We start from the raw sequence: 113,644 nt of genomic DNA on the forward strand, positions 1-113,644 counted from the left end.
TTGTGTGAGAGAATGAAAATGTGTGATGGACAGTGTGAGAGAATATGGGTGTGCATGAGTGAAGACACTATGCAAGAACCATGAATGGTGCACCTGAACCATGGCGTGCACGTTTTTTTTTTTTTTTCGACCTTGGATATGCCCATGGTAGGATAACCTATGCAAGAACTGCTCCACTACGGAGATGGCAGGCATAGTTCACCAACATGCGAGTTTAATCTCAGATCACTGTCATGTGCTAATGCCACTTGTATTTCCATGTCTGCTGCCCTTTTCAGGACAATGTCATGTGTTAATGCCACTAATATTTCCGTATTTCATTTTCCTTCCCTTCTCAGGCCACTGTCATGTGCATATCTCAATACTCCTCTTGTGACCTCTGGCTTTATCATTGTATGTTGCGGATTGTGTACTGGTGATACGAAACTTGTGGGTCCTGAAAGAGTTCGTAGCGCTTTACGAAGAAAACTGGCGCCCTAAGAGGTTTGTAAGTGAATAGCTCTCACTAGTGCTACGAAGTTCATAACTCTAATGAATCCCGGCCATGGCTTCTTACAGTTTCCCTTATTTACTTCAAACCTCCCCGTTCCCCCTTCCCCTTCTCCCTCGCTGGTGAAGGGGAAACTCAAGAAGAAAATGGGGCCCTAAGAGGTGGAAGACTTAAGAAGATCGGGAAGCCGGAGGCCCAAGAAGGTTCCAAGATCTAAACAAGAGGAGTAAAGAAGGCCAAGACGCAACGTAACAATTAAGTTATAACAAACGCCATCTGAGCCAAGGTGATCATTGTAGCTCTAATGGTATTGTTCTATTAGGGATTCAATCCCTTACCGTTCTCTTTCGTTTACATCAGTTTTTCAGTGTCTCAAAAGAAAAAGAAAAAAAAAAAAACAAGGTGTTACATTTTCACACTACAACTCCACTGAGAGAGAGAGAGAGAGAGAGAGAGAGAGAGAGAGAGAGAGAGTCTTATTTTACCTCCCACTGAGAACCCAAATATATCCAGACTATATTTTCCCCATTGCATTATTGGGCTCGTTTGAATGGAAGATTAGCAATGCATACGAGATCACGATGAAGGCAAAACTGTCAGGTAACCTAAAAGCAAACAGAAACAAACTTCATACGCCCCTGCTGAGCCCCTCCGCGCCGCACCCCACCGGGGGTCAGGGTCCCTCGGCCGACACTTGAACGAACACGATTAAAATGACCCCACCACCAAAAACCTGCGTCCTCATTCCCCTATTCTGCCACGTTCAGCCGTTCTTTCACCCATATTTGTGGATAAGTAGTGTTTTCTAGAAGGCAGGAAAGGCACGAACTACGATAAGTGTTCATGTTGGGATGTTATTCCGTAAATGTGGATAATGAATGGGTCAATGGCATGTTGAACGATTCGTCGCCGCTCCGACGGCGTACGTGACGCAGTATTGCCAAGTCATAGTGGAGCTTCCCGCGCCACCTTCCCGAAAAGCAGCCCAATTGATAGCCCAAAAAATGTTTGCGCTCATTCTGGACTTTCCATCATACAGTATTCCATGTACACACTGGATATGTTCTATTATTAGCATTTTTTTTTTTTCGAGTTATTCAGTTGAGAGCGTTTGACCTGTCTCCTTGTGTCTGTCAGTTACATATCCAGACTATATTCAACCTACATAAAAACCCTATACCCACACTTAACATCCACATAAACTATATTCATCTCTTATAAACGCACTTTATATTCATTCCTTATAACCACCATATATATCCATTTTACATCCACAAACTATATACACTTTTTTTTTCCCCTATATTATGTTTACACACCCTGCATTCACACTTTTTATCCGCCCTGCATTCTTAAACTATTTCTATGCTATATATTGTACTGCTAAAACTCGATACCATATCCAAGCGCTGATACCTACACCCCACTTCACTTTACGAAGTACCTCATCTCATCTGTGTAGTATTCTTTATTTATTTATTTGTAGTATTCTTCGATTTATGTCAACTCCATCACCTTAAATAAATTTTGCGATGTCTTTGTCAACACCGTATGTCAAGGTCAGCACTTTGTTATGTTAACGCCAGTACGTACTTGCACCACTAGAAGCCAACTTTAGCACTTCCCGTGAACTTTAATGCTTATGTCAATGCTTCATGTCAACTCCATCACCTCATGTTAGTACTTCATATTTGTCTGATTTTACTCTTCAGTTCTATCTATCAGCATGCAGCTACTTTTAGCTCCTAGTGAAGTTTACTTACGTTTAATCTATATTTCAGAAAGGTGAATGAAGAATTCCTCCGAGCTACCGACTGATAGCTTTGATTTACTGTCTTTGCAAAGGTTTTGAGTCTTCTTATTAAGCATATATCCGCTCATAATCTTTCTAATCGACATAGGTCCAGCGGCAATCTTCCAGCTTTCGTTATTGAATTTTAGCCATGCTCTCTATGTGAAACTTTTGCTGTTACTTTGACTATATCAAAAACCTTTGTAGAGTCTGGCACAAGTTTTTTTATTTATTTATTTATTTTATTTTATTATTTTTTTTTTTTTAAGCTTCCTTCATACGGTTTTTATCTTTCTCTCCGTACGCCTGACTTCTTCCGTTCTTTCATCACTCCTCTCAACATGAGATTTATTTCCAAAATAAAAAAAAAAATTCACAGGTAGTTTTTGCGATCACAATTGAGACTAAATAAGGTCGTGAGAGATTCGATAGCCGAGTTTCAGATTTCCAGTCAAAGGCGTGAAAAGATTAAAGGCGAGCAACCTTTTTCTTATATATATATATATATATATATATATATAGAGAGAGAGAGAGAGAGAGAGAGAGAGAGAGAGAGAGAGAGAGAGAGAGAGAGAGAGAGAGAGAGAGAGAGAGAGAGAGAGAGAGAGAGAGAGAGAGAGGGGGGGGGGGGGTTTCGGAAATTTTAAACGATTAGACAATGAACAGCGTTCCCTCGCAAGAAAAAAAAAAGATTGGAACATGCTTCAGCATTCATGAAGCAAATATGAATATCTAGATATGTAAAACAGAAATGTGTAAGAGAATGTCGGACAATTTCATGGATGAAGATAGTACTGATAGACAATGAAAGTTCTCTTTAAGAAGTCAAAACGATCCTCTGTATAACCCGAATGCTATTGTGCATTTATTTTGTACTACACTGGAATCAGAAAACGTGGAGTCTCGCATACCTTGCTTCCACAAATCTTATCAGCGGGAGTCCCAGTGGAAGGGAAGCACGTGTAACCGACACTTAAAGCAGAGTGTTTGGCATTCTGCAACCAGGCGCTGTGAGCCCCACGCGGGAGGTCAAAGGGTGCATGACGGATGCATGACGTTGGCGAAAAATCTGCCCGCCGAGAATGTTGCTGCGGGCAGACCCATCTTGATATGCATTGTATTCACTTTGTTTTTCCCCATAGTCAGTTCCTCTTTGATAAGTTGCCTATTATTTGCGGCTAATGGTAAATACTACAAGTATCGTTCTTCGCTTTGCCTTAAAAAAAAAAAATGTACATATATATTTATTTTCTATACTGCTGTGGTGATAATACTAATATTAATTTATTCTAAATCCACAATATTCTTATTGTTACATAAGAAGCTAATTTTGCAGTCACTTGTATTTTTTTTTTTTTTTGTGTGTGTGTGGTGCAAAACTTACTCTATTTAAGATTTCCCTCCTAAGCTAGTGGATTATCAATGCTCTTATACACTGCACTCTAGCAACTTTGATAAGACATTACCCGCTTTCTATTTATAACCAAGTACTACGTTTATTTATCTATTTACTTACAGTTTCATGGTCGAGCTCCTAGTGACCATTATCACTTGATCACGAAGCATTCTGTGCACCACTTCACTGCCTCAGGGGCACGTTTATTCTGACGGTATGCAATGAAAATAAATTTCTATAAACTGTTCCCATTTCTATATTCTACTAATCAAAATTTGACTTGCTTCACATTCAGGGTCAATGTAAAAAAAAAAGTAGCCCAATTGGGCGTCAATATGGTGAACTTGACACACTGTCCAGGAGGGAGCCAACTGTTGCCCGTGACGGATTCTCAATATTTTCTTATCATATATTCCCTTCAGCTTTTTGGCTTATTTTGAATGACTAATGACATAACAAACCAATGGCATCCTTTAGAAATTTCTAAGATTACTCTGTCCTGAAGAAGAAAATGAGTGAAAGTAAATGTGATGGGACTGTGGTAGTCTGCCTACATCCATCAATGGTGTACAAGTAGTAGTCCATTGAGCCCACGCCGCCGCCAAGCATATGTACACTTGCCCCCACATGCCCAACCAAAGCCTAGTCCTGCCAGGTACCCCGTCCGTAATTAAGGAAGAAGAAAGAAGGGGTTAAAATGGGATTGCTATCGTCATTAGTGCAGTAAGCCTACACGACCTTTTTCCCGTGTTCCAATACGCTTTATCAGTCTTCCCAGGACGACCACCAAAAAACATAAACCCACCATTATATCGCCTCCCACTTCTCAGCACTAATAGGACGCACTTAAACTAATCCAAACAAATTATAGAACATCGAAAACAGTAAGGCAAGGGGACGAGCAGGCCATAACAAAACAGTGAAGCAGGTTTTTAGATGACTTACACCTAGTGGATTATGTCTCCTGAAAACACGCCATATTGGATTTCGCTAACAAATTGTCGCTGAAATACTGCAGCTAGACGAGGTATTACTTGAAGTTACATCCCGTGACTCGGTAGACGGGTGCCTCAGCTCCCTGTGACTCGAGGGGCGAGGTATTCAGGTGTTGGTAACGCGTGACTGGCGAGCGAAAGGAGACCAGCGGTGAGCAGCAATGTTTTGGTGTAATATTTGTTACCGCGGGGCTGTCAGAGGCTGGCCAGGGGACGGTGTGGCTGCTGTCGTGCTCAGGTGGGCAGGCCGTAGCTCGTAAGCAGGACAGGTTGGTAATGGTGGTATGTTCCGCCGGCTGTCATCGTGTGGTGGAGGGCGAGGGGCGTCAGGGAAGTGAGGGAGGCTGGGAACACACACACCACCGGATTTAGTGCTTGGTTCTCTGTTGTGTTGTTTCCTGGCATCTACACCGTGATATCCTAATGTGGTGTCCTTTTTGCCCATGTTTCAAGCCATGTACCTCTTGTAAGTGGATCTGCAACAGTCCCAGTGCCACAGTCATTTGGTGCTTCATATCCATACCATTTAGTCTTACATTGGGTAGTGCATTGGTAAATACACATCCATAACCATTGCTGTGTTCCTTGTGTCCAGGTGTCTGGTGATTTGCCTCATATAACTGGGCCAGTACCAGATTCAGTGTCACAGTATATTGGTCCTTGAAACTCATGTTTTTGAGCCTCATTTCATGTGGATTCTTGTAAATTACACCTAGGTATCCTCACATTATGTATTTTTTGTCCATGCTTCAATATATTCAGCTTGACCATCATCAGATCGTTATGGAAAGTTGTTTGTCTAAGCTGCATCTTATTGATATTTCAGTTCTTCATGGAGTTTTCATGCTATGATAAAAACTAACCAAAATTTTTGTGATTATAATTATGTCAACATTTATTATTTGCTTCTGCTAGGTTTCTTTTCTTCTACTTTTATCTGTTTAGTGTGGCTGAAGTTAAGTTTTGGGTTAGTAGTTGATGATAACTTTTGGTTATGTTGTGCTGTCCATTTAGTAACAGTTGTGATAGTATTACTAGGGTAAATATTAAATTCATTGCTCATTTCAAGTTTGGGAACAAAAAATATTTTCTGGAAGATTTTGGTCTTTTGAATTAATCTGTAAACTGTTTCTTCTAGAAATCACACTCTCTCTCTCTCTCTCTCTCTCTCTCTCTCTCTCTCTCTCTCTCTCTCTCTCTCTCTCTCTCTCTCTCTCTCTCTCTCTCTCTCTCTCCCATCCCCAGGAACTGCTGATTTGTAATAAAAATGACTGACAAATTACGTATCACAAAATGTGCTGAAATTGACCCCCACCCCACCCCCCCAAAAAAAAAGAAAAAATCATCGCAGATAATACATGCATTACAACATCACTTAACCCCACATTCCCCCTCTAAGTAAGAATTTCTGAAAAGTAATAAATTAATGTAAAACAATTCAAATTCTGCCTTATTTGTCATCACCACTGGTTCATAACCTTGTTGGAGGTACTGAACTCCACAAGTTTCATATGTGCATTCACTGAACCCTTTGTAGTTGGAAAAATAAAATAGTGAACAAAATTAACCATGCACACACACCTCTGCCGAGCTCCTGAGACTGACTCACCTTGGAAAAATAAAATAGTGCACAAAATTAACCATGCACACACACTTCTGCTGAACCCTTGAGACTGACTCACCTGACCCCTGGAAGTTTGATTGAACCCAGGTTAAGAACCACTGGTCATCACAGATAACATGTGTACCGTTGCTCAGAACCACTTGCTTTCATTCCTCATTTTGGACAGTTTCACTGATCTGTTAGATTTTTAAATTAAATTAAATTAAACCTAACCAAACCAAACCAGACCAGATTGATTCATAAAACAAATTACCTGGCCAGTCTGGCAGCACTCATTTATGGTCAGCCTCCTTGTCACTGGAGGCACCAAGGAGGGGTGACACTCCCCATGCTGGGGGGATGGAGTGAGGCCGCCTGAAGGAAGAAGGCGTGCAGGAGTGTTTCTTCCTCATGGGTCTTAATTTAATGAAGAGGTATCTGGCCAGATATTGGTACAGATAACAGCTCTGAAGACCAGGCCACTTCACCAACTCCTTAACGTCCCTCCACAGGCGTTCAATATTCTGTGTGCGCAAACTAATGTTGGCAAGGTCAACAAAGTGTTCAGAGTGGTTCACCATAAAATGGGTATAGTCTAAACCACTCAGTTTATTGTAAGCACTCCACTGGTCACTTGTAACCACTGACCCTGGCTGAATATACTGTTGTATGAGTGGGATCATCATGCCCTGGTCTCGTTGCTCAGCTTCCTCTAAGGGGCCCACCAGCAGCATGATAAACCTCTGTTTTGTTTCCTGCTCTATCCCCCCAAAGAGCCAGATGTAAGTCATTGCCTGGCCTCTCCCATACTTCTGTCACACAATCAATGTCTTGTCCACTTCCACAATGACCCTGGGACCACCACTGCTGCTTTGGTTATTCTACCAATAATTCATCATTTCTCTGCAAAAGGAATGCCAGTTGACAGAAGTAGGGAGGCACTTCACCTCAGTTTTGTGGTCCCAGTGCTCACTGAATTAGTGGTTGGCAAATGAAATAACTTTACATGTTGGAAGTTAGATGTTGTGTTCTGCAGGAAGGTGCCCTTTGTGTCAGCAACAGTGAAATCATAATAACAGTCTTCTTAGTTCTGGAGAGCACATGACTTGCCCTGCACTTTCAGCTTCTTCTTTAGTGGAAAGTGCAGTCACTGTTGCACTCCTGGCATTTTACTCTGTGAGTGAACAGTTTCCCTGAAAAGCCATTCAGGCTTCTTTATTGTTGCAAAAATGGGCAATAATGGCAAAGTAATTAGCAGAACAACCACCAGACTGTTTCAAATTCAAGCTGTTTCTCCCTTCTCTGATGAAACAAAGCTCCTTGATAGATGATTTTTTGCCTATAGCATTGTTTTCATTCAAAGAAACCAATCAGCATTAATTATTCCATACTGGCGCATTGAGGTCACTCGCCTCAGCGCCACATGCACACATGAACTCAGCATCGCTCAGTGGACAGTTGACAATTTAATGTCAAGTTAGGGGGGGTGTCGCTCCAGGCAGTTGCCCCAGACAGACTGCAGTGTCACTCCAGGACTGTACGGATAAGATTTTAAAATATAATAAATTTTCGATGCATATATATATGTGGAATTGAGAATACTCAGAATGAATGAATGATTTTTATTTTTATTTTTATTTTATTTTTTTTACCTTGGCCAGTGTCCCTCCTACATGAAAAAAAAAATAAAAAAATAAATAAATAGATAAATTGTCTTGTTTGTGAATTAATTCATGCATATTTTTCTCTTGTATTAAAATGTATATATATGTGTGAACTCATTAACATAAGGTCATTCACCTTGAGAACTTTATCTCTCTATATCACCTTCATTAGGCCCTGTGACCTGTTGGAAGGATCTAATGTGTCACTGCATTTTTTTTATTTCATTTTATTTATTTATTTATTTTTTTTTTAGAGAGAGAGAGAGAGAGAGAGAGAGAGAGAGAGAGAATGGTAATGTTTTAACATGACAAGTTTCTCAGTCTTAGAACCACTTTCCATTCTCTAAGTATTGAGTTCAGGCACAAAATTTTCTATAGCAATGAAATTTTGTACTGAATAGGTCTAGATTGGACAGATTGGTGCATTGCTGTGAGAGGCCTCAACAAGCAGCATATGTGAGATTTTGTGTTAACTTAGAGATGGCAGGTAGACACTAGTACTCTGATAATTTGCAAAGAGAAATGGAGAGTGACTGGATGAAACATTTTACTTTTACTTAGGATTGTATAGAAGGAACAAATACTTGGAAATTTGTTAGTGTGTAATGAGGTTCTCTGCTCTGCATTGATAGACTGTATGAGAGAGGATAAGATAGAGCAAAGGTCATTACCACTCATCTTCTGGTAGTATATGTGCAGGAAACAGAATGGAATATTGTATATCTTTTAGATATGTGATATATGCATCATGAGTTATATGATTTTTCCTACAAGTCTTTTGTGCCATGGAGAAAACATTGCTGCCTCCCACACCCTAGTGAACCACATTTTTCTCAAGGAGTTCTCAGGAAATTCAGTTGAATAGGAGGAATAGACTTGGCCTGATTTCCAGGATCTTCCTTTCCTGTCACCCTTGTCACTGTCACCTGCAGCATCTTGTGGAGCCATTTTGTTTGAAGTGATGGCACTTCAACCTTATAAATATGTGTGAACAGGTATTTTTTTCCCACAGATTTCATAAGATTCCATGAGTAATTTTCTCCTTGCTTATTTTACTGATTGTGTCATTAGCTTAGCTACACACACACACACACACACACACACACACACCAATAATCTTCTTCTGAAACTAATATATACGGACAGCTTCCTACTTGATAAGACTTCCTTTTTTTTTTTTCATGTATTTATTTATTTTATTTATTTATTTATTTTTCCAAAGCTAATTTGTCATGTCAACTCGAGGGATTTTAATAGGTAAATATCCTTGGCCAGAAGTTGTGATGTATATGAAAAACATTGGGGGATGGGGAGAGGAAGAAGGCAGGCCCAAAATTCATGTTAAAGGCAGCTCTAGCCAGTGCCAGCTGCTATGAAAAAAAGATGGCAGGTATTGCTTTTGTTAGAAATATAAGTAAGTATATATGTAAGTAAGAAATATAAGTAATACAAACATAAGTAGGAAAGGTGCTTCATCACGTAGGGAGCCGTCTGTACCTTTAAAGCATCATTGTCACAATTTTCCAGGCGTGTTGTGGCAGCTACAAGACGTGTGACAGTGCTCAAAATTATTCTTTCATGAAGAATATTGTGGAAGGTCTGGAACGTGAAGTATTTTGTTAAAGTGAAGGAAAACATCTTGATGAGAGCCCTAAAGAGTTACCATCAGTGCAGAATATGGACATGACACGGGTCTGTCCATAAGGACAGATGTAGCACTAGGGAGAGCTGAGTTGTCACATATGCGAGGCCTCTCTGGACCCTGGCTGAGAGGGATCACACAAGGACAAACAAGGGGCAGGTGAAGCTGAGGAGACGTGAGGTGACGTGGGGCGGCTATGTGATGGCTAGTAGAAGACTCCTGCATCCCCCACCAACCATGATGATCCTACTAACCCTGGCCGCTCTCCCTGTCATCTCTGCCCTCATTCCTGGTAAGGATGTTTGCAATTGCTGTTGTCTTGCACATTTGTGCCAATTCTCTCTCTCTCTCTCTCTCTCTCTCTCTCTCTCTCTCTCTCTCTCTCTCCCCTCTTAAAAAAGGTCTAGACTTTAGAATAGGTAATGGTTTAAAACATTCCTGCATTATCATAGAGTTTTAGATAAACTGGCAGTGAATTAAGGAAATAAAAAATTCCTGAATAGTGAGATTAGAGGAATTTTGTGCTCATTTGTATCATCATGCTGATCATACCATAGAAGGTTTAGTGACTCGGAATTTTTTGCATGTTACATTTATGGTATATTGTTTGCAGGACTGTTTGTGTAACATTTTTTAGTGCCAAAGCTTTTATAAATAAGCAATAAGATGTGTCTATCATCTCCATTAAATATTGGTAATATAAATTCATATTCAAGGAAACCCCTGTCCTTGGAGGAGTTGCCTGATTTCAAGAAATTGAAATAATCCAACCAGGAGCAGTTGGGATCATTTTCTGAGAGCAAGGGAAAACTGCCCTTGGTATCTCATTGCCAGCAGTCAATGTCCACTGTAATTCTCACATGGTGATCATATTTTGCAATTTGGTGATTTCCACCCAGAAATACAGTGCCTGGAATTTTGACTATGGTAGACTGGTAGTGCTTTTAAAAACATGATAAACATGATTTGATTGTTGACCTGAAGATTTTCAACCACCCAAGTTATTTGAGAATAAGCATGATTCAGTGGTGTTAAGGTTGCTGCCATAGCATTGCAACATGACACAGTTGTGGAGCGTTGAGTGTATTGTGTGATTAGCTAGGTACCCACCCATCTTCAGCAGTTCTGTATGAAAGGCCATGGAGGAAAATAACAGGATGCAGTGTTCATACAACAGTGTTCATAGGAAATGTGCAGTTTAAGAACAAGATGAAGAAGTATCCTGCTCTAACTCTTAAAGTATTGCTTTTTGCTGATAACTTTTGATAGATTAAGATTTTCAATTAAACTTTTTAACAGGGATTGTCTTCCATTTTGCTCAAAAAAGTGATAACACTATCCCCAAATTTAGCTTCATTGCTGTGGAGTGAAACAGACAGACCAACCGCTTATACTAGTATAGTTTTATGGTATTAAAGAATATATATTGTGATTTTTGATGGAAATATGGATGGCATAGAGTGTGCTCATTATTGTCTTTGTACAGAGGGAATGGCACAGCCTGCTGAGAATGTCCAGCCTCAGGTTACACAATGTGAGCACTATAATAGGACTCAATGTCCTATTGACAACCCTCTCTCATCCTTGTGTAAGAAGAAAACCATTAGTTGTGATGAGTGGGATGATCCAGGGAAGATCAACCAGTGTTACGTGGTGTGGACCAACTTGTCTGGCACGGTGAGTTAGCTTGGCCTGCACTATTTATGACTGAATCCCACTTTACAATACCTCTTCCATCCACCTGTCTAGGAACTGATTGTGTCAGCAGTGAGGTCAGAGTGTATCCATCTTATGTAAAAACGAACACACGTGCACTTGCAAGACAGGAGTGCTGTTGCTACTATTTATGGGCCTGAAGATAAACTAGATAAAGAAGTTTCAAATTATCAAAACTATACTGCTTCTAAGAACTGACAAATTTATTATCTTCATCTTGTAAGAAGTGAATTTTTTTAATTACATATAGTAGTGGCAATATCTGGTAGAAGGTAAAGAAATCTTCACCCATGTGCTTTCCACAGCCTCCAGTCTTCTTCCCATGTTGTATGTATCTTCATATTGCTTACATTTTCTGAAGGAATTGCCTTCTAGTAGAAGCTGTGTGTGAGGTCTGGGGTTATAAGCAATCATGCTCAGAGTGTTTACTTCCCAGCAGACATTGTGCTACTTGTCCTGTTAAATTCAAAATTGTTTTAGCAATACTATAATGTGGTTTATAAATTTTACAGGATGAAAAGATTTTATAAATTTAAATCAGTTCTTAGAAACAATATAGTTTCAACAATCAAAATTTTCTACCTACACTGTTTCATAAAGAGTGGCAACAGCATGCCTGTCTTTTGAAGGACATTTGGCACTTTAGATTAATTCTCCCATTGATGCAATTTCATCACTGATGACACACACCGTCTCAAGATGATGTACAAAAGGGACAGTGTGAACCAGGCCTGACAGTGTGCAGTGTCATTAAATGCAATATTTTATAATATCAATTTACATATTGGTGTGACATTTTCCAACAGGCGGAAGTGATCTTCAAGGGATGTCTGTGGGATTACAAAGATTGTAAGAATGAGTGCATCAGCAGTCAGCCAGTCAACAGTCTAACAAAGAAGAAACATCACCTGTTTTGTTGCTGTGTCCACAACAACTGTAACCAGAATTTCTCCTGGCAACCCAAAGCAGAGGTCCCTAGCACGACCCCAGGTCAGTGTTTCTACTGAGTTTGATTTTGAAGGCTAATTTATGTATATATATATATATATATATATATATATATATATATATATATATATATATATATATATATATATATATATATATATATATATATATATATACATACATACATACATACATACACACATACACACACACACGTATATATATGGTGTCGCTGGAGGAAAGTCACATATTCCCAGACATGGAAGAGCAAGTCATCCTAAGTAAAAAATATTCTATGTTCCAGTGCTTTGAATGTCATGGTTTAGAACTTACATGACATTTTAATTTGAATGTGCAAAGAATTGGCAAGGGGGAGGGGGGAGGAGAGGACAGCAGTGGTGGGCTTTGGCATCATGGTGATGTTACTTGTTTACACATCAAGGTTTTCATAAATAAAGATTTAATTGAATTCAAGAACACAGTGTATCATTGTAGCAAATAATAGCTAAAACATAATAGACGCCACATAGCAACAGTGACTAGCTGGACATTGTGGGATGCCCCAGGTGCAACCATTTGCCACTGATGCCCATTCATATTTAAATGTACTATAACTTCTAAACCATGGTGTTAAAAAGCATTTGACCTTTGAATATTTCTGATCTAGAATGACCTTAGCTTTCATTTCTGAGAATGCATGACTTTCCTCCTTGGACACCATATATATATATGTGTGTGTGTGTGTGTGTGTGTGTGTGTGTAAAATCCCAGTAGGAACTTTTGCTTGGTAATAAAACAGTTCTTCATATTGTGTTAGAACTCTTGATAAACTTTGTTTCTTGTATCCCGGTAGTCCCACCCCAGGAGCAGGACATGGTGCAGCCAGTGGCTTGGACCCTTGGCACTCTCATACTAGTGGTGGTCACAGTAACAGTACTCTTCTACCTCTACCGCAGACGGAAAATGGTGAGTGATGCATATCATAACCGTAACCTCCCTTGTACCATATTTTATCTTGTAGTTACACAATAAAAGAAATCACTTATTGATACCGGAGAGTGTTAGGAAATCAGTATTCTGCTACTAATTCATTACTACAACTAATACATCCTCTATACTTTCATTGTCTTAATGCAATAAGTTGTGGCTTCTTATCTACCTTACCTTCCTGGAAAATCTCAGCCTGTTATATAAAGTAAGTTGGTTTATTTATTTTATTTTTCAATTACAGGCCAACTTCATGGCAATACCACGAGTGGAGTCTGCAGCCCTAGTTCCTCCCTCTCCGCCAATGGGCTTGCGACCCATACAGCTACGAGAAATCAAAGCCAGAGGACGCTTTGGTGCTGTGTGGAAGGCCAACCTTCATAATGACATTATTGCTGTCAAAATCTTTCCAGTCCAGGTATGGGTGATTTTTGTGTCTGTATCTGTCTTTGATATTGGGGACTTGAGCTAAGTTTGAGCTGCCACCTTCATGCATTTTTTATCAAACATGAGTTTGAACTTCAGGATGTCTGTTGCATTTGCCACTTGTGTTTCCTGCCCATTTTTAAACATTGCTTTGGAATCAGAATTTATCTTTTCATGCCTTTATTTTTTAAAATGTTATATTATTTCTCTTTTGTATTTTCTATTTATTTATGAAAGTGAGAAACAGAGTGGGATCATTGTATATGATGAGAGAAACTTGCTTTTCTCCAGTTAGTTATCCAGTCAGTATTTATCTTATATTGGACAGTATGCTTTATCAGTTATTCAAGTCTCAAGAAAAAAATAAATAAATTAAAGCAAGTTCCATTGATCTGCCTTTTTCACCTGATGGCATCATAGTGTGAATCTTTGTTTTCTGGTTTCCTTCAGTTTTTGATGACCATAATAACTACAGTCAGAGGAGTAACATTTCAACACTTATTCCCTTACAGGACAGGCAGTCATGGATTGTGGAAGTTGATGTGTACTCCCTCCCCCAGCTTTCCCATGAAAATATTCTACAGTTTATTGGAGCAGAGAAGCGTGGTGAAAACCTTCAGGCAGAGTTTTGGCTTATCACTGCTTACCATGAAAGGGGTTCTCTATGTGACTATCTGAAGGTGGGTCTTGTTCCCTTGCTGTTAAGATGAAAAGTGAACAGATGTATTTCAGTATAAGACTGTCAAGTGTAGCAGTGATCCCTGAACTTATTTGTGAATTTATCACTAATTAATTTATTGGGTACCCATAGGATTTGAGATTTTAAAGTTTTTGGTGTTGCTTTCTTGTTTTTAGTATAGGATATGGCATGTGGAACTTTTATGATTTGCTTTTTCGATCTCCAGGCCAATCTTGTGACCTGGGCTGAGCTGTGCAAGATTGGGGAATCCATGGCCCGTGGGTTGATGCACATACATGAGGAGCAGCCAGCCAGCAAGTGTGAGGCCCTCAAACCTGCTATTGCACACCGAGACTTCAAAAGCAAGAATGTCCTGCTGAAGAATGACCTGACTGCCTGCATTGCTGACTTTGGCCTTGCCCTGGTCTTCCACCCTGGACAGCCCACTGGAGACACTCATGGGCAGGTAAAAATGCATGCATAGATTCACCAGCATTCTCTCACAGAAATGATAGTTTATCTGAAGGGTACTATATTGCTGGTTTGTATCATGTGCTGAGTCTTCTTGAAGGTTTCCTCGAATGTTGCAGTTGTAAATATGTAACAAACATTATATAGCATCTCCATGGTGCAGTTGCTAGCATGGCTGGATATGAATCTTACCCATTCTCTTAGGGACGCTGAGGCATCAGATAGATAGATAGAATAGATTGACATTGAGTGTTGGTTTTTCTTCTCTCCAAGGTGGGCACAAGGAGGTACATGGCCCCTGAGGTCTTGGAAGGTGCCATCAACTTCCAGCGTGATGCCTTCTTGCGCATTGATATGTATGCCTGTGGCCTTGTGCTGTGGGAACTGTTGTCCAGATGTTCAAGTAAGGATAAATCCTCATTCCTTTGGTGGTAATCTATTGCAGTTTGTACTCAATGAATGAAGAAATTGCATTAACAAAAAAACATTGATAAATAGCTATTATTAATGTATATTGTGATCCTTTCCCTTTGGTGAAGGCATGGATGGACCCATACCTGAGTACCATTTGCCATTTGAAGAAGAGGTTGGTCAGCACCCAACACTGGATGACATGCAAGAGTGTGTGGTCACCCAGAAGGCAAGACCTGTCATTCAGGACTCCTGGCGGAAGAATGCTGTGAGTGTTTTTCTGCTCCAGTCCTGTTGATGTATAATGCAGTTACATGAAAGTGTTTAGCATATCCATTAAAAATCAATAGAGAGATTGTACAGTATTTGGTGAAACTGACATGGGATGAATTATGTAGTGTATGGTAAAAGCAATGGGGTAGATTATTCATCATGAGATAAAGATGACTCTGGTAAAGAGACTTGCATTATATTTACCATCTCAGTTACCAAAGCTTGAAAACTGGTTGAATCTCCTTTATTTTTATGCTATCTTATGCTGAATGTTGTAATTGTGGCAGGCCGTGATGGGACTGATAGACACCATGGAGGAGTGCTGGGACCATGATGCAGAGGCCCGTCTCTCAGCCTCATGTGTGGTGGAGAGGCTCACCAGCTTCTCCAGGAATCCCCAGTTTTCCCCTACCTCAAATCCACAGAAGGAGTCGAGTATATAAGGCAAGTGTGAGCACCATGTTTACCATTGCTGTCAGGAATTAACCCCTAAATTCTGGGCATGGTATTCACACACACTTGCTCTGAGTTTACATTTTTCCTAAAAGTCAGTGTTATTCACTTATTTCTCAATGAATTTACCATTTTGAACATACACCTAAGAATATGTATTGCTTATTCTTCTCACTGTCACAAGTATTCCCTGGTGTATGGGTTATATGAGGCCCAGTATGGAGATTAATTCACAAGCACTAATCCCTCAGAAGTTGAAATAATGCTATCCCATAGTTTCTCGTACAACAAACTTTCACATACTTTTAGTGGATAGGAAGAAATTCCATCAACAACAATGAGGGAAAGTTACATAAACACAACTTTTCTCCTTAGATAGCTCTTCTTGCATTTCCACAAAGAACATTAATACACAAGTGTCACTATGCAGCACACAAAACAGTGTGTGACCGATAACATGTGTCAAGTGTTTCATCCTTCTCTTGGCATCGTCCCCAATCACTCTGTGTGTGTGTGAAGTGTAGTGAGGCAGATCAGTTTCCATTCTCATCTCCAGTCTGCTTGTTTCCTGTATAAGACACATGTTTGCTTACATTTGCATTATTGCTCTGATTTGAGAGCACTGTAGTGGTTTTCATCAACTAAACCATGTCTGGTGATGACAGTAAATGTGTTGTTGATGGTGAGCCCTTGCCTTCTACTTGTGAAGGTATTGTTTGCAGGCTTTTTTGTTCAAAGACAAATACCTTACATTAGGCTTCAAACAGTCAAGAGAAAATCATTGTTTTAAAACAATAATCCCATAGCTGTTCCAGGACATGTTTCATGGCTTTGCTAAGGTTGAACAGTTACATGTAAAGTTTTTTTTTTTTTTTTTTTTTTTTTTTTTTTTTCTAATAATAAATGGAAGCTACAGAAGTACAAGTTAATTAGCTAAGGTTTGAGGACACCAACTACTTTCAAAATATAGCAATCAGCATTTTAGCTCTACAGTTAGGCATGATTGCTGGGAGTCTATAGAAAAACAGCATGTGTACCATTCTATGTGAGGAATTAACATTGATATACTTGCAACCCTGAACCCAAATGTCTGGCGCTTCATAAAAACAGTACTTGTGTATCAATCTTTGTATTTGAGATTCTATACATTGTTGTGTGTGTATCATTTTGTGCAAGATTCCATAAAGGCAGATCTTGCATATTGTTTTCTGTGTGGAATTAGCATAATTTTACCTATAACTGTAAATGATTTTTGTCACTTTATGAAAGTGGCATTTTTATATGGATGAGGAGGCATGGTAACTTTTGGGTGATGGTAAAGTTGTAATCAGATAGCAATATTCAGCAATAGTCAGGAATGTGACGTAGCCTCTCACCCACACCTTAGGACTAATACTTTTGCTGTCATTGCTTTAGGTAATAAAAAACTGTAGTAGTTATATTTATTACAGTGCACTATTATTGAATAATTAATTGGCTTGCCATAGCAGGTGATGAATCAGACTCGAAGGAACTCACTATTTTCTGGATATCATGCTTACCCTTATCTATCAGGATCTCATAAGTCATTAGATATGTAAAAATCTATTCATGTTATTCAGATTAAGGGGAAAAATGGATGCCTGAGCTGCCAGAACGTGTGACATTAGAAGGTGTGTGTATATATGCTATTCAGAGTTTAAGGGTTAAAGCTATTCTAACTCTTCATACCAGGAATATATTAAGGTATCATCTTTCATCAACTGTCTTAGAATGCTTTTTTAAGCATTACCATAATAAAAAAAAAAAAAAATGGCTGTTCATAGTTTGCAGTGGTTGCCATACTACATGATATAAATCACATTCAACACCTGCAATGTTATATCAGAAATTTTTCAGCATAAGTGTTTTGGGAGAAATAAGATTTTTGTCCTTTAATTCTTCACTAGTATTAATTTTCTGAATATGAGTGTCAGAGGTAAGTGATGTAAAACAGTCATTGAAAGTCACAGAAATTAGTCTACTCAGAAGGTGCTGTATTTCACATTTTGTAAGATGCCCATTTTTCAGATGAAAAATGCCTAAAAAATCTCCATGCATCTTTTAAGTTAGATGATGAAGTTTATATAGGTGTGATATAGACATGTGAAGTCTCAAAAACTATATGAGATCACATTAGAATTTTTCGGGTAAAGAGATTATGTTATAAAGTGGTGTATACTGGGAATTAGGTACGATAGCTAGAGACAGGCAAGATGTGTGTATCTTATCGCAGCATAAACATAGAGGAAACTTAAAGGATCATTTAACATGTTGAATAAGTTTATTAAGCATTTCTGGATTTTTTTTTTTGATAGACTAGTAATTTTAAGAGGTATCCAGAACATTGGATGCCAAATGGAAGATGAATAGGATAGCTTTAAGAGAGGATGTTGCTGTGTTTGAAGAGATTTGTATCTGGTAATTGTGGATTGGGAGAAAGCACATGGTAAAATTACTGGGGTGGTAATGTGACAACATGTCATGTTCAAGGGTTAGTTGTGAAACTATTAAGGACTGTAAAAGGCTGCTTTAAGGAAAGTAAGGGTTGTGTGAGCTGTAAAGGTGAGTAGAGAAAGAGAGGCAAGAGAGGTTCAACTTAGACTTTTTTGGACAGAATAGTGAGAGGTGAAAAAATGGTTAGAAGTCAGAGGAAGTGAGAAGTGAACTAGTTATGTATTGTTTATAGACGATCAGAGGTGTGATCAAAAGTTCAGGGACTGTTTCCTTTTTAGACGAATAAAGTGGATCATGCATCATGCATGCATAGCAGCAGCAAACAGGAAATTTTGTGAATGCGTGCTTAGTGGTGTCATGATGTCACCATCAGGACTTGTCACACTCATTTTTATGATCACATTCGTTTATTCACTCAGTTTTAAAATGTACCTGATAGAAAGGAACATCTGATTCTGTATCAGACTTAGGAATTCGACAACAGAAAACTTTGATAAGAAGCAACAGGCCTATAATAGTGAGCCAGGTGATGCTTTGAGTGGCATTTACACTTCAGGAAGGATCCAACATCACTGAAGGATGATTAAAGGTTAGAATGACCCTCCACAACAAAAAATCCTGAAAAAAAAATCAAAATTAAAATAAAATAAATAAATAATAATAATAATAATAATAATAATAATAATAATAATAATAATAATAATAATAATAATTAGGGCCATGGAATCACCTAGTCATTAACATTGGGAGTGAATAGTTTTAAATAATTTTTGCCAAGACTTCAGACACTATCCAGGCAACATGCCCTTTCACAGTGCATCATGCATGGGGTTTTCATCAGCACCAATATGATTGTCACTCCTTAAGCTTCCAACTTGCTGGATTTGGCTCCTTGCAATTTCCTCCTTTTCTCTAAGATGAAGTTCAAGCCTAAAGGTTGCCATTTTATCACAGCTGAAGAAATCCAGCATGAATTATACACATTGCTTGTCAAGTTTAAAGAACAAGACTTCCAGGAAGTGCTTCAGGCATGGCAGAAGTATTATTAACAATTGATTGATGCATAAAGTGACCACTTTTAAAGACATGCAGTCAGATTGAAAGCAGGTGCGTTATCTGCTTTTTGTAGGCATAGTCCAGGAACTCTTGATTGCACCTCTTATGATACTCGTTTCAGCTAAAAGGGGGAGACCAATTCTTCGTAAATTTTGTTGGAATAAGGAAGCATACTAGACAAGATATGCACCTTTTTGTTAATTTATTTGTATAAACTCAGTACATACCGCTGTGATTTGCTATTACTTGATGTTCACTTGTGGAAAGTTCATTGCACTGCATGCTTGTGCCTGTCACATTCTTAGTCATGCACCCAATGTATGGTAATTTTTAAAGTTGTTGTGAGTTCTTTATTGCCTTGTGATGGCTAAATTGTGGAGAAAAGCAATAGTCAGATAAGGTATATGGTTTTTGAGGTAGAAGCATTGGCAAGATACTGGATGATTAGCAGGCTGGTATAAGTAGTATATCTTGTCATGGACTGTAATCGTAGTACCTGTTTGGTACACAGTTCTGATTTTGGCACAATATGGTGAACTGCAACACAATTTGCAATGTGGTTAATTGGAAGCATCTAAATAAAGGGCAAGTACCTTAGATGCTTTGGACAAAATTTAAGGAAGTTTAAGTTTTTTTTTTTTTTTTTTTAAGGAATGAGTGTTTGAGCTTTTGTATTATCACATGATAAAGTAAGACCATGATTTGTTATTGTTATTTAAAGATGCAATGACCACCATAGTGGAAGGTCAAGCCCTTCTGCTTTGCAAATCTTGCTTGTGCTCATCAGTTTTCCCATGCATCAGCAATTCTTAGTATTTCCTGAATTTTGAGGTGCCAGTGACCTGTGGAAACCTTGTTTTGCATTATTTGATGATAACAGAAATTCTGTTGAGTAATTATATTAACTTATTTTCCTCTGACAGGCCAAGGTGTGGTGGCCACGTACCTGGACAAGTACCTGTGCTGTAACCGCCTATGAGGGTCCTGGTGCGGGAGAGAGCCCAGCCACCACGTCCCACAGGCACCAGCTGTGTTGGGGGCCTCGTGTGTCGGCCTCAGTACCCCCCCTCCCTTCTCCAATCAGCTGCACACCACAGCCAGACACTTTGTCATATTCACAGTTTCCCTGGTGACAGCAGTTTTAGCTGGTCAAAGAGGGTTGGATTCAGGGGACTTCTTCATTTAGAAAAAAGTTGTACTTTTATTCTCAACATCTAAATTTGGTACTGATGGGTGAGAGTCTATGTAAGTTAGATAGATACGTCTTCCTGTAATTAATTAGTGCAATAGTTTGATATCCCTGGCGGTGCTTCAAATGCATTTTTTTGTGGACTTGGATGCAAAAAGTTATATAGTGTAAAATAAATTTTGGGATCTAAGAGTCCAACCAATACTTATCTGGCTTGTGTGGTTGGGAGAGGGGGGAGGCTTAAGTGTGGTGCCAAAGGGGTCAACAGGGAAGTTCTGGGACTGCTAGGAAGAGCCACCCTACTGAAGGTAGTTTGTGAGAACTCACTCCATGGCCTCATGACTCCCCTTAAGTTGAGATGCACTATTATGTGACCCTCTCCAGCATTACTGTTGGGATGACATTTCCTTGTTTGGGCTTGAAAGGGTAATCAATATTTAGCTGTATAATTGTTGTCTAAAGAGGAAATTGATGTGTTCTTTGAGGTATTTACTTTGATATGATATTGATATTGGCTCTTTATCAAGTTCTTATGTTAAAACAGATCTAAGAAGAAAACCATGAACAATTTAGTGCAAGATAAAGCATATGCAGCAGCTATTTCTGAGGAAGTAAAGATCTCCAGGTTTGCGCATCACAGTGCTGCAGTAATGAAAGAAGCACCCTGAAGTAAAATTATTTTCGTACAATGACCACAAGTAAATCAAGTTTCAAGAGGAATGTTTTCATGTGCCACCCACACTGGGACCATCTTGGGCATTCCTACCTCAGAATTCTCACTCAGTCAGTCTCCTGAGATGAGTTGTGGAACTTCAGTGCTGCTTTCATCTTGTGGGACTTTTCAGGAGTGCGTATTCCGAGTTTTCTTTCACCATCTGAATGTTTGTAGTTGTGTGTGGTGAAACTGGAGATGATGCATGGAGAGTGATGTTCACGGCTGTCAATGCGTGTCATGTTACAGAGAAACGTGGTGTCTACAACAACCATCAACAGACTATTGCATCCAGCCATTCAACTTTTGCAGCTCAGTGCAGCTTCAAGCTCAGTAACTCAGGCAAAAGGAAAACTATGGTTGTGCCTCCCTGGCAAGTGTCTATGGCGTATGGGGAAGAGTGGCCATGGGTTCGTCAGTCCAAGATTAAATGTCTCCCATTCCTGTCTTGGAAACTGGATGGGTTAAAGTGATCTAATTTTAGTGTCTTGATTAGTGACTTTTTATTTCTTTTTCAATTATTGTGTTGGAAGACTGTAAAGTGTGAAAGATTACTTAAAAAAAAAAGAAAAAGACGAGAAAGGAAATACGTATTTCAGTTTGTTTACTAATAATGTGTCAGCCAGCTAATACCAGCAGACCTCCAGCAGTGACTGCTGACCTAGTAGGACACAAGACGAGCCCAGCCATTGTGAGGCCAGTGGAGGGCCACAATCGGGCTGCCCCTTTACTGTCAGCTCAGGACAAACTTCAGTGACCACCCTGTTACCACTTTGCCCCCACACACGTACATACATACCCTCATCCTGTATATATTTGCGCCTTGTTTGTAGCATTACACAAGTTGTCGCCAACAAAATGGAACTAGTGATTATTTTAAATGTGGTTTATTTGTGAAACCAATGGTGCTTTTTTTCTTCTATTTCCAAGATGAATGTTAATTGTTACACATTGAATCAAGCTGGCATGAGTGTGGAAACCAAGAGGCACATTGCCCACTCAGCATTGTAAATACCTCATTATTGTACACAGCATTATGACTTGTGACATCCAGACCTCACCATGACAGATCATGAGTGCATTTAAGCAGAATACTATTACTTCGTGATTGTGGACAGTTACCGTTCTCTTGTGTCGGGGAACTTGTTGTTGGAAAGCCATAAAAAGTCTTTTAGAGGCCCAGAAAAAACAGAAAAGAGAAAAGCTGAAGTAAACTGTGGTCTCCATAATCCAATTCCTGTCATTATCATTAAGCCATCAAGAGGCTATGGAAGAGAGACTAAGCAAGAGAAAAAGTAAAACTTGGATAGACTCACACCCAAAGGAAGCATCAAGGTCATCTGCTGTAAGGCCTTCTGAGGCAAGGATGAGGCAGTGTGACTGTCAAACGAGGACTGGAGTTGTCATGTGATAGATTGGATACGTACAGGGACTCTCAGGCACAGGTAAAGCCTCTGCCCTGGGGAACCACTCCGTCACTGTTACAAGACTGTGTATGGGGGGAAATTTGCTATTTTCTTCTACTTCCTTGAATTTATTTGATTTTTATTTATTTTTATGTTCATTACTTGTTAGGACACCCCCTTTATCCTTGTTGTTCCTTGCAGGCATGAATGTAATGTCTCATATATCTGTATCCCATGTAGTAGTATAAAGTATTTGATATGAAGCTTACTCCCCATGAACAATCTTATGAGGTGAAATGTAATGTTGGACGTGGTCAGTGAAATGTGTAGCATAATGCAAATTCTCTGAAGACCTAGAAGGCTGCACATGGGGCCTCTGATTTGCATTATTTTCAGTAATGTGAGTAAAACATTGTCAGGAATGTTAGGAAATCATTGATCAACTTAACCATATAAAACTGCATTCACATCTGACACATGCACATAAAAGATAGATAAAATTACACCATAAAGTATTAAATGGCAAAAGGAGTCAATGAGAGCAATCTCAATGATTAAAGGTTAATTAGGGACTTGCACTATTACTTCAAAGTAATTATTGTTATATTTTTATATATTTATTTGAAGGAAGAATTTTAATGTAGAGTCCTTTGGAGCATGCTCATTAAATTTTGTAATACAGTGTGTATCCAAAGTCTAAATCATCACTTAATTAGTTGGATATAATGACCAATAGGGAAGGAAGTGGTTGATGATGGGAAGCCTGACCCCCAGTGTGAGTTAGCTCTTTCTTGTCTGTGGGCGGCACAGCGTCACAGTCTGCTCATCCACACGGGCCTCAACCCACTGCCCTCCTGTCCACCTGTGAGGCTCAGAGTAATCCTGAGGCCTCCACTAATGCACTTGTTAAACAAAACATATATTCATCCAGTGGATTATAGTGACAAGTGACAGTATTTTGTACATTTGTTATTATATGTGGAGAATCCACAACCATGAAGGAACAAGCCTTAGTGTTTAAAGGACCTTATTTATAATTTTATAAATTAATATAAAAATGATGAATTGGCTGTTGAATATAAGAATACTAAAAACTAAATTTGAATAATATTAGTGTTTTACACTGTCGGCTCTGAGAAGCAGCTGCTGTGATTCAGCCTTTTTGTCATAGACAGGGCTAGCAGAGTCTGCTTCAAGAGCCATCATTGCTCTAAGCATTTAGTTTTGATACACAGAGTTTTGTGTGCCAAAATATTACCACTCCCTCATACTTCCAGCCCCAGATACCTTCATGCAAGACAATGACAATTCAGGGACATGGAGTCTAAGTTTGGCTCCACAATGGGAGTTTTGAGGTGGAGTTTGTCACCAGAGGTAGGGAATGTCACTATCTTACAACAAAGCACAATTTAATGTGTTGTGGTGTTGTGGTGGTCCAGGCTGGGCTTGCAAGTCAGTCACTCAAGCACCCATCACAACAACACTGTCCAACTCCAAACCTCTCGCAGCAGATATGGCCACATTCCATCCCACCATCACCATCACCATCACTTCATTACCTCATAAGTTACTGGTCAGGTCAGGTGGCATCAGGTACAATATTTTAATTTTTGCCAGGCATCTCATCCCTCAGCATTTGTTATCATCCCCCACAGACCTGCAGGTTCAGCAGTCACTGGTGTGAGTGTGGCTCAGTCACACTCACTTTATCTCAGGCATCTAAGTTTGTACAACATTCATCTCCCTGGTCTCCACATCATGTTTATATATTGCAGGTTTATTCATCCCGTGTACAATATTCATCCCAAATCATCCTTCTTAATTATATATTTACTGATGTACTCATCCCAAGTCAGGGGCTCCTTTTTTTTTTTTTTTTTTTTTTTCCACTTTTTTTTTATCTTACTTTTATTTTTATTTTATTTATTTATTTTTTATATTTTTTTTATTTCTTTCACTGAGTTTAAAAAGCAGGTTAAATGTTCCCTAAAGTACTTCTGTCTTCCCATCTGCCAAGTGTTGCTTCCAGTCCCCCTGGGGGCAGCTCACAGTGGCAATGGTGTAGGTTGTCACACTTGGGGTCGGCTTCCGGTGCCACCTGCCAGAACCCTCCATGCTCACAAGATGTTCAGCTCCTTTAATTAGATCCATCAGTGGAGTCATACATGCATGTGCACTAATGCTCAGGCCTACACACACATGTACATGCCATACGTTTAAAGACAGTAGCATACATAAATAAATGCACGTATCCTTGTAATATTTTTATTGACACTTAAGTATTTATGCACACATACATTAAACAGTTCAAATACATGAATGTTTGCAATATTTACTTGGCTTAACATGTGAACTTTTATTCCTTAAGTTTTGGTAGAGCATGTGTGAGGTGGTGGTGGCCAGCTGGTGCCCCCCAGCTGGACCACCTCAGCTGGGAAGTCAGGGAAGCTACCATTTGTGACAAGATAATGATTTAGTTGTAGTTCACTTGTAGTGTACAATTAGATCTGAGTTTTTTCTTTTTTCAGTTTACACAATTTTTATGCATTTTTTATCTTATATTTGCTTGTTACACTAGATTAGAAGAAATTTAATTTGTCTTTTTAGGCAGACTGACTTGTGTAACATTGTTTTGCATTAAGGCAGGTATTTTTTGATGTTTAGGATGCAGCATGAAAGAGGTCAGTGAATACTGCTTGCACATTGCATCATCTCATGTTCATACTGTCATGAAAGTTAATTCTAATTTTTCTGTAAAAGTTTTTGGATTTATAAATAATATTGAATAATTCATAGTAGAAACTGACTTCTTTTGTGTTGTTTCCAATTGCATATAGAATAAATGTTTTCATGCTTTGAGAGGGCTGATGATGAGACATTTGTTCTGTTGCATAGCCAGCCCAAACTCTGTTGTATAGTCTTGTCTTTGTATACAAGAGTACTGTAGCACAGGGCTTGAAAGGGTTGGTATGATATGTAATGGTTGAAGCTACAGTTAAGAGAGACAGACCAACCGGGAACAGAATGGGCCGGCTCACTTGGCTAGGGAGCACAGGGCAGCCGGGAGGGTAACTTTATGTACGGGTCATTGGAAGGAAGGATGCGAGGGAGACCTGTTGGGCCGGATGGTGAAGGTTGGACAGGCAGCTGAGATTGGCAGCATGTAGCCACATAAAAGTTCCTATTATGGTCACTGCGGGAAGGTTCTCACCTCCCAAGTAAATACTCAGAGTATTCTCAAGGACTTTCTGGCAACCAAGTAGTATTATAGTTTTTTTTTTTTTTTTTTTTTTTTGTCATCGTTATTAATTATTATTATTATTATTATTATTATTATTATTATTATTATTATTATTATTATTATTATTATTATTATTATTACTCTTTTTATTTTCCCCCTCTCCCTCCAGCACTCCTCCAGTGACCACTTCAGGGGATGTGTAATGTAATGTTAAAGTATTCCACTACCTCATACTCTTTCCTTTGCTGTCCTGGACTTACTTCACCAGTGCTACATAAAGGCATCAGACCTCACAGATTTCTATTTCTATTTTTAGTATTTTGTTTGTTCTTTTTTAAGTGCTGCAGCCTGCTGTTGTTGGGTTGTTGTAAATATAGTAGAACACAAGAGGGTGCGTGCTGGCAGTGATATGCTGTGAGGTGTAGAGTGCGTGGGTGCCAGAATTGTCTTCTCAGGTGTAGGTAGTGGGACGCTCCTAAAGAGAACAGGAATGAGCCAAAATCTAGTGTGTAAACGTGACCATCCTGTTGTTTGTTGTTGTTGTCCTGTTGACTCGCCTGCCTGTACAGTGCCATGCTGTCTCATTCCACATTTGTTGGGTCCCTAACCCCCAGTGGCCATACCATGCAATGCTGCCCTCACCTTGATCCCAGACCCCATAGTTTGCCTCTTGTGGCCCCTCAGCAACACCAAGCACCATTGAGCAAGAGAGGAACATTTTTTGCTTTAAAATAAGCAAGTGTATGCTTAAACCGAGACATTATTGATGGATTAAACCTATAGAGACGAGAGGTTAACAGGCATGCCACACCAGACCCCTTTTGCTCACGAATTATTTTGGTACGACTTAATCTTGTTCATTTGGTGACCGCCCTCAACAACGATAGGCTATGCTAAATGTTTGCAAAAGTAGAAGCTGTAGTTGTAGGTAGATCTTTGTTATTATAAGGAACAACAAATACTAGTACAAGAAAATATGTATTGCATTTTAACTATTGAACTGAATTTGTGATCCTAGGGGGGGATTGTTAAAAGGTAAGCTTTCTCCTGTATGTCGGAAGTGAGCCAAATCTACCACAACTGTATCAGCAGCATGTTCTGTATTTTTATTTTTTATTATAATTATGAACTAATACAACTTACATCAATATTACCCCCACCTGTTTTTTTTAATTGCTTTATATACTTCAATTTTATTTCATTTCATTTATTTATTTATCTATTTATTTATTTATTTACTTATTTATTGCTAAAGAGAATCCCCATGCACAGTACAAAGTTTATAAATGTACAGTAACTGATTGGATAATATAGTAATGTGTCTGTAGCTGTTGATCTGCTTCCACACATTTGAGAATGACTTTTAATACTTTTCCAATGCAGAGTTAGCTGCTTTGTAGTGTACTTTGGATCATGAGAAGGATAAGAGTTCTTTCTGCAGCTAAGATTAAAAAACTTGGGTATTTAATGAAGAGGTGTTAGTGTACAGTGTATGTGTCCTCACCTTAACAGATTTATGGTGCTACTTTGCACAATGCCGTACTTATTGGTTGTCCAAGAGCGAGCCTGCCTCCCATACCCTTGGCAGAGTGTAAATCAAGTGCCTACTCTCCGCTGCTTCCTACCTGCTGTTTGGTTGGTATATATCCAAGATTGCTCAAGCAGGGTACCTGTTTTCTTTGGTCTGCATAATGCCATGCTGCATAGGGAGCACTCACTGCTTTGTTATCCACCCCACCTCTATTTGTTGTATCCTCAGAAATTGCAATCTTGTAACATTTAATCACGTATGCAGTTGCAGCACATTGATTCAGTCGGAAATTTACATCGACTCCAGATTAGCAGTGTTGCTGAGGTATATTGCTAGCTTGATGAAATTACATATTTATTGTGAATGTTATTTATTTCAGTTTTGGTCTGCTGAACAAGAAGACATTACAATCTTAAGGTCTTGTATCTTATGTTCATTGTGAAATAATGGAAAATTTTGCTTCATGATGTCTTTCATCATCAGCCAAAACAATGAAAAAGAAAAAAAGTTGTATCCATCCACTTCCCACATATTAAATGTTGCCTGTTTTTAATGTTTTGTCAGTTTTGCTCTTATTTGTAGTACTGAAGATAGCAGTGAGTGCCTTTCCCACATACTCCTGTCTTATTTTAGTTGACAGTGGACGAAAGAGACCATAAGTGAAGTGTTTGCTATAGGTCACATGTTACCTACCTCATTATTCAGTAGCATATCCTTCTTTCTTAGCAAGTTTTACCCAGAAAAATGTGTTTTCCATTTCTGATCCTCAAAAAAAAAAAGGATATATATATTGATGATCACCAGTCCTACAGTGACTGATTAACACAGTGGAATAGAAACAAAAAATTATCTACTTAATGTTTTACACCAAAAAGCTACAATAAACAATCCATGTTGATAAAAGAATGGGGTTAAGTATTTGCAATGAGTGCTGCTTTAGTGTCTTAAATAGCATTACTTGAATTTTGGATGTTACATTCAAACAGTTTCCATGGCAAGGCTACTGGTGGAGAAGAGGACACTCACCACACAGTCCTTTTAGGATCTGTACATGCACTGGAGTGTGGTGTCCCTCCACAGTAACTAGCTGTGAGCAGCTACTTGGGTGGGTCTGGTTTAAATCTGATCCATATAATGCAGGTCAATGCGCGTAAAATCTTAGATATGCCTGTTTAACTGTATACACTACCCTGACTTGAGCAGGTGAGAATAGACTTGATTGTATGGAAAGAGGTAGCTAAATGATCCCAGGAATTCTAGGTGCTGATGTTGCTATAGGGCTGGGCTGCGGTGACTTGGGAATCTCTGCCAGGGATGTGATCCACCTTCGTCTCCAGTGTACAAACGGTATCCCTAGGTGGCTAGGGAACTTTGCATGCACAGACCCACCAGAAGAGTAGTCTTGAGTCTTTTGTATTTTGGGAGCATAGTTTCCCCTTAATGCTGTAAAGTTTACTTCAAATTCAGTAACCCTTGATCTTACATTAATAATTGGGTTTATTGGTCTGTTACATGCACAGTTTCTTGGCCATACTATGGCATATTTCCTGGGTAGTTATGTCCAGTGGAGTCTTTTTTTGAGATCTGTACAGACTTGTACAAGCATTCTTCTTACTCCCTTAATCTTATCTATAATGCAAGTATTTTAGAACGTGTTCAGCATATTATTGTGGAAATAAATTAGTATTTGCTATTATAAAGACTCTTTGTTTTTTCCTAAATCCCATGTAGGAAAATGTGGCTTGGTTGCACATTGACTGATTAGAAGAACACTGCCCCTGTATTCCCCATGTCTTGAAAAGACAATTAAACGACAGTGAGGAAACTGGGGACACTCTTGTATTTTTACTTCTATAAATGGTCAAGGTTTCCAAGATGTTATCCTGGTACACAGCTTTTCCATGCTTCATTAAAAGTATAGTTGCACTTAATAGACCTGCATTGTGGTAAACCTTTCATAATATATAATATATATATATATATATATATATATATATATATATATATATATATATATATATATATATATATATATATATTATTATTATTATTCATTTTTATTTTTCTCCAGATTACCCATAAAGTCTCATTCAAGCAAATCACACAATAAGGAAAAGAACTATGGTAGAAAGAAAATTACATCTGAAAACTAATATCAGTTTATTATTTTTTACAGCACAAAACACGAGAAAACTTGACAGGCAACAAAAGGTTTCCATGAACGTTATATATGGCATGTAAACAATATTATAAATTTCTTCTGTGAAAATTTACATCCATAGTTGTATATGCTTTCCCATATACACCAGACCCATACACAGCTACAATGATACTGGTTAAAAATATAGAACTGCATGACTATGGCTCTCAGCAGTAAATTTGTGACCAGAGTGAGTGAGGGGTAGTCTAACCTGGTCACTGGAAGGGGGGGTTGCAAGGGTCACTCAAGCTTCACCTCACCAGAGCTAAGCAAAGTGCTCTAATCAACCATTTATGAAGGATAAGATTGATCTCTTTTGGTTAATATGAAAGACATATAGATAAAAGTCACATGGTATAGGTCTACAGTTCAAATTTTGTAGAAACTGATGTTGAGTCATGAAACCTGTATTCAGCTACTTTCAAAGTCTACACAATACAAGAATTGAGTCTGAATATTCAAGTCATGATCAGCTTTGCAGTATTATGAGGATGCACTAAATTTTTTTTTTTTTCCCTTTCTTATCATACTCTTTCAGGAACATGTCACAAGTCTAAGAAAGGCATGAAAAACTCCCAAGTCTAAGAAAGGCATGAAAAACTGTTTCACTTAAAAAATACTTGAGATGAAACAAAACCTGAATCTACAGTACTTTTGGTTATTTTAAATAACAGAGTGCTGACAAAACTAGGTAGAAAAGAATATTGATAAAAATTATTTAAACCATTACAAAAGCTTATGTTTTCTTTCCATGAAGCAAAAAATTACTATTGTTACTTCTCCAGCTCAAAGTCACTCACAAAAGTTAGAAACTAATTGTTTTCTTCTACCTCAACTCAGTAATGAATTTTTAACATGTATGTATGTATTCAAAATACTTATCACACGAAGAAAAAAAAAAAAAATGGTAACATGGTAAGTAAATGTATTTAGTCAAAATGTAAATCCTCACTGCTAGGCCAACTCTCAACTACCATCAAGCTTTAAGAAACCCTCAGTGGACCACAAAAGACCTTAGTATCACACAACACAGACACGGCCATAAATCTGCTTCTGTGACCAAGAAGCCTTTTTTTCTCTTTTTGTATGTTAGTAGGCCAAAATGTCCATTCCAACAGGCTAGGTAAGGAAGAGAACATTTGGCTATACTTACCCAAATGACCACCATGACTCCCAACACTTATGAAGCAATACATGGTAGTCCAGTTCAACTAGGTCAAGATCACAGGAGGCTCAGTAACCCTCCCTTTCCACTCTAGACACACAACAGGGTTATCATCATGAAGTAGTAGTTGAGTCATCACAATCTGCCCGAGACCCAGAAAATGGTTGGGTAAAAGACAGGTCAGTGAATGAGAGTGGTTTAGGATGCAGAGGTCAGCTTGCTGTGGATGATAGAGGTCTTCCTGACAGGCACTGACTCTGGGGTGGGGATGGCCTCACCGGTGGGTTGGGCAAGCAGCGGTGGCATCCTGGACTTGCTAGCAGGTTTCTGCTTGGCCATCTGGTAGTCTCCAGAGTCAAAATATTTTTGCTGGTGTGGGAATGATTAGAATCAAATCAATCATGTAGGGTAAGCAATGAATCATATATTATTGTATATAATTTATATTAAAAAATTTCTTAAAACTTAGTTATGTATTGTACTCAAAACCTTTCTTCAACAGGGCTTCTCTAGTCAACGATGGACTGAACTAACAGAATTATACATGTACTAATAATAGCATGCTCCATCGTGTCTTTCTTATGAGAAGAAAAAGATAATGATGCATATCCAATATTACATTAATTTCATGGTGATTTTACAGGTAACAAAAAAATAGTTAAACATTCTAGCAGAATGCATTCTAGGAGCACCAACAAGACTTCATTCAGTATATTATACTCTAGCTCTAAATTCATACTACTCTCTTTACAATATATCCCACTGTGCATACTAACCCCTTTGGTGAGCCTCTTCTGTAGGAAGGCAGAGTGTCCTGCCATGGGGGGGTACTTAGGGTACTTAGATCTCAGCTTGGCCTCCTCAGCTGCCTCTACCATGGCTGCAGTTGGGGCTGCTGGGGTGGCCTACAGCAGAGAGAAATATCTCATATCTATGCACCGAGTTCTAAAACACCAATTATAATAAAAGCGAGCAACATTTTATTTCATATTTGTTATACAAGGTGTAACACAAGTTTCTGTGGATATTACCAGAGGTGAAAGTACAGGTTATTCCAAGTTGAAAATGTTCTATGCATGCATGCATTTTGAGGTGTTGTTTGGCTGTGGCATGAAATTCAAGTGTGGTCTGGTGACATACAACAGCTGGACCAGGCAGGTAACCATGGTGGAGAAACACCCTTTCCACACACTCCACATTATGCAATACAATCTGAACGTATTCACTGCCACTGTCTTGGAGGGAAACTGAGCAATCTGACTAACAATCAGCTGATTTGCTGCTAGCCTCATTCCTTCCCACTTCCTGCCCAGGCAGGCAATGCATGGTGCCATGCAGACTATTACTTTATTTGTCATTTATTACATCCATACTATCATTGTGTAATGTTCATCAGTAATTGGTAGTGGTCCACTGTTGTCACTTGTCTCACCATGTGATACTGTAAAGCTCCAAAACTTGTAGAAATCATGACTGAATTATTCAGAATTTCAGATCCTTGCCTTGGATACCCACCTGACTCGGCCATTGTATCTGTCGCCAGGCCACATGAATTTCATGCTATGGGTAAACAACACCTTAAAATGCATGCCTGCATACAACATTTTCCACTTAGAATAACCTGTATTTTCACCTCTGGCAATATCCACAGAAACTCGTGTTATACCTTGTATATCATTATCACGTGAAACACAAATTAATTAGCAATTAAAAAAGAAAAACTCAAATTTTTTCTGTACTAGAAGTATACATTAGCCTTGAAACTTTGTCATTTACTAATTAGTATTTCTACAGTTGATTAATTTGAAAATTACAATTTTTGTAAACATCAGGCAAAATATCAGCTTCATAATAAATGTATTCTTACAAAATGTCAAAATACAGTCATCTCTCTTCTATCATGACGGATAATCAGTACCCAAATTGTTCACTGCCTCCAATGCTGCTTCAATCATGCCCACCCTCTCCCTCTCCACCCTGGAGACCAGCAAACCGTCGACCTTACAAATTGTTGAAGCAAAGGCCCCAGGAGTTTGACAGCTCTATTTCCTGGGAGGCCTACTGAGCATAGTTTGAGTTGCTGGCTGGTGCTCTAGGCTGGAGTCTGAAGAAGATCACCTTGCAGCTGGTGGGGGCACTGAAGGGATCAATGCTGGAAATAATGAACCAACTGCCAGCCTCCACTCATACCTAATACAGTGAGGTAGCAGGGGCCCTGAAGAAGAGGTACAGGCACCAGCATCAATCTGAAGTGTACCACATGAAGTTCAAGGCCAGGATTAAGGGCCCTAGATTGTCCTTAACCCACCTCGTGCAGGATTTATAAGTGTTGGTGCACAGGGCACACCCAGATGCTGAGGACGACATGTTGTAGATCCTGCTGAGGGACCAGTTTGTAGAAATGATGGACAGTGTGCAGGTCCACATCTACATCCAGTAGGCTCACAACAAAACACTGCTGGAGGCTCTAGCTTGAGGCCTTGAGCTGGAGCCTATACTGCAGAACAGTACTTAGGGCACTTGCTCCTCTGACTTGCTGGAGCTGGTCAAGGCCAGAAAGGGACATGTACAGTCTCCTCCTACTGCAGGGCCTCGCTCCCCACTAATGGGGGTGTTCTGCGGATGGGAAGTCCTGCAGTCTGATGGTGGACAGGGGTGTGGGGCATACATTCCTGCAGTAGGGCATTTGTGGCAACAGTGGCAGACCTTGGATCCTCAGAACAGCACCTGCGTGGTATGACAGACCACTGCACCCAGCTGAAGGGGCTGGTGCAGACCACGACTGATGTCAGTGGGGCACACGAAAAACTTCTGGTCTTTGTGGCAGTGGCAAACATTGAGAACTTGCTGGGCATGGATTAACTCTGGGAGAGCAAGGCAGTACTGGACTTTGGAAACATTACAATGAAGGTTGGACATCGCATAGCATCAATATGACTGACTGTAAAACTGTTGTATAAGATGTGCAGAATTCCATGAAGTGTGTAGGCAAAGACACCTGCAGTCTGAAGATTTTGTAAATAAAGCAAGGAGGCACAAGAGAAGAATCAGGCTTTTGCTTTCCCTTCCCTTCTATTGAGACTGTGCTGGGATAATAGCACAAGAGCACCTTGGTAGCAATATTAATTCAAAACACATTAAAATATATCATAATAAAGCAGTACAATATATCATAATAAAGCAGTTGCATGTTAAGTCAAGGGATTGGGGTAATATTGAAATAACATCAGCATTTTCATTTAAGGGCTAGGTTACGTTAAGTTTTGATTAATTAAGTATTGTAATTTCACTGTTGTTCCCTTACTTGTGTAAATCACAAATTGAAAAACGTCTGAAAATTAGTTGACTCAGATTACTTCTAAAATCGAAGATTTGCCCAAAATTCACCCCTATCACTCTCCACTTTGGTGTGTCCACTGTAAGAGCAGTGCGTCTGACAGGACTGCTGCCTCAAGCGTCAACAGGTAAGGCATGTGACTGCTCCTCTCACTGGTATGCTGCGTGGCACAGGGCTCCCTCAAAAGGAGTGAAACCTCCGCCCAAGCAAGGTGTAGGCAAAGGTATGCTGGTGAGCGACAACAAACTACATGATGACTTCGCTGGCAGCCCTGGCCCCACTAGTCCCTTCCTTTTGTCCCCTCGCCTTCCCCCAGGCGGCCACTGCTGCTACCTATGGCCACCACCACCACACAAAAAAATGCAACGCCTTAAGTAGATATAAAAGAAACTATTGGGAAATTTTCCTTCTAAACCGTGCAGTGAAATTTAATAAAGTTTGTTTACATCCATATTGGGTCAGCAGCTCACCTCCTTTTGGCTCTCCTCGGCCTCCTCGGGCTTCTTCTCCACGGGCGAGCTGGTCTCCTCCTTGTTCTCGGAGTCGGACATGATCACAGGACGGTGGCTGAAGGGGGGGAAAAAAAAGCCCCACAAGACAGCAAACAAGGGAAGGCAAGTGTCTGCGTCCCACCGTCCGCCAGCACCACCACTCACTGAGGCACTAGTGTATCTGCAGGGGGGACTGTGGGGGTCTGCTCGCCACCGCCACCTCATTAGTATTCACCCTTATAAACTACAACAACACATTGGATATTCATGATTACAAGTAGAAACACAGTGTGAATTACATCTGATGTGCTGCCAATGTTTTTTCGTCAGTTTAATGTCTTATATGGTGATGGTAAGCAAAGTTTAGTCCTTATAAAGAGAAAGGATTTCTTTCAGGGACAAATCGTTTTGTTATAACGAGATATGATACAAAGTGAATACCTTTTATCTCTTTTCTTTATGTTATATATTATGTTTTAGTAAATTTCGTTGATTTTTTTTTATTTTGCGTACTAATTATTACAACCGTTACTGCGTACTGCGACTACAACGTGACTCAAGAATGCGCCTTTACCATTATCATTAAAACGGCCGTTTATTTTTTTTCGCAGCTCATTTCTCCTTCTGTTAAACCAAACAGCAATCGTGCCTTGAAATATATTTTACTCATATCAAAATTTCTCCTCAAGCTTAGTAACAGCAAGTATCTTTTTTTTTTTTCACTTTGCATTAGTTTGGAATTCATAAATATCTTGGGTGATACTTTCCTGTTCTTTTCCGCAAATTTTGAATGTGTCTATAATATGTAGTAAAATTTCCAGTACTTTTTTTTGCAATGTAGAAGTTTCTGTATAGTATGGAATAAATTATTTCAGTACAATTTCTGAGTTTCCGTATAGCTATTTTCCTGTACCCTTATGCAATTTCTGAGTTTCTGTATAGTATGAGGTAATTTTTTTCAAATACTTTTCTGTAATTTATGAGTATCTGTATACTGAGAAGTAAAAATTTTAACCCATTTCCGTCATTTGGGAATCCTGCAGCAGAAGACAACATGGCGGGCTTGTGTCGGTCAGCTGTGAGTATTGACTGACTATTAATACCTATTTTTCCCTATCCATTACTCAACATTACCTCTATAACCTACGATTTTCTTACTCCTGGGAGACATCTGCAACTCATGGGGGACTACAGATAGCAGGAAGTGGCACCATACACCGGTTTTAGTGTAAATAACGTATTTTTAAGCTTTTTTTTTTTTTTTTTTTTTAATACTAAGGCTGGTGAGGTGTTGTGCTGTGCAATGCATATTGTGGGTGAAGGTTTGAGTTGTGTTATTGTGGGAAATATATGTTTTCGTTTCGTTTTGGCCTAAGGAGCTCACCGGGCCTAAAATTGGGCGCCGGAGGGTAAGGTCACCGGCAGGTCATCACACGTCACCGGAGTCACGCCCGTGCAGTAAAGTGTTTCATTGCCCGATAAATAAGAAGTGAACATGAACTTTAAACGCAACCATATAAAGAAAACTGTTTAGATAAAAATGATAGATATAATGTTATACCTCACTGGGATACCGGTATAACACACACACACACACCTTTAGGATTAATGTTATTTCCCCACCCCCTCTGTACATTCTCAGTTTGTTAACTGCCTAAATAATAAACCGTTTATTATTATTATTATTATTATTATTATTATTACACACTCTCTCTCTCTCTCTCTCTCTCTCTCTCTCTCTCTCTCTCTCTCTCTCTCTCTCTCTCTCTCTCTCTCATCCATGTAGGAGATAAGAGAGGAGGATGATCAGGAGGGGGTAGAAGAGAAGAATTAATATGGAAAGATGAAATATGAGAGGAGGAGAAACGGAAGGAAAATTATTTAAAAGAAAAAGGCCACGGAGTATGGGCAGCAAGGCACCTGTAACAGTGGAGACTGTCAGGGGGTGTCAGGGGCTGTTAAGGTGTGTCAAGGACTGTCAGGGTGTGTCAAGGGGTGTCAGGGGCTGTTAGGGTGTGTCAAGGGCTGTTATGGTGTGTCAAGGGCTGTCAGGGTATGTCGAGGGGTGTCAGGGGCTCTTAGGGTGTGTCAAGAGCTGTCAGGGTGTGTCAAGGGCTGTCAGGGTGTGTCAAAGGCTGTCAGGGTGTGTCTGGGACTGTTAGGGACTGTCAGGGTGTATCAGGGGCTGTCAGGGTGTGTCAGCGGTGGCAAGAGGTATATACTGGTGATGTTGGCCTAAATGCCAGCTGTGCTCCTTGAGTGGGCAGTGCCCACTTGAGTTCTGAGATACCTGAGCCGTGGGATTAAGATAGACTGGCTGGTCAACATCATCTTCATTAGTAAACACAATAGATGTTTATGTGCTTACTCATGCTTACCAATGTCTTCAGCAGAAAATAAAAAGACTTAAATACATGGATTTGTGAGAGACAAACAAGGTGGTAGACTGACTTTGTTGAATAATTGTACCACATATTTTAGTAATTTTTATCTCACTGTTGTCATAGATTTTTATTGCCTTCAGATGCTATTTACCTATGTCAAGAGTTTCCTCCCATTTTGCACATTCCTTCATTCTTTCTGTCCTTCAGTGCCACTCATGACTATTTTCTTTGCAGAGTTGTGGCTGTGTTTATGAAATATGATCAAATATTAATATGCAATGATGTCACATTGCAAAGATATAATTTGTTATAGATAAAATAAAGGAGGCAAAGATCATGAGATAATTCATGAGACAGTGCACACAACACTCACACGCACACACACAATGTCAGTGGCTCAGCAGTTGATGTTAGCTGTGTGCACAAGATTATGGCTCATCTGATAATATTTGCCTCATATGCTTTATTTATTACTAACCACTTGTTTAAGACAGGATATCATCACATATCAATATTTGGTCATATTCTATTCAGTTGCAACTGTACAACACTCAGGAAAAAAATGAAGACCTTCATGACTCTACAGTGCTCTTCCTATCAACAGCTTTCTTGCCATAAACCTCTTCCTGGCTTCAGGTGCAAGCTTTGGATGGATAGCGTTTAGCTTGTCATGTACTGTGTGGTGTGTTACAGGCTAATGTCTTTGGATGGAACTGAAGACAGCTTTTGTTTCAATAGTGATTGTTACATTGACAAGGATTTTTCATTACTGTTTGATAAAAAGCTGCCTGAGGTGCTTCAAGGCTCAAACAACATAATGGACTGGCAATAATCTTTATATCTGCACATGCATTTAATAGAGGAAGTTTGTATGGACCTTCCATTAGAATAGCCTGGTAGTACATTATTGTGTGTACAGTACTGAGGGAGTTTATATTTGGCATCATCAGTTATGAATCCCATAATTGAAATTATTCAGCTTTTCAAAATTTAGGCTTGTTTAGCCCAATATTGCTTCCCCTGCCCAGACAGTGCTGGATATTATTGTTAGCTAACAGCAGTTTTGGCCATGATATTATTAAATAATTCTGGTTTCAGGAATGCAGGCAAAACTAAGGTTTAGAGGAAAACTATAGATTTGGGTGAATGGGGATAAAGCAACAGTAATAGTCTAGGTATTATTTTATTAGGACGTTTGTAGAATTATTGCATTTAAAAGTGGAATAAGGAACAGTGGCATTTGACAAATACCTGTTCATCTTTCATGCTTCCATCAACAGTATCTTTTCTCTCTTTCTCTCTGTAGGGCCCAGAATTTCAACTGAAGCCATTTAACTGTCACTAAGTATTTTATTTTCACCTTATTTGAATCTGTTTACATTCATTGTCAACTAATGGAAAATATAAAATTCATCCTTCTTTTGAAGATTTAGATTTTTTAAGTGTATTCAAGTTTTTATATATAGTGTTTTGTGCTTTGCTTGGTGTCAGTGTAGAAGAAAACTAGCAAAAAATGGTTTCTTGAATCATGTTAAATTCATCTTGAATTGGATAAACAGCATACAGTCACTTGTAGAAATGTTACATTGTAGAGATTTAGAAAACTTGTTGCATTGGTTGCCTTCTTGAGTGACTAGATCTTGAATACATCATTTATCTTTTTCTTCAGCTCAACCTTCTGCGGTCATCAGGAGCCCGCCAGCTCAGCACTGATGTCAGGACCGTCACACTGATCCCAGGCGATGGCATTGGCCCGGAGATTTCCGCAGCTGTGCAGAAAATCTTCTCTGCAGCTGAGGTGAGCACAGTGTTGGCTCATGTATTGATATTTCCACATGCTCTTTACTAAACTGTGATCATCCCATTTTCTGTGGTATACTTGACTTGCATGTTACAAACTTAGTGTTGGTGGGCCATAAAATGCAGTTTGAAAAATGGTAGTCTGTGAGAAATTTATATTAACAATAATGATAATATTCCTTCTTATTTTCCTTTTTCACATCAGCAATCCCAGACTCTACCCTTACCAGCAAGGTGCTTTGTGTTACCCATTTCACATTGTTGAAGGGCTTAGCTTGATATCTGCAGTGCATCACCAACATTTGATATCTGCTGTGTATCACTCTCTCCTACTTAACACATTGCTCCAACTCACTCTGCCTTGTATTCTTTTCACATTCTTTAATGCTTAGGCCTGTTAATTTGTATAATAACTTGTGTTATTTTTCCCTCCTCAGTTCTTCAGATAATGTAGAAAGTTAATGTCTTTTAATTATTTATGCCTACACTGTTTTTACATTATACTGTGCATGCTTTAACTTTTACTGTATTAGCTGATCATCCATCCCCAGCAAAAAGGTCCAGATGCTCAATTGTTGTGCTCCTCAGGTGTCTGTGGACTGCACCATTCTTTTATGTCCAGTAGGGTCTGTTGACTAACTTCTGGCTGTCTTGTATAGACATGCCCTCACCAGCAATTAAAGCAGAAACATTTGCTGTGTTTTTAGATTTAAGTAACAAAGGTCTGGGTTTCATTATTTTTGCTGTTGTATTCTAATGAGTATTATTATGTAGATTATCTTATTCTATGCCTTGCAGATACACTTGCTACCACAAGAGATCCTCTTGGGTCTTCAAAGATATAAGTGGCGGGTTAAGGATGGAGATTAGCTTAGGGCCTGTTGAAAAGGTTTCTTATTGTCAATTTGAGGTATTTTCAGTTGCATGTAACAATTAACTGATGTTGTTGGTGTAAGTATTGTAAAAAAAATATGATAAGTTTAATTGTATTGATTGTTATTTTGGGTTGTGTAGTGCTTCATATGTGGCAGTGTAATTTCTGAAGTGTAAAGTGTAACGTAAGTATTGGTAATGAGAGGAATGCTTGATTACATTTTGTATCATTTTAAGTGTAGTGTATGCTTCTGAAGCAGTTGTTTCATCTTTGATGTGTAAGAAAGGCTATTGTAAGACAGGTGATGAGAGGCCAGTGATGGCAGTAGTGATGATGTAAAGTTTTAGATTTTTATTTCATAAATCCATTCTTCCTTGGAAATAGTGAGCCCTTTGATGGTATCAGGTGTTAGTGTAAAGTTGTAGATTATTATTATTTAGTACTAAATTAGTACACACTTCAATATGATACCTGGGAAGTTGTATTAAGTGGAGATTCATAACGATAAGAGTGCAACAGTGTTAGTATGAAAGTGTAGCTTATACCATCTAATATTTTTTATTTGTTGGTTTTGAGTCATTATCTTCTCAGAACTCAGGTGCATCCTCACCACGTTATGATGACTAGGAAAAAAAATGTTTTATTGAGTAGTTAAAGCTTCATTGATTTACATACAAAATAAGACCATGTTGTTTATACAAGAATCATGTTTTATTGAAAGAAATATTTATTTCTTGGCCCTTAAAGTGAGGAAATACTGTGCTTCAGGTTCCCATTGCGTGGGAGGAGGTGGATGTTACACCTGTGAAGGGACCAGATGGCAAGTTTGGCATCCCTCCAGCAGCCATTGAGTCTGTCAACCGCAATGGTATTGGACTGAAGGGACCCCTCATGACTCCTGTGGGCAAGGGCCATCGCTCTCTCAACCTGGCCATCCGCAAGGAGTTCAATCTGTACGCCAACGTGAGGCCATGCCGCAGCGTGGAGGGCTACGAGACACTCTATCGGGACGTGGACGTGGTGACCATCCGAGAGAACACAGAGGGAGAGTATTCAGGCATAGAACACGAGATTGTCGATGGTGTGGTGCAGAGCATCAAGCTGATCACAGAGCCAGCTTCCCGTAGGGTGGCTGAGTATGCCTTCCAGTATGCTCGCAGCAATGGCAGGTGAGGCTATGATGGGACTGCCGTAGTTGTCATGTTGTGGTGAACTGTTTTAGGGTTGTATGACTTTTATGTTGCTTGGAGTGTAGTGTTAATATGGCTATCAATATGATGATTGGTTTTTAACTTTCATGTATCTTTTGAGGATAATAGGTCTTATGTACTTTTCTGTGGTGTATGTATTATAGCAGACCTTCATTATCTAATCTTAATGGGATACATGAAAGCTTGTTAGTGCCCTGAGTTTTCAGCTCTAAGTAAAGGTGTTTTATTTTTGGAGGTAAGGATAGCTGGCAAGAAACATTTTCTCACTGTTGCAGATCCAAGGTGACAGCAGTGCACAAGGCCAACATCATGCGCATGTCAGATGGACTCTTCCTTCGATGTTGCCGAGAGACTGCTGAGAAAAATCCAGACATCAAGTTTGAGGAGAAGTACTTGGATACAGTGTGCCTCAACATGGTGCAAGATCCCTCTCAATATGATGTGTTGGTCATGCCCAACCTCTATGGAGACATCCTCTCTGATCTCTGTGCTGGCCTGGTAGGGGGCCTAGGCCTCACACCCTCAGGTAACATAGGGGAGGGTGGTGCTGTGTTTGAGTCTGTCCATGGCACTGCTCCAGATATTGCTGGTCTGGACAAGGCCAATCCCACAGCCCTCCTCCTGTCAGCGGTGATGATGCTGCGCTACATGGATATGCACAAACACGCCTCTGTCATTGAGCAGGCCTGCTTCGAGACCATCAAGGAGGGTAACTTCCGCACTGGTGACCTCGGTGGATCCGCTAAGTGTTCTGAGTTCACTGATGAAATTTGCCGTAAGATTTCCGACTCGTAATATTAGTCTTCCAGTTTCAGTATGTAAATGGAGAGGTAAATAAGATTATCAGATCTGTAGTACTTAAATATTTAGATAAATTGAAAATGCAGAATTCAGGCACAAGTTAGCTACTGCAATATTTCACTTTGTGCTCTTAGTTATTCTTTTGTTAACTAGATTTCATTACCGCTTGATAAGAAAATGCTGTGGTACTTGTTGAGCAGCCACAATGATCTCATGAAAGTAAAAAGATAAAAAAGTTTGAACAAAAAAAATTAGCATTTTATCATAGTATTGAAAAGACAAAAAAAGTTAGTCAGTAGCAAGGAAGAAAACATACTAATAAAGATAAGAAAATAAACTTAATGTTGATCATTATATTGAAAAGTTTTGTTAATAGAAGATAGAGATTTTCTTAATCAAAATGTCAAATTGTAGCAGTTTACTGTAAACTATCTACCTAATTTAAATGTTTTGTATATAGTGAATGAAATGTCTGTTAATATTCTGTACATAAATAAACGTTGTTGTATCTAGGTACACCCTTTCAAATATTTTCTCCTGTTAAACTAAGAATGGTGCATCTATAATGTCCTTTAAATATTATAATACATCTCTACACTAGGGGCTAAGAGCGAGGATGACCACCATAAAAGGCAACCTGGACAGAAGACCGCTCATTCACCTCACTGTCAACACCTCAGTGACCAGCTTGTATAGTTGCTTGATTCCTGTCAGGTTATCTTAGTCAGAGTGTGGTTAGCCATCATTCCTTGCACTTTTCTACTGCTGCCCATCTTGCTGGGTTTCAAATTCCTTTGGAAATATAGGATTTAGTGTATTTGATGTCTTCAGAGATAGTCTGCAAAACAGTTGACATAAATGAGATGTTCATTGCTATTCTCTGCAGGATTACAGCCTTACAGGTGGATATTCTATGCAGGATTACAACCTTACAGGTGGATATTCAATGCAGACTACAGCCTTACAGGTGGATGTTCTCCGCAGCATTGTGGCCTTACAGGTGGATATTTTATGCAAGATTACAGCCTTACAGGTGGATATTCTATGCAGGATTACAGTCTTACAGATGGATGTTGCTGCAGTGGTTACAATTACTTGTCATTGTTTTTGTGGTACATCTTCATGGTTATGGCCAGGGATCGGTGTTGTATGTAGTGACATGCTCTCTTGACAACTTTACCAAGAAACTGCCAGTAGTAAGGTACTTTGATTGATAAACAATTGTTATATAAGTATTTACTATATTTCCAGCATTGGATATTGAGACATTATTTACAAAGGTACAAGGAAACATTTTGATAAATACAAAGAATGCTCACCCCAAGGACTTTTCTAACAGATTTCTGCATAACAATTTTATCTAGATGTGAACCGTACCAGTAATCTTCCAGTAACTTCCTTGATTGCTCGTCTTCAGCAGGCTGGCAGTGGAACACAAAAACGCTATTCTTAACGATCCACCTCGCCAAACACAATGTCCAGAGTTCCAATGATAGCCACAATGTCTGCCAGCATGTGATTCTTGCCCACCATATCCGTACCAGCCAAGTGTGCAAACCCTGGGGCCTTGATCTTGCATCTGTCAATGCAAAAAAAACATTGTGCAAGATGATACCGACATGTCACATGAAACCTCACTTTGGTGTCCTTGGTTGGACAAATATTTGTATATAACTAAATCCTGAAGTTGTAAGGTTAACATAATTAAATAATCAAACTGGATCTCTCAAAGCAGATCTCTCCTAAAAAGAAAGAGTTTTCTATAATTAATGTATTTTCAATGTGGATTTGTCTCCTGCTAAAGTGTGGAAGGATGAGTATGAACAGGAGTGTGTGAGGCTCGGCATGGTGCTCCCTTCAGGGAGCTTCCTAGTGCAGCCATAAGGGCTGACTAAATTATTTGTTTCATACTCTGTTCACTGGAAGCTGAAAATGACAAGATGCATTAGTCTATGTGAATTTGTGACCCATGTGCTGACTGGTTATTGCCATGAATTCATTAATCAGATTTTATAGTTCTTACTACCTATTATATTGATTTTTACAATTAGCCCACATTTATATTTAATGAATAATAATTTTCAGCCAATCAGAAATAAGGAACAGGCAAAGGAAACATATCAGTATAGTGTAGTGTAGTGTAGTAGGCAGTATGACAGCCAGAACCAAAGGCTCTCAAAGAACTCCATTTGATGATGCCAAAAAAAGTGCTACCAAACCTGTAAGGTCGTGATGAGCCGTCAGAAACCAGGTACACCCCAAATTCTCCCTTGGGTGCCTCCACAGCAGTGTAAGTGGCACCGGGAGGCACCTGGTACCCCTGGGTGAACACCTTGAAGTGATGGATCAGAGCCTCCATCGATGTCTGCAAAGTGATAGTAACACAAATGTACATTACAATGGAATACCTCATATATAGCAGTCTCTTTACCAAGTGTAACCCTTGAACATTTTACTGATAAAGGTGATGAATGATGATGTGATGACACTCACCTTCATCTCTGCTCTCCTGGGTGGGGCCACCTTGGCATCATCTACACGCACCTCCCCAGGTGGCATCTGGTTGAGACACTGCTCAATGATCCTCATTGACTGTCTCATCTCCTCCACACGAATCAAATACCTTTAGAGAATAATGAACACTGATAGAATTTCATACTTTATCTTAAATTTAGTGTGTAATTTCATAGATGGATCATTACATCTTCAGTTCTCGTCACTGGCATATAAGCAAACCACAGAGTTATCTCTGGCTGCAGCAGTGACCATCTTATCATGATATCAGCAGAAAGGGATTATATATATGTGTGTGTGTGTGTGTGAAAGAATGATGAACTTTCACACTAGCCAATCCTCTTCAAAAGGAAAAAGCTTTTTTTAAATTTTTTTACCTGTCGTATGTGTCTCCATTCTTCCCAACAGGGACATCAAATTCCACCAGGTCATAGGCATCATATGGCTGAGTCTTGCGCAGATCCCATTTGATACCAGACCCTCGCAGCATCACACCACTGTGGGGGAAGTACGTATTACTAAGCACATCAAAGTACAAGCTTTCAAGTGAAGAACCATAAACACGTAACATCAACTGAAAACTGAGAGAACATACATGATTCTAGCCACTTCAAAAATCTATCCTTCAAATGGGTAGGATTATGATGAACTGTGTATGACTGATGATCAGTCAACACTCCAAGACTACTATACTACCATCCATGAATCATGTAGATATTGAAGATACATAAAAGTTTGTTAACTAGGTAACAGAATGGGTGTTAATGGAGTATAGACCAGGTGTCTGGAGGGAAAGGCATTATGGCTACACAGTGCAAGATGTAAGCTGAAAAACCAAGGAGCAAGTAGTGGTGGTGGTGATACATCATGTCTTGGCACACCTGAAGCCATAGTTGAGGGCATCTTCAGCTGTAACTGTGCCAATGCCAATGGTTCTTTGCTTCCAGATGCGATTAGAGGTGAGCACATCTTCCACCTCATCCAGTCGTTCTCCAAACTTGCTGATGAACTCATAGATGTCATCCATGAGGCCAATTGGGATGTCCTGGTGTGAATAAAAACATCAATCCTATTTTTGAAGTCATGGCTATTTCCTAAATTTTACTACATAATAAAGAACATGCATGATCATCACAGTCTGCTTGGTGTGTCTGAGTATGCTCCAGTTTTTAAAAGACAAAGGTGAATGAAGCATTTACTTGAGAACATACAAACTAAACTCTTGCAAGATTTGGGAAGTGCTTCTCATTAAAAAAATAGCCAAACTACTGTGAAGTTTAGTTAATGGAGGAATGTGGATTTGAGACATGAAAGTTAGACAAGGAAAATATGTAGAATGAATATCAAGACTATTGGAAGCCATGAGGAAGATATAAAAATGTAGACAGTATTACCACAGCTTAAGGCCAGTAAGTTGGTTTATAATAGCCTATCAGACATGAGTACACGAACAACAATCACCAATTATCCAGCCAACTGAATGCCAAAGTAGGACTTACAATGGCCACTCCACCAGGACGGTAGTAGGCAGCATGAAGACGAGCACCAGAGGCTCTCTCGTAGAACTCCATCATCTTCTCACGCTCCTCAAAGAGCCACAGGAAGGGCGTGAGTGCGCCCACATCCATAGCATGAGCTCCCAAGAACATGCAGTGGTTGAGGATACGTGTGACCTCAGCAAACATGGCTGTAAATGAGAAATGTTGCAATGTCTTGGGTGACTGTCAGTATGTTGGTTATCGTTTATGTTTCTTTTATCAAATTCATAAATAATTTTAAACAAACCAACAGCCTCCCTGCATGCACACACACACACACCCCTCAGCTCTTCACACAGCCCACATGAAGTCAGCTCATAATCTCTCCAACCCCATACTCATACTCTTTAGTCCATATAATACACACCATCATGGCAAAACATCTCCACCTTTCAAACAACTAACAGTCCTCTTTCTTCTCAGAAAACACACCTTCATAATTCCCCTCATGCATCTAAAGACTGGCAGGAACTCACTGCGGATATACTTGGCCCTGATGGGTGCCTCCAGGCCAAGCAGCTTCTCCACAGCCAGTGAGTATGCCTGCTCGTTGCACATCATGGACACATAGTCAAGGCGATCAAAGTATGGAAGAGCCTGAGTGTATGTCTTGTACTCAATCAGCTTTTCTGTCCCTCGGTGCAGCAGCCCAATATGAGGATCTGCGCGCATCACGGTCTGTTGTACAAAGACAGGTGGATGAGAGATCACAGGTGATCTAAAAATGATATATTCCTTAACCATTTATAAACCCAAAACTTGTAAATCAAGACTAGCCATAGATTCCTTTTTTTTTTTTTTCATTTAATGCATCTTTTTTTCTTTCTTGTATATCCATTGTGCCTTACCTCACCATCCAGCTCCAACACCAGCCTCAGCACACCATGGGCTGCTGGGTGCTGTGGGCCAAAGTTAATGGTTACATTGCGGACCTTCTTCTCAACAGGGGCCTGCCTCTGGGTCCATTCAGGAGGAGGAATCTTGTCCCTATCTTCTGGGGGCAGAAGAATGGGGCCCTCAAACTGCCGCATCCAATCATAATCTGGAAACCAGGTTGCTCCTCCACGGCGGCTGTATGGCAGTGGGAGCAAAGAATTATATGGGGGTGATATTACACATTTGGCTATATTAGCTTTGAAATGTTCTTCACTGTTGCACGGCAGAGAGACTGGCATACGTTTTCTCATCCCCCGACCCAACATCCCCTCACTAACCAGCCCCCCACCATATGCGTAATATGTGCTACATTTGGCACCTACGAATTACATATCGAGACTCATGTTATACCCTCGTCAAGGCACTTCATTCCCCCTTACTTCCTTATGTTATTCCCTAGTCAAGGCACTTCATTCCCCTTGAGTCTCAAGTCACTTTCCCGTCAGGTCCATTACTGGTTGAAATTACCAGAACCCCCTATTCCCCTTATCATTCCACTACCCATGGGCCTTAAGCTTTATGGGAATAAGAACACCTAACGATGTATACATCTTATGCCCTCTGCTACCACCGGCCTTTAAGGATCACGGGCGAAAATATTACCCACATCTCCGATTATAACCCTGAACCAATAACTTTTTGCTGCGTGGGAGTCCTCATCACTGCTAACCCTTCTCTCGGAACTGATAAAATCCCACAGGTAACAGCTGCAGACGCCGAGGGGACCCTGACACAGTGATAATCTGCCTTTCTTCTCCTGCAGCAGAATCAGCTGACCCACAATAACACAGCTCGCCCCTCCTCTCCCAAGCAGATTTCCGCCCTAACACTTTGCCCACAGCTCACCTTGCATAGTAGGTCGTGGCAGCGTTCTTCAGGAAGCTGCGAGACCCCCCACAAAAGGCAGTGGAGAGCAGTTTCTGGCCGAAGCCTCCCAGCACACCAGTAGCCATCTTGCCCGGTGAGACTGCGAGGCGCTACAGGAACCGTCTTGGAGTATGTCCTCACATCGATCCTCCTCTTACCACTTCCTCATTCTTCATTTTGTGTCCTCTGGCAGCCTATTATGATATTGTGTTTTATTGTATGATGTGAAATCAGGAGATAAAGCACGGTGAAGTTTCGTAATGTTGAAGTTTAAAGATGGTACACTGGTTTTAGATCCTGCCAGCTATTGCGTAAACAATATTTTGCATAAGTTGTGTTATAATAGTAAAGGATGGGAGCAATGACATGTTATACTATCTTCCTTCCTACATTATTGAATCTATAATCACTCAGCTATAATAAACATTCATCAACAATCATGTGACACCATCGCATACATAATATTATTTGGGAAGGCACAATTTGATACAAAATTCATAAAACTATATGTACTAGGATTTGGGAACAATTAACTACCTGCTCACATTTTACATAGATTGTTATTAAATGCATATATTATAATGAACCTTTCTTGTTATCCCTTCCCATCTCATGACCCAGGCAGAACACCCACTCAGCCTTGAAACTGGAAGAACATCAACATTTTAATTACCACCTTTTCTGCAGGAGTGACCACAGCCAGCGATATTTATTTGGAGGTGGGAACCCTTCTCGGAAAAGAGTGAACGTTCCCGGATGCATGTGAGGGAACAGAAAGCTCTCGAAAGGGGTAGCGAGGGTGGTCAACTCACGGATGTCGGCGAGACGGTGAAAGTTACCAAGGTGATCCTGGAGAAGGGAAATGAACGAAAAGGTGATGACGCTGGAGAAGGCGGTGGTGGTGGCGGCAGGTGGTTGTGACGGTGGTACAGAGGATCAATTGGTTGGTTACCGACAGGCGCCGTAGCATCAGGGTCAAAAGGAAGAGAGGAGGGTAGGGAAGAAGAGTTAAATGGTAATGATATTGGTAACAGCAATTACTTGGTTATCATGGGTATGGTGGTAGTAGTAGGAATAGTAGTAGTAGTTGTAGTAGTAGTAGTAGTAACAGTTACGATAATAATAATAATAATGATATAATACTAGTGTTATTCCTTCTGCTATTACAATAACTACTGCTGTTACTAAAATCTGTTACTGCAGATGATGGAGATGATGAGGATGATGATGATAATGATGATGATGATGATAATAATAATAATAATAATAATAACAATAACAATAATAATAATAATAATAATAATAATAATAATAATAATAATGATAATAATAATAATACGTGAATCTATCTGTCTTGTTTATCTATGATTTTATGCTTACATCTTTATTTACTATATAAATTTTTCCGATCTGTTTATCTAGTGAATTGTATAAAATAGCAATAGAAAAATCAATGTGTGTGTGTGTGTGAGTGTGTGTGTGTGTAACAGGTATCAGAGATCATTGTATATAGACAACTGGAGGCAGAAAAAAAAAAAAAACGAAAGAAAGATGGAGGGCAAAAGGGAAAGGAGGAGAAGAGAAGTGATCAAGAGAGAAAGTGAGGACAAGACAAGGAAGAAATAGAGGGGAGGGAAGGGAAGGGTAGAGGAATGGAATAGGCGGAAATGAGCGGCTGAGAGAAAGGGCTACGATCGAGCAGGCATGTAGTGTAAACAAGAGGCAGGTTATAGAAACGGAGGCTCGAGATGCAGTGCTGGGAAGAGGCTGTGAAATGAAAGTGCTTGGAGATGAAGAGGTAAGAGTAATGAAGAAAGGCTAAGAGAAACTGTGGGGGGAGACCAGAAAGACACTAGAGGCAAGGAAAGGAAGGAGGCGGTTACGGGGAGGAGGGAAAGAAGATAGAGAGGATGAAACAAAGGATCAGTAAATATATTGGAAGAAAGGCATGGTGAAGGAGGAAGAAGGGAGGAGGTAGAGGGGGAACAAAGAGCAAGTAAAGACATTGGAGGAAAGGCAGGGAAAGGAAGGAGGAAGAGAGGATGGAGAGGAGGAACAAAAGGTCAGTAAGGATATTTGAGGAAACGCAGGGAAAGGAAGGAAAAGGAAGAGAAGATAGAGTCAGTAAAAATATTGGAGGAAAGGCAGGGAAAGGAAGAATGGGTCACGAGAAGGAAGAGAGGACAGAGAAGAGGGAAAAAAAGACAGCCTAGGGGGAGGTTTGCGTGGAGGTGACTCAGGGTAAGGAGTGAGGGTGGATGCAGGAGTCACCTTGCAGTACCCCTGTTTTCTTCTCTTTGTTGATAATTCACAAATCATAAATTCTGTGGGATAAACAAAGATCCAGCATTGTTTTTGTTGCGTAATATCTTTGTTTGGTTCAGGTGGGGAAGATGAGGAAAGTCTGTAGGTAGTATTCTCAATCATTCATCCCTTTTTTTCTAGTAAACTCTGGAACTCCTTGCCTGCTTCTGTATTTCCTCCTTCCTATCACTTGAACTCTTTCAGAAGGGAGGTTTCAAGACACTTATCCTTCAGTTTTTGCTGCTTAATATCTTTGGTTCTAGCAGGGAAGGTGGGGAAGGGGAGGATAGAGGGGGATGCGACCCAAGCACGAGTGATGGGAAGTTTGGGAAAGGGATGAGCGGCGCCTGGATGACCTCTTCCTCACGTGTCTCAGGGCTCACTGTTGATTCAGTATAGAAAGTCTGTTTCCCGTATAAACGTGGTCATAAGTCAAGTCATCTGCCACATTTACTCTGTGTTCATTGTTTTCCCTCCGCTTGAGGTTATCTCATCTTGGAATCTGTCAGTTTTGTAAAGAGGCTGTCAGGAAGTCAGGAAGTCAGGAAGTCGGAGTAATTAAGAGCGAGGGAAAACAATGAACGCAAACGAAGTGAATGTAATGTGTTGTTAGAATATTGACCATCACTGTACCACCACCACCACCACTACTACTACCACCACCACCACCACCACACATGCCAACCCAATGTCAAAAGCAGGTGAGCATTTCCATCTCCAGAGTACAAGATTATTTTCGTTCTGCTGATCCTTCTACTTTTTTTTTCCTTACTATTTCTCTTAATCTATAACCAAGATGGAGGTCACTTTCTCCCTGTAATACTTCACTGTAGTCTCTTATTTTTGGGGTTTAGAGTTTCCTTGAGTTTAATTTTGTCTCTTTTCTGTAAATGTTTCTTTCGTCTGGTTTCCTGGAAGTCACGTAATCTTATAAAAGGTCATAGGATATCATTATTATTATTATTATTAATATTATTATTATTATTATTATTACTACTACTACTACTACTACTACTACTACTACTACTACTACTATTACAGCTACTGTTATATAAAGGTTAGGGAAAGAACGCCACTCATGAGGTCTGTTTATTTGATCGTTCACAGTAAGACCCAAGACAACATTCACAGCCATCCACAATGTACAGCCAAGTCAGAATTAACAAACATCCGCACACACAAGTCAGACTTACAATTCTTAAACTTACAATAATTCAAGAGAGCTAAAACATCAAGTCACATAATTATGGCTTTTTTTTTTTCTATTTTCACGATCATTCTCATTAGCGAATCCATTTGAACACACATTTTCTTATGGGTGAGTTACTGTACCATACATTACCTCACCACGCCACCCTGAAGACTCTCTCTCTCTCTCTCTCTCTCTCTCTCTCTCTCTCTCTCTCTCTCTCTCTCTCTCTCTCTCTCTCTCTCTCTCTCTCTCTCCCTCACCTGTCTCGCATCTTACCTCCTCGCCGGCGCTTCCCTTGATTCCCGAAGCTCCTCCTTCCTCGGTGTGGCCACGTGACCTTCGCAGGGGTCAGCCGCCGCCCGAGGGTCGCCCAGTAGAGGTCAGGTGGCCTGGGGAAAGCCAGGTATTACATTTGGCGGTGAATGTTGATTATCGGAGTGGTGGTGGTGCTGCTCCAATAACTACTACTACTACTATTACTACTACTACTACTACTACTACTGCTACTACTACAACCACCACCACAACCACCACTAACTCGCTCAAGAGGGAGGTTTCAAGACACTTATCCTTCAATTTTTTACTACCGCTTCGGATCCTATTCGGGGACCGGCATCTCGCTGTTTTGTTTTTTTATTTTTTTTTCTTTAGATTTTTTGTTGCCCTTGGCCGGTGTCTCTCCTACATAAAAAAAAAAATAAATAAAATCTCGCATCACCACCACACCACCTCTACCAACTCCTCATGATGAAGCAACCTCCTCCTACACTCCACACGGGGCAGGCTTATGGGCACGGAGGGGCAAGCATGGGGCAGGGGGTGATCACTGAAGGGCAAGGGCGCAGCAAGGTGATTAGGAGTCAAGGAAAGGACAAAACGCGGGCAATAATAAAGATCAAGAGCAAGCACAAACAAGATATACGTCTGTGTAAATGCATAAGGCAAGTTTAAGTGTTCCCCCATCAGTTAATTTCTCCTCCCGACTTCCACCACACACACACACACACACACACACACACACACAGTAGTAGTAGTAGTAGTACAATAAATGATTAAATATTGACTACAGTTGGAGTATTTAACCATTTCACTGTTGAGGTCGTCTTCGTTACCCTTCCTAGCACTGTAAAAATAGTTTGCATGGAGATTACAGGAAAGAAAAGAGAGAAAACTGAAGGTTAATATTGTCCTTTACGTCACTGGGTTATTTATGAGAGCTTCGCAAACAAATGGTGTTCAAAAAGTTACAGTTATTGAAGAGGAGAATTTTGTTAAGCACTGAGAGTTGATGGTGAAGGAGAATCGATATGCTAGATTAGGTACGGAGGGAGTTCCTATAGGTAATGGCGATGGGATGAAAACTAGCGGGTCATAAAAGAAAAAGGTGTTAGTTTCGTAGCTCTCTCTCTCTCTCTCTCTCTCTCTCTCTCTCTCTCTCTCCAAGATTTCTTTCTCTGAACAGTACGAAAGGGAAAGTTTTAAGACCATTCAGAGCCGCGCATCCTGAATCTCTCACAGGCCACAAACAAAAGGTCTTCCGGGAAACTTGCCCGTCATCAGCTCTCGCGTCCCCGTCACCTGCCTCAGTACTTCCGGATATGGACAGGTAAGCAAGTAAAGGTCTCGGTGATCAAGTACTCGGTTTAGTAAGCTTTAGTACTTTCGAATATTGGGAATAAAATGTAAGAGAGAGAGAGAGAGAGAGAGAGAGAGAGAGAGAGAGAGAGAGAGAGAGAGAGAGAGAGAGAGAGAGAGAGAGAGAGAGAGAGAGAGAGAGAGAGAGAGAGAGAGAGAGAGAGAGAGAGAGAGGAGGGGGAAAAAGATGGCTTAGTTATTATTTTCCGTTAAAGTTTCCTGATATGAGAACTAAAACAATAGTCCCAGTGGTCAACTTTTCGCTTTAATACTTTATAGTTTTTATTTTTATAATTTATCATATTATTATTCATTATTCTTAATGTTATTTCATCATTTACTAATGCTACTGCTGATATTTTATAATTTTATTCCTGTCATTTTAGAATTCAATTAGCCCTATTGCTTTTATTTTACAATTTATTAGTCACATTTCCTGTTATTTTGTCATTTAGTCATGTTGCTGTTATTTTGTTATCTAACCTCGGTATGTTATGATCCCCTTATTCTTAAACACTTTGATATGAAAAGGCACGCATTTCCCTAGAAGGCTATTGAATTTACTGTACACTACTACTACTACTACTACTACCATTATTATCATCATCGTTACAGCTTTTTTGTTCCAACACGAGTTTCACATTACAAATCCTTTCGCAAACCTCAAAACTATCATTTCATTACTATTCGAAAGTATTTCCGTTATGTCACGAGAGAGAGAGAGAGAGAGAGAGAGAGAGAGAGAGAGAGAGAGAGAGAGAGAGAGAGAGAGAGAGAGAGAGAGAGAGAGAGAGAGAGAGAGAGAGAGAGAGAGGTTCCGGAGGTAGCGATGTGCATATGTTCGCAAAAAAAAAAAAAAATTACGAAATATCGGTCGGTGAAAAGAGGAAAAGTCTGAACAAAGGAGCAAAATACTGAGAAAGGCGCAGTTAGAGAGAGAGAGAGAGAGAGAGAGAGAGAGAGAGAGAGAGAGAGAGAGAGAGAGAGAGAGAGAGAGAGAGAGAGAGAGAAGAGAGAGAGAGAGAGAGAGAGAGAGAGAAAGTGAGAAGGTACAACAACCCTATTACTTAATGGTGACCTTGAGGGGGATGAAGTTTAAATACGAATATTGAGTTAAGCTTCTTTTTCTTCCCTCAGTATTCTGGAAATTTGATGAAAGGTGAAGAGGGATGATGATGATGATGATGATGATGATGATGATGATGATGATGATGATGATGAGGAGGAGGAGGAGGAGGAGGAGGAGGAGGAGGAGGAGGAGAAATTTAAACAACGGAAACATCCAGTTTAATTTATTCATAATGGAAAAGTATTTAACATTTTTTTTCTTTTCATTTTTACTTAATCCAAGCTTCTTTCTTTATTTATTTTTTCATTTTATTTTTGTTATATAGTCTTCTTAATACTGAAAATTATTACACACGAAAAAAAAAAAAAATAAATAAGTGACGTTTCTTTCTTTCATTCTTTTTTCTTATCCTGCTTAATTTTTTCTACAGACTTCTTAATATTGGTAATTATTAAGCTGGAAAACCAGTTAACAATTCTTTCTTTCTTTGTTTTCCTTTCTTTTTATCATGAATGCCCGCGATGAGTCATACCCACGTGTACGATGAAGTGAAAGTACAAGAAATCTACGGAATAAGTGTGCCATATATGATTACATCCGAGTGAGAGAGAGAGAGAGAGAGAGAGAGAGAGAGAGAGAGAGAGAGAGAGAGAGAGAGAGAGAGAGAGAGAGAGAGAGAGAGAGAGAGAGAGAGAGAGAGAGAGAGAGAGAGAGAGAGAGAGAGAGAGAGAGAGAGAGAGAGAGAGAGAGAGAGAGAGAGAGAGAGAGAGAGAGAGAGAGAGAGAGAGAGTATTTTATTTATTCATGCATGATACTTTTTTTATTCGATCAAAATTTCAATTAACTCTCTCTCTCTCTCTCTCTCTCTCTCATCTCTCCTCTCTCTCTCTCTCCTCTCTCTCTCTGCCTTTATTTCAGTCAGTCTGTCTGTCTGTCTACCTGTCTGTCTGTCTGTCTACATGTTTGACTTTATTTTCCTTGCCCCTCCCCCCTCCTCTCTCTCTCTCTCTCTCTCTCTCTCTCTTACTTTCAATGCTCCTCCATTAACTATCACAAATCACCCTTTTCTTTTTCTTTCACCACACTCACCGTCATCACGCAAATTAGCGCATCACCAACACAGGTACCGTAAAAAAAAAACACATGCATTAGTACTTTCATATAGGCTGATGCTGCTGCTGCTGATGATGATGATGATGCTGGGGATGATGAAGCCGGTTAACACTGGAAACTGGGCACCATAAAAAAAACTTCTCACTATCCTCGTTGCCATTATTTTTCTCCTCCTCCGCCTCCTCCTTCATCACTATCATCGTCCACCATCAGTGTTGTTGTTCCTGCTACTGCTATCATTTCTATTATCATCACTACGAGAGAGAGAGAGAGAGAGAGAGAGAGAGAGAGAGAGAGAGAGAGAGAGAGAGAGAGAGAGAGAGAGAGAGAGAGAGAGAGAGAGATATTCCTTCCTTTTTCTTATTGTTGCTGTTATTATCATCATTATTATATGCTATTGTTGTTGTTATCATTATTATTACTATTGTCATTCTACTACACTTAAAACATAACATTGAATAATTCGCATAGTACACACACACACACACAAACAAGGCTTCAGTGTGTGTGAGTGTGTGTGTGTGTGTGTGTAAAAGATCACCACTCTCACACTGAATACACCACAAACAGACAATTACAGCGAAAACACACGAAAAAAAAAGAAAAAGAAAAAGCAACAACGCCAAAATCAACTTCCCACATAGACTTGAATGCAAAAAAGGTATCACAAAGAGAATAGGCGAAAGAAATGAGTTACTGGCAACCCCTCTACCTCCCCCTTGCAGCCAACCTATATAAGAGAGTGAGCAGGTGTCTTGGCCATCACTTCACGGTCCAGGAGACTTAGAAGCGGGCACGGCACAGGCTGGAAAGAGAGGCAGCAGAACACGCCCCCTTACAATACTGACCTACTAGCCTCATCTAGTAACAGAGTGAGTTTTTCTCTAAAATTATACTTTTTTTCCACTTTCTGTGTCCTCATTACGGGTTCAGTTATCTTACTTAGCCGTTGCATAAGTGATATAAGGTTGTTCATTTGCGTTTTGGTGAAATTTGCGTGGCGAGTCGATCTAAATCCTTATGATATCATGTTTGTTTTGTTCATTTCTTATCAACAACAATAACATCGACTTTATTACCACTGTCACCACAATTGCAACCACGACCACCACCACCGAGACCAACAACAACAATAACATATAAATGAACACGGAAAGTCGCGAATTATATACATATAAACAAAACAAAAAAAAAAAGACAAACTATAAAACAAACCAGAAGGAAAAAAAAAACCACACGGAGACCCATTTTTTTGTCATCGAAGTAAAAAAAAATAAATAAATAAAAAGTAAAAGTAAAAAAAAGACGAAGGGAAAAAAAAGACAAATACAAAAAAGTAGGAGCAAAAAATACTACTCAAATGAAATGTATTTTATTGTGCTTGTTAAGTTGTTGTTGTTGTTGTTGTTGTTGTTGTTGTTGTTGTTGTTGTTACTGTTATAGTTAGTTAGTCGGTCAGTCAATGTCACCCAGATAGTTAGTTAGATACGAGAGAGAGAGAGAGAGAGAGAGAGAGAGAGAGAGAGAGAGAGAGAGAGAGAGAGAGAGAGAGAGAGAGAGAGAGAGAGAGAGAGAGAGAGAGAGAGAGAGAGAGAGAGAGAAATCGTGGTGAGAGCGAGACTATCCGGTAAGGAGGGAGAAAGTGAGGGGAGAGGACGGAATAAGTGATAGGCAGGTGAGGGGGGAAAGGGAGGTGGGGGAGAGAAGAGGGGAGAAGAGAGGGGGAGGGTAAAGTTTGGCAGTGCAATCCCCTCTCCTCCCCTCTTCACCTCACCCCTTCGCTTTTCTTTCCCTTCTTTAATTTCTTTGCTTTTTACATCCCAGCCCCCCCCCTCTCTCTCTCTCTCTCTCTCTCTAGAAGGGGTGGGGGGTGACGGGGGTGCCTAGTGCAGTGTTCACCCCACAAGCTAGCACATCAACTTCCCTCCCTCTCCCCTCTCTCCAATATTCCCCCCATCCCCCAGAACCGCTTTCACTGCCACCACCGCCACTACTACCACCACCACCACCATCACCACCACCGCCATCCCTCACCACCATTACCGCCACTGCCTCTTGCGTCCATCAGTGCATTATTTGACTGATTTGCCGCCATCTTGTGTCTCCTTTCACCTCTCCTTTTATTCAGTTGATTTAATTTATCTATGTTTAATCACCATTTATATTTTCGTTTTCTTTTGTAATTTTTTTTCTCCTTTTATCTTAATTTCCAACAATGTCCTTTTCTTTTACTCTTATGTCACTCGAAAGTTTCATTTACGTGCTAAGATTTTGTGTTTATGTTCCTCTCAACCCGTGTGTGTGTGTGTGTGTGTGTGTGTGTGTGTGTGTGTGTGTGTGTGTGTGTGTGTGTGTGTTGTGTGTGTGTGTGTGTGTGTGTGTGTGTGTCGTGTGTGTGTGTGTGTGTGTCGAAAACTTCCTTCCACTTCCCTTCACCTCTTTCTTTCTTCAATCTTCTCCAATTACTAATGTGGAAGAAAGTAGGAAGTGGAAGGAGGGAAGGAAGGAGGGGTGGAGGGAGAAGATATGGAGTAGATATGGGAGATGAGAACCTGAGGGAAGAGGAGGAGGAAGGCAGTAGGGGGCAGTGGGGGGGGGCCAAGGTGGGGTGGTCAATGGCCCCTGGAGAAGTATGTGACCCTCTGGCTGGTCCTGTGTCCTTTCCTTTCTCTTTTGAAGGTCAGACATGTTAAGCTGTGTATAAGCCTTCCTCTTCTCCAATAAGCCTCCTTTTTCTCCTTTTCCTACTGTCATATAGGTCCATTTTTTTTTTTTTAGGCCTATCTTTCTCTTTCCTTGTTCCTTTTTCCCGTCAGACGTCAAAGTTTTCTTCCGTTTTCTTTAAGTCTTATTTCCTCCCCAGTAGTCTTTTCTCTCTCTCCCATAAAAAAAAAGAAATGGAGTTATCTTTTTCTTTTCTCCTCGCTCTCCTATTTCCTCCCACTCAATCGCCAACCTTTCTCTTCCCATAGTCTTCTCCCTATCAGAATCGAGCTCCCCACTTCCACTCAGTCGTCTACCTTTCTCCCATGATCCTCCATCCCACTGAACCCTCTCGTCTCCTCACACTTATAGGTCCTCCCCTTCATTATCTCCCCTTTATCTATCCCGCTAGAGTACTTTTTTATCTTTTTATATATTTTTTTAGGGTACCCTGTTGGATCTTAAGTTTCGTCTCGTGTCTGTCTGGTGGAAAGTTATTTCTTATCATGCCCGTTTTCTTTGTGAGCCAACTGGGAAGCTAAAAAAAAAGGAACGAGGGTATAAATCTGAGAGGGCCAAGTAAGGACGGCATTCTGATCTCGCCTTTAACAAACTCTGGTGTAAGTTATGGTATGTGTTCGTGATTTTCGTAAGAGTTTGACAAGGATTCAGCACAGTCAGTAGGAGTGTAAGTTAAGATGGAGTAAGAGAATAAATGTGACAGTATTAAGCAAGGGGTGTTATTTGATCTTGCCTTTAACAAACTCTAATGTAAGTCAGTATGTTTTCATGATAGTAATAATAGTTTAGCAAGAATTCTGCGTCACCAGTATGAAAAACACTCATGAGAACTCAGCTTGACTCTTTGGCCTTTGAAAATTAGTCCTGATCTTGTGTTTATCAAGCTCTACTGTAAATTACTGGGTGTTTTCATGATTCTAGTAACAGTGAAGCAAGAATTCTGCATAGTCAATAAAAAAAAAAAAACGCTCATGACAACACGGCTTGACTCTCTGGCCTTTGAAAATCAGTCCTTATGAGAGGGCAGTGTTTCAAGACAGGAGGTCAGGAAAGAGATGAGGAATGGACACGTGAGGAGTGGTACAAGTGAAAGGAAGTTGCTGTGGCTTATCATGCCTGCACTGGAAGCAACACTAACGAGCGACGCTGTGTTTTATCTGTTCAGTCCGCACATCATTACAGTTCGTATTTCTAAAAGGGCGTCTGATCTCGAGTACATTTAAGGCTGTAGTGGAGGTTATTGGCGTTTTCAATTGTGTTTCATGATTCAAGTGATAGTTTAATAATAATAATAATGGGGGAGAGAGAGAGACAGAGAGAGAGAGAGAGAGAGAGAGAGAGAGAGAGAGAGAGGAGAGAGAGAGAGACGAGAGAGAGAGAGAGAGAGAGAGAGAGAGAGAGAGAGAGAGAGAGAGAGAGAGAGAGAGAACACCTATAGACCGACTACTTTTTAGCAGGATCGACCGGAAGTTGTTGTGTTTTAAATTGTGTTTTTATGATTCTAAGAGAGTTTAAAAAATGGAAAACCATTTATGACAACCTCTGTACTTTTAGCAGGCTATAGTGGAAATTACTCGAGTTTCCAAAGGTGTTTTCATGAATTTAGCGATAGTTTGATAAGGATTCCACAACACAGTAAATATAAATACCCATGAGAACCTGACCAATTCCTACGTAGTGAACATTACTGGTATTTTCAAAGTTGTTGTTTTTTTTTTATATATAATTTAAGTGATAGTTTAACGGCGATAGCAGAAAGAAATAAAAAAAAACAATAACAACACAACTGATAATCTCAATCTATCCTAGGGAACACTGCGATTACGTAAGAATAGCAACCTTTAAGCGATAAAACGTCATGCGCAAATTTTGACACTATCGTATCGGAAAACTGAACGAGATACCAAAGAGACACTGAGAAAAAACAATACATTACTTATGCGACACGTGCTTTCATTTCAACCGGATGAGTGAACAATACAAACACACAAGAATATAAGAAGACTACGGAGACCCAGCTGATCTACACTACGCAGCTTCTGAGATACCGAGATGTAGGAATTGTGGAAGTCTGCACGGCTAGACAGGAAGGCATTTAGCTAGCGGGAAGAGTAAGTTATCTGTGGAAACGGGAGAGGTGATAAAAACTCGCTAAATGCCACTTCTTAGCGATCAGAGAGAGAGAGAGAGAGAGAGAGAGAGAGAGAGAGAGAGAGAGAGAGAGAGAGAGAGAGAGAGAGAGAGAGAGAGAGAGGGGCGAACGTAATTACATCTCTGAACACAAGAGCCTCATCGTGTTGACTGGGAGCAAAAAAATCTGTCACCGTGACGTGCACCTCAAACTACACATCCCTATCCACAAAGATGCACTTTTTCGTGACTTTCATTTGTCTGCGAGGTGTTGAGGAGGAGCGAGGAGGAGGAGGAGGAGGAGGAGGAGGAGGAGGAGGAGGAGAAACCACGCTGGATGGAAAGTGGCGGGATACAAACGAATCGCTACACATCTTTAGAAACTCATTTCGTGAAAAGGTCAATTGGTTCTCCGGGCAGCCACGAGGCGGGGTGACGGGAGCGTGACCACACCTGCCCAGCCTCACCCACTACCGCTACTACTACAACTATTATACTACTTGTGCTGCCGCCTTTAATGCAGTAGTAGTAATAGTAATTGTAGTAGTAGTAGAAGTAGTAGTGACATTAATGATCCCAGCGTAAGTTATAGAAGAAGAAGTAAGATGGACGTGATTTCTAAGGCAGACGGAAGAACGGAGAGCACAAAAATGCAAAAAATACAAAATACAAAAAGCAAAAATATACAAACGATTAACCTCTGTACTAACTTCCTTTCCTGTGCCAACTTTCACACCCACATATCTTAACAACCCTAATTACTCAGGGACTCGTTAACTCACTCTGCTAAACTAACAAACATGAAGTATCTCCTGCATCTCTTCTCTCCTCTACCTTTCCTGTGGTCACTTTTACTCCTTCACACCGATTAGACAGAACAATCGCCTCATGTCTACTCCCAATTAAACTCTATTGCAAATCTTACATCCTCTTTCTTTACCTTCCCTTGCTCCTTTCTCATCCATCTTTCTTGTAAATTCTTCGTTGCAGCTTTTCCTTTTTTCTTTTGCTTTATCTCCCCTTGCTTTCTATTTCTCTTCCTTCTTCCTTCTCGTTTTCTTTTTTTATTCATGTAAAATTCCTTTCATTGCAGTCTTTCATCTCTCTCTCTCTCTCTCTCTCTCTCCTCTCTCTCTCCTCTCTCCTCTCTCTCTCTCTCTCTGGTCTTTTGTTAGGCTCCTGATATTCTTTTTCTTCCCTCATTCCTACCTTTCCTCCCCTCACTCCTCCCTTTCCTCCCCTCACTCCTCCCTTTCCTCCCGCACACACACCTGTTTGCCCATTCATTACTCTCATTATCTGCCGCCAAAGGGGAGAGGTTTGTGCCGTGACGAAGCGTGACTGCGAGAAAGTGGTGCCAGCGCCCGTCTTGTGTTGGCCTGCGTGGCTGGAAAGTTGTGTGTGTGTGTGTGTGTGTGCGTGTGTGTGTGTGTGTGTGTGTGTGTGTGTGTGTGTGTGTGTGTGTGTGTGTGTGTGTGTGTGTGTGTGTGTGTGTGTGTGTGTGTGTGTGTGTGTGTGTTGGTGAATGGGTGGGTGCATATGTGTTCTACCTTCGAAACAGACAAACAAGAAGAAGAACGACAACAACAACAACAATGAACACCACCCACCATCACCACCACCACCGACACACACACACACACACACACACACACACACACACACACACACACACACACGTGGCGGTTTCGAGAGCCTCAGAAACAGACTTGTCTACCTTCCTCCTCCTCCTCCTCCTCCTCCTCCTCCACCTCCTCCTCCTCCTCTCCCTCCCCTCCCTTGACCAGCCGTCTGGAAGCCTCACCCTTCCCTCCCTTTCCTCCCTCCTCTGCCCTACCTCTCGTCTGAAGCATACGTTCCCTCCCTCCCTCCTTCCCTCCTATAGGTTGCCAGATTCTACCTCAATCCCTCCCTTCCTCTCCCTCCCTTTCTCCTTATCTTTGTCATCCTGTGTCTGGAAGCCCCTCCCTCCCTCCCTCTCTCCCTCCTTCGCTTCTTTCATCAGATTTAATCTCTCTCTCTCTCTCTCTCTCTCTCTCTCTCTCTCTCTCTCTCTCTCTCTCTCTCTCTCTCTCTCTCTTTCACAGACGAGAAAGTTGGATAGACAGCAGCTGGACACACACACACACACACACACACACACACACACACACAGAGAGAGAGAGAGAGAGAGAGAGAGAGAGAGAGAGAGAGAGAGAGACGAGAGAGAGAGAGAGAGAGAAGAGAGAAGGAGACGAGAGAGAGAGAGAGAGAGAGATTGAGAGAGAGAGAGAGATGAGACGAGAGAGAGGAGAGAGAGAGAGAGAGAGAGCGCCAAAATCACTGGAATGACTTGTACTACACGTGTCATCAGTTTCTCTCCCACCGCGAATGTTGCAAGCAGAGGTGAATACAGTGCAATACGTAAATGTTGGGTAAGTCAGCGAGAGTTACAGAAAAGACGTAAGAACAGAGAGAAGCCAAGATGTAATAGACTTATATGAACAGACTTATTATATTCAAAATTGACATTACCGTTTAATGTTGAATATACTCGTAATGAGTAACTGCATCTCGTATAAATGATGATAATAATAATAATAATAATAATAATAATAATATATAATAATAATAATAATAATAATAATGAAAACGTAAGTTTGTGTAGTTATACATGGATTAACTTACAGAAATCAGACAGAGAGAGAGAGAGAGACGACGATGAGAGAGAGAAGGCGAAGAGAGAGAGACGAGAGAGAGAGAGATGAAGAAGAGAGAGAGAGAGAGACGAGTTATAGCGAAGAAAGTAATCGAGGAAGGAAAAGAAAACAATGAATATTCGGCCACGCTACCTCATCTCCTTCCCTCCCACACGAAGAGGAGGAGGAGGAGGAGGAGAGGAGGAGGAGGAGGAGGAGGAGGAGGAGGAGGAAGTGTTGGCAGTAAGCTTTCTACATCTACAGCTAAAGTAACTGAATAAGACAAGGTAACTTAATAAGAACTGAAAACAACAGCTAATATTTCCAAAGTTTCACACAATAGGGAACTCTCCACTCGAACCCAGCAGTCACACTCGAACAGAACAACAGAACAAGGCAGTCTAGTGAACAAACGGGGACTTAGTGCAATACGGTGTTGCATAAATCAAGGAGGCGAGAGGCAGCTGAGGGGGTGCCCGTCTAATACAAACAAACAGAAGAACACTTGCCCGAGAATTTGAGACGCTGCGTTCATGTAGCGGCCAACGTAGGAACACTTTAGCTACACCGTTGGATTTTAGCACTCACAGTCTCAGAATTGCGGGAGTGCAGTAATATATGGTAGAATTTACTGCATTGTAAAGTTGGGTGTTGTTTGTGAGCGTCCATGCAGCGGCCAGTGAGTAAACAGCATACCTGCAATGTTAGTCTTTTGTAGCAGTCTCGGAATTGTATACAAAGAGAGCAGTATAAGGTAGAAATATAGGATGATAAAACTTAGGCAAATTTTACTTGATCTGGTTCTCCATCTACAAACAAATTTACGTAGGTGTTTTAAAAAAGAGGAGTGTTATGGCACTTTCGGATCTATATACTGTAAATTGGGCAGCATTTTAGAAGCTAGCTAACTTTGTGGGAGCGGCAAAATGAAAATGTGTGTGTGTGTGTGTGTGTTGACTTGACTCTTCAAGAAGGAAAAATAAGAATGAGAGCGGCACTATAAACGACTTTTTTTTTTATTTATTTTGCATATTTTTCTTGTTTATTGTGCCTCGGTTACTCCCTGGAGAGAGAGAGAGAGAGAGAGAGAGAGAGAGAGAGAGAGAGAGAGAGAGAGAGAGAGAGAGACGAGAGAGAGAGAGAGAAACTTCGTAACCGCTTCAGGACGGCAGGAACACAACACAAAATAACACAACACCCTCTTCTCCCGGATGTATTCAGCTTATTCATGGGTAGATCTGAGTATTGACGCAACATGTGTACGTACCAGCGCAGCCCACTTTCTCGTGTCAGTGGGCCGCTCATCACCCACGCCCTGCATACCGCCGCCGCACGTGTCACCCCGCTGAGGACAGGTGAGAGCATGTACCTGACGCAGACATTGAGGCCCGGACTTAGAAACGCTTTTTTCTCTCATCACGACTATCTTCAAAAGCCACAGAGATGACTGGCCGGGTTCTCAAGAGTGTTTCTCCTATTAACAAAGTAGAGATCTTATTAATATGTCACCGTTATAAAAAAAATAAATAAAAAAAAAAACACACTAAAAAATTAAAGAACTGCCGGGGGTGTGGGGGGCGAGTGGATTGGTTCTCAAGAATGTTTATCCTGTTAATATAGAAATCTTATCAATCATCCAATAGAACCGTAAAAACACCCTTAAAAACCAGTGTCATTTCATCTACAGCCTCTGAAAGCAGTTGGGGTGCGGCACAGAACGGTTTGTGAGCATCCCACCATGAGTTTAAGTCCTTAGTCTTTGACATATCCTTTACATCCTGTCTCTATCCTTTCAGATGCGTGTGTGGCAGGTAGCTGTTGTGGTGGCGGCTGTAGCGGTGGCCGTCACGGAGGCGCAGAGGTTCAGACAAGTCCCGCCAGCTCGCATCCCATCGCGCGCCGAGTTAACGGTGGCGATAAACAACGTGGACACGGTGAAGAAGGCGCTGGCGTGCATCGAGGGGCTCCCGTGCAAACTGGATGATGAGTACCACGTGTTGCTGCAGCGTGAGTAGTGCAACGTTTGGTTTCCTACAGCTTGACAGAAACTTGAAGGCTTCCTCTTTGTATATTATGCATGAATGGATGGATGGATACATAGATAGACAGATAGATGTATAGATAGATAAATAGATTGATGGATAAACTATAAACTGACTGATATTGAGAGAGAGAGAGAGAGAGAGAGAGAGAGAGAGAGAGAGAGAGAGAGAGAGAGAGAGAGAGAGAGAGAGAGAGAGAGAGAGAGAGACAGAGAGAGAGAGAGAAAGAGAAAGAGAGAGTATATATAACTGAGGTGTCTGGTTCGTGCTGCAGGGTGGGGCCCCGAGGTGATGCTGCGAGGTCACTGCCCGGCGGGTCTGTGCACGAGGGAGCAGGCACGCGAGGCCAAGTGGCTCATGTCCCAGATCTACGAGAAATACCCCAAGCGGTACATTGCCTCCGTCAACAGGCTGGCCGCCCGCCCCAACCCTTACTACGGATAGAGGCGTGGCAGGCTGGCTCCTGGCACCCCTGGCTCTTCTGGTTCCTTCTGCTGCCCACAACCTGCACTCTCAAGATGATACGAGAAGATTTAACACTATATTCACAATCATTTCAGCGTCTTTAATTATAAGAGGCCACATTTTATTTTATTCTATTTTATTTTATTTTTTTAATATAAGAGGGGCATCTGATCTACGGCAACAAACAGGTAATAAAACACAGAAGCCAACTATTACCAGTCCCTAAAGAAGTTACTGATATTCTCAAGAGTATTTTCAGGATTCTCGTCACAATTCAAGATTCTACACTATCAATGACAAAAACACCCATAAAAACCCGACTGCTGATCTCCACAGCCCTTGAAAGTAGTCCTGATGACCACAGCCGTTTTAAAATGTGTCTCTTAGTCTGTTTTCTCTCGTAACTTCTTAACCGCTCGGGATTCGTAAGTTTTGCGCTTCCCGTCACTTCAACACCCAATGGTACTCTTCACCACAACGAGGAAGATGGAGAGGGCCTGTCTTTTTTCCTCTTAATTCCTTGACAGTTCGCGACTCGTATGGATTTCTATGATTCAGCGGGTCTCGAACTCTTCCTCGACCACCTATGCAACGATGAAAATGGAGAGAATCTGTCTTACTTTCGTTTTCTTACAGGTTTGGGGTTTGGTAAGATTTAGCGGCTCTCGTAACTCGCAATTCTATATCCGCCCATGCTATGTATTATTGTACGTAGGTGCCTCGGTAGACATCATTCCTAGGTATTCGTATTATCTCGCTGTGAATTCTACTTAAGGGTTTCCGATTCTCTTTCTTCTCCTGAGCACTTTGTGTAAGCTTCGCCAGTAAAGTCTTCACTATAAGTTCGCGAAAAAAAAGACGGTTATTTACTTATGTTTTCGTCTCTGATCTCTATCGTATTTATTTTTATTTTATTTATTTTTTATGTGTGTGTGTTTTGTTTGTTTTGGGTCATTGTTATGCTTCCATTGATGTTTGTTAGGTTGTTTATGTGAATGTTACCCACCGTCTTATCTTCTTTTTTTTTTTCTTCTTTCTTTTCTGTGTCCTGAGTTTTATGGTGAAATGTGTTGTGTTCCAAGCATTTTCCTTTATATCTAATTAAAAGATGATGCTATGAAAAAATTCCACCAAATCCATCAAGTCTTTCATTAAGCTTTGAGAGAGAGAGAGAGAGAGAGAGAGAGAGAGAGAGAGAGAGAGAGAGAGAGAGAGAGAGAGAGAGAGAGAGAGAGAGAGAGAGAGAGAGATAATCGATTATATTTATTTATCCATTCATATAATGATTAATTTTTGATATATTCAAAATTAAAGTGCAGTTCTCCCTCCTTCCCCCTCCCCTCTCTCTTTATGTGGCCCCCAGACTTCTGTTTCATTTCATACACACACACACACACACACACACACACACACACACACACACACACACACACACACACACACACACACCTCCTGTTTATCACCATCATAAACAAATGATAACCAGAAAGACACTTCTTATAAACATCCAGAGAGAGAGAGAGAGAGAGAGAGAGAGAGAGAGAGAGAGAGAGAGAGAGAGAGAGAGAGAGAGAGAGAGAGAGATATTCCCAGCTTCAGTCAACCTATGTAGTCTTAACTTCTCTCTTGTTATGTTTTCTCTAGATAGTTTTATTTTATTTTATTTATCTTATTCATTCCCTCTCTCTTATGTGCATTTCTGGTTATGAGCACCGGTAGCCTTCGTGTTCCTCCTCCTTCTTCTCCTCCTCCCTCATTCTTCCATGATTTTCCCTTCTTCTTTCTGCTTACAAGGCCGTCCTCACACACACACACACACACACACACACACACACACACACACACACACACACACACACACACACACACACACAAAAAAAAAAAAAAAAAAAAAAACGCCACTAACTTCACTTCGTACTCTTTGTTCTGTCAGCATCAAAGTTAAATTAATAAATTGATCAATAAAGAAATAAATAACAAAAATAAGATAAGAAAATAAAACTAATTATACAGTTCCAAACTCCTTATTACCATTTAAGAGCGCGTTTCATGATTTAATATTCCTCTATTCGTGGAGGATTAGCTAAAGACGCCCTGTGTGTGTGTGTGTGTGTGTGTGTGTTATATTAATATAATGCGTTGTTATGCATCACAACACACACACACACACACACATACACACACACCAGCACATCACTACTACTGACACCCACCCGCGATTAACAGATAGGTAAGTAAATAAACTAATAATAGAAGTGTATCACCGCGACCATTCGGTATCATACACCCATGAGAGAGAGAGAGAGAGAGAGAGAGAGAGAGAGAGAGAGAGAGAGAGAGAGAGAGAGAGAGAGAGAGAGAGAGAGAGAGAGAGAGAGAGAGAGAATCTTCCTGCATCCTATCTGAGAGAAAAAAAAAAATAATAATATTTCCTCTACGCTAGACTTTCCTCCTTTTCACTTCCCCTCTACCATACACAGTCTCGAGTCCTCCTATTCCTCCATCTCCCTCCCTCTAAACTCTCCTCACTTCAGTATCACGAGCGAAATGATAAAATCTATGTATACACAGATGGGAGAGAAGACGGGTGAATTCAAATATTAGCATCACATAACGAAGGATAATGAGAAAACCGCCTTGGTGTATGTGAGTGTTGGTCTGAGACTAAGCAAGGCCCCGATAACTCTCAGATACGGAGAGCATAAACACCATACAATAAAAGCGACACACTGATAAATACAAGTGCATGTGTTCATAAAAAAAAAAAATGCAATGTTGCAGAATCAATTAATATGAATGATTTTGCGAGTGGTAATCCGCTACTACAGTAATGCGCCCCGCCCACTTCCCTGTAGATCGTTAGAAGTAATAAATACGATCGAAAATGTAATGTCAATGGAACAGAATACACACAAACCCATAAGACTGCAAACAGTGACGATGGTGATTGCACGTTATTTAAAATGTGCATGAACACAAGTAATTAGCATAACTATGAAACCAATAATATAAGTAACATCATCTGCCTATCACTACACAGCACGGCAATCAGTATTATTCAGAATTCGCAAATAAAAATACCATGACAACACTAAACAATACCATAAAGATTCAATTATCGTCATAAATAATTAATGCGTACCCTCAGAACACAGGACCGACACAATACAAGGCCACCACCTTAGCACAAAAAAAAAAAAAAAAAAAAAAACTAATACACAGTAGCAAACACTACATAATCAACACTTATCAACACTACACAGGTAAAACGTTAGTAACAACAGAAACGTGCACTATGAACAAACAGGCACCCATTGACTGCAACAGACAACCAAAGGGAGGCAGACACGAAAGAAAAAAAAAATCATGGGAAGTAAACAACACCGGGCCGGAGTATCAACAGAGAGGACAGTACTGGAAGAACCTGAGTGGAGCCTGAGGGCGTGGCAGCAGCAGGGCAGGTAGTCCCCGCACCTCCCAGGGGCACACAGCATCCAACACACCTCCTCCTAGCACTGTGAGGGTAAAGCCCGCGCTATTTTCTGATGCTTGCGCAGGCCCACTTTGTTTTCTTTTTTCATAGACTCTAGAAGAGGACGCAGAAATGGCTCCCGACTAGGAAATAACAGTAAACTATCACATCGGATGTCAAAAAGGGGTTAAAATCGTTGAAGGATAATAAAACCGGGCCCTTTGAGCCTCTGAACGCTATTGTGGGTGGATGCGAGTCTGCTGTAGCGACGCGATTTTGTTTGCTGCTCGGGTTGGTGGCTGGTTTGTTTGGATTTAGGAGTCTATGGACGTCTCTGCCATTTGCGCCAAAGAAACATTGTAAACTGAGGGCTGGGAGTCGGTCCTTTTTGCTTTATGCACAGTCACGTGGCAATGAAGGAGTGAGAGACGACTATATGTAACACCGGCGCCCCAGAGGAGCACAAATGTAGGAAACAGACACCCAGGGAGAGCGTGTGCGCTGAGAAAACGGGAGATATATGAGCGACTCTGGCTGGCGGTGGACCCGAGCCTCTCAGTACACGGGGGGGAGACAAAACTTGATTAATGTCATGCAATAGTTCACTGTCTAGTCAAAGTGAGACGTTCAGGACTTCGCGATGACCTCAATGGAGTACGACGTGGAAACCATGAGCGGTCTGATGCCGGTGAGTGGAGAATGTGGAGTGTGTGGAATGTGTGGCGGCGGGTCCAGAGGAGAGTGCGGCGCCTCCATCTTGTGCTGGCACCCTCCCCCCCTATCCCACGACTCCCCTTGTTGGCCTCATCGTAACAGGCGTATATCCCTATTTTACCCCTTTGTTTATCACATGTGAAGACTCACACAGCACGAAATATGCCAAGTTTAGTGACAGCCCTTCTGAGAGGCCCTGTAGGGAGGCTCTCACACAGGGGTGTGCCTGGTCGCCGGGTGGAGGGGCTGAGGGTGGCAGGCCAGACCTGTGGCAGGGTTCTCAATCTGACCCAGTAAAGGAATCTGTTTCCCTTCTTAATAAGTCTACCAGTTGTGTGTTGTTAGTGCTATTGTATGTGCAGCTCAGCTTGATGGGGATGAAATATTGAAGTGTTTTTATCATAAACATTGAAGTTCACAGTAATTATGTATGAAAAGATTATATGATGATGCTAGTACAGTAAATATTGTATTTATTTTCATTTGATGTTAAAAGTTAAAATGATAACTAGCATCTAATTAACATATAAGTGTTGTAGTAATTGTGATTTAGAAAGTTAGCATACAAAGATTTTGTAACCAGAAATGGGTAAATGTGTATTTAGACCCAGAGAATCCCAAGTAGAGTAACACTGACAAAGGGAGGATGTAGTAAACAGCACATGTTGAAATGTGACATGATGAATTGTGAAGTGTATGGTGTAATTATACCATTCACACAATTTGGCTTTGAAAATACAGCAAGGCAGTCATCCACTTAGGTTTGTTTCCTCAGTAAGTGGCCATGCAAAGTGATCAGTTGCTTTCCTTTGTTTTCTTACCTCTGCTATTAATGTTTCTTTTATTACTTCGTGTTCAATTTCTCTTGTTCTGATTTACAAATGGAAGTTAAAGAAATATGCATAGATTTTCTGTTGCTTCTTTATGATCATTCCAGAATTCTACTACCAACATCATTGAATTAGAATTAGGAAGTTGTTGTTTATTGTTAATAAGACAAGAGCTGAAAGTTATGCGGTAATATATGAAATAAAGGTACTTGTATTGGTATAGAATAGGATTGGCATTAAAAAAAAAATATCCTATAAACAAAATTCAGGGTAAGTTTTGTGGGGGAGTTAAAATTTTTGGGTTGTTATTAAACACGTTTTAATAATTTAACATAAGAAAATTTTACTTTATATTGATAAATGAGGTTTATCCTATAATTATATTATATTATATTATATATATATATATATATTTGGTCTTTGTAAAATTTAAATACCTTTCTCACCACATTCAACCCACAACCTGCTTAAACACCACCACACTCAACCTTGCCAATCAACCTCTTAAATCTCACCAATATTTTACCTCTGAATAGCATTTAGATAATTTTCTAGATTTAACATTGTATATGGAAGCCTCAGATAATGACTATTTCTTTTGATGTTCCAGCAAATTCTGGCTCTGACTGCACCTCCTGGAAACCGGGATCTCAACAAGCAGCAGAGTGGAGGGTCTGGAACATCTAATAAGGAGGGCCTGGCTGCTCATCCATATTTCCGACGGCCAGGCCGAGGCCACAACCATGACTCCTGTGATGCCTGTGGGGAAGGTGGCGATCTGATCTGCTGTGATGTGTGCCCTGCCTCCTTCCATCTCATGTGCCAGTAGGTGTACATGATATGTCTTTAAAAAAGAAAGTGTTCTATTCCATGCCTACTTATATTACATACTGTGATATAGATATGAAAAATGTTATTCATGGTACTGGAAAGATTAATGTGGTGAAAGAAAATATTTCAGTTGTTATAGTTGTCAAGAAGACTCTCCAGGACAGTGCTTGGTTGTGAATACTGACATGATTCTGAAGGAAGGACAGATTAGATGATATTGCCCTGGAGGCCTCCTTGAGTAAGGCATCCAGGATAATGATGAGAATGGTATACAGTGAAATTAATTGTAATTAATCTTGAAATATATTTTTGAGGAGCTGGTGCTTTATTTATTGCTAATTGCTTATTCATTTATGTATGTATCATTATTATTTATTATTTATTTATCCCGTTTTACCTCCAGTGACCCGCCGCTGGATGAAGAGGAGATACCCATTGGGCGTTGGGCGTGTCATCAGTGCAGGGTCTCAGGGGTGAGTATGGCCATGCTGGTGACAGCTGTAGGGATCTTATTACTTTTTGTTGTAAGATTGTGTGTAACATGTACTATCCTAATTTAGTACTAAGAATTACTAGGAAGTTATGTTACATTTTATAAAATGCCTCTATCAACATGAAAGCCACTAATATAAAACAAACTAGAACTGAAGGGAAGAAAACGAATGTATGGCTAAGGAAACCATAGATATTTAAACAAAACCTGTTGTGTTATTTATCTGACTTATAGGATTATCTCTTTCATGGCCAAGATGCGTCTTTGTAACCGACGAGCCTTATCTTTGCAGCCTGATGATGACAGAACCTCAGTGTCCAGTGGCAAGTCCAACAAAAGTGCCAAGGGCATCAAGAGGAAAGAAAAAGAGGATGACAAGCCAACACACTCTGCTCTTGCCAAATCTGAGACCAATGACAAGAGAGTTTGCTCAGGTGGGAGGGAATTTGAGGTGTCTGATTCCCCTCTGCTCACCTTGGTCAAAGCTGCTGCAGCCATCAACCCAACACAGTTTGCTTTGCCACCAGAGATGCTGCTGCCCTCCAGCTTTCCAGGAGAAGCCAAGTGTAAGTGCTCAAAGAACATAAGTATTCCACACTGCTCAGTAATTTTAACTCATGAAAAATAGGTCACCTGTCGTTGTTAGATGATGTGAATGGTGACTTTTCCTTGACTGTGAAGTTAACAATGCATGCCATTTAACTAACATACTATAAAAAAAAAATAAGACTTACTTGTCTTTCAGCAGTGTCTAAAGGTAATGGCAACAGGAAAGGATCCCAGAAGAAGAAAGCATATGAACTGGACAATGGACTGGTGCCATTGCCTGCCAAACTGTGTTTCCAATGTAACAAGTGAGTTAGATTGGTCTTTGTAAACCAACTTTGGCAATGTCTTTCTTGCATCAAAAACTAAATGAATTAAATACTTAAGAAAAACATTGAAACCTTGTTTTAGATAAATCATAAAACATAAAAATTATAAAATCAGACATGCTGTGCTACTGAATTATAAAGACAAAAGCTAATCCATGCCTGTCCCCGGTGCAGGAGTTGCCGGATAGGTCCTCTCATCCCATGTGACTACTGCCAGTTGTTCTTCCACCTGGACTGCCTGGACCCACCCCTCACCACGCCCCCCATGAACAAGTGGATGTGCCCTAACCATCCAGAACACTTTGTGGTGAGATGTTGACACTATTTGTGTCTCTCCATATATTTCATTTGTCTGTTATATTTTTGATGCCTTCATCCTTCCAAGATTAACTAAGAAAATTAGACCTCCAGTCATTCATTTCCTTTATACACTTTTTACATCTTGTGCAAATCATTGTTTTGAAACCCTTTACATCCACTCAGTATTAAGTTGTTTGTGTGTACACAGTCCTCAATTTCTTGTCATACTTAAATATATTTTTTATTCATCAATCTTCAAATGTTTTGTCAATGGGGCTAAGGGTGTGAATGGTGTGTGTACTAGTGTGTGGTGTGCTGTCTGGGCCACCCTGTGTAGAATTGCAGGCCTGGTTTATAAATATATATAGAATATTCTGTTCCATTTTTAAACCATCCAACCACTCATTGATTCCTCAACATACACCTTTTATTAGCATTGCTGTCAGTAACTTTGTTCTGTTTCTTGTCCCATATCACCTTCAACCTTATTACTAAAACCCTTGTATATTTCTGCCTCCAGGACTCTACTTTGCTAACATCCCATAGTCTAACAGAGAGAGTCAAGCTGTGGGATAAATTCACTGTTCCAGTTGACCAGGACTCCATACGCCTCAAGTTCTTCCAGCAGGTGCACAGAAAAAATCCACCCTTCCGGTACAAAGTGCGGCGTGCCCTCAGATCCAGGATACGAGTGAGTGCTGGCCACTGAGGCAGTGTTGCTTGACCATAATGTGTTGAACTGACTTTTATCTTTGAGAAGGTTCATGGATACAGTTTGAAGCTTAAGCCTAAAGGATTTCATCATTTTGTCTTTGCTAAAATGGTATAGTTACAAATTTTATATTCATGATGTATTTAACTTATTTCTAGTCTGCCAGTTGTGAATTCAATTGAGATTACAATTTGAGACATCCTCCCACAGGTGCCACAAGCCGTCAAAGACCAATACGCAGATCCCCCTGACTTGCTGCCTCGGCATGGGCCACCACAGTACCTCCTGCCTCCCCCATCCCCATGCGACTTTGAGGCCTCCACTGCCACCACTGTACCTGCCATCACCACTGCCAGCAAGGAGAGGCCTGCTACCACCACCACCACTGCCACCACCACCACGGCTGCCACCACCAATGCCTGCAGCCTCCGGTTTAATCAGAGACTGGAAGTGAAGGAGGAGCCAGGAGCCATATCATTGCCAATGGAGGAAGGGAAGGATGGTTCTGAGGTGGAGGTGAAATCTGAAGACAAGAGAAATGATACTGAGAGGAAAAATGCAACCAAAGAGGAAATTGACGAGGTGCTTTACCTATTTCTCTTTTTTTCTTTCTCCTCGTGAAACAGATAAGAAAATTTTTATCATAATTACTGTTATCAAATTACTGTATTGATTTTCCTTTTTTATTATGATTTTTAGATAATGTAATCTGAAAAGTGACAATTTTCATGAATGTTTCATCAATTTTCAGTGGTTGGCTGGCCTGTTATGCTTACAAGCAAGCATAGTGAAGCACATGGCCCGCAGCACCTCTGGGAGCCTCAGTAAAACTCAAGACCGCCCTAAAGAGCTCAATGGACCCACTCCACTGGGGAGCGGCAGCGGTGGCAGCATGGGGAGTGATGTTGCCCCATCCCTAGAGCGGCCAGGCTGCATGAATGGTGACCTTACTGCCCATGAACTGATTACAGGCAAGCATAACCGCTTTACCACTGACCCACGGCGGCAACAGACACCTGTGAACAGTGGCTTCCAGGCCCCGGCACCCTACCTGCCTGCCAAGAAAGGCATTCTCAAAAACCAGAAGGGAAAGTAAGTGTCTTCAAGGCATCTGAGGAAGAAGAGATCAGTATTTGTTATTCTTGTAAACGTAACTCAGCTCTGCATACAATTAAAAGATACGAAAAGGAGTGGGTGTACTCATTGGTTAATGCATTTTCTTTCCCAGGGGGATTGCTACTCCAGGGATAAAGGCTCCCAGACAAAGAAAACAGACAGCATCAGAAATTCTGTCAGAGACGTTAACATCACTGGCCTCTTCTCTGCAAAACTCCATTACTGGCAAGCAGGGTGTGTACTGCTTTTCTTTGCTGCTCTTAGCCATTAACTTACCTCTCCACACTGTCTGGCAGGAAACATTTCACTTATCAAACATTATCATTGAAACAGATTAAAAGTATTGGTATGACCTAGCATCTGCATTCCCCCAGAGGTGTCCCTGGGGCAGCTGGAGCGCTCGGTGGTGGATGTCTTGGCCTGGCAGCGGTTAGAGGAACTATTATGTCCCCCCCGCCCCTCAACGCCCCCTGTGGTAACTAAACCCTTGCCTGCACGTGCCCTTGTATGCCCTCTCATCCAAGACTCACATCTGCAGGACTGGGCTGTTAAGACCCCAGCCCCCTCCTATTGCACTGAGCCTGTGCCGATGACCTACAGGATACTGAGAGTTGGAAAAGGTAAGACACCACATAAAACTTTGGTGTGTGTGTGTGTGTGTGTGTGTGTGTGTGTGTGTGTGTGTGTGTGTGTGTGTGTGTGTGTGTGTGTGTGTGTGTGTGAAGATCAGGTATATTAATATCTTTATTGTTTTCCTTTTAAGTAATTTAAGGATTTATTTTTGGAAATTCAATTGTGTTCATAGAGTTTGCATGTGCTAGGGCAAGATATTTAGCTAATCTGTCAAGAGCATGTAAAGAATTATTACTTTTCAGAGTTAAGTTTTTAGTACAACATTTACTATATAGTTTGTTTCATTACAGGGAGCCATAACCACCTAGACTTGAGTAAATATGGTCACTGTAACTACATATCCCAAGAGCATGCAGCAATATTCTTTGATGAGGTAAGTAAAGACTTGGATGGCCAAGGGGCTGGGGTATTGAACAGGCTTGCAGGGATGGCATCTCTTGAGAGAGGAAATTTAGGATCCACACAATATTGTTTATGAGTAGGTAGATCTCCCTAGACTAAGGTAACAGATAATTAAACCATAAAAAATAGAAGAAAATTGATATTAAAATTATGTATCAATCAAAATAGTGTCTTAATTTTATTAAAAGTGAAATATGATTATTATCTCTGCTGCACTCCTGAGAACTCAAAAAAATATTTTACATGTGTACAGTGATTCTTTAAGTTTTTTAAATTGAAAATTTTTTTTTCACATTTTTTAACACAGGTCCAGACTTGTACAAAAAAAAATATATATAAAAAAAGTTCTCCTAATCCTTAGAGGCAGTGCTGACCTTGACCCAGTGTCTGTTTAGATTAAAAGCTTAACTTTTAGTACCACAGCATAAATTTAATTTTATTGTAGGAACCAATAGAGAATTATATAAATTCCACAATGACATTTCATGTAAGGAGGGGTTAAAATTATCTCTCCATAATGGTTTTGTTTATATTTACTCTGATTAAGAAATGGTGAGCATACGTTTGGAAATTCTCTGTAGTAGTAGTAAGTGGGTTAAAATCTTATTTAGTTGAGTGACACTGACAGACAGGATGGAAGAGAGTTGAGAGCTGTAAGATTGCCCTTCCCTTCAGAACACAGGCCACTACGAGCTGCTCAACTACAGCTGCCATGGCACACGGGTGGACACTGTGCTGTACCAGTATGACCCCAGTGAACGGACCATCAGCCAGGCACCCCCGCCCCCTCTGCTGCAGCAAGTCAGGGCTATAATTAACCAGAGGACTGGCCACCGGACAGAGCAGCCACATCAAGAGGCCATGACAGATACTCCTGGCCAGGTAAATGTTTGTGGTCTCATGAAAAATAGTGCTGGAAAATCCATGTGCTTATTATTTAATTGATTTAATTGATTGATTTGCTTACTAATTATTGAGTTACTATTTATTATGCTTGTATGTGCAAAGTCATTTTAAAAGTGTATGTGTGGGGCTCCTCCTCTTCACATTGTCTTTTTCCTATATTTTCTTTGATATCCACAACTCTACATAGTTCTGCCAGCCTGAACTGGCCTGGTAGATAGTCGAGCTTTTTTTATTTTTATAGCAAAGCAGTTAAGACTGAGTATTGTGATTAATGTAATTACAATTTTATATTGAAAGTGACAATTTTCATAATTTATTTGACAGTCCCTCACGCGGTGTAACTGTAAGCGAGGCAAAGCGAAGGTGGGAGCCGCATCCCGGGCTGCCCCTCCAGCAGGCACAGGTGGCTGGGAGGGCGGTGCAGTGCTTCATCATGGCTCTCACCTGGGGTTTGGGTGAGTACTCTTCATGAATCATGGTCTTTTGGATCACTTTCAAATATTAGTGTTCTTTTCAGTCTTTCTACTATTTCTGTTCGTATATCTTAACATTTGTAAAGTTATCATATATATATATATATATATATATATATATATATGTTGAAAGCAGAATGTTGAATTGTCACACTAATATTTCATCAGCATGCTTTTGTTGTTGCAATTTGCTGTTCTTGTTCATAATGGCCTGATAAAGAAGTGTTTAAAAGCAAAGTGTCACATGTTTGAACCACTCATCACTGCTGGAAATCTCTTCCTTCCACCCATCCTCAGCTGGGAATCATCATAGTGACACATGAAATAAAATTGTACCAGTCATATATTTCAACCACCATAATAATTTCTCTTTGCCCCAGCTAGAATCGTACAAACCTAAATATAAAAACCATATTAACCAAAGCAAAAACAAAACAACCACCCTCATAATACAGGTGTACCTCCTACCTCTGGTAAACACAATTATATTTCACCTTACTCCTTTTGACTTCAGCATGAGTCAAAAGGAATAAATAAAAGATTTATAAAGCATGAGTCAAAAGTAATAAATAAAAAACCCAAATAAAAAGAAAAATATAATACAAAACAAGAAAGCCAACACATCCACTAATCCAATACATAGACATTTCCTACCTTTGGTAATTACCATAATCTTACCTGTGGCAAGTGAGGAGAGTGGTCTGATTCCTCAACCTGCACGGTGGTGTTACCCCCTGGAACACTGCCCCGCCTATCACAGCACTCACCTGTGTGTACCCACACACACGCACACACACAGTCACTTATACCCTCATATCTTATCCTCCTGCCTTCTCACCAATGCACTGGTACATCCCATACACAAACCCTGCCTTCCTGGCCAAATGACTTGTCTTCCACACCCCCTGCTGATACCCACACCACCACCCTGGCAGTGCAGGACTGGACAGGGAGTTAGGAACGCAAGACACACTGACCAGTCCCAGGATCAGACCCACTCTGTTTTGCCCTCACATGCGCCGAATACATTGGTTTGCATGGGTTATTTTACTCCTGACTGAAACAGTCTCAAACACAGACATATCACATCTCAGTACACCACTTTGAATCCTTGTTACTTTCATGTCACAAAATACATGGATGACTTGCATGGTTATTCTGGAAGAGTTACCTGAGGGTGTTATTAATATAAAGATGTTTTCCTGAGGATAATTTAAGGTGTATTGCAGGTGCCTCCAGTTTGTGTTTAGCATCATGGAGGAGGCTAGTAAAGCAGACTGGGTGAACACAACCATCAAGACTTATGAAAAATTCTTCAAGCAAGAGGAGGAAGAGGCTCAGCAGGAAGAGGAAACAAAGGTGAAAGAAGAGGTGGAAGAAGAGGAGGAGGATGAAGATGAGGAGGAAGAGAAACCTAAAAAGGATAAAGCTGCAAAGTCATGAGATTAATCTAAAGTTAACTTGACAATAATAATGAATTTGTAGCATTTCCAGATTGTTTCTAGAGATGGTTATTGAGAAGTGTTTAAGGTTTATAATTTATACATGAAAGCATAAAATAAAAAAATAAGCATGGCATTTGATAGATACAAATCTTAGATTTTGAAGACCCGAGAAATGGATATCTTCCAAGGAAGTGTAAATAAAGCTACTGATGATGTAAAGAACTTTACCTTGTAAAAGACAATGCTCATATTTTATTACAGGTGATGACCAAACAGGACCACATAAAGTTGGAAGTAAAGGGCATTCGTTTTTAACAGAATCTCTAAAACTGATGTGTTCACGTACAATGTTACTAACCCAGTGCAAATGCCAACTCCAAGGGAGGAGTGTTTGGTGCAGCTGAGTGACTCGCAGGCAGCAGTGCCCCACCGGAGTATTAGGGGTGGCACCTGGTGAGTACTGTGGGAAAATTTCTGCACAAATACAGCAGAGCCACGCTGTAAGGACGGAGGGTCTCCTGGCCACAGGAGGCAGTGTTGCCGTTTCTTACTGTTGACCACCAGATTTTTCTTCTGGTGGCATCTTTAACAGCATTTTGTTATAAGTATCTTTGTAATTTTATCCAGTTTCTTGTATAAGAGATGATGTTGGTACATGGTTGTAGCTTATATTTTGTGTACCAAGAAGCTTCTGTGTTATCTACAGCTCTCAATATTGAACAATCTATATGTATTTTTAGTGCTAATATATTATGTAGCAAATAATGTAAATAGTGAACTTTAATGAATGTCCTTATAAACTGACAAGTATTGTACATAATGTACAAATTTAATGATGTTATTTTATATAAAGTAAATTGTACATGAGGAGTCCTATCTTCCCTGTGTTGCCTGGCCAGCCAACCCTCACCTCTCCTCCTCTAACACAGGCCATCTGTGTGGCCTGTTGTGTACATAGCCAAGTTAAAGCTCATACTCATTAATGCAGGACCTCTACACTCATCTTCCAGCCAACATCTCCTTAGTAATCTAGCAATCTTGTAAATGTTCTGAAAATTTAGTTTTTGTCAAAATATTTTATTATTTTAGCCAAGAATGCATCATTATACAGTCATTGGTTTGTATAATTGTACTCTTAGATATGAGTGTGATTTGGGGATGTTTTTATAAAACAAGCTCGTGTTTAGACTGCCATACTCTAAAATTGTGTAAAATTCTTGGATAGATGAAAATATGGTATCTTTCTTTTCTTTAGCAACTCACTAACTAGCAAATGCTTTTGTATTTTTTGGGTTAATCATTGGAGCTAGGAAGGTGTTTGAATGTTGCTCGATGTGTTGTTGGCAGTCTGGGAACAGAGTATGTACCTGATGCTTTGGTCGTGCTGTGCGTGTCGCAAAACCATGTTTTATCCTTGTGAAGGAACTCTTTCCACAAAATTCATATTATCTTGCATATCCCTTTCAGACACTTGACCTTAGTTTGCACAGAGGCTCAGAAAGGGTAAAAAACATTCAAAATGAAAATCTTAGCAAGATTGTGTACATTTTGAGATTTGAAGCCCATCCTGCATCCCTTGCCTCCTTGACCATCCACAGCCTCCTGAACCACCTCTGGTACTGGCTGGAATGCTGTCATTCATTGCCACCACTAATAAGTAATGCCATTTTGAGTATAAAGATAACTGCAGTCCACTTTCAAGAAATTCATAAAATACAGTAAAGGATGGCCTGACAAGATGAGTCATGTCACTCACATAGAGTACCACAGTGCAGTTCCTAAATGTTGGTTATGTTTGTCACTGCCCTCCGTACAAAATCATCTTTTATACTGTTGCTTTAGCCATTCTGTGCTGTCTGCAGTATTTTTTTTTTTTTTTTCAACACTACCTTTAAATATGTACAAATCAAGTAGGAATTTGTAACAGTAGATCTATAAAAGTTTATTTATCCATGTTTATTAATGGTGCAATACTTTTCGTAGTGTAGGCAGTGTGTGGGCAGCAGTTGTGGGGTAAAAGTTGGATTTTGTTGCTACACATGAACAAGGCTGCCTTGTGATCCTCTACTTAAATATTTTATTTATGACAAAGGAAGAAGACTTTCTGAAATATTCAGTAATACTTATTAGTTAATATGTAAAAAAGTTTTGAATTTTAAATTCAATAGAAAACAGAAATGCACTAAAAGCAATACATGTAGTATACTGCCCTGTTGTATGAAATACAACAATTTCAAACATGATTAACACCCTGTTACCTCCCACTGAAAAGATAAAATTTTACATAAAATACATAATGAAAACAACCTGTCCTGGTAAGGCGGCATAAAATTATATTGGCAAGAGACAGTGTGCTGCATTGCCTTTGTGCACTCAGGTGAAATCAGTGGAGATTTATTTAAAAAACTTTCTTGTGGATAATTTTCCTCTTTTTTTTCCATCTCTCAAATCGGTAAATCCCTTTTTAACGTAGCTATGTTCTGAAAATCCATCACTTTAAGTAAAACTGCTTGAAGTGGAGGAACTCTTTCCCTCTACAGTGTATTAGAAGCACAATACTTGTTACTCCAGCACATGCATTAACTCTTATATTACGGGAGTACACACATTTACCACTGAAGATAATCTTTAAAAACTTTTCCATAGTTTTCTGTTACGTAATATGAGATGAATTTAAGAGTAAATAAATTTACTGTCCATATTGATGATTGAATTAATACTGAATTAATTTGGTTCATTGAATTGATTTAACTACTCAGCAGGCTCTCGCCTCTATATCAACTAATCGTTTACTCTTGTTTTAGCAGAGGTATAATTTACATAGTTGAACTTTGCTTTCTTGAAGCAAGAAAAATCAACAACAGCATTTTTAACATATTTAAGTTTTCATGATGAAAATACTAGTTACAAACAAACATTTGCTTGATAGTTGTAGAGCTAACACTTTCAAATGTAAAGTTAAAAGGTAACACAATTCAAAATTGTAACAAAATTGCTCAATAGGAGGGTAGCACACTCACTGAGGCAGGAAGGGCTTTTTACATTTAAAGTGCAAGATAAAATCATTACACAGTTGGTTTCTTATCAAGAACAACCATTCTTCCTTACTCCATAGATGTCCCTCTTGATCCAACACTCTTCACTCTTTCCATCCATCAGACAACCTCACACCTCACATCAAATCCAGTATCTTTGTCAGTTCTGTTCTTCCATTCACTCTCCTGTATGTGCAGATGTAGTTTACTGTAAATTCAAATGAATTCAGAATTCACTGGCCAAAGGTGTTATTCCGACACACACACACACACACACACACACAAACACACTAAAGAAAAACCAAGCAACATTAGATCTATGCAAACTGAGATAGTGTAAATTGAGGTCAAGTCAGTGTCTGTATAGGGAGGCTGTGTCCTGTATTATCTGTACTTCAGTTACTGTTTATAAGCTTGATTACATATGTCAAGTTGGCTGGACCATGAAATATTTACACCTGTAAGAAACTAAACAGTCTGAGTTGAATAAATTATCATACTTGTAACAGAGTACAAGATGTGTTGAAATATATAGAAAGTTTATTGGAAGATTATATTGAAATTCAGTGACTTACAAAAGCATTTCCTTGTTTGTATAAAGCCATTGTGTGGACCAAGTTTTTTGATGTCTGAGTTTTTAATTAATATTTCCTCAGTCAAGTATTTTTGGACTTCAGCATACCCAAAAATTCTGTAGCATTTGCACCTTGAGTAAAAAGGACCTAATTTCTATAGAAACAAGTTGATTGAGAAGGGCTTTGTGATAGATTATTCTGGGCATTGTAGTTTTGAAATGGGAAGTCAGCTGTAATGTTTGGTTTTAGATCCCTTGTTTGTTATCGCCTGATCCTATTAGTACTTATTTGACTCAACTCATTAAGCTTGTGTGCATACAGTTTTTCCATTCAATTTTTTCCCATTGTTTTATTTATTATTTTCATCTTGAAATTTTTGTATATCTTAATTTATTTATTTATCTTTTTATTTATTTTTTTATTTATTTATTTATTATTTTTTTATAGAGCTAAAAATTAATTTGTATCTGAGTGCAATCTTGCCTCTTATAAACCCTCCATGGTGGTTCTTTTCTTTGCTTAATAATTTATAAGGCGCTAGTTTCAGAGGAAAAATTCTCCATCAGTGTTGAGGGAAGCCAATGCTTCTAAACACTTAATCTGATGACTATTTTTCTATTAGTTAACAAGTTACTGTAAGCCTGATATATTTATGTATAATTCTGCATTTTTTACACATCATATATGCAATGTAACTTTATGTATAGTAACAGTCTCATTCCTTAAAGTCACAGTAGTGGTATGAGTTTTGTAAATCATGTTTTTAAGAAATGTAAAACACACACACACACACACACACACACTTCCTGTGAACCACAACTAGGTAAATACACATCCACCCATCCACCCACTTGTGCACACACACACACACACACACACACACACACACACACACACACACACAAGTTTTGTTAATTATTTTGTACGTAAGATTCATTATTTTTGTATTGGCTGATAGTTTAAGCTTTCATAATGTATAAACAAGAATAGGAAGAGAAAACCTCAAAAACAAGGGGTATAAATTCAATCTTTCCCAGATATTAATAATAAGAAATTACATCATTAACACTTTCTGTGTATTTTTAAGTTTCACATCTTATTCCTCACTTCATGAAGGCTGAATAAAATTCCTTTCCTGAAAAATGACAATCTAGATGCATTTCTTCACAGTTGCAACTTGTAGAATCAAAACGTGTACTGTGTGTTATGTGGGTTTAAAGAATTTGACTGGTACTTTTCATCACATTCATTTGAGATTCATTTTCATCATGATGTACACAGTCACATTTCCTTGCCATACCACAGTTATAGCTCTAATTTCCCTCTCTCAGATGTGTAGGGCCACAGGTGTGTGCCATTCCCTGTGCTGGTGCCGTGTCTTGTTAGTCTCAGTGAACAGTGGCAGATCCAGGTATTCATAGAGGGTGAGGCGCTGTGACAAAATTTTGAATTGATGCTCACTTAAGAAATTTAGGAATGTCTCCCGCAGTACTTAATGAACACTGTAGGTGAAATGTGAGAGTAAGAGGAAGAGATCTAACTCAGGAGTTCCCCTCTCCATGTACCCTCTTGGATCCACCACTGGTGATCGTTCCCCTTGTCCTCTGCCCACCACTGCCTCCACCCATGGCGGATATGAGTCTTCCAGTGCAGGGTAGTTTCCTAGTTTTGTTGTGAGAGAGAAGAACACTTGAATCAATGTACATTTAGGAAAAATGTACAAAAATGAAATTGTGCCATGCTCCCACAGCTGAAATCTACAGATGTCTTAGTTTTTACCCCAAAAAATTTCAAAAAGCATACTTGTATGTTTTAAATGTAGTGAGAAAATAAGGGAAGGGCACATTTTGTCTCATTTGCTGATATTTCTCATGCACTCAACTCAGTTTGCAGTCTTTGCTCTATCCCTCATCTCTTTTTTCACATATAAGATTTTTTTCCTTAAAGATTGATGTCTGAATTTTTAATACTGTTAATAAATTTACTCCTTAATTAGAATTTAATTCATGAGGACAAACTAAGTTTGCTAAATTCTGTCTATGAATGAAAAGTTGCAAATAAAGTTTGTGGACCAAAGGCAGAGGCATACAGTTTTGTCATTCTTTGGGCACTGAAACATAACAACGGTGAGTCAAATTCCAGTTTTTCTTCACTTAGGGGAAAATTAAACAGCAGTGGGATGCAAAGAAAAGAAACTAACCCAGAATCTGATGTCTTTATGGTCATGTAGCTACTAGCTTTTTCCTTGAATTAATAAGTGGCAAGGCTAGATTTTGCTGGAGTTAAGTATTGTCTACATATCTTGTGCCATTTGATGATTGGAAACTGGGTGTTTTGTGAAGACTTGAGACAAGCGAGGTGGACTGGTGATGAGTACAATTTGGTTGTGGATAGTCTTAGCCATGTAATCAATCATAGCCAGCAAAATGTTGCAGCAGTCATATTTAAAACTTATGGGAATGTGTTTCCCATGAGCCTCACCCCTTGACTGGGCATTCAGGGTACCAGAAAATAACATTCAGTCTGTTTGTAGCTTACTGGCGGTGGGTTTTCATGTAGGCATCCGTGGTTTGAGGCAGTGGCTGGTGTGATCATTGGCACTGGACCAATGTTGGGGTATTAATGTCAAAACCATCCATAAGCATCAACTATTGTGGTTTTTAAAAGTGATACTTGTTAGTTGAATCTAATGTATGTCATAGTGACTCTTTCCTCAATTGTTTTCATGAAGTGGTCAGCTACTTTTATGTGATTTCCTGGTATGCTTTTCCCTCTTGGTAAAAACAGGAGTGTTGATGATTTAGAATTATATATATGGACAGAAACTGCCTCATAAGCTAAGGAATACATGTATGTTATTTTTTATTTTATTTTTGATGGAAAAGAGTCTGCAGTTTATAATCATACAAATAGAAATCTTACATTTGTAATTACTGATAGTTAAAATAGTATTTGGGGATATCCATCATGATTTCTAAAAGGAAATGTAATTAAGAATAGGAACTTTAAGATGTAGTATTCACTAGTAAAAATTACCTGTGTTATTTCTTCAATTAGGGTCATAGTAGTCACTCACTTAAGTTGTTAACTGTCCAAGCAGAATGATTAATTACATCCCCAAGTAGGCCATGTTTTAAAATGGCTGTACTGTCAATATTATGGTTCATACTTTTATTCACTTACCAAAGACTTGGCTGACTATTTACATTAATGCCAGCAGTGATGCAGTTACCTGTACATGATATGATTTCCAACTTTGGAAATAAAATTGATAATTAGGATTCATTCCATTCAGGATGTTTACACAGCAACACTTGGTGGTGCTAGTTGACATTGCTGCCGAGAAAAAGTAGTGCAGGATGGGCTGGCTGCAAGCTAAGCTACAAAGAAATACCAAGCTAAGGAGTGAGCACTTAGAACAGTGACCAGACTGTGTGTAGTCTAGAACAAAATATGAGGCTTTTTTTTATTGTTAATTTTCTTCAATGTGCAAGGGTTGTGAAGTGGAAAGAATGCTTTGTGCCTTTCTTCTTATTTCCAGGCTTTTATTATGTTAGGATTCTAAAGTCTGTAGGTCATTGGGATATTTTCATTCTCTTCTTTAAAACAAGGTACAAATTTGAACTGCAGTATAAACCTGTGTAACTTTTTATAAGAAAAAGATTGCACTAAACTTCTGTTCAGCTTACATTCAAGACAATAATTGTTAATCTTTTAACAAGGGTAAAGACTTAACTTCTTACATTTAGATATTTATATAAAATCTCTTCATACATAGACCACTCATCTGGAAATTTTACCTTTTGTCAAGTTATGTAAGGCTAGTAACATACACTCATCTCATCATCTGTAGTATAGTTTCTTGTTGACATTCACAGAAATAATTGCAGTTTACTAAGAAAATGAACCTCATCTTTGCACCCACCATAATACTCTTCCTTTCTTATACTTCTTTGTGTAGTCATTAATGTATCACACCAGAAGTACAAACTGGAGACCAACTACTAAGGCATGAGGGCTTCTTTATATATTTTTGGCTGCTGTCTGTGTTCTTGGTTCATTGTCACCACATGAGGATAGTAGTTGGTCCCCGGCCATTATATATTATTGATGCTGTTACAGCAACTTTTTAATGGTGTGTAACTTCAGGAATTTTTTTGTAAATCTTTTTAGAATTATTTGATTACTGAATCATTAGAAGAAATGGTATTATAGATTTTGTAAAAACTATAATCACTATTAATATTACTGAAAATGTAGTTTTATCCTCCTCCTAAAGCACTTCTTGATCTGTGGCTTGGCCGTCTTCTCGAGGCACCCCGGGTCACCAGGACATGGCAGCCTTGTCCCGGCCTGGTGTTTGTCGCTCTGACGGCTAATGTTACACTCTCATTGGCTCACCTGGGAAGTACTCCTGTCTATATCTTATTTCATTATGTTTTCAATATGCAACTGGAAGATTTGTACAATTACATTAATGGTACATGAAAAGTTTATATTGCTTTTACACTTGGCATTTCACAATGTTAACAAATACTTCTTGCTCTCACTTTTCACTTGGAGAATGTAATGCAGGCTTGCCTCTGTCTCTGGCCTCAGCCCTTGTGATGCGGGGTCAGGGCTGATACTCAGAACAGCAGTTTTCCCCCTTTTTTTCTTTTCTCCAAGTATTCTTTCTATATCTCAATTTATATATTACAGGAATATGTAATTTATTCCAAACAAAACTTGTGTTCAAAACTCTTCAAAGCAGCTGATGTTGATTATTCTTGTAAAAAAAAAGGCATTTTTTACACTAAACAGAGATGTTGGTAAAAACCTGTACAAATTTCAACATAAAAGGCCTAGAATATTTTCCCAATCAAGTTGATTGTGGCTTTTGTCTGAACCACGGAGCATAAAGCAACGTGTCAGCTATAGCGGCACCCTGTGCCATTTTGACGTAACGTAGGACATAGAAAAATTTTTTATAATTTAACATGTTGCTGTAGACTGTAGACCAGTGTCAGGATTAGCACAATACAAAATGTGATTATTTATCTAATATTTTCTTAACCCCTGCAAGACTCAACCAAATTATCAGCCTTTAAATAAGGTTACTTGCAGTCTTTACTAAACAAAATCTTGTGATAACTATTGTCCACCAGCTGCTCTGCTCTAAGCTGACATCAGAAAATACTTTGTTGTCACCACCCACCAGCTTCTAAACACTGCACTGGCTGGCTGCTGGCCACTCCTGACCATCCACTGTCTTGAAGTCCTGTGCAATGCAAGCACAGGTCACTGGTCAGAACATGGCTGGGATGGAATGGGAGGTAATTTTGTTGCTCTGCAAAAGTAGTAATTGAGAAGAAGAAATTAAATTAATGAAAATGTAAGCCGTGTGCTGTAAAAAGAAGCAAAGCTTTCAATCTTGCACTGGTGCACACAAGTGATGAGACCAGTTTAGTTTATGACCAAAAGTTGGAACATGAATGCAACACTTTGTTTTTATAGAAGGATTAACATCATTAAGTTCATTCTTTTTAGACTAATTAAATTGTTCTTTAATAACTTCCTCTTCTCTTAAAAGTGACAATTCTTACTAGATAAGTGATGACCAACCACTTGGTCTCAAAAAATACTGAAGTCACTGAAGTTGTATGTTCCATCTGATTTCTTTTTCTTCTGTTGTTGTGTACTAAGTTCTTCCTTTCTGTAAATACATACACTGAGTTAGTATCAAGACTGTTGTCATTGAATAGTTTTGGGTACATTAATGTAAAAAGAAAGACATCTATTCTGAATTAATTCAATCACAGGAACCTGAGGCTGTATGTGTTCCACACTGTACATTTCAAAAGTGTCAAGAGAAGAATTTTGCTCAACTTATCTCATAATGAAAGAAAGAACAGTAAATGGTGAGCAGATGTCAGACAAAGAGATAGCTGACCATAACACAGAATGCACACAATTTAACAACACAAGTGGCTGTCAGCAAACAGGTAATGTGATATGAAGGATAAACAACAAAGCTAGCATCTTTACTTCCACAACCTGTAATCATCAACATGTTTGACAACTCTCTCTCTCTCTCTCTCTCTCTCTCTCTCTCTCTCTCTCTCTCTCTCTCTCTCTCTCTCTCTTGTAAGGAAATACACAAAAAAGAATACAAATTTTCAAAGGCTGTGATTATGGTGTTTGTTTATTTCTAGCCTCTAATCAGACAAGTCCCTCAAGTTGTCACACTCACGTCACAGAAGAAGTGGCCAGGTCCAGGAACTTCCCCACTCCTGAACGGAACACTTTGGGTTTTCCATCATCCTTGAGTTTGGGTCTCTTTTGATTCTTCAGCTCCTCCTCCTCAGCCTTCCTCTTTTCAGCCTCAACACGCCTCTCCTCCTCCAGCTGTTGAGGAGGGAAATAACCACATATAGTACACACACAGGAATTTTTCCTTTCCAGCAAGCACTCTTCACCTCAGCATCACATCTCTCCTGCTTTATTCATTCTCAACTTTACATTATAATTCTATTCCTCCATCCACAACAACATGGAACTAAATATTGATAATACTTGATGCAGTATACCTCCTAAAGCAATATATTCCTTTGGTAGCAGATGTATATATATTTTTTTTTCAAGTGACTAATAGTACAGTTTTCTAGCAGAGTACTACCCTGAGAAACCACACTTAGTCACAACAAATCCCTATCACTTTCACTGCCATCTCAAATTAATGATAAACAACCTACCTGTTTGTCAGCTTCCTTAAATGGATCCACAAACACAACTGCCTCCTCTATCCTGATGTCCTCAATGGGGCAGTCCTTGTTGTCTGTCTCAATGGCCTCCATGGCAGAGAGAGTGGACAGGCCACCCACCACCCGGCCAAAGATGGTGTGTTTGATGTCCAGGTGAGGGCACGACCGATATGTGATGAAGCTGTGGAAGAGTGACATCCACTTAATGTTGCTTGTTGTTACTTGTGTGCATTACTTAAGCCTCACGTCCTTCAGCAGTCATCCTAAAGCGGTCTCAACAAAACATCAACTCACAATTGACTCTTGTTGGTGTCTGGTCCTGAGTTGGCCATGGACAGCACCCCTCGCCCCTTGTGGGATAAGTTGGGACGGAACTCGTCTTTAAATGGTTTTCCCCAGATGGATTCCCCCCCATTCCCAGTGCCCTCAGGATCTCCTCCTTGGATCTGCAAGTCAAAACTTATTATAATAATCTTGAAAGTGATGGTAGTGAAGAAAGAGCATAGTCAGCTAAGTTTTCATAGTTCTAGTTGGCATTTGAATCTTCCCTATCAGTTCTGTCAATGTAATCTCTGCATGTTCCCTTCAGCACTCCATATCTTCATCACCAGCCACAAGGGAACACACGCACCATCCTCACTTTCACTCTGCCTCACCATGAAGTGCCGGATGGAGCGGTGGAACTTGGTGCCGTTGTAGTAGCCTCGGTCACACAGGCGGATGAAGTTTTCTGCGGCTTTCTGCACAGTGTCACAATACACCTCCAGGTTCAGGGTGCCCAGGTTGGTCTTAAGGGACACATAGCCTGCCAGGTGGAGGAGGAAAACATTGAGATTATTCTTCAGGGACATAAGTACTGTTACTGCATTAGAATGTATAGGACTGTGATCATACAAATATATACCACTAAAATGGCTTGAAACTTATCATATAGCATGGCTCTTCTAAATGCTGTAGATATTTAAATCCCAAGAATACAAAGTAATGACGCTGAAGCAATACAACAAGCAAACACACCTTTCTTTTTGACACGCTGGTATCTCACCACATCATCCTCCAGCACTGCCGCCACCTGGGTTGTCTCCACATCCACGGAAGTAGAGGTGAAGCTGGCTGATACCTTCCCTTGTGAGTAGTGTGCCTGTGAAGATCGGTTTATCAGAAGTGATGACAGGTCGGTGTTTTTCCTTAACAGCATCATGAATCAAGCACCAGGTATGCATGTCTCTCCCGCAACTTACCGCATTGAACTTATCAGCCACCCTCTCTCCCGGCTCATCCTTCTTCTCCTCCTCTTTGTAGGTGCGGTTAAACTCCTCCAGGATCTGCTGTGTGTCCTGAGAAACACTCTTGAGTCGCATTGAGGCATCAGTTCGTGCCTTCACTGTCTCTGTAAGGGAGAGGGGAGAAATGAGGGTGTGGGACAGTTTTTTATCTAGATGTTTACCTATCCATTGATTTCGTTGCAGCCAACTATTTCATGTTGTGCACTTCAGCATGACATAATTACACTAGGCATCATCATCATGACTCCAGTTTCTTAATCAAGCTTGACCTTCCCACTACCCTTGCTTCCCTCCCTGTCAGGCAAGTGTCAGCTGCAGCAGCACCACATGGGAAGAGACTGCCAATGGTAGAACGGCCAGACTCACCCTCATCTTCAATCTTGAGGTTGTGCTTAATATGGTGAAACTGGCTGATGTTGAATTTGGAGAGATCATCAGTGCACTGGATGATCACCAAGTCAGCACGGGTGAAGGGTTCATCGGTGAGCAGGTCACGCCAGTTGTTGACCTTGATGTTGAGCTGATCTACCGCCTGTGATGTAACAAAGCATGACAGAATATTTTTGGTGGTGAAGAATCTTATTCTAAGGAAAAGCATGTTACACTGCCTGAAGCACCAGTCACATGTGCACCTTCCCAACAACTCCTCACAACCAGTACCTCATATGAGAAAACATTTCCGGAGAGTTTATTGGCGACGATGTGTGTGGTGTTAGTGAAGGGCTTGAACAGCACTGGGCAGTGGTACTCGCCTGTGGCAGCTTTGTGGAAGGTCACCTTGATCAGCTGCTTTTCACTCAGTGGCTGGAAAGTGTCAATATAAAGTAAATTAAAATTCTGCACAAAAAATTTAGTTTTGGCAAGATCTTGATGACAGCACCAAAATAATACAAATTTTGTGAGATAATATCAATTCAGTAACAATTACATTCCTGAAACTTTAGTTGTGTTCCTTGCCAGATGTTTGCAGAGTGAAGGTTCAGTGGCAAATGAGATGTGGCTAACAAAAGGAAATATTATCTCTTATGTTTGTTATAATCTCACAATGTTCTCTATAAAGCTAATTATCTATTCATATTTATATGGTTCAAGCACTTTGAATAATTAAAAGGTCTATATTCATTACATCTGTCCAGTATTTTGTGTGCTTGTACTGCATGAATTATACCTATTACCTTGCCAGTGACTGGATTCACTTTGAACTTCTTCAGGAAGGGCAGGATGGCCTCCAGGTCATACACATTGCCCTGGGGATCAATGTACGGGTGCTTGAAGGGCTGCAGGGAGAGTACACAGTGGGTGATGGGCAGCCGGCGGAACTGAGCCTTAGCACCAGTGTGGGAGGAGGCTTTGTACCCGCCATACAAAGTCGACCACTCGGTGCTGGTCAGGTACCTGTGGGAGGAATGCTGTGGTTGTCACAAGGCATTTACATATTTCAGTGCAAATCTTGAAAAAAAAAAAAAAGAGATGCATATGTATCTATTATTATTCTAAAATCTAACCTATCCAAGCACAGCCCCATTCTTGCACTGGTGAATTTTTATGGCGAGTCTACTGTGACTTTCTGAATGATGATGCTGCTGTGAATAGCCTGACCCAACCTTAGCAATAGTCTACGTCTTAATATTTCAAACAGGTAATAAGTATCCAGTAAGTAAGGTATTTAAGTTTTCCAAGTTCCAGTGCTGGTTCACCTCTAACTCGCACCACTGCCAACTCAGACCGGACCACAAAATACCAACTAAAGGTTTGGTTTTTGAGTTTGAGCTGGAATAAATAATGGTTCAAGTTTGTAATAAATATGGTCTGAGTTTGTCCTTCAGAATGGTCCGAGTTGGTATATCAGAATGGTCCGAGTTTGGCCTAGCTCCCTGTGCTTAATACCATTCATTCACCAATAATCGGTTAACCCAAATATTTACATTTTATCCTTCTGGTGCTGTCGCTTCCCCATGGTGGCGGCTTGGGTGTTTGTGTGTGTGCGTCCGTCAGATTATTACTGCCTCCAATCCCCAGGACGACCACTCAGGCTGGCCCAAGCAAGCCCAGCCAGTCCTGCACCTTTTCTTTCACAGTTTAGTGTAGCCTTTAAAACATTACTCCGTGACGTACTCCTCACTGTATGGGTCTTCTGTTTCTTTTTCGATCCTTTTCCTTTATATCATTAATCAAGATTCAGGTATTATTATCTTTGTTCAAGATATTAAGTCTTTACACTACCAAAACACGCCACAGCGAGGAAAGTAAACAAACCGCATTCATGTTTAGGTTATTATTTTGATTGGGTATACAGTTTTACAGATCATATTTTTTTTACATCTTTATTAGCTATATTTACTTATTCTATCTCTACTTTTTTGTCTATGTATCTATTTATTTGTTTGTTAGTTTTCAAATGCGAGAAAAAAATCTACAATTTAGTTTACAAATTAATATTAAAAAAAAAAAACATCAAATATCAATATCAATAAGACAAAAACAGTAAGAAATAATTTTAGCAAATAAACAGAGGAAGTATTAGTCGGTAAAAATTTTCTGTATACTTTGAAATTTACAGACGACATGTTTTGAAGGGAACGTTTCGGCGTCTCTCCTGAAGCTTTTTTGTATTTGGAATTTATCCGCCTCCATCATGAAGCTCGTAAGGTGAGTGACCACTGTACGCGGCAAGGAAGAAAGGCAGAAGAGTTGGAAGGTGGATGGATGGACATGGGAGGTGTAAATATGTGTACTTAGTGAAATATAGCGGCCGGTATTGAGGTGTCCATGGTGAAGATTCTTGTGTTATTGATGCTTGGATATTGTAATGGAGCAACGTAATTATGAAAGCCAATTAGTTCTGGGCGTGGAGGATGATTAATTAATGGTCATTGAAAGAGAGTATGTATTTGTTGTCCTATAAATTAAATTATAGATATTTTTCGCGCCATTTCGAATTTTTGCTTTAATTCTCGTAGTATAACGTGGTCTTGTATATAATTTGAGGTCAGGTTTTGCTGTTTTATGTTGGACTTTGTGTGTTATCTTACTGTTTTGCTTGTAAGGTTTTTTGGGGAAGTATGGATGTTTACTATTACTAATACTCGTGTAAAATTGTGGTCCCGGGATGGCTGGGTCCGCGGCCTGCTGATATGAGTTGCCAGCAATGCATTTTTTATTGTTGTTACTACATTACGCGGATTTTGCACTCCTATACACCATTATGTAATCATTCCCACTGTTACGCTCTGTCAAACACTCAAGGCAAGAGATGATAATTTTTTTACGTCGCGAAAACGGTGTGTGTGTGTGTGTGTGTGTGTGTGTGTGTGTGTGTAGCTGCATCCCATCGCCAGATTGTAAGAGACAGTTAAATTATTGTATTATTTTTGGGTTATATATTACAAGTCTTTTCCTTCCACAGATTTCTTATGAAATTGAGCCACGAGACAGTCACCATTGAACTGAAGAATGGCACACAGGTCCAGGGCACCATAACAGGTGGGTGAGGTGGTGGTGGTGGTGGTGGTGGTGGTGAGCTGGGTCTTCACCTCACTGGTTGCTTTCGTGGTGAAATTATGATGTGATTTTTGTGTGTGTTTCAATGTTCGCTGTCAGTTGGTTGTGCCAGAGTTGTATTGAATGCTTTGTTTAATGTGTCTTGGGTTTGCGGTCCTATATTTTCTATTTAGTTTATTTCTTATGGTGATTTACGTATATTTTTCCCAATGCCACCATGAGGATTAAATTTTTATTACGAGCAGATAGGGAACGCAAAATAAAAACATGTGAAAGACTTGCTTGGTGAAAAAGAACAGAGAACTGTAGAAGCAAAGATAGGGATGATGAAAACGGGTTAAAATGAACAATATTTTAAGGTACAGCTATATTTTCTAATGTGGTCATACAGAAGCTAATACAATTTTCTCCCTTTGTGACCTGCTGTGGTGCTCTCGTGACCTGCCGTGGTGCTGAGAAGGTGTGGACGTGGCCATGAACACCCACCTGAAGAGTGTCAAGATGACCCTCAAGAATCACGACCCTGTGAGCTACGACACCCTCACCATCCGCGGCAACAACATCCGCTACTTCATCTTGCCGGAGTCCTTGCCCTTGGAGAACCTGCTCATCGACGACGGACCGCGGGCCAGGAAGGGACGCGCTGACCGGGGCAGGGGTGAGTGGTGGATGTGGCAGTGTGTAATGAGAAGAAGCATGGTAGTGTTTGTGTGTATTTTGTATCATCGCAAATGGTGGTGCCTGAAAAGTGAAGATAAATGAGATGGTTCAAGATGTCTATAAGTTTCTTTGATGAAGGATTTGCTATTGTGTTTATTGGAGGGATAAATGAACTCACACACTTTATGAAATGCTTGTGGTAGGCTGTAGGGAAGAAAATGTCTGGACGGATGAACATAATACTAACTTGCGCCATGACAAAGCACTCGCTATACTATGTCTGTGTATTAGTTTCTGGCCAAAAGAGAGCTGTAGCATTGTATCAGTCTTAGTAGTAGTACGAGAAGATAACTGGTATTTCTCATGGTGTGACATTGCACAGAATCCCTGTAAGTTACTCTCTTCTCAGAAACCATCGCCTCTAGTACAGCTGATAAAGAGATTCAGGGTCCAGTCCTTGCTCAGAGTAGTTTCTGAAGTTATGAGTCATGCATTCTCATAACTATAGCTGTCACCACATGATTCTTGCATTTCCATAACTTAATCACTCTTGCAGGTGTGGGTGGGCGAGGGCGAGGGCGAGGTGGCCGAGGCAGAGGTCGTGGTGGGCCGAGGGGCAGGGGGCGAGGTGGCCCTCCACGCCGCTGATTACCTCTGCTGTCTCGTTAAGGAAGAGCAACAGCAACAGCAGCAGCAACTCACCCCAGTACAAAGGGAGGAAACTGTGGAACAAAGAGGGAGTGAGGGGAAGCACCTCTCCTGTAAAAGACAAACTCCCATACCACAGATTTTCTTCTACTTTTGTCTTAATTCCTTCTTGTCTTCAGCCTGTCTGGGGAGGTTTACTTTCTTTTATATAATGTAGGTATGTACGTATGTTTGAGACAGATTTATGGTCTCTCTCTCTCTCTCTCTCTCTCTCTCTCTCTCTCTCTCTCTCTCTCTCTCTCTCTCTCTCTCGCTCTCGCTCTCTCTCTGGAAGAATTATGTGCTGTTCTTTAATCTTCAGTTGTGATTTTTTCATTGACCAAAAGTTAGGGTTTGATTTTTCTTGTACTTTTTATAACATCCCACAAGTGCAGGAGGCTCATTTGAGGAGCAGTGTATATCAGTCACATGCTATATTTCAGCATGATTAATAAATATTTCCCTTTTTTTTTTAATATGTCCTTATGCTTTTCAACCTACCTGTTTTTTTATTTACAAATTTAAAAGTTAGTATGAAGACCAGTTATGTAGTTCGTTACCAAGATTACATGGGTTACTCAATATACATATTACCAAGGGCATCTCCAAAAAGAGGAGGCAGCCAAGACAAGACAACTTTCACATTCACACTCAGTCACACCACTCTCGTAGCTCCTTGGCCCTGGACTGAGAAGAGAAAGTACTCCTGCCCTCACTTTACAGGGATCAGTCACTTATCTTGGACTGTTGTGCCTGGAACAAAGCCCCTTATGGCAAGTACTCTCCCCAACCACACCTCTTGTCTGCTTCTCCCATACTCCAAGGCTCAGTTTATTCACCCCATAACACTTTTCCTGCTTCCTTAACCCTATCTTTAATTTGTCTATACTCCATTCACCATTGTAAATCCAAGATATTTGAAACTATTTACCTCCATCTCACCATTCAGCCTTACAGTCGTCCTGCCATCTGTCTCCTTGGTGCACCTCATTACATTACTCCCTCACATTATCCTACACACCTGTCCAGACTCCTCTACCAGCCTAGTTAACTTCTGTATCTGCCACCAGTGCATTCAATGATTCACAGTCCATTCTTCATCCTTAGCTGCTGCCAGACACAATCCTATACTCTACATATTTAACATGGCACTTAATTTATTTGTTTCATGATTTATGAAGATATTTGCAAATTTTTTTTCTTTTTTTATGTAAGGACACTAGCCAAGGGCAACAAAAATCCAATAAAAAAAATGCCCACTGAAATGCCAGTCCCACAAAAGGGTCAAAGCAGTGGTCAAAAATTGATGAATAAGTGTCTTGAAACCTCCCTCTTGAAGGAATTCAAGTCATAGGAAGGTGGAAATACAGAAGCAGGCAGGGAGTTCCAGAGTTTACCAGAGACAGGGATGAATGATTGAGAATACTGGTTAACTCTTGCGTTAGAGAGGTGGACAGAATAGAGGTGAGAGAAGAAAGTCTTGTGCAGCGAGGCCGCGGAAGGAGGGGAGGCATGCAGTTAGCAAGATCAGAAGAGCAGTTAGTATGAAAACAGCGGTAGAAGACAGCTAGATATGCAACATTGCGGCGGTGAGAGGGAGGCTGAAGACAGTCAGTTAGAGGAGAGGAGTTGATGAGATGAAAAGCTTTTGATTCCATCCTGTCTAGAAGAGCAGTATGAGTGGAACCCCCCCAGACATGTGAAGCATACTCCATACATGGACGGATAAGGCCCTTGTACAGAGTTAGCAGCTGGGGGGGTGAGAAAAACTGGCGGAGACGTCTCAGAACGTCTAACTTCATAGAAGCTGTTTTAGCTAGAGATGAGATGTGAAGTTTCCAGTTCAGATTATAAGTAAAGGACAGACCGAGAATGTTCAGTGTAGAAGAGGGGAACAGTTGAGTGTCATTGAAGAAGAGGGGATAGTTGTCTGGAAGGTTGTGTCGAGTTGATAGATGGAGGAATTGAGTTTTTGAGGTATTGAACAATAACAAGTTTGCTCTGCCCCAATCAGAAATTTTAGAAAGATCAGAAGTCAAGCGTTCTGTGGCTTCTCTGCGTGATATGTTTACCTCCTGAAGGGTTGGACGTCTATGAAAAGACGTGGAAAAGTGCAGGGTGGTATCATCAGCGTAGGAGTGGATAGGACAAGAAATTTGGTTTAGAAGATCATTAATGAATAATAAGAAGAGAGTGGGTGACAGGACAGAACCCCGAGGAACACCACTGTTAATAGATTTAGGAGAAGAACAGTGACCGTCTACCACAGCAGCAATAAAACGGTCAGAAAGGAAACTTGAGATGAAGTTACAGAGAGAAGGATAGAAACCGTAGGAGGGTAGTTTGGAAATCAAAGCTTTGTGCCAGACTCTATCAAAAGCTTTTGATATGTCCAAGGCAACAGCAAAAGTTTCACCAAAATCTCTAAAAGAGGATGACCAAGACTCAGTAAGGAAAGCCAGAAGATCACCAGTAGAGCGGCCTTGACGGAACCTATACTGGCGATCAGAGAGAAGGCTGTGAAGTGATAGATGTTTAAGAATCTTCCTGTTGAAGATAGATTAAAAAACTTTAGATAGGCAGGAAATTAAAGCAATAGGACGGTAGTTTGAGGGATTAGAACGGTCACCCTTTTTAGGAACAGGTTGAATGTAGGCAAACTTCCAGCAAGAAGGAAAGGTAGATGTTGACAGAGTTGAAAGAGTTTGACTAGGCAAGGTGCAAGCACGGAGGCACAGTTTCGGAGAACAATAGGAGGGACCCCATCAGGTCCATAAGCCTTCCGAGGGTTTAGGCCAGCGAGGGCATGGAAAACATCATTGCGAAGAATTTTAATACGTGGCATGAAGTAGTCAGAGGGTGGAGGAGAGGGAGGAACAAGCCCAGAATCGTCCAAGGTACAGTTTTTAGCAAAGGTTTGAGCGAAGAGCTCAGCTTTAGAAATAGATGTGATAGCAGTGGTGCCATCTGGTTGAAATAGAGGAGGGAAAGAAGAAGAAGCAAAGTTATTGGAGATATTTTTGGCTAGATGCCAGAAATCATGAGGGGAGTTAGATCTTGAAAGGTTTTGACATTTTCTGTTAATGAAGGAGTTTTTGGCTAGTTGGAGAACAGACTTGGCATGGTTCCGGGCAGAAATATAAAGTGCATGAGATTCTGGTGATGGAAGGCTTAAGTACCTTTTGTGGGCCACCTCTCTATCATGTATAGCACGAGAACAAGCTGCGTTAAACCAAGGTTTAGAAGGTTTAGGACGAGAAAAAGAGTGAGGAATGTACGCCTCCATGCCAGACACTATCACCTCTGTTATGCGCTCAGCACACAAAGACGGGTCTCTGACACGGAAGCAGTAGTCATTCCAAGGAAAATCAGCAAAATACCTCCTCAGGTCCCCCCAACTATCAGAGGCAAAACGCCAGAGGCACCTTCGCTTAGGGGGATCCTGAGGAGGGATTGGAGTGATAGGACAAGATAAAGATATGAGATTGTGATCGGAGGAGCCCAACGGAGAAGAAAGGGTGACAGCATAAGCAGAAGGATTAGAGGTCAGGAAAAGGTCAAGAATGTTGGGCGTATCTCCAAGACGGTCAGGAATACGAGTAGGGTGTTGCACCAATTGCTCTAGGTCATGGAGGATAACAAAATTGTAGGCTAGTTCACCAGGATGGTCAGTGAAGGGAGAGGAAAGCCAAAGCTGGTGGTGAACATTGAAGTTTCCAAGAATGGAGATCTCTGCAAGAGGGAAGAGGGTCAGAATGTGCTCCACTTTGGAAGTTAAGTAGTCAAAGAATTTCTTATAATCAGAGGAGTTAGGTGAGAGGTATACAGCACAGATAAATTTAGTATGAGAGTGACTCTGTAGTCGTAGCCAGATGGTGGAAAACTCGGAAGATTCAAGAGCGTGGGCACGAGAGCAGGTTGAGTCATTGCGCACATAAACGCAGCATCCAGCTTTGGATCGAAAATGAGGATAGAGAAAGTAGGAGGGAACAGAAAAGGGGCTACTGTCAGTTGCCTCAGACACCTGAGTTTCAGTGAGGAAAAGAAGATGAGGTTTAGAAGAGGAGAGGTGGTGTTCTACAGACTGAAAATTAGATCTTAGACCGCGAATGTTGCAGAAGTTAATGAAGAAAAAGTTGAGGGGGGTGTCAAGACACTTAGGGTCGTCGACAGAAAGGCAGTCCGACCTGGGGACATTTATGGTCCCCTCCCCAGATGGGGACTCCGAGGCTGGTGTAGGAGTCGCCATGATGATTTTAAAATTTTTGAGTGAAAGGTGTGTGTGTTATTAGGTGCTTGTAGTTTTGTGTGGAGGAAGAGAGTTGTCTTTAGAGGGCAGGCTGTGACTGCCCCCTTGTGTTGTGAGACACAAAGGGAAACGTTCAGTGAGGTCACAGCTGGGTTTAATGATAAGTTCACAGCACCCCCTGAACAGTGCTTTAGACCTCACTGGGAGTAATTATCGTTTCGGCAGGTGTCTACTGCCTCCTAATGGTGTTTGTGATTGATGCTAGTTTTGCTTTAATTTTGTTTGAATTTATTGTTATGAAAGAGAACATTCTTGGAGTATGCATGAGTAAAATTTGCTATGGTTCTAATGGGTGGTAATCGAAGAAGGAGTTGCTTTGTGCTATTAGAGGTGTGTTGTTTGAGAAAACTTCGTCTCCGGCGCTATGGTGTAAGAGGTGCATATGCTCTGTGACAAGGAGGGGGAGGGCCGGTATAATGACTCACTTAAGGCATTTACAACTTGTTACATAACCAATTATAAGGGTGCTTTCTCGGGGTAACAATGCGCAGGGGAAGTAAATTATTGGAGCAGTTGCTGAAGGAGTGATTGTGTCTTATTAAAGCTATGAGTGCTGCTACATTCCTTTTCCTCCCCTCCCTGCCTCATACATTACCTTTCATACACTAGGCCGCGTGAAGGACCGCCGCTAAGCTTGACACATTTACCCACATTGCTGTACTTGAGTTGCACGGGAACATAACCTTCAGAATTCTTAATCATCCTAGCTACGTGTCATGCATTATAAGAACGTATCGATTCACCACAAGAACGTTATATATTTACACCATCTGTTAAAAAAAAAACACACAAAAAAACAACAACTTTGCTACATGTGAATTGATAATGGGCAGGGTAAATATGCAAGCTTCCAGTAGACTTGTCCATAAGATAAAATGTCAGTTCCTAAAAAAAGAAAAAGAAAAAAAAATCCCAATCAATACCGTTACGAGCTACTATTACGCAGCCAAACACAGCAGCAGTAACAGTCATTACTACACTCACCACACCATCCAATTAGTGTACATGTCCCTCCTTGTCAATGCTGTGTTTATTATACATTACTAAAATTATCACGCTCCGTTGCAATGACGTACTGTTGGAGGTGCGTCCCTTCCCAGTTCCCGCGCAATCCCTTCTTCGTGAAGTCCTCCCCAGCTGTCTTTGTAAACACGGTGACGTCAAGGCGTTTCCAGGTGCTCGGGCCAGGTGTGCCGGGGTCGATATAGGCCCTGAGTTAATCATGTTCGGGGAAGACAGCCCCTGAGTCACTGGCGAACGTGCGTTGTAGTGGTGAGTGTTGCATATGCATGAGTGTTGTGGTGAGGAGTGTGGGGGTGAACTTGAGAGAGAGAGAGAGAGAGAGAGAGAGAGAGAGAGAGAGAGAGAGAGAGAGAGAGAGAGAGAGAGAGAGAGAGAGAGAGACTACCCATTTTTACTATTATAGATGTGAGTTAAGTTTTTTCTTTTTTTTGATCTCCCGTGTTTTAGAATATGATGACTAATCCTTTTAATTCCGTGTATAGCCACTCATTGCGCGCACCAATTCTAAGGAATGTATGCCACGGGGCTCTAATCGGAAAGCTGTATTCCTGCTATTGCTCTCTTCCGAAACCTGTATTCATGCACATCTTACCTCATCTTGTTAAGTTTCCTGCCGTGTCCTCTTGTTGATTTCCTACATAACAAAATATACGTGTGTGTGTGTGTGTGTGTGTGTGTGTGTGTGTGTGTGTGTGTGTGTGTGTCGTGGTCTCTTCCTTCCCATTCTTCTCTTTTCTTCATGATTTCATAATACATCGAGCAAAAAACCAGCAAATACGTTAGGAGAGTTCCTGCTAAGCGACACTGTAAGGGTTATTGGAAAAAAAAAAGAAAAAAAAACTTCGGTAAGCTACGTATGAGGAACAAAAAGAACGTGGCTTAGTTTGCTTCTTCCTTCCCATTCTTTCTCTTCCTTTTGCCTCATGATAACATACAGGAAGAGTAGATGCCAGAAGACCTGCTGATGCATTAGGGTTCCTGCTAAGTCAGCTACGTGTTAGAGAAACAAAACATGCCTCCGTTTGTTTACATTTCTCGTGAATGTTTTTTTCTTCGTTTCCTCGCTTTCTCCCGGCTTTGCATGACTGTTTGGCCTGTTTTCTTGTGTTTACCCTAGCATGCAGGCTTAGAGAGAGAGAGAGAGAGAGAGAGAGAGAGAGAGAGAGAGAGAGAGAGAGAGAGAGAGAGAGATTCGTTAATGAAGTACAAATAACCTTGCTCTCAGACAAAGGTGGTGTAAAAATCTAATAAAAAATATACATAAATTAGCAAGGAATTGAATCATAATACCATGTTATTCTCGAAAACTGTAAAGCAGGAGGTGTTTTCGCGCGCGTCGCTTTCTCAAGTCTAATTTTCTTAGTGTTTTCCTGCTTTTGTGTGTGATATGACGCTCTCTCTCTCTCTCTCTCTCTCTCTCTCTCTCTCTCTCTCTCTCTCTCTCTCTCTCTCTCTCTCTCTCTCTCTCTCTCTCTCTGGACGTTACCCCCATCACAAAAAGAACAGAAAAAAATGTAGAGCATGACCCCAAAATAAAATCGTTTTAGTTTAATTCCTTGACTTTGAAAATAACATTACGAATACTTTAACCTCTCTCTCTCTCTCTCTCTCTCTCTCTCTCTCTCTCTCTCTCTCTCTCTCTCTCTCTCTCTCTGTTTTTGTGTAACTATCTATCTATCTATCTATCTATCTATCTATCTATCTATCTATCTATATCTACCAATCTATCTGTCTTACATTTCCATACACGAGAAAAGACTTGAATTTGAAATTATTTTCTTTGTGTGTGTGTGTGTGTGTGTGTGTGTGTGTGTGTGTGTGTGCTCGAGTGTGCGTGTATGCGTGTAATCGAATAATTTTAGTCTCTCTCTCTCTCTCTCTCTCTCTCTCTCTCTCTCTCTCTCTCTCTCTCTCTCTCTCTCTCTCTCTCTCTCTCTCTCTCTCTCTCTCTCTCTCTCTCTCTCTCTCTCCAACCCCGTCCCACGCTTCCTCGTTGCCTATCGCTACCTCGCCTCAGTCACTCCACTGAACACATTGGAATAGTCAGGCAATGCTATAATCACACGATTACCCTGCATTCCTTTCCTCGGGGCCGCAACTGACACGCCAGGGAAGGGAGAGGGCAATGAACTGGGGAGCTGGGGAGTCTCCTAAGCAAGGCAGAGGGGCGGAGGGGCGAGGATGAAGGGGAGATCGAAGGGGGAATAGAAGGTCCTTTATACGAAGAACCAGAAATGGCAGCCAAATGTTACGTACGTTTTTTTATTTATTGTTCCTAAAGGTCGTTTTCATCAGCCTTCACTCGGGGTCGTGGTGTCGTGGCGTGGTAGTGGCAGGGCTTCCGGCGTGCATGGGAGGAGGGTTAGGGGACGTTGCGTGCTACACTGGGAAGCCTTGGGATCATTGCGTGTCATGGGAGGAGGAAAAGGAAGGTTTAGTCTTGTGTAGCTCCATGTACCCTGAGGAATCTTGTCTTTAACATGGGAGAAGGAGTGTCTTATTTAGCTTCCTGTACCCAAAGGACTCTAGTTGTCTTTAACATGGGAGAAAAGGGGTGTCTGTTATTTAGCTTCCCATATCCTGAGGGCTGTTGTCTTTACCATGGGAGAAAAAGGAAGGTCTGTTATTTAGCTTCCCATACCCAGAGGAACATTGTCTTTACCATGGGAGAAAAAGGAAGGTCTGTTATTTAGCTTCCCATACCCAGAGGAACATTGTCTTTACCATGGGAGAAAAAGGGAGGAGCGTTTGTCTTATCTAGCTGCTCACTACCCTGAGGAACCTTGTCTTTACCATGGGAGGAGAAAGGGAGGGAAGTTTTTTTTTATTTAGCTTCTCATACCTAGATGAACTTTGTCTTTACCATGGGAGGAGGAAAAGAGGGAACGTTTTTCATATTAAGTAACCCATGTCCAGATGACCCTTGTCTTTACTGTGTGGAGGAAAGGGAAGGAAAGTGTCTTGCTTAGCTCCCCATACACAGAGGAACCTTGCTGTCTCTAGCCATGGGAGGAGGAAAGGGAAGGTGTCTTGTTTAGCTCCCATTACACAGAGGAACATTGTTGGCTCTACCATGGGAATAAAAAGGGGGGGGGGAATGAATAAAGGGAAAAAGGTCTGTCTTATTAATCAGTCCATACTCTGGGAAACCTTTGCAGTTTTTACCATGGGAATAAAAAGAAGAGAAAGAGAGAGAGAAAAAGGGTTCTGATTATTAACCCATACGAGTACCATGAGAGCCTTTGTTTCTGCGTTTGCTATGGGAAATAAAAGGAAGAAGAAGAAGAAGAAGAAGAAGAAGAAGAAGAAGTAAAGATAAAGGAAAAAAAAATCTTCTTTAGCAAATCATACTGTGAGAAGTCTTATCTGAAGGCGTCTAGAACATCGTAGTTCATAAAGAAAACAATAAATTTATAAACAATGATAAATGAAAATAGATAAAATAGTACACCAATTAATAAATAAGTAAAATAAACGAATAAAGTAAGAAGAAAATGAGAGGAAAAGACTTAATGAGGCGCAAAGAAAGATCGTAACTTTTATTCAGAAACTCATGAAGGGATATTTTACTAGCAAGTTGTATGAGAGAAGGAAAGCAAGAAGGGAAAGAAACGAAGGCTTGCACATCTTATTAAACAACCCTGAAGAACATAATAGTAAGTGTAGCTAATTGTAACCTTTCTCTGTTGAGCTGTAGAGGTTATTGTTCACTGTAGATTAAGAGGAGATAAGAAAAAAAAAATGTACGGTTTTTTTTTTATATTATTTATTTATTTATGTATTTATCATCACTATTTTTTACTGTACATATAGAAAAGGTTACGAATATATCTGGAACACCGAACAACAACAATAACAACAACAACAACAACAACAACAACAACAACAACAACAACAACAACGATTATTATTATTTTTTTGTGTATTTATTTATTAATTTACTCGTTTTTGCCTTAAACTTAGATATATACTTCTTGTCTAATAAGGAATATTGCACGAGAGAGAGAGAGAGAGAGAGAGAGAGGAGAGAGAGAGAGAGGAGAGAGAAGAGAGAGAGAGAGAGAGAGAGAGAGAGAGAGAGAGAGAGAGTGTGTGTGTGTGTGTGTGTGTGTGTGTGTGTGTGTGTTGCTGGGGGTAACGTTGCTTGGTGATGGTGAAGAGAGCTGTGTCCTTTCTCTCTCTCTCTCTCTCTCTCTCTCTCTCTCTCTCTCTCTCTCTCTCTCTCTCTCTGGAACGTTACTGAGAGTAATGGATGAGGTCATTGTCTTTTGCTCACAAACTAAGTAAACGAGATATTCCAATTTATTCATCTCGTTACTTATTTCCATGCAAGATAGAAAATCCCAAACAATGTACACTGTTATATTATTATTTCCTGTCTTCTTTTTTTTTTGTTTATCTTTTTACTATCGTACATTTTTTTTATCGTTGCTATTGATTATTATCTCTATTCTTCTGTTCCCTTTTTGCGCAATGGTATATTCTTTTGTTTTTTCACGTTTTTTGTTTTATCTTTCTTTATTTTTTTCGTATTCTTCCTCTTCCTCTTGCGCATTGGTGTATTCTTTTTTCTTTTTTTTTCTCGCGTTTTGTTTTATCTTTATTTTTCGTGTTCTTCCTCTTCCCTCTTGCGCATTGCTGTTCTTTTTTTTTTCTCTCTCGTTTTGTTGTATGTTTGCTTAATTTTTCATATTCTTCCTCTTCCGCATTGGTATATTATTATTTTTTTTTTGTCGTGTTTTGTTTTATCTCTGTCCTTTTCTTATTCTTCCTCTTCCTTTTGCTCACTGGTATGTTCCTTTTTTCTCTCTCGTTTTTGTTTTACCTTCGTCTTATTTATTTTTTCTAAACTTGCAATAAATTCCAGACAATATATATCATTAAGTAACTTCACATTTTTTCTTCATTTTTTTGTCATCTTTACTTATTATTTATTTATTTTTTTTATGGATTATCACTTTTTTACTCGTTTTTTTCATTGATTACCATCCGTTTTCTTCGTTGCTTCCTCAGCGCATCGCAATATTCTTTTGTTTTCTCGTTTTCTGTGTGATCTTTAACCTGATTATTTTTCTCAATTTTACATTACCGGGAACTCGTTTAAATAATTGGCTTCGTTACCCGTGTTCTCATTTCCCTCTTTATTCCCACGTGATTTATTAGCTTTATCATCTTTCTTCATTATTCCCCTTGTTATTCCTTGTCCCTTTTATTTCCTTTTTTTTTCTTTTTTTCTTTTTTCGTCTGGTATTAATGATGGTTTGATTTAATTTTTTTTTTCCTCTCTCTCTCTCTCTCTCTCTCTCTCTCTCTCTCTCTCTCTCTCTCTCTCTCTCTCTCTCTCTCTCTCTCTCTCTCTCTCTCTCTCTCTCTAAGCGTGTTCTTGTTTTCTTCCTAACCTTCTTCCTCGTCTTATCATTCCTTTTCTCTTCTTCCCTCTCTCCTTCAATCCCTCTCCCTCTCCCTCTCCCTCTCTCTTTCTTCCCTCCCATGCATAATAACGCAAGCTTCCCCTAACAAGTCTCCGAGTCACTCAGAAACAACAGCCCGCGGTCACACAAGTTCTGGAGTTCGTCGTGGAGAGAGAGAGAGAGAGAGAGAGAGAGAGAGAGAGAGAGATGAGAGAGAGAGAGAGAGAGAGAGAGAGAGAGAGAGAGAGAGAGAGAGAGAGAGAGAGAAAAAGTTGGACGGTGGAAGGGATTATTGGGATGAAAAATTCTGGCCCGTGCTTTCAGTGCTCAGGGAGAAGTGGGAGGGTGAGGTTGTGTTCTCTGACTTAGGGGTCTTTGGGGTGAAGGGAAATGTATTAGTTAGGTCATGAGGGTGGGTGAAGTGGTTTTAGGGTTTATATAAAGATTGTTGGTGTTTTTTATTTTTTTTTTTAGTAGTGAGCTTTGAAATTTACTGCCTCTGCGCTAGGGATCATTAGGTTAAAGGTAGTGGTGATGCTTGTGTACACAAAAATAAGTGATTTAATAATTGTGAGGGATTATGGGAAAGATTAACTGGCAGTAAGAGAGTTGAAGCTTAAATTTACAATCGTTGGGGAGGCGGAGATTAAACGAGAATCTACTTGAGGTGTTTAAGAGGCACAAAGAATATAACAAAGGTGATGTAGACGAGAGCCTTGGGATTGGTAAGACGTAAAAGTAGCGATTCTAAGCTTGATAGAGTTAAATGTAAAGAGATACGAAGAAATTATTTATCGAGTAGAGTGTTAGATGACTGGAATAGACTCAGTGATTAGGTTGTTAGTGCTGAGTCAATGGGGGGACTTGAAACGAAATTAGATAGAATTATAGACAAGCCTGATAGTTGGATATGGATAGCTGTGTTTTATAAAGGGACTGCCACGTGTAGGCCTACTTTTCTTTCTATTTTTATGAGGAAGACTGGGAGTAAAAAAAAAGTAATAAATTTAAGAAGAAACAATGATAGATAAAAAAAAAATAGGAGAAAACTGCTTAATTAGCGCTCAAAAATAAAGTCAAACGAAAATGATAAAGAGTAATAAGGAAAATGCTTAAAAAAACAGCCAATTTAGTCGTGAAAGTGTCATGCTACTGATTCCAGCCGCACAATACTGACTTGTTGATAAAATACTGACTGGCTGATGTAGTGGCGTAGCGAGAGAAGAGAGGGAAGAAGGAAAAGAAGAAAAATGAGGAAGAAGAAGAAGAAGAAGAAGAAAAAGAAAACGTGCTAAGTTACCGTTTTCCCTCCCGCTACTAACACACACACACACAAAAAAAAAGATAAATAAGAAATAAAAATAAAGAAATAAAGAAATAAAAAAAGAAGAAGAAAAAAAAAAAAATCCACCAGGGCAGTTGAATCTACCAGACACATCTTTACAATCCAACCTTTCTTGAAACAGCTGAAGGTCACAGGAAGGGAGAGAAAGCAGAAAGAGACACAAAATTCTTAGAGGTGACGAGTGTGTGCAGTGTAAGCCGTTAAGAGTAAGGCCCCTCTGTCCTCCCAACCAGAGACATGCACTAGAGATATGCTCAATCTTTGGAACCTCGCCGCAGACATAGAGCATGGAAACCCACTCACTCGGGGCAAGAACGAGCAGGAAACGGAGCAAAATGTAATTAAAACAATGAAGCGTCGAGCGAACTGAGAAATAACCTTTGATATAATGCGCGTGATAAGATAAGCTCTTTATGTTAAAAGCAAAGTTAATTGGTATCCTTATTACGAAACGCGGATGCAGCAGCTCAACGAGGCCGGGCAGGGGTCAAGGTCTCCCCAGTGAAGCTTCGAACTGGAGGGACGAACCAGCGCCACGCCACGCCACGCTTGTCTTTGTAATGTATCGCTTTGTGTTTCAGTTACTGGTTCGACTTTTTGATGCGAGCTTGTTTTTTTTTTCTTTTTTTGTTTTTCTTTTTTGTTATTCCCGTTCTGTTTTTTTTGTTATGTTTTGTTATTGTTTGGTTGGTTGTTTGGTTGGTTGGTTGTTGTTGTTGTTGTTGTTGTTGTTGTTGTTGTTGTTGTCTTTCCTTCTCTTTTCTATCTTTCTTTCTTTCCTTCTTTCTTTCTTTTCATTCTTTTCTTCAGTCCCTCCTTCTATCCATCCATCCATTCATCCATTCATCCATCCATCCATCCATCCATCCTTCCTTCCATCCTTCCTTCCTTCCTTCCTTCCCACCTTCCTCCATTTCGTTCTCTCCTCATAAAATCACACGTTGCAGCATTCCCTCATCTAACACGATCTAATCTCGGTGCTTCAACTCATAATAAAATCTGATCTTGTAGTACTCCTCCTTTTAATCTCGCCTTTCACTTCCTTCCTTCCCTTCTGGTGAAATAAGATATCCATGTAGTTAGTTTCTTTTTATAATGAAATCTTGCCTTTTAATCTTTCTCTCTCTCTGAAGAAACCTCAATTTTCAGTCGCTTCTCTTGTGGTAAGATCGTTCGTTTTCTGTGGTTGTGCCAGGGGTGAAGCAGGGCAATAAATAAATAAATAAATAAATAAGAGAGTTAGACATGTTTATATATAGACTGTTGTTCGTGTGGCTTTTAGTGAACTCTGGAATTCCCTTAGAAAGAAAGAAGAAAGGAGAAAAAAAAAAGAATAAAAGCCTGTTTAAACTTACCACTTCTAAAAAATATTAAAGAATAAGAGAGAGAGAGAGAGAGAGAGAGAGAGAGAGAGAGAGAGAGAGAGAGAGAGAGAGAGAGAGAGAGAGAGAGAGAGAGAGAGAGAGAGAGAGAAATCAATGTAATTCCTAAGGTGTTTAAATCCTCCTGTATCGAAATAACTCGTGTCTCTTATTTCATTAATTTTCTCATGTTCTTCAGTTCATGTCATTAAGACTTCGATAAGCAATGAGGCGGCAGGACGAGGCAAGGAGAGGCAGGGGAAGGCACGGCGAGCAGGGGGAGGCAGAGGGAGGCAAAGCGAGGCGAAAGGAGGCAGGATAGTGGGAAGCAGTGAAAGAAACAAGATAAATAGAAGGACGAAGATGAGGAGAAGGAAGAGCAAGAGGAAGTTGAACGGAGAGAGAGAGAAAAAATAAAAATATTAGTGTTTTTTTACTTTTAATGGTAAGAGCGAGGCGGGGGAGGGTAGGGTAAGGCAGGGTGAGGCAGGGCAATAGCTTAGTCAATCCCTGTGTTGTATTGCTTCCTCCCTGACCGCCAGCAGTCCGGATCACAGTCACAATGCTCGCCTTCGTTCAGCTTTCACTCTTTGGGAGAAATATTGGCAAACTTGTGGCCCGTTCACCATGGAGCTGCGATGTTGATGGCCTCCTGGTGCTGCAAATCCCACACAGACAAGTTGGCAGATCTTATATTCCTGGAGAAATGCCGTCACTGAGAAGCCAGAGGGAGATGCGTGATGCTTTACAAAATATGCCTTTTTTTATTTCATTTATTTATTCATTTATTTGCTGTTTTTTTGTTCCTCTCGGCCGAAATCTCTCTTATTTGAATTCATAAGAGTGGAAGAATTTAAGGAAAGCTGCATACAAGAAGCCATCAGCCATTACAGTCCCTTTATAAAAAAACGTACTTTCCTATATCAAACTATCGTTCCTATTTATAAACTCTTCTAATCTTTAAAAAGCTCCCTATTGACCGCACCAACAGCCCGATTACTGAGACTATTCCAGGCATTTACCACTCAATTCCAGTTCATTTCGGTCCATTTTCTATATCGGCCCATCATCCCCCTATTCATAAAACCTTTCTAATCTTTGAAATCTCCCTATTGACTCTGCACTAACAGCCTGATTACTGAGTCTATTCTTGGCATCTTCCACTCTATTTGTGAACTAGTTTCCTTCTTTTTTTTTTTTCCCTCTCTCTCTTTCTCTTTTAAAATCAAAACTTCGCCAACATTGAACGGGGCCTTTTGTTCTTAGGTCCGAAAATAGAGATGGATATATATGTATTAAAAAAAAGAAAAATAAATAAATCTGGTAAAATAAATAATGATGATGAAAAAAACAGTAATTATGTGATTTTGTGAAATACGTCTTTTAAAATGTCAACATCGAGTGGAATTGACTCTCTCTCTCTCTCTCTCTCTCTCTCTCTCTCTCTCTCTCTCTCTCTCTCTCTCTCTCTCTCTCTCTCTCTCTCTCTCTCTCTCTCTCTCTCATCATCTTCCTTCGTTAGTCCACTTGTTTTCATTTTGCATTTTTCTTTCATTCCTTCTCATATCTTTCATTTTTTGGTATCCTCTCTCTCTCTCTCTCTCTCTCTCTCTCTCTCTCTCTCTCTCTCTCTCTCTCTCTCTCTCTCTCTCTCTCTCTCTCTCTCTCTCTCTCTCTCTCTCTCTCTCTCTCTCTCTCTCTCTCTCTCTCTCTCTCTCTCTCTCTCTCTCTCTCTGTGCCTGGTCTTCTTCCTGGAATGTTCGTGTGTGCGTTTCATCTTAGGTCAAAAAGATGTTGGAGAGAGAGAGAGAAAATCAATATGTCCAGAGAAGAGTGTTGAGGAGGAGGAGGAGGAGGAGGAGGAGAAGGAGGAAGAAGAAGAAAAGGAGGAGGAGGAGGTGGTGGTGGTGGTATTGGTGGCGGTGGTGGTGAAGGAGGTGGGAAGTAGTGAAAGAAAGGAGAGAAATAGAAGGATGAGGATGAGGAGGAGGAGGAGGAGGAGGAAGAAGAAGAAGAAGAGGAGGAAGAACAAGAGGAGACTGAACAAGAGGAGACTGAACGGAGAGAGAAAAAAAATAGTAATGTTTTTTAAATTGTTATTTTAAAGATAGAAAGAAGAAAAAAAGAAAAAAAGATAGATTGATAGAGAGAGATAGATAGAGATATACAAACAAACATGTAAACAAACAGATAGATAGATGGATAGATAAACAGATCGATAAGTAGATAGATAGATTGAGAGAGAGAGAGAGAGAGAGAGAGAGAGAGAGAGAGAGAGAGAGAGAGAGAGAGAGAGAGAGAGAGAAGATGGGAGGATGGGAGAGGAAGGAGAGAAAGAAGAAACAAGGAAGAGGAGGAAGAGGAAGAAGAGGAGGAGGAGGAGGCCCTGAAGTGGAGAAGTATACCTTTGAAAGAACACGTGCAGAGGTCCATTGTTCTCTCTCTCTCTCTCTCTCTCTCTCTCTCTCTCTCTCTCTCTCTCTCTCTCTCTCTCTCTCTCTCTCTCTCTCTCTCTCTCTCTCTCTCGAAGACACGCATTTCAATTCACATTATTTACACTTGATAACTTTAAATGTTAACTTCCTCCTCCTCCTCCTCCTCCTCGTCCTTCTCCTCCTCGTCCTCCTCTTCCTCTTCCCTTCTTCCCTCTGTCTTTGCTTCTCTTCCTAATCTCTCTCTCTCTCTCTCTCTCTCTCTCTCTCTCTCTCTCTCTCTCTCTCTCTCTCTCTCTCTCTCTCTCTCTCTCTCTCTCTCTCTCTCTCTCTCTCTCTCTCTCTCTCTCTCTCCTGCTCTTCTCTTTATCCTGCTTTTTTCTCTTCCTCTTTTCTTCATCTTTTCTTTTTCTTTTTTCTTTTCTCTCGTCTTTCGTTTTTTTTTGTTTTTTTCCTTTCCTCTACTTTTCTTTCTTTTTTTCTGCCTCCTTTTCTTTCGTCTCTTCTCTCGTTTTCTTTATTTTAATTCTTTATTTGACTACTTTTCCTTGGCTTCCTTTTCCTAATCTTCTTTGTTTTTGTTTTTCCTTCTCTTTCCTTCACTTTCATCTCCTTTATTTTTCATCTTTCCCTTTTCTCTCTTCAGTCTTTATCTTTCTTTCTCTCTTTATTCCTTCCATGTTTGTTTATTTATTTATTTTTTCTTTTTCTCCCCTTTTTTTCCCTTTTTTTTCGTGAGTTAACCTTCTGTTTACTCTTTCCTCCTGCTCCTCCTCCTCCTTTTCCTCTTTTATTTCCAATCAAACAATTCCCTCTTTCCCATCCTCTTTTTTTCCTTCACCTCCTCCCCCCATTCACCACCCCTCCCCTCCCCTCTCCTCTCCTCCCCCCATTCTCTCCCTCACCTCCAATACATAGAAGGTTACACGTGTGGAAACTTTGGCGTAGTTATGGGAGCAGAAAGGAGTGCAGGTGTGTGTGTGTGTGTGTGTGTGTGTGTGTGTGTGTGTGTGTGTGTGTGTGTGTGTGTGTGTGTGTGTGTGTGTGTGTGTGTGTGTGCGCGATTTGATAACTCATATTTTTCTTTTCTGTTTATTTATTTATTATTTTTTTTCTCATTTTCTCAATCCTTTTTTTATTATTTTTATTTTCTTCTTTCTTTTACGTCTTACTTCATTTCTTTCTTTCTTTCTTTCTTTCTTCCTTTCATTATTTTTTCTTTTCTTTCTTACTTTCTTTTTTGTGTGTTTTCATTAATTTTTTCTTCCTCTTTTTCCTTCCTTCTGTCATTCACTTTTCCTTCCTTCTTTCCTTTATTCGTTCTCACCTTTCCTCCTTCCTCCCTTCTCTCTTTCCTTCCTTTTTTCCTTCTTTCCTTCTTTCTTTAACTCCTTCCTTTCTTCGTATGTTCATTCTTTCCTTTCCTCCTTCTTTCATTTTTTCTCTTCCACCTCTTTCTTTTGTTTTCTTCCCTTCCTTCCTTCCTTCCTTCCTTCCTTCCTTCCTTCCTTCCTTCTTTCCTTCCTTCCTTCCTTCCTCCCTTCCTTCCTTTCCTTCCTTCCTTCCTTCCTTCCTTCCTTCCTTCCTTCCTTCCTTCCTTCCTTCCTTCCTTCCTCTCTTCCCTCGTTCCTCTTTATTATTCAGCTTCATTATCATCTCCCCTCTTCTCTCTCCCTCTCACCTGTCTGTCTATTCTCTCTCTCTCTCTCTCTCTCTCTCTCTCTCTCTCTCTCTCTCTCTCTCTCTCTCTCTCTCTCTCTCTCTCTCTCTCTCTCTCTCTCTCTCTCTCTCTCTCTCTCTCTCTCTCTCTCTCTCTCTCTCTTATTCTATCTGTCCTATCTCCCTTGTCTTTTTTATCCTTTATTTTAATATCTGTCCTCCTCCTCCTCCTTCTCCTCCTCCTCCTCCTCCTCCTCCTCCTCCTCCTCCTCCTCCTCCTCCTCCTCCTCCTCCTCCTCCTCTATTCTTTTGCTATTGTTACCAGTTTTCCTAAGTCCCCCCCCTCTCTCTCTCTCTCTCTCTCTCTCTCTCTCTCTCTCTCTCTCTCTCTCTCTCTCTCTCTCTCTCTCTCTCTCTCTCTCTCTCTCTCTCTCTCTCTCTCTCTCTCTCTCTCTCTCTGCACCTTTGTTCGCTTTAGTTATTGTGTTCCTTTGTAAACATTCACACTTATCTCGATGAATGTTTTAATATAATTCCTCCTCCTCCTCCTCCTCCTCCTCCTCCTCCTCCTCCTCCTCCTCCTCCTCCTCCTCCTCCTTTTCCTTCTCCTCCTCCTCCTCTTTCTTCTTTTTTTCTTTTTCCTCCTCCGTCTCATTATTTCTCGTTTCCTCGTCCTCTTTAACCTGAAATCTCTCTCTCTCTCTCTCTCTCTCTCTCTCTCTCGTTTTACTGTTTTCCTTCTTCTTCTTCTTCATCTTCTTCTTTTTCTTCTTTTTCTTCTTCTTCTTCTTCTTCTTCTTCTTCTTCTTCTTCTTCTTCTTCTTCTTCTTCTTCTATTCCTCCTCCTCCTCCTCCTCCTGTTTTCTTTCTGATATTTTCTTTCTTCTTATCTATTTCTTTTTCTTATCTCCTCCTCCTCCTCCTCCTCCTCCTCCTCCTCCTCCTCCTCCTCCTCCTCCTCCTCCTCCTCCTCCTCCTCCTCCACGTTCTCTTATTTCCTCTCTCCCTCTCTTCCACCCACCGCATGGCAGGGAATTTTATTTGCTTCCTTCTAACTTTTTTCTCCTCTTCTCCTTTATTCTCCTCCTCTTTTTTCCTTTTCCTTTCTTTCCTCCTTTGTACTTTTCATTTCCATTATTTTTTTTCCATTTTTTCTATTCTTTATTCGTAAAAAAAATAGGTTATTAATTTCCTTTCTTTTTTTCTCATCCTTGGTTTTTTCTTTCCTTTTCTTCCTTTCTTCCTTCATATTCTCTTTTTTTCCTTTCCTTCCTTATTTTTTCCTTCCTCAAAAGTCGGAAGAGAAGAAAATAATCTCTCTCTCTCTCTCTCTCTCTCTCTCTCTCTCTCTCTCTCTCTCTCTCTCTCTCTCTCTCTCTCTCTCTCTCT

General features: G+C 40.3%; 8 protein-coding genes across 14 annotated transcripts; 5 read left to right on the forward strand and 3 right to left on the reverse strand.

Annotated features, from left to right (window-relative positions):
- The first annotated feature begins 4,475 nt into the window (after positions 1 to 4,475).
- On the forward strand, positions 4,476 to 20,450 carry LOC135112594 (activin receptor type-2A-like). Of its 2 annotated transcripts, XM_064027092.1 has the most exons (12): positions 4,476 to 4,705; positions 9,468 to 9,874; positions 11,069 to 11,259; positions 12,105 to 12,288; positions 13,100 to 13,212; positions 13,478 to 13,651; positions 14,172 to 14,339; positions 14,565 to 14,804; positions 15,083 to 15,212; positions 15,349 to 15,488; positions 15,781 to 15,937; positions 20,401 to 20,450. In XM_064027092.1, the coding sequence occupies exons 2-11, from the start codon at positions 9,784 to 9,786 to the stop codon at positions 15,934 to 15,936; spliced, it is 1,587 nt and encodes a 528-aa protein (XP_063883162.1). In that variant the 5' UTR covers positions 4,476 to 4,705; positions 9,468 to 9,783; the 3' UTR covers position 15,937; positions 20,401 to 20,450. The 2 variants fall into 2 exon arrangements, with proteins under 2 accessions (XP_063883162.1, XP_063883163.1); XM_064027093.1 differs by lacking the exon at positions 20,401 to 20,450 and having other exon boundaries at positions 15,781 to 15,965.
- Positions 20,451 to 29,699: 9,249 nt separating this feature from the next.
- Positions 29,700 to 34,937, reverse strand: LOC135112599 (cAMP-regulated phosphoprotein 19-B-like). The gene is made up of 3 exons (XM_064027099.1): positions 34,729 to 34,937; positions 31,698 to 31,826; positions 29,700 to 31,290 (listed from the first exon to the last, which is right to left on the reverse strand). The coding sequence occupies exons 1-3, from the start codon at positions 34,807 to 34,809 to the stop codon at positions 31,120 to 31,122; spliced, it is 381 nt and encodes a 126-aa protein (XP_063883169.1). The 5' UTR covers positions 34,810 to 34,937; the 3' UTR covers positions 29,700 to 31,119.
- Positions 34,938 to 35,733: 796 nt separating this feature from the next.
- On the forward strand, positions 35,734 to 42,331 carry LOC135112597 (probable isocitrate dehydrogenase [NAD] subunit alpha, mitochondrial). Its single transcript, XM_064027098.1, has 4 exons — positions 35,734 to 35,827; positions 38,803 to 38,931; positions 40,576 to 40,976; positions 41,294 to 42,331. Exons 1-4 carry the CDS (start codon positions 35,804 to 35,806, stop codon positions 41,811 to 41,813), a joined length of 1,074 nt encoding a protein of 357 aa, XP_063883168.1. The 5' UTR covers positions 35,734 to 35,803; the 3' UTR covers positions 41,814 to 42,331.
- Positions 42,332 to 43,040: 709 nt separating this feature from the next.
- LOC135112596 (NADH-ubiquinone oxidoreductase 49 kDa subunit-like) lies at positions 43,041 to 68,605 on the reverse strand. Of its 2 annotated transcripts, XM_064027097.1 has the most exons (11): positions 68,451 to 68,605; positions 51,447 to 51,559; positions 47,654 to 47,868; positions 46,720 to 46,942; positions 46,348 to 46,549; positions 45,833 to 46,020; positions 45,215 to 45,378; positions 44,711 to 44,830; positions 44,313 to 44,442; positions 44,039 to 44,184; positions 43,041 to 43,398 (listed from the first exon to the last, which is right to left on the reverse strand). In XM_064027097.1, the coding sequence occupies exons 3-11, from the start codon at positions 47,758 to 47,760 to the stop codon at positions 43,269 to 43,271; spliced, it is 1,410 nt and encodes a 469-aa protein (XP_063883167.1). In that variant the 5' UTR covers positions 47,761 to 47,868; positions 51,447 to 51,559; positions 68,451 to 68,605; the 3' UTR covers positions 43,041 to 43,268. The 2 variants fall into 2 exon arrangements, with proteins under 2 accessions (XP_063883167.1, XP_063883166.1); XM_064027096.1 differs by lacking the exons at positions 51,447 to 51,559; positions 68,451 to 68,605 and adding an exon at positions 48,487 to 48,518.
- LOC135112600 (uncharacterized) lies at positions 55,738 to 66,165 on the forward strand. Its single transcript, XM_064027100.1, has 3 exons — positions 55,738 to 55,859; positions 64,316 to 64,526; positions 64,836 to 66,165. The coding sequence occupies exons 2-3, from the start codon at positions 64,316 to 64,318 to the stop codon at positions 65,003 to 65,005; spliced, it is 381 nt and encodes a 126-aa protein (XP_063883170.1). The 5' UTR covers positions 55,738 to 55,859; the 3' UTR covers positions 65,006 to 66,165.
- A 137-nt stretch (positions 68,606 to 68,742) lies between the features above and the next one.
- LOC135112593 (PHD finger protein 12-like) lies at positions 68,743 to 86,877 on the forward strand. 4 transcript variants are annotated; one of them, XM_064027089.1, is made up of 16 exons: positions 68,743 to 69,186; positions 70,653 to 70,867; positions 71,277 to 71,346; positions 71,659 to 71,932; positions 72,112 to 72,220; positions 72,416 to 72,548; positions 73,062 to 73,232; positions 73,464 to 73,835; positions 74,005 to 74,345; positions 74,482 to 74,603; positions 74,744 to 74,989; positions 75,293 to 75,375; positions 76,080 to 76,286; positions 76,635 to 76,765; positions 78,013 to 78,142; positions 78,490 to 86,877. In XM_064027089.1, the coding sequence occupies exons 1-16, from the start codon at positions 69,139 to 69,141 to the stop codon at positions 78,541 to 78,543; spliced, it is 2,706 nt and encodes a 901-aa protein (XP_063883159.1). In that variant the 5' UTR covers positions 68,743 to 69,138; the 3' UTR covers positions 78,544 to 86,877. The 4 variants fall into 4 exon arrangements, with proteins under 4 accessions (XP_063883159.1, XP_063883157.1, XP_063883158.1 ...); XM_064027087.1 differs by having other exon boundaries at positions 78,013 to 86,877; XM_064027088.1 differs by having other exon boundaries at positions 72,115 to 72,220; positions 78,013 to 86,877.
- On the reverse strand, positions 85,578 to 92,136 carry LOC135112595 (RING-type E3 ubiquitin-protein ligase PPIL2-like). Of its 2 annotated transcripts, none has more exons than XM_064027095.1 (12): positions 91,793 to 92,136; positions 91,043 to 91,262; positions 90,528 to 90,671; positions 90,234 to 90,399; positions 89,823 to 89,971; positions 89,599 to 89,722; positions 89,238 to 89,386; positions 88,876 to 89,027; positions 88,573 to 88,762; positions 88,071 to 88,225; positions 87,443 to 87,533; positions 85,578 to 87,167 (listed from the first exon to the last, which is right to left on the reverse strand). In XM_064027095.1, exons 1-11 carry the CDS (start codon positions 91,822 to 91,824, stop codon positions 87,452 to 87,454), a joined length of 1,563 nt encoding a protein of 520 aa, XP_063883165.1. In that variant the 5' UTR covers positions 91,825 to 92,136; the 3' UTR covers positions 85,578 to 87,167; positions 87,443 to 87,451. The 2 variants fall into 2 exon arrangements, with proteins under 2 accessions (XP_063883165.1, XP_063883164.1); XM_064027094.1 differs by having other exon boundaries at positions 87,424 to 87,533; positions 91,793 to 92,135.
- A 244-nt stretch (positions 92,137 to 92,380) lies between these two features.
- On the forward strand, positions 92,381 to 95,191 carry LOC135112601 (probable small nuclear ribonucleoprotein Sm D1). The gene is made up of 4 exons (XM_064027101.1): positions 92,381 to 92,516; positions 93,274 to 93,350; positions 93,829 to 94,026; positions 94,585 to 95,191. The coding sequence occupies exons 1-4, from the start codon at positions 92,503 to 92,505 to the stop codon at positions 94,674 to 94,676; spliced, it is 381 nt and encodes a 126-aa protein (XP_063883171.1). The 5' UTR covers positions 92,381 to 92,502; the 3' UTR covers positions 94,677 to 95,191.
- The last annotated feature ends 18,453 nt before the right edge of the window (positions 95,192 to 113,644 follow it).

Source organism: Scylla paramamosain, chromosome 24 (genome assembly GCF_035594125.1).
Source record: "Scylla paramamosain isolate STU-SP2022 chromosome 24, ASM3559412v1, whole genome shotgun sequence".
NCBI classification, from domain to species: Eukaryota; Metazoa; Arthropoda; class Malacostraca; order Decapoda; family Portunidae; genus Scylla; species Scylla paramamosain.

Excerpts from the sequence above, each read along its gene's own strand:
- LOC135112601 (XM_064027101.1), top strand. Across the intron at positions 93,351-93,828 it reads GGTCCAGGGCACCATAACAG|GTGTGGACGTGGCCATGAAC; the intron begins GTGGGTGAGGTG and ends GGTGCTGAGAAG. Across the intron at positions 94,027-94,584 it reads ACGCGCTGACCGGGGCAGGG|GTGTGGGTGGGCGAGGGCGA; the intron begins GTGAGTGGTGGA and ends TCACTCTTGCAG.
- LOC135112595 (XM_064027095.1), bottom strand. The coding sequence starts at position 91,824 with ATGGGGAAGCGACAGCACCAGAAGGATAAAAT. Across the intron at positions 89,972-90,233 it reads CCTCAAGATTGAAGATGAGG|AGACAGTGAAGGCACGAACT; the intron begins GTGAGTCTGGCC and ends TCTCCCTTACAG. Across the intron at positions 89,723-89,822 it reads TGGCTGATAAGTTCAATGCG|GCACACTACTCACAAGGGAA; the intron begins GTAAGTTGCGGG and ends CGATCTTCACAG.
- LOC135112599 (XM_064027099.1), bottom strand. The coding sequence starts at position 34,809 with ATGTCCGACTCCGAGAACAAGGAGGAGACCAGCTCGCCCGTGGAGAAG. Across the intron at positions 31,827-34,728 it reads CCGAGGAGAGCCAAAAGGAG|GCCACCCCAGCAGCCCCAAC; the intron begins GTGAGCTGCTGA and ends TCTCTGCTGTAG. Across the intron at positions 31,291-31,697 it reads AGAAGAGGCTCACCAAAGGG|CAAAAATATTTTGACTCTGG; the intron begins GTTAGTATGCAC and ends TTCCCACACCAG.
- LOC135112594 (XM_064027092.1), top strand. The coding sequence starts at position 9,784 with ATGGCTAGTAGAAGACTCCTGCATCCCCCACCAACCATGATGATCCTA. Across the intron at positions 14,805-15,082 it reads CTGGAGACACTCATGGGCAG|GTGGGCACAAGGAGGTACAT; the intron begins GTAAAAATGCAT and ends CTTCTCTCCAAG. Across the intron at positions 15,213-15,348 it reads ACTGTTGTCCAGATGTTCAA|GCATGGATGGACCCATACCT; the intron begins GTAAGGATAAAT and ends CCTTTGGTGAAG.
- LOC135112597 (XM_064027098.1), top strand. The coding sequence starts at position 35,804 with ATGGCGGGCTTGTGTCGGTCAGCT. Across the intron at positions 38,932-40,575 it reads AAATCTTCTCTGCAGCTGAG|GTTCCCATTGCGTGGGAGGA; the intron begins GTGAGCACAGTG and ends ACTGTGCTTCAG. Across the intron at positions 40,977-41,293 it reads TATGCTCGCAGCAATGGCAG|ATCCAAGGTGACAGCAGTGC; the intron begins GTGAGGCTATGA and ends TCACTGTTGCAG.
- LOC135112596 (XM_064027097.1), bottom strand. The coding sequence starts at position 47,760 with ATGGCTACTGGTGTGCTGGGAGGCTTCGGCCAGAAACTGCTCTCCACT. Across the intron at positions 46,550-46,719 it reads TGTTGGAGCTGGATGGTGAG|ACCGTGATGCGCGCAGATCC; the intron begins GTAAGGCACAAT and ends TTTGTACAACAG. Across the intron at positions 46,021-46,347 it reads CAGGGCCAAGTATATCCGCA|CCATGTTTGCTGAGGTCACA; the intron begins GTGAGTTCCTGC and ends TCTCATTTACAG.
- LOC135112600 (XM_064027100.1), top strand. The coding sequence starts at position 64,316 with ATGCGTGTGTGGCAGGTAGCTGTTGTGGTGGCGGCTGTAGCGGTGGCC. Across the intron at positions 64,527-64,835 it reads GTACCACGTGTTGCTGCAGC|GGTGGGGCCCCGAGGTGATG; the intron begins GTGAGTAGTGCA and ends TTCGTGCTGCAG.
- LOC135112593 (XM_064027087.1), top strand. The coding sequence starts at position 69,139 with ATGACCTCAATGGAGTACGACGTGGAAACCATGAGCGGTCTGATGCCG. Across the intron at positions 74,346-74,481 it reads CTCAAAAACCAGAAGGGAAA|GGGGATTGCTACTCCAGGGA; the intron begins GTAAGTGTCTTC and ends TTTCTTTCCCAG. Across the intron at positions 75,376-76,079 it reads CAGCAATATTCTTTGATGAG|AACACAGGCCACTACGAGCT; the intron begins GTAAGTAAAGAC and ends CCTTCCCTTCAG.